The sequence below is a fragment of the Panicum virgatum genome, chromosome 5N (genome assembly GCF_016808335.1).
Source record: "Panicum virgatum strain AP13 chromosome 5N, P.virgatum_v5, whole genome shotgun sequence".
NCBI classification, from domain to species: Eukaryota; Viridiplantae; Streptophyta; class Magnoliopsida; order Poales; family Poaceae; genus Panicum; species Panicum virgatum.
The window spans coordinates 65419265-65556072 of NC_053149.1; the positions used below are offsets into that span (position 1 = coordinate 65419265).

General features: G+C 48.4%; 6 protein-coding genes and 3 pseudogenes across 9 annotated transcripts; 3 read left to right on the plus strand and 6 right to left on the minus strand.

The window, feature by feature from the left end:
- Positions 1-22420: 22420 nt before the first annotated feature.
- LOC120673974 lies at positions 22421-26830 on the minus strand (annotated as a pseudogene).
- Positions 26831-32510: 5680 nt separating this feature from the next.
- On the minus strand, positions 32511-39260 carry LOC120673249 (annotated as a pseudogene).
- Positions 39261-41661: 2401 nt separating this feature from the next.
- LOC120672241 (protein PSK SIMULATOR 1-like) lies at positions 41662-50591 on the minus strand. The gene is made up of 13 exons (XM_039952557.1): positions 50231-50591; positions 49576-50111; positions 48594-48916; positions 47891-47983; positions 47700-47790; positions 47507-47600; positions 46376-46473; positions 44909-44978; positions 43378-43478; positions 42933-43049; positions 42741-42817; positions 42593-42637; positions 41662-42509 (listed from the first exon to the last, which is right to left on the minus strand). The coding sequence occupies exons 2-13, from the start codon at positions 49909-49911 to the stop codon at positions 41999-42001; spliced, it is 1956 nt and encodes a 651-aa protein (XP_039808491.1). The 5' UTR covers positions 49912-50111; positions 50231-50591; the 3' UTR covers positions 41662-41998.
- A 4691-nt stretch (positions 50592-55282) lies between these two features.
- On the minus strand, positions 55283-59037 carry LOC120673250. Its single transcript, XM_039954008.1, has 5 exons — positions 58393-59037; positions 57169-57624; positions 56660-57037; positions 56508-56575; positions 55283-55783 (listed from the first exon to the last, which is right to left on the minus strand). Exons 1-5 carry the CDS (start codon positions 58798-58800, stop codon positions 55573-55575), a joined length of 1521 nt encoding a protein of 506 aa, XP_039809942.1. The 5' UTR covers positions 58801-59037; the 3' UTR covers positions 55283-55572.
- A 7619-nt stretch (positions 59038-66656) lies between these two features.
- On the plus strand, positions 66657-80830 carry LOC120673002 (annotated as a pseudogene). Its single transcript, XR_005674452.1, has 6 exons — positions 66657-67082; positions 67183-67569; positions 78115-79290; positions 79744-79868; positions 79966-80107; positions 80206-80830. The product of XR_005674452.1 is annotated as a patellin-3-like (transcript).
- Positions 80831-85069: 4239 nt separating this feature from the next.
- On the plus strand, positions 85070-86264 carry LOC120676751 (protein STRICTOSIDINE SYNTHASE-LIKE 10-like). The gene has a single exon (XM_039958077.1). The coding sequence runs from the start codon at positions 85146-85148 to the stop codon at positions 86172-86174; it is 1029 nt and encodes a 342-aa protein (XP_039814011.1). The 5' UTR covers positions 85070-85145; the 3' UTR covers positions 86175-86264.
- Positions 86265-88492: 2228 nt separating this feature from the next.
- Positions 88493-90588, minus strand: LOC120675819 (5'-3' exonuclease-like). 3 transcript variants are annotated; one of them, XM_039957029.1, is made up of 6 exons: positions 90180-90504; positions 90107-90131; positions 89882-90013; positions 89553-89787; positions 89231-89453; positions 88493-89006 (listed from the first exon to the last, which is right to left on the minus strand). In XM_039957029.1, exons 1-6 carry the CDS (start codon positions 90473-90475, stop codon positions 88895-88897), a joined length of 1023 nt encoding a protein of 340 aa, XP_039812963.1. In that variant the 5' UTR covers positions 90476-90504; the 3' UTR covers positions 88493-88894. The 3 variants fall into 3 exon arrangements, with proteins under 3 accessions (XP_039812963.1, XP_039812962.1, XP_039812964.1); XM_039957028.1 differs by having other exon boundaries at positions 90107-90588; XM_039957030.1 differs by lacking the exon at positions 89882-90013 and having other exon boundaries at positions 89553-89829; positions 90107-90504.
- A 2121-nt stretch (positions 90589-92709) lies between these two features.
- LOC120672564 (serine hydroxymethyltransferase 7-like) lies at positions 92710-97050 on the plus strand. Its single transcript, XM_039953049.1, has 4 exons — positions 92710-94116; positions 95740-96142; positions 96290-96391; positions 96491-97050. The coding sequence occupies exons 1-4, from the start codon at positions 93070-93072 to the stop codon at positions 96712-96714; spliced, it is 1776 nt and encodes a 591-aa protein (XP_039808983.1). The 5' UTR covers positions 92710-93069; the 3' UTR covers positions 96715-97050.
- Positions 97051-100212: 3162 nt separating this feature from the next.
- Positions 100213-102064, minus strand: LOC120676952. The gene is made up of 2 exons (XM_039958300.1): positions 101320-102064; positions 100213-101165 (listed from the first exon to the last, which is right to left on the minus strand). The coding sequence occupies exons 1-2, from the start codon at positions 101644-101646 to the stop codon at positions 100554-100556; spliced, it is 939 nt and encodes a 312-aa protein (XP_039814234.1). The 5' UTR covers positions 101647-102064; the 3' UTR covers positions 100213-100553.
- Positions 102065-136808: the final 34744 nt, after the last annotated feature.

Here is a 136808-nt window from a genome sequence, read left to right on the forward strand (position 1 = left end):
GCTCGCTCCGGACCCAAATCGGCGGTGGGCCGAAATCGAAGTTGTTTCGGCCCACCGCCCAATAATTTTTATTATTTTCAGTATTTAAATTTCAGCAAGAAATTTACATTCAAGTTATAGTACTTTGAACTATTTATATTCTTCAAATAATCAGAGACTTTATATATGCTTTCAGCATTATGTAATTCTCTGTTTTTCATATATATATATGCATTTCCATGTCCTTTAATTTTACAAATACTATGCTAATTTAATTTCCGCGCTCTATTTATTTCATGCAAACAATTTCTTCTAAATTAGAACAATTCTTTGAAGTATGAGAACAAATGGATTTACGTATGCCTCAGTATTGCGATAATCCCTCTTACTCGGAATTCTCTACCAAAAGTGAAGGAAATTTAATTTATTGTTCGAGTTCATTTTGAATTCACATTAAATTGCATCAACATGCCATAATTTCTCAAAATTGTTGGCAATTAATTTGGGTGAGATGGCCGCCAACGAGTTTGATATAATCGCTCTTGACGGTTCCAATTTCCCTGTTTAGGCGATGGATATCAAAGTGAGTCTGTTGAAACATGGACTATAAATATGTATAGATGAACCAGCTGATGGAGCCATAGCTCCACCCAACTTATCAATGTTCTTCTGCCTTATATGTAATAAGGAATCGTATCCATCAGGATTTAAAAATGGAACACATGTTCGAGGAAGACCCACACATTGTGGACAATTCTCATAAGTGCTATGAGTCCTCACAGAGGGACACATGAGTAGAATCATCTACACCTACGGGCTCGAAATTCCTCATGCAATGGCAAGCGCAATAGGGCCCACAAGCCATGTGAGATCTTCCAAAAAGGGTATAAGCATGTCTAAGGCAAAATATGATGGTAGCCATAAAAATACCTTCTACAGGTGTGGTCACCACAATCATATTGCTAAGAAATGCAGAACACCAAACATCTGGTTGACATATACATCGAGTTCGTGAATCATACACAGTACATCCAGAAAGTACACTTCACCTCTCATGAGTTGGAGACTGTTGCTATGGACCCCATCCCTCAAGGAGTGGGACCGAGCAACACAAAGACTCCGTCAAATGAAGAAGGCTCTCTGGACATTGACGACATGCTCGTGGAATTATCTTCCAATGACATTTTTGGAGACCTCAATTAGTCTCTATATATTTGATATTTAAATTTGCAGAAGTATTCCTTGTAACATCAGGATAACTAGCACTACTCGCTATCAAAAACGCTTCAGTACGAGTAATACCAAGGTAAAAGCAAGAACAATGCCGCCCTGATCGCAAGAAGTGATCAGGGCAGCATGGCGCTTACTTGGATGAAACCCTAGGATTAGGGGTGGCAGTGCGTCGAGGAATGTTGTTGCGAGACGTGATGACGTTCTTCTTTTACGAATGTCATAGGGTACATATTTATAGTCTTGTAGACTTGACGACCAAGTTAAACAAAACCTAGTCCAATACGAAAACTAATCTATCTCTAATGATTACAGATAAAGAGAGCCCATCGGCTCCCGACGCACACAGATAAGAAGAGCCCATCGGCTCTTGGCATGGACCACAATCGCCTCTTCCCTGGACAATCTGTATAGGCCCATCGGCAGCTTCGGCCCATATCCTTCTCGGCCAAATTCTGGTGGTAACACAGCTGATTCACAAGCCTTCTTTAATTTCCGCACTAAGCCCAACTTGCTCTCGGCCCATTAATTAACCCTGTTAATTTATGGCGATAACAACAGAACAGCATTCAAGACCCCCATCGGCATGTTGCCATATCAACTGGTCTACGGGAAGACGTGTCATCTCCCAGTTGAGCTAGACTACAAGCTCGCTGGGAGAAATAGACAAATGCAGCTGGCAGAGTTAGAGGAATGGGAGAGACAGCATATCACAGTGCCAAGATTTACAAGGACCGTACCAAAAGATGGCACGACAAGAGGATCAAGCCCAAAGAGTTCAAGCCAGGTGACAAGGTACTAATGTTTAATTCTAGGGTAAAACTCTTTGGAGAAGGGAAACTTCACAGCAAATGGAAAGGCCCATACACCGTCATCAACACATCTTCTAATGGGGCAATCACACTCCAGGATGATGACGGTGAGTACTTCAAGGTAAATGGCCATCGGCTTAAACTTTTTCATGAACCTTTTCGACCCGATGAGGTTTTCGATGAAATTAAGTTAGTAGACTTCGATTCTATGCATCTTCTTCTTAGAGATGAAGCCCATGCACCCCCTAATCACCTAGCCCACGACCTTAGAAGCCCACACGAGAAACCTGAGGCCCAACAGAGCCCAGAGGGGGCGGCCGAACCTATGGGTCGGCCGGCCCCACCTTGTGGCCGTTGGTGCTGGATCTTTGAATTTGAACTATCCAATGTCCCTTTTCATGTTTCCTTGTGTGGAGACACCGAACTTCGAAAGGTTTGGCACCATTTTGATCCTCTCTTCCATTTAAATTCATCTCCTCCCCTCTCCTTCTCCTCATTCACCCAAGATCCAAGCACTCCACCTTTTCTCGGCCTTTTTCCACCTGCAAAGCACCATCTCCATGGCCGGAAAGACGATCGTTCCGTTCGTTGGGTCCGAGTCCACGTACGGACTCAATGGCGAGCCGTCTCCCGCCAACCAAGCTTTAGCGAGCCCTGCAGTGGAAGAAGAGGCAATGCATATTGCCACGACACTACTGGCGATCCTGCCAGCACCTGGGAGGAAGACGGCGCCGAGGGGCGCCGAGGAGGCCACTCGGCCTCCCCTTTGGCACGGCGCATCGTCAAGAAGGCCTCTGCCCAGAGGGGCAGGGGAAGGCGCCCAGGGACTACGCCAAGGCCGACGACGGGCGAACTTCTCCCAAAGGATGTCGCCGTTCGCCTCTTCGTCGATCTGATGCCTCCGATGCCCATGGAAGAGGGAATGTAGCACGCTTACACTGTGAGGAACAAAAGCGGCGACGTAGTTAGCCACCATTACACCACTTCTCGCACCCACGTTAGCGACAACTCTCCAAAACGCTTTAGGGTCGTAGGAGTCTGGACTCCCGGAGGGGGGTACGGTAAGGGCCTCTTTCCCGCGCTCTCCCCCAAGGAAAAGGGAGAGGCCGAATCTGTTGCATCCACCCCTAAAAGGGTGAAGAGGCACCTAACTCCTCCTCCCATCACACGTCCTGGGGGGCAGTACCAGAGTGAGGACGAGAAGGTCCTAAAGGGGCCCAAGGTCGTCCAGCTTCTGAAGACTATAGTCGCATTAAAGAAAGAGAATCAGAAGCAGGGCGACCAGCTGGCGGAGTTGTCATTAGAGTTGAAATCGGTCAAGGACGACCTTGATACCCTCCGCCGTGGCCTCAGCTCTAGGATCTCACGCCTGGAGAAGGGTAAGGACATCGCTTAGGTGTACGCCTCCACCAAGCGACAGGACGCATTTACTTTTCATGTTTAGTTCTTGATATCACCTTTGCATCATGTAATAAGCGCCCTTTTCATTTCAATATAATAAAGTTTAAGCTCCTCGAATTCCAATCCGGCAGAGTTCCCTTTTTATTTGTGCCATATTTTGTCTTGAGATTTCATACAGGCACAGAAACAAGTGTGGGGGGGATGCACCTCACAAAAATGCGACAGAAAACCGACATGACTAGCACGCAAAAGAGGAGGACGAGACGGCCCACCTCAGGGGCGGCCGAACCCATGGGTCGGCCGACCCCTGGTGAAGCCCACTCAACCCCATCCAGCTCCAGATCGTTGGTTTGCGTCCCCAAAACCTTAAACCTCCCTGCATTCGATTAAATTCAATAAATTTCTTCGTAAAAAAAATTAAAAACTCCTTATACTTCCAAAGAATAAAACCTCGCATATATTTTATTCTTAGCTTTCTTTTTAACCTTGTGAATAAATTCCTATAGGGACCCCATGCTTTCTAAGTAATTGATCAATGAGATATGACTTGGTTTGATGGCACTATGCTCTTCCTTGCAAAAGCACTTGTTTTCTTTTTCAAAAAAAAATAAATAGCTTGCCTCCTCAAATTATCATAAATTCCTACCAAAGCCAAAGACAAGTTTTCATGCCCAACATTCAAATGTTGTTTACCTTTGCTTTGAGCTTTATCAAATTCTTCGACCCCTGTTAGAAACTTGTCATGCTCTCTTGATCAAGATCACGTACACATACTATACTTCCACACTGGGAGATAGTCGCAACATCTATCCACAAAAATAAGAGAGAGAGAGAGAGTCATGCAAATGAGTTCATCCTCAAACCACTAGAAATAGTTCAAACACTTGCACATCTTGATCAGACTGTATGACTCGTTTCTGCTCGGATCTTGTTTTTGACTCAGCAATACAAGCAAGGCAAACATGCCTCTCCACTCCTAACCTGAGCTCCACATAAAGCCTGAATAGATGGTAGGAAAAGGAAGGCAGCATCTTTGCCTTGGTAAGGATACAAAAACACAAGAGTGGTTCAGAGAGTAATTTGAGGAGCAAGGCTATCTTTTTGTTTTCAAAATAAATTCTTCAAGTGATAAGCAGGAAGAGCCAGGAGCCTGAATTCTGAGTCGATCCTTTGTTCAATCACCCAAGACTGCATGGTAGCCAGACAAAAATTCACAAGGGTGAGAAGAAGCTTGGAATAACTTATATGCAGGTTGAATTCAAGGAGTAGCATCCACCCTGGTCCTCCAAACTTTACTCGAGGACGAGCAAAGGACTAAGTGTGGGGGTGTTGTTGACGGTCCTTAAGTGTCGTTTTCGACCGTCAACTCTTGCAGCTTTTTACCGGAAATAATCACCAAACTTAGATATAGGGCGTATTACTGATCATTTCCACGAATTTTGGTGAATTGTCATCTGCATGCACCCACATCTGCAAAAGAGGGAAAACACAAGTGAACATGAGGAAAAATGCATAAAAGATCAACACTGAGATGTGTCACTTACAAGGAGGGCCCGTATGTCAGAGAAAATGGGGGGAACCAAGGCAAATGCACCACGGGATCTTGACATGGGCCCACACATCAGACTCCCCGAGGAAGATAAGGACGAGAGGCGGCCAGGTGGGGCCGGCCGACCCCCTAGGTTGGCCGAACCTAGCCGGCCTCCCGTCCAGGTGCACTTCGATGTGGCGTGCCCCCTACTCCTCCTGATCACCTTCCATATAAGCTTTTGGCGAGAACCGACCTTGAAGACTATAAAAGGGGGCTCCCTCCACCTCACACACACACACACCATTTAATATGTGAAGGAGAAGAGTAGAGAGGCTCCACCTCTTGTATCATTAGCCTAGGGAGTGTGTGAGGAAGGAGTTCGGAGAAGAGCCGGACTTGTCGGCGTCTCTTCGGCTTTGTACCTCTACGAATACGGTACATTTGGAGTACATATCCTGGTTCTTCTATTCGGTGAGTTCTAATAAAGTTATTCTTCTATTCTCATTCATTCGCAGGTTCATCGTTCGTTCTCGTAGCGGATACTCTAGAAGAGGGCCCCTGATAAAGACGGGATAACCCTGCGCGACTCTAGAGTAGTAGTCGAAGGCATAGGCGTGGTATCTGGGCCTTAGATTACCTTTGTTTGTCTCGTATTCAGCTGGTATTGAGGGGTAGACGGCAGGTGGTGATAGCCATGTACGTCCGCTACGGAGACAATCTACATGGTTAGTGCACTCCCCCCCCCCCCCCCCCCCGCCTAGATACGACATAGAGCGATATCGGATATTCCTTGGCAGACCAGGGTCAAACCGGTGCCTAAAGTGAGCGAGTGGAAACATTAGTGTATCTTCGCTTGAACCTATCCATATATCAGAATCACACTATCCTAAGGTCTCTTTATCTCTTATCTTCTTCGGGGTAATCTAGTTAGAAGATAGTTACACACCCGTTCCTCGTGGAAAATACGATACCCTGAATACTCCCGGGTGAAGTGCTACAACGGTATTTCCGTGCGCTTGCGGACTTCTCTGTAAGAGTTAAGAAATACCAACAGGGGTACAAGTTAGGCGAGAGAGGGAGGGAAGCTCCCAAGTCTCTGCTAGAGGAGGAGTTGATTGAGGCGAGTGCCAATATCGAGGCTCAGAAGAGCGTATGTGCTCTGTGAGTGGTGCTGAGTGTAGTGTTCTGCCCCGATGAACGTCGATCGAGAAGACAGAGCCCGCCTCCCCCTTTTATAGACACAAGGAGGGGCGGTGTACATGTACGGGAGAAAGGAGAAGACGTCGTTCTTCCCCGAATAGGGGGCGTACAGTGGCAGAATACTGTAGAATGTACATTGTGTCGCACTGGAGAGTGAGGTGCCGGGCGTGCAGTCGTCCTTGGTCCTGCGGAGATCGCGCTGGTGTCCTGGCAGCTCCAGCGGGCGGCATGGTGGTTGCTGTAGAGGGTATTGTCCTCTGCGCTCACCGTGGCAGTGTTTCGAGGGTCCTGCAGGCGGGGATCTTGATCTGGTCAAGGTCCGGACCGCGCCCGAGGGTCGCGCCCACGCTGTTCGAGGGTTCCTGCAGAGGGAAAAGCACGAGGGAAGTACGGGGAGTTGGCAGCACAGTGGTTGGAGCAGTACCGAGCACGTCTCGCACAGCATCGTAGGTTCCCACAGTGGCGCCGCAGCGTCCGGAATGGCAGAGCAGTGCCCGGAGTTGGGGGACGGGACTCCGGTCACAGCCACTATGGGGAATGGCGGCTCGACGTCGTCTGACCCGGGCGCTGTGGAGGAGTGGTTGGCATTTAATGCCTCCGTACGGCGGGCGGGCGAGCAGAAGGGCCATTTGTCCTTTCCGTCGAGGCGCGGCCTCGAGCGAGGCGGAGTCGATCTTCTCTCTCGAGGGTAGGCTCACCACCCTCGAGCGAGGCAGAGATGTGGGGCGCCTTCGAGGGTCTTGGTGGGAGGCCCTCGAGCGAGGCGGAGATTGCCTCGCAAGTTCGAGAGGGTGCGAAATGGCCGAACTGTGTACTTGGACCGTGGATTGGGCTTCTTTGAGTCCTTTCCTTTCCTTTGGATTGGAGGGGGCTGTAGGCCTTCGTGGGCCCGATCACCTAACATATGTTTTGCATTTTAAGGGTGATTTAGTCCTCTGGTTAGGGTGCCCCTAATCATGGTACCCGACAGTAGCCCCCGAGCCTTTGTGGGGATGAGCATCAGCCCCGCAGAGGCTTGACCCCTCGAGGGCGTGACCCGGGTGCTGACCGTGGGGATCTTGGTTCGCCCGGCGGTGGCGCGATGGTGCTCCGGAGAGCATTGTCAGAAAAGATTGATCCAAAGTAGGGGTTTCTCATTGGAGAAGAAACGAGGAGGCCACTCCAAGTTGTCTATGCAGATCATAGTCGCCTCGAGCACCATGGATTAGCCGCTGGGGATGTCGCCGTTGTGCTGATGGGGGGCGATCGAGCTAGTCTGCAGAGGGTTCTGCTCCTCGAATGTGTGAGATTCCTCTGTGGGGGCACGTCAGCGCACCCGCGGGTGTGGCCCCCGAGGCCTTGGAGGAGTGCTTACACTCGTCCAAGGGCTATAAACATCGCCCTGCATGGTTGCCCTACTGGGGTGGCCGTGCAATGTCTTTTTCAGCTGGCCTCGGCGTTCCTTTCAGCCAGCCTCGGCATTTTTCGTGCTGGCGCAGCGACTCGGAGTCCTGTCGAACCATCTAGCAGGCGCTTGTTAAGAGTGGGGGTTTTGGCTAAACACGTGGAACTTCACAATCGATGGTTGTCGAGCCATTCGAGGGTGCGGCCTGAGCCGCGGTGTGCGAGGAGCCCCCGAGCCTTGGCCTGCGTGAAGGCGTTCAGGGGACCCTCGACTTTTATTATGACCCTCGTTGCCCTGCCGCAGGGAGGAGGGGTGAAGCGCACCATGCTACCCATGCCCGGGCCGCGAGCTATGACTGCTTCAGTGAGCTGTTATCAGGTGGTTCAAGTGGACGTCCATGCTCCATTTGATAAGGGTCGGCTTGTGGTCCGTGGACACGTCACATAAAGCTCTCACAAAGGTTCGCTAGGCGGGGCTCTTGTTGGCGGTCCTTAAGTGCTAAAAATAATTGTCAACTCTTGCAGCATTTCAGGATAAATAATCACCAAACTTAAATTTAGGGCTTGTAACTAATCAATTCCATGAGTTTTGGTGAATTGTCATCTGCAAGCACCCACATCTGCAAAGCGGGGAAAATATAGGAGAACACACAATAAAATGCACAAAATACTGCTACCCAGAAATGCCACTTACAAGGAGGGCCCACAAATCAGAGGAAACGGGCGTGCCACGCAAGATGCACCTGAGGATAAGGCTCAGGGCCCACATGTCAGCCTACCAGAGGAGGTAGAGCTGAGGAATTTTCACCTGGGGGTCGGCCGACCCCCAGGTTCGGCCGAACCTGGACAAGCATATGTCCAAGTATAGCTCGACGTGGAGTAGCCCCTAAGCAATCTTATCCCGGGGAGATATGGTTTCCATGTAAAGAACCACGTAGAGTAGCCCATACTCCACCTCCACCACTATATAAGGGGGCCCCCTCTCTCCCTCACATTCATTCCCATCATCATCTCATTCATTCACCACACACCATTTCATATGTGAAGGAGAAGAGTAGAGAGGCTCCACCTCTTGTATCATTAGCCTAGGGAGTGTGTGAGGAAGGAGTTCAGAGAAGAGCCGGAATTGTCGGCGTCTCTTCGGCTTTGTACCTCTACGGATACGGTACATTTGGAGTACATATCTGGGTTCTTCTATTCAGTGAGTTCTAGTAAAGTTATTCTTCTATTCTCATTCGTTCGCGGGTTCATCGTCCGTTCTCGTAGCAGATACTCTAGAAGAGGGCCCCTGATAAAGACGGGATAACCCTGCGCGACTCTAGAGTAGTAGTCGAAGGCATAGGAGTGGTGTCTGGGCCTTAGATTACCTTTGTTTGTCTCGTATTCAGCTGGTATTGTGGGGTAGACGGCAGGTGGTGACAACCCTGTACGTCCGCTACAGAGACAGTCTGCGTGGTTAGTGCACTCCCCCCCCCCCCCCCCCGCCTGGGTACGACATAGAGCGATACCGGATATTCCTTGGCAGACTAGGGTCAAGCTGGTTCCTGAAGTGAGCGAGTGGAAACATTAGTGTATCTCTTCGCTTGAACCTATCCATAGATCAGAATCACACTATCCTAAGGTCTCTTTATCTCTTATCTTCTTCGGGGTAATCTAGTTAGAAGATAGTTACACACCCATTCCTCGTGGAAAATACAATACCCTGAATACTCCCGGGTGAAGTGCTACAATGGTATTTCCGTGCGCTTGCGGACTTCTCTGTAAGAGTTAAGAAATACCAACAAGCATTTCTGGTGCCGTTGCTGGGGAACGGTTGCTATAGTTATCTTCGAACCTAGTTTGCTCGTGTGTCTTTTCTTTTACCTTTTCTTTTCTTTTATTTTATCCTTATACCATTTCATCCTCTTCTATCCACCAACTCTCTACCTCCGAGGATGAGTTCTCAGAGCCATCAACCTCTTCAAGGCCTTTCACGACTTCTGGCTATGAACTTCATCCTCGCATCATTGCCATGGTTCGGACACAAACCTTCTCTGGTTTAGAAAGCGAAGATCCCGACCTTCATTTGCAAGGGTTCGAGGAACTGTGTTCATGCTTGGTAATACCAGGCATGTCACAGGAAACCTTGAAGTGGAAGTTGTTCCCTTTTTCTCTTGTGGGGAAGGCGGAACAATGGTACACTCACAACGTGAGGGGTACGATCCATGATTGGGAAGAGCTCCGAGATGACTTTTGTCTCTCATTCTCTTCTGCATCCCATACAACCTCTCTTCGAAGTGAAATCCTTGCATTTGAACAAATGGAGGAGTTCATAGGTACGGCATGGGCAAGATTCTCACACCTATTAGCTACATGCCCAGACTTGTCTATACCCAAAGATGTATCCTTGCACATCTTTTACACGGGTTTAGACATGGACTCAGCCGACGATCTCGATATCGCCGCTGGAGGTTCGTTTGCACTCCGATCTCCAACATAAGGAAGAGAAATCCTAGATCGCATCTTAAGAAAGTCTTATCTTCCTTCCTATCCTTGTGAGCCCCAGCACGAGTCCCAGTCGCACCATGAGAGCCTCTCATCAGCCGAATCCAAACCTATACCTACCACATCCCCAGATTCATCTGTTGAGCCCTCTCCCGAACCACGAACATCGAAGGAAGAAGAAATTCAACCTTCGAAGTTCTCTTCCCAACTCGAGGATTATCTTTACGAAATCCTTACAAACACCTCGAGTTACCTTTGTGATAGGAGACCTATGGCATCCCTTTCTTCTCCTAGAAAATCCATGAACGAGGAATGGTTGGAGGGAATGAAACGCTCTTCTGAAGCATTTCGAATCAGCTCACCCTCCACAGCCATTTCATGTTCAATAAGAGGAACTGTCGTAGAAGCCCTTCATGACCCCACTGTTGAGGCCTGCATCATGTCCGAATTTCTCGCAGAAACCTTCATAAGAAGCATGCCTCTTGACCCGACTGACAGACTCTTCCAAAGTCCTTCAGGACTATTCTTTGAATGTCGAGGGATCACACGAGCAGTGCCGGTCAAGATAGACAAAATTGAGGTTTGCTTAGACTTCCATGTCTACCCGATCATCGATTTTGATATTCTTATAGGCTCCCCTTTAGAAAACTTTCTCCGAGAAAAATCTTCGCTAGGGAGCCTCGGGCATGATTCCGAGGAAACTTCTCCTATCTCTTACACGGAAATTTCAATGGTGGAGCATCATGACGACCACAACCCATTCGAAGAAATGATGCTTATGTCGCCATTCATCTCTCCAAACATTTCTTCTTCTCCCGATCCTCTCAATGACGCACTTCTCAAAGAGGACATCAGGGAGGAATTGTCAAATAGAATAATAGACTTTTCCGAAGCAGTTTGGATTAAGCCACCCTCTACGACCATTCCATGCTCCATACGGGGAATCACCATAGAAGCCCAGCTTATCCCCAACATGGAGGGTAATAGCATGTCATGTCACTTGGCACACTCTCTCTTAGGTAGTGTTTCGCTAAAACCATCCGGCAAACTCTTGAAAAGTTGTCCCGAAAGGCACATTCTTGAATGCCGAGGGGTCGCAAGTGTCGTGCCAATTAGTATGGACAAAATCAAGGTCAATCTTGATTTTTACATCTTAGATACCCTCAATTTTGATCTCCTAATAGGCTGTCCCCTAGAAAACCTACATCATTTACCTCTAAGGAGCCTACATGAACAGCTTGGGAATTCAACTTTCGCCACACCTTGCTTAGAAAATCCTTCGACTAAGCCTTTTCCCAAGCAGAACTCGCTCGAGATGATGGTACAAACCTCATCATCCTTGATTGAGTTCAAGCCTCGTCCTACTAGCCCACATTGTGCTATTCTCGATCATGAACGAGATACAACCATGATCTTCCACGATGAACCTCTTGAGATAGAAAACCATTGGGCTAGGGAATCTAGTGAGGCACTGTCTCTGGAGTGCGAAGAAAAAGATTTCATAGACGAGCATGGTAGCTTCATCCTTGAAACACCACCACCATGCTCTTTTAGCACCCCTCTAGAGTCAGCCACTTGTTGCACCACGAATGCCTTCGTGAGCTGCAACCTCCTTATAGCTCTCTCTAGCCAAACTTTTAGAAGGATGGTTGTAGACACGTTTGTTTATCATAAGCATTGTAAATTTCATGGTTGCACTATCGCACTAACCCTGCAGCTGAAGCACAATTGACGGATGGTGGTGAAAGCGGGGGGCTACATCACCAATTGATAGCTGCAGGAAGAAGCCCCCATGGTCAAGCTCGTGACCTTAAACGAAGCGCTACCGGGAGACAGCTCGGATCATCAAAAAAAAGAGTATATATATAAAAATATTCCTTATTTATAATAAACATGAACATGTTTTCAGTTTAGTATGCACCTTCGGGTATTCTTGGCCCTAACCATTGCAGGTTAAGATTAAGAAGAACAAGGGACATACGATGGCAGGAAACATGGGGATTGCATCAACACTTTGGCACATCTGCGATGGAGCACACTCTAAAGGAGGCACCAACACCACACACTTGATTTAGTGTCGTATGACACAATCCAAGTGTGGGGGAGATTGGTAATCACCCCGCAATAAGATTCATCCGCACCAAGGTTGGTATTAGCAAAAAAAAAGAGCGATGAAAAAAAAGGAAGACAAAAAAAAGGAGTGAGTGAAAAAAAGAGAAAAAAGAGAGAGAGAGAAGGGTATTTATAAAAAAAAGGGGGGAGTGAGAAAGGAAGGGAATGAGAGTGAGCCAGCTAGCTCTACACATATCAAAGGTTGTCTTGTGTGCACGCCTTCAAGCTGTGGCATTACACTTCAGCAAAAAAAAAATTCACCGCCATGCTCCACCCAACCTTGCTCTCGCGCGCTTGCAAAGCCTTGCCATAACTCTCATCCGCTACCAACTTTGCATAGTGTCGCTAACAGTCCCAACGCACGCAAAGAAGAGGAATGCTCCTCTTTTGATACAGGGCTTTGCTACTCCACCTCGTTCGGCACATTCTCATATGAACAAAAGGAGGTATACTTTACACCTCCAATCCCAAAAGCATTGTGCCAACGGATCATGCCACCTTGGTCCATGGTTTCTACACACTAGCTGTGTGTACGACCTGGCCTTGATTATTCGCCGGGGTAGGCATGGTGCCCTGCTCCGTTTCAACCCGCATCAAAAGGGAGGAGTCATTGACAACCAGATGCAACCATGCCACCACTACAGCAACTCCAAGACTTTCATCCATATACGCTGCTGGTAAGTACACTCAGGTATGAGACAAGGTAATTCAATGTTCACCAATCCTTTACTCATATTTATCTCCTCTTGAACATAGCTTGATTTTACAAATGCATTCAATCTTTGCCTATTTTTTGGTATGCTCTGGTTTTAGCCTAGTTCTTGGGATCTTTGATCAAATGAGACTTCATGTAAAATTTGATTAATGAACCACCAGTGTTCATACTTTCATAGGCATTGGATGTATATATTTTGCGGACTAACCCCTGTAGGAAAGACTTCAATTAGGTGGGTAAGTCCTGAAGCTAAGTTCATACTGGAGGTGAATCAAGGCTTGAGATGTACTTCAAAGGAAAAACAAATCCACAACGTACAAAGGAGGCACAAATCACCTTTCATGGTGCACCGTGAGTATTTTGCCAAAATGCCCCATTGCGTTCATGTAATTTTATCCTAGCCTTGTTTGAGTTTTCTGAAAAGATAAAAATTTGGTGAACAGCAATAAAAACCCTTTGAAAAAAAGAAAGTATATCTCTCTCTTGAAAAAAAATGATGAAATGAAATAATGGCAAACAATATGGGATCCATGGCTTTTGAACCTCCAAATCTGATTTTCCTTAAAGCATGGATGTGAACAGCTAATCTCAAGGTAAAGATAAAATCCGTTCAAAACTCCTTTAAACATGCCTCGAGTATTTGTTGTCCACTAACCTTTTGCAGGGAATAAAAAGAAAACAACCAAAGAGCAACGTGCAACAACCCAACACTCATGCAACACTCCTTGGTTCCATGGAGGAAAGATGCACGAGGAACTAAGCAGAACAAAATGCAAAACTTTACTTCACCAAACTTAGCTATTGCATTATTGTTCATGCTTGGTGAGTTCTCAGGTAAGTAATCTCATAACTCGTGCATCCTCATGTCATGCTTCCACCCTGCCAAGTTACCCATCATGCCTAGCTTGCCATGAAAAAAAAATAGAAGCAATAAAAAAATAGAATAACTAAAAAACAAAATAAAAGAAATTTAGGCTTTTTTAATTTCAATAAAAGTTTAGACTCCCCGGTGTTTACAACCGGCAGAGTCCTTACTTGTTTCCACCTTTGTTTTGTTGAATAAAAGCAGGTATAAGAATAAGTGTGGGGGAGATCTCTCAAAAGCACAAGGAGCAAACTCACTTGAGATCTCTCCCCCAACATCATGCGACACCGACAGACCAGCTCCAAGCAACATGCCCAAGACAGGACCTAGCAGGCCAACTAAAGGGTCGGCCGGGCCCCCAAGGCCCGCCGAACTCCTAAGGAGGCCTATACAGCCCTTCTTCATCCATCACGCTGGTTTGCATCCTAAACTCACACCTCCCTATTCAAATAAATTCTGATATGAAATTTTCAAACTCTAAATCACAATGCAAAGAAGGACCTTGCACTCCATGCGCTTTCATGAATAAATTTGCATACTCTTTATTCCTTGCATTCTATCTGGTTCTTGTGAACAATCTTTATCATAAAGAACCCATGCTATCTAAGTAATTGACGAATATGATATGATTGGATGAATGGAACTATGCTCTTACTTGCAAAGTACTTGGGATTTCATTTCAAAAAAATGCAATGGCTTGTCTCCTCAATTTACAAATTCCTACCAAGGCTAACGTTAGATTTTCATGATCAAACCATCATATGCAGTTTGACTTTGCTTTGAGTTTTGTAAAATTCTTCGATCCTTGTTAGAGACTTATCATACTCTCATGATCAAGATCACGTACACGTCCACTCCCATGCTATACTTCTACACTAGAAAATAGCAATTATTTCCATCCACTCACAAAATAAAACTCCAAGTTCTATCATGTCTCTCTCTCCAAGGTTATCATCAAAGATATGCGCTATACAAAAAGAAATAAAAGATGCATACCCAAAGAAGGTATGCCACATGCCCAAAAGGCATGACAATGAGAAAAAAAGAGAAGAGAAAAGATTCATACCCAAAGAAGGTATGCCACATGTCCATAAGACATGTCAAAAAAATATAAAAATATATATATAGCCCATGTACAGGGAAAAAATAATAATACAAGGAGAGAGATAGATCATGCAAAGGAGTTCATCCACTATCCACCAAAAATATTCCACACACTTGCGCCTCTTGATCAGGTTGTATGACTCATTTCTGCTTGGATCTTGTTTTTGACTTAACAACATAAGCAAAGCAAACGTGCCTCTTTACCCCTACCCTGAGCTCCACATAAGCCTGATTAGATGGTAGGAGAAAAGAAGGCAACAACTTTGCCTTGGTGAGGATATGAAACAAAAAGAGAGATTTGAGAGAATAATTTGAGGAGCAAGACTATGCTTTTATTTTCAAAAAAAATAAAAACCCAAGTTTCTGAGCAGGAAGAGCTAGGAACCTGAAGTCTGCTTCATTCTGTTCTTCAATTACCCAAGAAAACATGGTAGCCACTCAAAAAGTTGCACAAGGACTGGAAGAAGCTTGGAATAACTTGTATGCAGGTTATGTTCAAGGAGTGGCATCCCCCTTAGTCCTTCAAACTTTACTCGAGGACGAGCAAAGGGCTAAGTGTGGGGGTGTTGTTGACGGTCCTTAAGTATAGGCATGCCCGGGCCATGCCCTTCCGCAGGGAGGAGGGGTGAAGCGCACCATACTACCCATGCCCGGGCCGCGAGCTATGGCTGCTTCAGTGAGCTGTTATCAGGTGGTTCAAGTGGACGTCCATGCCCCATTTGATAAGGGTCGGCTTGTGGTCCGTGGACACATCACATAAAGCTCTCGTAAAGGTTCGCTAGGCGGGGCTCGTGTTGGCGGTCCTTAAGTGCTAAAAATAACTGTCAACTCTTGCAGCATTTCAGGATAAATAATCACCAAACTTAAATTTAGGGCTTGTAACTAATCAATTCCACGAGTTTTGGTGAATTGTCATCTGCAGGCACCCACATCTACAAAGCGGGGAAAATATAGGAGAACACACAATAAAATGCACAAAATACTGCTACCCAAAAATGCCACTTACAAGGAGGGCCCACAAATCAGAGGAAATGGGCGCGCCACACAAGATGCACCTGAGGATAAGGCTCAGGGCCCACATGTCAGCCTACCAGAGGAGGTAGAGCCGAGGAACTTTCACCTGGGGGTCGGCCGACCCCCAGGTTCGGCCGAACCTGGACAAGCATATGTCCAAGTATAGCTCGACGTGGAGTAGCCCCTAAGCAATCTTATCCCGGGGAGATATGGTTTCCGTGTAAAGAACCACGTAGAGTAGCCCCTACTCCACCTCCACCACTATATAAGGGGCCCCCTCTCTCCCTCACATTCATTCCCATCATCATCTCATTCATTCACCACACACCATTTCATATGTGAAGGAGAAGAGTAGAGAGGCTCCACCTATTGTATCATTAGCCTAGGGAGTGTGTGAGGAAGGAGTTCAGACAAGAGCCGGACTTGTCGGCGTCTCTTCGGCTTTGTACCTCTACGGATATGGTGCATTTGGAGTACATATCCGGGTTCTTAAATTCCGTGAGTTCTAGTAAAGTTATTCTTCTATTCTCATTCATTTGCGGGTTCATCGTCCGTTCTCGTAGCAGATACTCTAGAAGAGGGCCCCTGATAAAGACGGGATAACCCTGCGCGACTCTAGAGTAGTAGTCGAAGGCATAGGCGTGGTGTCTGGGCCTTAGATTACCTTTGTTTGTCTCGTATTCAGCTGGTATTGTGGGGTAGACGGCAGGTGGTGACAGTCCTGTCCGTCCGCTACGGAGACAGTCTGTGTGGTTAGTGCACTCCCCCCGCTTGGGTATGACATAGAGCGATACCATATATTCCTTGGCAGACTAGGGTCAAACCGGTGCCTGAAGTGAGCGAGTGGAAACATTAGTGTATCTTCGCTTGAACCTATCCATAGATCAGAATAACACTATCCTAAGGTCTCTTTATCTCTTATCTTCTTTGGGGTAATCTAGTTAGAAGATAGTTAAACACCCGTTCCTCGTGGAAAATACGATACCCTGAATACTCCCGGGTGAAGTGCTACAACGGTATTTCCGTGCGCTTGCGGACTTCTCTGTAAGATTTAAGAAATACCAATAGCTCTGACCCATTCGATAGGGTCCGAGGGCTCAATGCTCTCCCTCGATGGGGTCCCTCTACTAGGCACCCTCGACTGGCCTTGAACACTGCGTAGGATGTCTCGAACTCCGCATTCGAGGGTAGCTTGTACGGCACATCCATGCAGTCCCTAACTCGGGCGATCTGGGGTGCCTGTCAGTAAGGCCTCGAAATTGATTTTCTTCGATGGTAAGGAATCCCCGAGGGGAATATTCCATAACGGTTCACTAAAATGGTGCGGTGTCGCTGGTTGTGTGCGCAAGTCTCCCGCTAGTCGTAGGCGACGTGGTCCAGAACGCGCGGGTTGTGCGGTCGCGCCTTTTCAGGCGGCTGCCTTGGGTAGGCGGAGCAGCGTGTGCGGCAGCTGACGGATGGAACAGTGCTACAGTCGCGCCGCGCCCGTCGGTTACCATGCCCTATTTATTGCCAAGGGCGCGCGTGGGGGACTCCGCGGTCGTGGGGCCAAGCTGTCGGCGACAGCTAAATCTACCGCATTTAATGCGGTGGATTCGGGCTGCGGTGGCGAATCCACCCGTCTTGATGGATAAAAGCGGGAAAGAGGGATCGTCTGGGCTCACCTGGCCATCTTGCCTTCATCTCCCCTGTCTTCTCCGCCTCCCCTGCGTCCAGAGCCCAAAGCCGAGAGCAAGAGGAGGAAGAAGAAGGAGAGAGAGCGAGAGCGCACCTTAGCCATCGTAGAGCTTGCTTCCCTGCATTCCCCGGCGGTTTGAAGCGATGTCGGATGTTCAGGAGCCATTGCCGTGGGGGAAGTCCACCGCCACCATGGCGGTTTTGGAGCAGCTAGTCGCAGAGAGGCTGCTTCCGGTGAACAACAACTCGGAGCGGCCGGAGGAGACCGAGCCGAATCCCCCCGACGGCTACGTCGTGATCCTTGTGCGGCTCCACGAGCGGGGATTTGGTGTCCCCGTCAGCAGATTTATGCGAGCGTTGTGCGACTACTACGAGGTAGAGTTGCACAATTTCAGCCCCAACTCCATCCCGCAAGCGGCGGTCTTCGTCGCCGTCTGCGAGGGGAATCTGGGGATTGAAGAGCACTGGGATCTATGGATCCACCTATTCCACGGCGAGCTCTTCATCGAGAACGTGCGGGGCCAGCCAAAGAGGTACGCTCGCGCCAACAGCCTCATGCTTCACGTGCGCGGGTACAGGTCGCACAGTACATCCCCAGCAAGATGACCACCAATAACGCTGGGTGGACTCGGGGGTGGTTTTACCTGCGCAACTTCGGCAACCGGCTCCCGGCGTTCACCAGCAAGGTGCTCCGAGAGAGGCCGGGGAAGTGGAACTGGGGGGTGTCGCCCCCAACGCATCAGGCCAGGCTCAAGGTGCTCACCAACGTGTTGCAGCATCTGGCGAGGAAGGGGCTGACGGCGGCGGCCGTCAATGCAAACTTTCATCGGCAGAGGGTGATTCCTCTAACGAAGAGGAACCTGCCAATTTTCGACCTCACCCCCGAGGCCCCGTACGCGGGCTCGAGGACGTCAAACGTGCTGCTACCCCGTGATGTCGCTGCCCGGAGGGTGAAGAGTGCGGTGGCTGAGTTCCCCGATAACCCAGACGATCTCTGGGAGATCAAGATGCGCCCCGAGACAGGGTACATTTCTGTGGTGAGTTCAAGTTTCAATTCGTTGTCGATTTGTGCTACTCCTCTCCCCACTCCTTGATCCTGACTTGGTTGCGTTTGCAGGGGGTGAGCCACAAGGGCCATGTCTCGAAGCCCCCAATCCCGGAGGAACGCGAAGCCAACCACCTGCACAGAGAGGTGGTGAAGAAGAGGAAGGACGCGGCGAAGCAGGCTGCCACCAGGAAGAGGGAGAGGAAGGAGAGGCACGAGAAGGAGTGCAAGATTGCACACGCGGAGGGAAGGCCACGACCCACCACGCCCGAGTCCACCGAGGAAGACGACTCCTCAGATGTCGAGCTCAACTTCTCGGATGACGACGAAGCGGTGACGGGCGCGGAATCCCCGCCGGCCTATCGAGGGGCTGGTGGTGAGGAAGCGACGGCGATGCTGGGCGAGGCGAGGCTCACATCGGGATCACTGGTGGAGCCGCCCCCCACGAGGACAGAGCGGAGGTCGCCCACGCCGGCAGCGGGACGGAGGTCGCCCTCGCCGGCAGCGGGCAGGAGATCGTCCACGCCCGTGACGGGGCAGAGGTCGCCCCCGCCGGCGACGGGTAGGAGGACACCCGCGCCCGCGGTGTCGACGGGCGGCGGAGGGTCCGCGGCGAGTGCGGAGATGCCCGCGCAGACGGCCTCGAGGCCCCAGGCCGACCCGAGGGTGGCGCCCTCAGGCCAGACATCGGGAGGCGTCAGCGTGCCGCGGGCCCGGAGGAGCGGCACGGGCAAGCACAGCATGAGCGACCGGTCGGAGTAAGTGATCTTGACTTTGTTTTCGTTCTTGCTCGACCCTCTAGTTCTGCTGACTCCAATGTTTTTTCCTCGATTACCCAGCTCTGGGATAATCGCCAGGAATGCGGCCTAGCTTGCGCCAGCTAAGGCCCTCAAGACCGAGGCGCACACAACGCCGCACACAGCACCGCAGCCTCTGCCCGTAGTGGACATAATGGCGGAGGCCGCGAAGCTCCAAGAGGCAATGGCTCGGGGGACCCTGGAGTCCCAGCTGGCCCGTGCGCTGGAGGGTGGGGGCGATGCCGGCCAGAGCGGTGTTGTAATGGCCGTTCAGGCTGATGCCGAGGAAGAGGCCGGTTGGGGCGGGGCGGATGACGCCGCCCGGCCGGATGTCGGAATCGAGTCCAGTCGGGGCGACGCGGATAGCGCCGCCCAGCCGGTCGCAGGAGGAGCTGGTGGGGACGCGCAGGAGTGCCCCACCAGCCAAAGAGAGGTAGAGACCCTCGTCCTCGAGCCCCCGAGGGCTGGGGTCGAGGGTGTTACGGAGGAGGAGTTAGTGCCAGGGGCGCTGGTGGTAGAGGAGTCCCGCGTCCCAGAGCCCGCAAGGGCCGGGGACGAGGGCGTTGTCGCAGAAGCGATGGCGCACACGGCGCCGGAGAACGTGGTGCCGGTGGTGCAGCTGCCGGAGAGCAGCGACAAATTCGGGGACTCGAGGGAGATCGACCCTGCAGCTGCGACCAGTGCCACCGGCCGGGTCTTCGAGTTTGTCACGGCTTCCACGGAGATCCTCGGCACGGAGATGTACGAGGAGCTCGGCGACCAGGGGCATAGCGACGACGGTGACTGGGCGATTGTTCAGTCCGGAGTCCCCTCGGAGCCTACCCACACCGAGCGAGGAGGAGGGCGACGCCTGGCGCAACCATGTGGCCGTCGGAGGCCAGATCGAGGAGGGGCTTTCCCAGATCGTGGATCTATTTTCGAAGGCGTACCACGATTCTAGTAGTGTAAGTGTTCTATTCGTACACTTTCGATATTGCGAGTTTGCTTTCCTGTCAAGTCTCTTCACATGCCTCCCTATTTACAGCAACTGTTGTCCATGTCGAGGGAGAAGAATAAGAAGCTGACGCGGCTGCACTCTAGGGTGCATTGGCTTGACTCGTACAATGCCACCCTAGCCACGCTACTGGAGGAGGCCAACGCTCGGGCCGAGCAGGTGAACCCCTTGGAGGTGCGCATCCGCGAGTTGGAGCAGGAGCTGGCCCGAGCCACCAGTGAGTGTGACGCCCAGCGAGCCGCGGCTGATCTGAAGGCCCAGGAGGCCGAGGCACGTGAGGCCGAGCTGCGGCAAGCTAGAGCGGCACTCGAGTAGAAGGAGCATGCCCTCGAAACAAAGGAGGCCGAGCTCCAACGCAAGGAGACCGAGCTCCAATGTGAGAGGGCGACTGTCGCCACACTCACCGGGACTCTTGAGGAAAAAGGCAAAGCCCTCGAGGAAAAGGTCGTGGCCCTCCAGAACGCGGAGGCTGCTCTCAAGGAGAAGAAGGACTCCTTGTCCACGCTCAAGGAAGCAACGCGGGTCCAGCAGGAAGAAGCGCAACAAACTATCACGGGTAAGTATCTGGGGTTTCGTTATTGTTCGATTCTTTTTTATCACAACTTATCTTGGTTCTCTTGTCCAGAGCTAAAGAAGGCGGTGGCGAACGAGACTGCGGCGAAGGAAGCTGCCAACATGACGTTCACGGCGGTGCAAGACGAATACGCCGAACTGGCGTGGACCGCCGTGTCCGTGTGTCAGGAGCTCGAGGGGAGCGGTGCCCAATCTGGTAGCTCGGTGGCCAGCTGCCTGTGAGTGCTAGGTGGCCGGATCGTCGAGCACGCCAAGAGCACTTTCTGCCTCGGTGTCCTACAAGCCCTCGCCGTGGCCTCGATGCACTACATCATGGACCTCAAGAGGGTGTCGTCGGGGTACGTTGTTCCGACCGATGCCAGCTCGGACACCGCGTCGGCCATCATGGACGGCGTCGACGCCACTGTCGAGGAGTTTGCCACCGTCCTGGCCGGGAAGCTTGAAGCTGACATCCCCCCCCCATAGTTGAATTCGATGCCATTGAAGACTCGCAAGGGGGGAGGATACCCTGTAGGAAGTCTGGGCCTCGGAGCCCATGTAATAAGTTAGTACTTGTCGTAATCGTACTTTTGGATTTAAGAAATTCATTATTGTAAATCGACAGTGTGGCCCATCGAGGCCTTGTACGTTCGAGCCTTCGCTTTTTGCTACTTAACCCCCGTGTTCTCGTATGCATCTTAGATAGGCTTCAGCGACGAAGTTGTCATTCATAAGTGACTTAGGCATAGGGAGGTGAGTGAGGATGCCGTATCCCGGAGGCGTAGGCGGTCCCACGGCTCGGCCGATCCCGTTCCTTAGTCGCTTACGCCTTGCGTCTGCCTTTCTAAGTATACGAGAAACTTAGATACAGAAATTTTTCGAAAAAATGTTGGTGATTTTTTGGGACGTTCGGGGCTTCCCCCGTAGTAGCCCCCGAGGGAGGCTTGGCTTTGCCGAGGGTAAAGCCAGGTGTACCTCAGTGTTCGTGCGCACCCGAGCCCCCGAGGGTTCGGAGAGTTCCCAAAGATAAATAAGTAAAGCATACTCCTTTATTGCTTCGGGAAATTTTAAATACGAGTACAAGCGATGTACAAATAGCTTGGAATTCGAAGGATAGAAGCGACGTAGCTGCTGTATGTTCCAAGCACTGGTGAAGACTTCACCATTTTCATTCGCCAGCTTGTACGTGCCGAGCTTGAGCACCTCAGCGATGATATATGGGCCTTCCTATGGTGGTGAAAGCTTGTGGCGGCCCCTGTTGTCCTGTCGAAGCCTCAGCACCAAGTCCCCTTTGTTGAGGTCTCTGCGCTTGATACCTTCACAGGGACTGCTGATAACGCGCAGAGTGTAGGAGCACCACGTCTCGAGCCTCGTCCACTTGGTCCAACGATTTCTCACGGGCTTGCTGGTTCTGCTGCTCTTGATAGGCCTTGAGCCTCGGTGACCCGTACTCCAAGTCTATGGGGAGCATGGCCTCGGCGCCATAGATGAGGAAGAACGGGGTAAAGCCTGTGGCTCTGCTTGGGGTCGCCCTTAGGCTCCAGATAACCGAGGGCAGCTCTGTGAGCCACCTCCGGCCAAACTTGTTCAGCTTGTTGAAGATCCGTGGCTTGAGGCCTTGAAGGATCATGCCATTAGCACGCTCCACTTGCCCATTCGTCTGTGGGTGCGCCACAGCCGACCAGTCCACGCGTATATGGTAGCTGTCGCAGAACGCCAAGAATTTCTTGCCCGTGAACTAGGTGTCGTTGTCGGTGATGATCAAATTTGGGACCCCGAACCTGAAGACAATGTCAGTAAAAAACAGAACAGCTTGCTCGGATATAATCTTGCCGATGGGTCGAGCCTCGATCCACTTGGAGAATTTGTCGATTGCCACCAACAAGTGGGTGTAGCCCCCGGGCGCCTTCTGCAGCGGGCCAACAAGGTCCAATCCCCACACTGCAAACGGCCACGTGATGGGGATGGTCTGCAGAGCGTGGGCCGGGAGGTGCATCTTTCGAGCGTAGAATTGGCAACCTTCGCAGGTCCGCACGACGTCGGTGGCATCGACGACCGTGGTGGGCCAGTAAAAGTGCAACATCCCAAAAATTTACCGAGACAAATCACTCGCTAAAAAGCGTCTTCAAAATATTTTTCGTCATTGAGCTCAAATCATCCCAAATCCTGTTCTATCCGAGATTCTGTTTTTCCCAAAAAAAATTCCCGACGATCCGCTGTCCCGACACCAGTACCAATCTCCGTCCTATCCCCTTTCCCTTTCTCTCGTTTTGCGTGCTCGTCGCTGACCGGCCGAACGCCGCAGCGCGCTCGTGGCCGACCGCCGCTGCGAATCCCGCCGACAGCTCTCTCTCTCTCTCTCTCTCTCTTTCTCTCTCTCTCTCCATTTTTTTCTTTTTCCCTTTTCCTTTTTCTTTTTTTCCTTTTCTCTTTTATTTTTCACCCTCCTTCCCTTTCTTCCTTCTCCCTCCTCCTCCTTCCTCCCACGCGCTGCACGGGCAGAGCAGCCCAGCGCCGGCCATCGCCCCCACCAGCTGGCCACCCCCGGCCCACCCACTTGCGCTACCCTGCTCGCCCGGTCCTCCCCTCTGCGCCACCGTACCCCCTTGCCTACCTCGTTGCGCGCGCTCCCCCGCCGTGGCTCTCGCGCTCGCCCGAGGAGCAGAGCCGGCCACGCACGGCGCCACCTCCATTGGCCGCCGCCCCTCCCACTTGCACCGCCCCTCTGCACGGTCATCACCTCCACGCCGCTACGCGCCACCGTCCAAGGTCGCTTCATGCGCCACCACCGGCCCCCATCGCCATTAAAGCCGTCCTCGGAGCTCACCGGCCGGCCACCGCTCCCCGCCCCTTCCCTGCCTCTCCTCGCCTATAAATAGGCCCTCCACCTCGCCCTCAAGCTCCACGACCACCACCGCCGCCCCTAGCCCCCTCCCCGGCCCTGCAGTGCCGCCGCCACGCGCAACTCCGCCCGCCTCCACCGGCTACCGTCGCCCCGTCTCCTCGCGCCGCCCCCGTCCGAGGTGAGAGGGGGAATCACTTCCCCTCGTCGCCCTCCCCCTTTTCCCCTCCTCCCGGCCGCCGCCATGCCCCGGAGGGCCGCCGCCGAGCGTCGCCAGCGCCCTGCCCCTCCCCTCCTTTGTTTCACGGGAGAGGAACGGGAGGGAGGTTGAAGAAGGCATTTTTGTGCAAAGCCCCATGCCCTTCCTGTTATTCTATTAAGACCCCCCCTCCCGCCTCTCTATTCCTTTTTCAAAGAAGCCCTTCCTATTTTTTTTCTTTTCCAAAAATGAACCCCTCCGCCATACAAACCTAATTACATAAAGGCCCCTGCTCCTTTCTAGAGTGGCCCAACTATTTCTAGAAATTACAACTAAGTCCTTTCCTCTTCTAAAAGTATTTTCCAATAAGCCCCTCTCTTATTCCTTTTAATGAATAAGCCCTCCCACCTTATAAACATAATTTTAAATAGACCCCTGCCCCTTTCCGGAGTAACACAAATATTTTTAGAAATTGTAATCAAGTCCTTCCACCCTAAAAAATAATTACAAATACGCCCTGGATCCTTATTTAGCCCCTAAACCTCTCTTCGGCCTATCATTTCATGCGCCAAAAATTCCCCGTTTGCCCCGAAACTTTACCGCGCCATTTCTAACATAATTCTGGCCATGCCATTAGAGAACCACCCAAAACTATTACTCCCATCTCCACATCTTAATTTCTTTTGATTCGAGCTCGACGATAAAACCTTTATTTCTTTTTCTTTATTGTGTGTTTGTTTGTGTGCGCCGTAGATCACGGTGTGAACGAGGGAGAACCCGTCAACGAGCAGTACCACGAGCAGGTGTGCGAGGACTAGTACCGCAAGCCCCAACCCGAAGGATAGTACCTAGATTAGGACTTTCCGAAAGGCTTTGTGAACGGCAAGTTCAATCTCATCCTTTGATGCATATTTTGTCCCAATTTTTTATAAACACAAACTACTGGCCTGTTTTATAAAACTGCATATGCTTTTACTGCTAAAACATGGTTGGATAGCCACCCCTTGATTTGTTATAACCATTCCTTGACCACCTAGATTGATGTCTACATATGATTTGTTCCGTGTGGATGTTAATCACTACTAGAATTGCTCAGGACCTTATATTCATTCTACTACACATCAAATGTGATTATTTATAAAAGAAAATGTGTGAGTGTGTGGGAAGGGAAAAAGGTGGATTTATTGAAAATAAATGAAAGACGTGTCTCGATGAGATGGATGACATTGCTGTGTCAATTGCCAGAAGGTGTGCTCGTACCGGTGTGGTTGAGTAAGGTTGGGAGATATCCATCTTGTCACCATTAAGGACCGAGTTGATGTGTCATCTCACCTAACTCAACTTATAGTACAACCACTCGACCATTGTGTGTGGCAACGGCTTAGCATAAACCCCACTAGTTAGTCTGTTAGTCATCAGGAGAGCTGGTGAGCAGCGGGTGATCAAGGAGACGGGATAAGATCTTTGTGAATTATACCCCAGTTGGGCCTCGTTGGCAGGTCAACGACCCCTTGGTGGATCCCGTGTTGGCTACTCAGGTCTACCTAAGGTGGGTAATGGCTTCGATGGGATCTGCACCGACACTAAGGTGATCGTGCTGTGGTATCCCGCTTGTGGGTAAAGTGTACACCTCTGCAGAGTTAAAAACTATTCGAATAGCCGTGCTCATGGTATTGAGCGGGTTACGGTCTGGTCACATAACTAGTATTTCTTCTGGAAATGGTTGGGATGGCGTGTGTTGTTTTGGTAAAGTGTCCGGCAGCTGTGCCGTGTGCTACGGCGGATGAGGAGTCCGGTAGCAATTTAAAACTTGGATCCTGTGTGGATCAACCCTACGTGTCAAGATAATTGCTTTGAAAATCTTGTTCTTTCAAATAAACCCGTGCATAAAAATCAGCTTTACCGCAAATTAACCGATAGCCTAATGCTTGATTAATCCTATGCATATACTCTGTTTATACCCCCCCCCTCCGTGGGTGCGGTTGGACTTGCTGAGTATGTTTGTACTCACCCCAATATATGTTGTTGCTTCAGAGGAAGATCCGAACTTCGTGGTTGAAGACATTGAGTAGAGGTTGCGTCCGCACCCAACTCTGCCTGTGGTGTTGGCCCTGTTCAGGATGCTTCCGCTGGCGTGATACTCTGAGCCCGAGCTAGATCCCATGTGGGCCGTGCTTTGGTGTATCACTGTAGCCTTTTTACTTCATGTTATTGTTTGTCTCGAGTGTCCACCTCCTCAGAGGATTGTACGGTGATATACCATCTGATGTAATAAATGTGTATCAGTCTCCTGGGACTGATATTTGTATCACATTTAAGTCACCTCTTATGAGGGGACGCTTCAAAACACCTTGCCGAAACGCATTACCCACGAGGGTGCGTGGTGCGGCGTGGTGACCGCAGATGCCGACGTGGATGTCCCGGATCAGCTCCTTGCCCTCGGGGATCGGGATGCAGCGTTGCAAGATGCCCGAGGGACTGCGCTTGTATAGCTCGTCGTCTATTAGGATGAAGGACTTGTCCCGACTAGCGATGCGCCGCACCTGAGCGCGGTCCGAGGGTAGGACCCCTCAAATCATCCAGTCGAGGTACTGGGTGCACCAGTCTCGCAGAAGCGGGGCCTCGTCGATCTCCATTGCTTCGGCCTTGTCCATAGAGGAGGTCTCGAAGTCAGTGTCCATGGCCTCGGGCTCCTCCGTCGAGGCAGGATTCTTGAAGTCAACAGACGGCTTGGTGAGGTCACGGGAAAAGACGTTTACGGGAACGGTAGTCCGCCCGGACGCAATCTTGGCTAGTTGGTCCGCTTCCTCGTTGTACTTGCGCGCGATGTGGTTGAGCTCGAGCCCGTCGAACTTGTCCTCGAGGCGACGCACTGCGTTGCAGTACGCATCCATTTTCTCGTTGTGGTAGCTTGCCTCTTTCATCACCTGATCGGTGATGAGCTGGGAGTCCCCCCGGACGTCGAGACGCTTGATGTCGAGTTTGATGGCGATGCGGAGACTGCTGAGAAGGGCCTCGTACTCCGCCATGTTGTTGGACACCGGGAAGTGCAAACGCACCACATAGCACATGTGCTCCCTGAGGGGTGAGACAAAAAGCAGACCCGCGCCTGCGCCGGTCTTCATCACCGACCCGTCGAAGTACATGAGCCAGCATTCCGCTTGAATCTGGGGTGGGGGCAGCTGAGTGTCGGTCCACTCGGCTATGAAGTCTGCCAAGATCTGGGATTTCACCGCTTTGCGAGGTGCATAGGTGAGGGTCTTTCCCATCAGCTCCACTGACCACTTGGCTATTCTACCCTCGGCTTCCCTCTTGCGGACTATCTCTCCCATAGGGAAAGACGAGACCACGGTGACGGGATGGGCCTCGAAGTAGTGGCGCAGCTTGCGCTGAGCCAAGACCACCACGTATAGCAGCTTCTGGATCTGCGGATAGCATGTCTTGGTTTCGGACAACACTTCGCTGATGTAGTACACCGGCCTCTGGACAGGCAGAGCGTGTCCCTCCTCTTGTCGTTCCACAACGATAGCCGCGCTGACGACCTGAGTCGTTGCTTCTACGTATAGGTAGAGGGGCTCACCGTCCACTGGTGGTGTTAGGATCGGAGCACTCGTAAGCGATGCTTTGAGCTTGTCGAGAGCCTCCTGGGCCTTGGGGTCCACGAAAAGCGTTCGGACTTCCTTAGGAGCCGATACAGAGGCAAGCCTTTTTCGCCGAGGCACGAGATGAATCGGCTAAGGGACGCCAGGCATCCCATGACCCTCTGTACCCTCTTTAGGTCCTGGATCAGTCCCATCTAAGTGATGGCCGAGACTTTCTCAGGGTTGAGCTCAATGCCCCGCTAGGAGACAATGAAGCCCAAGAGCATGCCTCGAGGGACTCCGAACACGCACTTCTCGGGGTTGAGTTTTACCCCCTTAGCCCTAAGGCAATCAAACGCGATCCTGAGATCGGCTACCAGGTCGTCCGCCTTCCTGGATTTTACGATGATGTCGTCGACATATGCCTCTACGATGCGCCCGATATGGTCTCTAAACACGTGGAGCATGCACCGTTGGTACGTTGCTCCAGCGTTTCTAAGGCCAAAGGGTTCGAAGCTGCCCGCGTGCCGCTGCTTGGAGTCCATGGCCTCCTTGGCCATCCCTTGCAGCTGCGCGGCGAGGGCCTCGTCGAGCGCCAGAGCCTTGGCGTGCTCGATGCACTCGATGTCGCACTCGTAGGCGTGCTCGAACGAGGAGCCGACGGTGATAACACCCTTCGGGCCCGGCATCTTCAGCTTTAGGTAGGTGTAGTTGGGGATGGCCATAACTTGGCGTAGCAAGGATGGCCAAGGATGGCATGGTAGGCTCCCTGAAACCCCACTACCTCGAAGGTGAGCACTTCCTTGCGGAAGTTGGCTGCCGTGCCGAAGCAGACGGGTAGGTCGATCTGGCCGAGGGGTTGGACTCGCTTTCCCGGTGCCACACCGTGGAATGGCGACTTGCTGGGGTGGAGCTTGTCCAGTCCGATCCTCATGAGCTCCAAGGTGTGGGCGTGCATGATGTTGAGGTTGCTGCCTCCGTCCATGAGCACCTTGGAGAAGCGGGTGTTGCCGATGATGGGGTAGACAACGAGTGGATACCGTTCCGGGTGTGGGACGTAGTCGGGGTGGTCCTCGCGGCCGAAGGAAATAGTGTCCTCCGACCAGTCGAGGTAGGATGGCTTGGCCTTGGTGACGGAGAAGACTTCCCGGCGCTCACGCTTGCGCTGCCGAGAGGTCATGTTCGTCGTCGGCCCTCCAAAGATGAAGATGGCGTTCTCCACCGGGGGGAACTCGTCGTCTCCACCTTTGTCGCCAGCATCCTTCTTCTTGTCCTCGTCGCGATTCGTGTCGCGGTTGTAGTACTTCCGGAGCATCTCGCACTGCTCGAGGGTGTGGTTGACCGAGCCCTTGTGGTAAGGCACGGCTTCTTGAGCATGTCGTCAAACAGGCCGCCACCGCCTCGAGGGGGGCCTCAAGGTCCTTTGCGGTCCGGGACAGCGACGAAGGCCTCGTCGGAGTCCTCCACCTGTCCCGGTCTGCGCTGGTTCGGTGGGGCTGGCTTCTTTCCTTTCTTCCCCCGCTTTTGCTTCTTGGCGGGGGCGTTGGTCTTGGCGCTGCTGCCCTCTGCGGGCGCATCTTCCTTGCGCTTGTTCGCCTTGCCATCAAAGATGGCACCAACTGCCTCCTCGCGCGGCGGCGTAGTTGGTGGTGGCATCGAACAGCTCGTTGGTACTGGCGGGATGGCTTCACACAAGCTCGTGCACCAGGTTCCTGCACGTCGTGCCTTTGAGGAAGGCGTTGATGACCTCGACATGGGTGACACTGGGAAGCTCGGTGCATTGCTTGGAGAAGCGCCGCACGTAGTCGCGCAGGGACTCATTGGCTTTCTGCCGACACCCTTTGAGGTCCCAGGAATTCCCAGGGTGCACGTAAGTGCCCTGGAAGTTGCCCATGAAGATCTTGACTAGGTCGGCCCAGTCGTGGATCTGGTCCGCAGGCAAGTGCTCGAGCCACGTTCGTGTGGCGTCAGCGAGGTGAAGGGGGAGGTTGCGGATGATGACCGCGTCGTCCGTCGCACCGCGCAGCTGGCATGCTAGGCGGTAGTCGTTGAGCCAGACTGCGGGATCGGTCTCGCCCGAGTACTTAACGAGGGTGGTGGGCTATCGAAAGCGTGGGGGAAAGGGAGCGGTACGAATCTCCTGGCTGAACACACGGGTGCCCGGAGGCTCCGGTGACTCGCCCCTGTCATGCTCGGGGTTGAAGCGACCACCCTGTCGAGGGGTGTACTTCCTACCATTGATGATGTTATGGGCGTCACTATCGACGGCGTGTCCGCGCGTGTCATGGAGTCGCTCCCTTGCGGAAGTCCTTCCGATGCGGTCATGCATCGAGGGTGCTTTCGCACCGTCCGCTGCTGCTGCCTTTCTCTTCCCTCCTGGTGGAGTGTGCACCGAAGCCTCGCGGTCCTACTGTGCAGTCCCACCGGCCTTTGCCGGTGCCGCTGAACGCATTCGAGATGCGGAGCTCTCAGCCTGCTGCACCGCAGCCTGCTCGATGAGCACCTGTGCCTCGCGGCGCAGGTTGCGACCCAAAGTCGTCGATGGCTCAGGCATTGTTTGGAGTAGGTAGGCCGCAGCGATGAGTTTCTCGCCGGCCGTTTTCAGTTCCGGAGGTTTGTCGACGTTGTCGTCGGCTAGGATCCGCTCCCGGGCAATGCGCCCCGCTGCCTGGGCATGCGCGCCACGCGCGGTGCGCTGCTGCTCGAGTGCAGTGCGCAGCTCCTGTGTCTGCCGACCCTACTCGTCAAGCTTGGCTTGAAGCTCCTTGAGTTGCGCCAGCTGTGCCTGCCGCGCCGCTGAGCTTGACGAAGAAGAAGGGGTCGCGACAGGCACCACCACTTGGTTCGCCTGCGGGTCTGCCCCGCCATTCCCATCATTGCCCGGAGCGTCGTCGATTTGCTCGTCCGCTAGCTTGACCATGAAGCACTCGAGTGGGATCATAATCCCCCTCACTGGAGTCCTCGGAGCAGGTGAGGCAGTACGCCGCCGCGAGCTGGAACGAGCGCAAAGCATCGAGGTCACGGACCCCGGAGTAGTCCTCGGGCTCCTCGACCGTGAATTTGTCCATGAAGAAGTTGATGTCGTCGGCGATCGAGCCCGCTGTCTCGTGGTAGGAGTCGTCAGGAGATGACGCGATGAGGTTGCGGATTGAGAGGAGGTGATGACCCGGCAGATCCTCGTACTCGGTGAAGTTGGTGCTGGATGAAGAGGCGTAGGTGGCAGCATTGCGCATCCCGAAGGGAAAGGACGACGGTGCAGTCGCACCCTCCCTAGGAGACACTGGGGCTGCAGTCGAAGGTGGTGTCGGCGCCGGAGCACGTGATGACGAGGTGGTGGCTCCGTAGGCCGCGACACTGAGCTGCGACATGCCAACCTCAACCTACGTGGGGGAGCTAAGGCGTGTCGCCCTGCGCCGCTCCATGCGCGCTTGTCGCGAGCACTGGCCCAAGCGCCTGTTGCGCCGGGCTGGTGAAGTCGGAGTGTCGGGGTTGTGTCTGGGCGAGAGGAGCTCCATGAGGTAACCGTTGCCGGTTGCCCTGAACTCAAGACTCCCGAACCAAATCTCGTATCCCGCTGGGAGCGAATCCGAGGTGCCCATGGGAAATGGGTTGGATCTGCTCGCCATCCCTGGAGATCAAATGGGAACAAAAGAGAAATGTCACGCAGCGGCCCCTACCTGGCGCGACAAATGTCGGTGTCCTGACCCGGTGGCCCGGCACCAACTAGTGATGATGCTGCGTGTTCCTCATCCTAGATGGTTGATGCTGGAGGCAACACAGTCACGCACGGGTTTATCCTGGTTCCGGCCGCGGGACCGTACGTCCAGCAAAGGGGTGTGCAAGAGCACTGTACTGTCTTGCACCGGGGGTGCCTGTAGTAGGGGGTACAAGCGAGGCGAGAGAGGGAGGGAAGCTCCCAAGTCTCTGCTAGAGGAGTTGATTGAGGCGAGTGCCAATATCGGGGCTCAGAAGAGCGTATGTGCTCTGTGAGTGGTGCTGAGTGTAGTGTTCTGCCCCGATGAACGTCGATCGAAAGACAGAACCCGCCTCCCCCTTTTATAGACACAAGGAGGAGCGGTGTACATGTACGAGAGAAAGGAGAAGTTGTCGTTCTTCCCCGAATAGGGGGGCGTACAGTGGCAGAATACTGTAGAAAGTACATTGTGCCGCACTGAGAGTGAGGCGCCGGCGTGCAGTCGTCCTGGGTGTCGTCCTTGGTCCTGCGGAGAACGCGCCGGTGTCCTGGCAGCTCCAGCGGGAGGCATGGTGGTTGCTGTAGAGGGTACTGTCCTCTGCGCTCGCCGTGGCAATGTTTCGAGGGTCCTGCAGGCGGGGATCTTGATCTGGTCAAGGTCCGGACCGCGCCCGAGGGTCGCGCCCACGCCGTTCGAGGGTTCCTGCGGAGGGAAAAGCATGAGGGAAGTACAGGGAGTTGGCAGCACAGTGGTTGGAACAGTGCCGAGCACGTCTCGCACAGCATCGCAAGTTCCCACTATGGCACCGCAACGTCTGGAATGGTAGAGCAGTGCCCGGAGTTGGCAGACGGAACTCCGGTCACAGCCACTGTGGGGAATGACGGCCCGACGTCGTCTGACCCGGACGCTGTGGAGGAGTGGTTGGCATTTAATGCCTCCGTACTACGGGCGGGCGAGCGGATGGACCGTTTGTCCTTTCCGTCAAGAGGTGGCCTCGAGCGAGGCGAAGTTCATCTTCTCTCTCGAGGGTAGGCTCACCACCCTCGAGCGAGGCGGAGATGCGGGACACCTTCGAGGGTCTCGGCGGGAAGCCCTCGAGCGAGACGGAGATTGCCTCGCGGGTTCGAGGGGGGTGCGGACGGGCCACACTGTGTACTTGAACCGTGGATTGGACTTATTTGACTCCTTTCCTTTCCTTTGGATTGGAGTGCGGCTGTAGGCTTTCGTGGGCCCGATCGCCTAACATATGTTTTGTGTTTTAAGGGTGATTTAGTCCTCTGGTTAGATGCCCCTAATCATGGTACCTGACATGTTCGTTACAGATACAACTTGACCTGGAGGTCAACACTAACAAGTGTGCAGTGAAAACTTAATAAAGACAGCGTGATCACGATTCACAACAATAAGATAGATGCCGACAAGAAAACATGGGCAGAGACCATTTGTAAAGTAGTAGTAGGTCTTTAAGAGATCCAAAGCTTGTGCAACGCATGCAGTTGGCCCAGAGAGGAAGACTTGAGCGACAGACGGTACATCTCTTTCAGCTTTGCAGCTTCTCTGTTGCTAGTGCTGGACTGAGCGACAGGAGCTACTCTGCCTGTGCTGCTAGGTAGCGATGCAGCCAGCATCCTCTTCAGCAGGCTCTGCAGCTGGCTCCAGAACTTTGGCTTTATGTCCAGATCCACATCGTTGGAGTAGTCTTCATTTGCTTCGACCACCTGCCGCCCTTCCAACAAGTGACCCAGTGCAGTTTCAAGCATCTGTAAGAAAGAGGCACAAATTATGGAATAAATTCAAAAGGAACATTTACTTCTGGATTGCACATATAAGATGAGGAGAACAAAGGTGCAGATAAAGGGTGAACTCAAGGCGAGAGACCTTAGCTAATTTCTACCTAGTACCTACAGGTAATTACAAAGAACTATGATGAGGCAGTGTAATAGATTCTAGCTAGTGTGCGCTGGCCGTAGAGATTCGTATACCGCCAAAAAACAGCTTTCCAGAGTTTGCCCTCCAAGAAACTGTTACTCCTTGGAAGAAACAAAATCCAGTTACTTATCAAAATTTCCTACCACTACAACCTTAATGCTCTCATATCGAATATAAAGCATAGCAGCTATGATTCTTCTAAGCATACCATGAACTAGCACACTGAACAAGGCCTTTGAATAGGTAATGCCCTTTTCAAAATGCCATACAGAAGAGTGATTGAACTTAATTCTAGAACACTACCAAACTTAATTCTAGCACACTGAAAAGCTGGAGATAAGTAGCAAGACCTGGGGGGAAACATACCGAAGTTGAGTGGAAGGAATTAGAGATATTAATGGAAAGGGCAGACTGCGCCATAAGGATATTAAGAAACATAGTAGGATGTGTCTTCGGACCATAAAATTCTAAAGCCTTCTGCCAGTTCTTCTCGGCTCGGGAACAATACCACTTGCTTTTCTGACGATATTTATCGTCATTTACTCATTTTTCTGTTTAACATCCTTGTCAACTAAGTCCAGAGATCTTAAGCACAGATCCCTCCGATAACAAGCGAGCTGAAAATGACCAAAAGGAGCTTCCTGTTTGAGATGCTCACCAAGGGATTCATAAGTAGACAATGCCTCCCGAAAAGCATCACTTGCTGAAATCTCTAGAACTGTTCTGTTAGATGAGTCATCAATGAGTCCACCTTCATAACTGTCAGCTAAGAAGCTTTCCCTTGCCAAAAGCATTCCAAGTCTCAGGTAGGTATGGGCATACTGTGTATAAACCTCATGGTACAGTACTTTATCGACCTCAGTATTGACATACTTCAGTTGCCTCTTAGCTGCTGAATAGTAGTTTATTGCTTGAAAATATTCTGACTTGGCTGACTTAAATGATTGCATATATGTGCCTTCAGGAAGATCAAACTTCTGAAATTCATCAATCCTGGACACACATTCCTCTGCTAATGCTCTCCTACCATGACCTAAGTTACAGTTGATCAATATAACATTTGTGTGATCATAGACCTCCTGAAATGCTCTAATAGCATCTGCAAAAGCAATCTCAGCACTACTCAGATTTCTACTCTCAAGTCTACAGCGGCCCAGTTCATTAAATGCCCAACCTCTCTTCTTATGAACAGTGGAAATTTCTGCTGAATGCACAGGATATGCGAACAATGCTCCCTTGGCCGCACCATAACAGTGAATAGCAGAAGACAAGTTGTACTCAATATCTCCTGGTTTGGGACCACCCAGGAACTTGAAGATGCCGCCATCCCTCACAGTAGGAATACTTGTGTGAGATTTATCAGGAACACCATCCATATTTCTAGACTGATTTTCCCTGGCATGATTGTGGTGGTCAACATCATCATTTGATACTGAGTTGTTTGCATTACACGTATCTTTCACACTATGCTGCTGCTTTTCAGAACCTTGAATAGCTTCCTGTGCCTTAGGGTTCCTGCCAAGTGATTTTTTATTTTTCTTTCGACCATAGATTGTGGAGGCCTCAGGACTACTGCTGCTTGCACTGCTGCCACTACTTGCCCTGTCACTTTGGCAGCTACAGTTTATCAAAGAGCATGTGCCACAGTTCTGCTTATCCTTTCCCAGTTTTCTCTTAAGACGTTTGACTTCCAAGGCTACTTCATTCGACATTCTAACTTCACCACGAGACTTTTGTTCTGGTACCACCTTTGCTCGATGACCACTCAATCTATGATATTCTGCATAGACATCACCAACAAGCATCCATGCCTTTGCCCAAAATAAATAATTGGGTGGCAACCGTTGGGAAGTAACTTCATAGCTGAAGCATTTGGTATTCTTACAATAGCCTGCCTCATCCAGTACAAGTTTGGTTTTTAGACCAACATCTTCCTGGCCCAATGAACAGGTCATGGATGAGATGAACTCATCACCATCAAGATGTCCAGGCATAGACCCATAAACCAAACAAGCTAATTCAACAACTTTAAGGGTGCGCTGAAGCTGCCCATCATTCTTGTATGCCTCTCCAAGTGCCAAATAAGATTCCCCAAGCAAGAGAACAAGTTTCCACAACTTATGATCCATTTTCGATTTTGGCAGCCACTCCCTACACAGACTTCAATACAATCAACATCACCACATCGGCATAAAGAGAAGTCGACTGACCTCTCCCAAATGGTATCTGCACTGTCGTTGCAACCATCCTAATTGTTCTGCAATTGGCGATTCCATCTAAGGGATTTGATAGCTTGAGATATGTGGTGTATGGCAGCCAATTTAGAGGAGATCGCATCACCAATTGTTTTTGATATTCCCGTCTGACACATTACCAAGCTATCCACAGAAATGTCTTCTTTTGCAATGGAAGATGAAGAACCATCATCAACATGGCTTGGTTCCACTAAACTATCAGTTGTACCAGAAGACAGCAATGGTGAGCATTCCAACATATCGTCTAGCGCTGCTGGCTCATTCTTGCCAATATCTGGCAATACATTTTGTTTTGATGGTAAATTCTCGAGTCTCAACTCTGGAGAATCATCATCCAGATCAGTAAGGGTGACTTCAGATTCAATCATAAACGATTCAGATGTCAATTCCAACTCCTCATAGCATTTCAGGATGAGCCTGGCAACTGTTCATGAGCACATGCCCGGACAACCTAGAAGATAAAAAAGAAAATAAATATTGCAACTCTACTGTTACACTAATACAGTAAAAAGATTACAAAATGACATGATAAATAGAATACCAGGTGATCCTGCTCACTGAGAAAGTCCAAACATTTTCTGAAGAACTGTGCACATCTTGCTTTATTACTAGGCACCTGAAAAACATATATAAAGAATTGCCAAACATTTTGCATTATTAATAGTCAACAGCGAAGTAAGGAAGCAAAGTATGAAAGATAATACTCCAGTACCTTAGATAAGGACATCCTGTGAGCAACACGATAAAGGAGTGTACCCAAAGACAACAATGACTCCTTTCTCCCCTTGTTTATAAAGGATGGCATAGGACCACATGGAGATCTATGATCACCAGCTGTATGTTTTTCAGGCAAGATAGACAGATCATATAAATGTATGACATCTTCTTCAGCACCTTTGTACAGCTGAAAAACCAAAGGTTCAGTATAATGAATGAGAACATGCAAGATCGCCATTGCTCCTAAGACGAGATATTTAGGCAATACAATCAATCAAGGGGATTTAATATAACATGTTCACAGAAGTTGCCACAGCTAGCAAAAAAAAAAGGCCGGGGGGGGGGGGGGGGGCATACCCAATATGCACCAGGGTCTTGCTTACAGTTAGCCAGAAGGAACCTCAGGACAGCAAGGCCATTTTGCTGGACAACTTGTGGATGAAATGCAGGTGTGCCATCATCTGAGACACCCTTAAGTAGAAATATATCATCATTCTTTAAAAGTTCATAACCTTGAACAACACCATTCTGATGATAACATATGGCCAATTCTGGAACACTTGCCATCACATTGTCAAGCCAAGCTTCAAGCCAGTTCAGTGGAGTAACCTATAAAAATACAATTTGTTAATAGGGATGAAAAAAATGTGTAGTCATAGTCATCAGTAACGAAAGAATACCTGTCTAGAGACATCCCATAGGTGCAAGCTGACTGCAACATATTTCTCATTACTAAATATGAGCAAGTCACTACCCAAAAGCATATGGAAATTGTGGAATTCCCAAAAGCAAACCTTCCGAAATCCATTGTTTCCCACTTTCTTGCTCTTCTCAGATTCTTGCATCTCACAGCTGGTTTTTTCTCCAACACGAGCGGTCTTTTTTATAGGATCAGATCCTTTTGTTTTTTGCTTATTTTTCCTTGCTCCTAAGTACAGGCTTTCATGAGTACCATGCGGAGCTTTTCTACTTTTACTATCATTCTGGTCCAGATATGGTGATGTGCTAAAACTAGATGATGGTGGCGAATCAAAAGAACCCTCCCTACAGCCAAAGGGTCCACGTAAGACTGCTGAGGCTGTTTGCTTCTCCTGTGAAGGTTGATGACTTGGGGGGCAATCACAAGCTTCTGCTCGCACGGAGTGCATCACGAAATTCAGAAAAATCGATGGATCAGATCCTTTAGGCTGGTTGTTTTGTCTTCTAAATATCTTTTCACCTTCATCAACATCAGGCCTACAACACAATTATTCAGCATGATGATTATTTAGCATTGCATTTGTACTATGTTCCACATGATGGTTATAGTGCAACCAACTACTTACCCTGTGTTAAGAATGAGTGTATCTCCTATACGATTCACAGCAATGGACACCTGGGCCTTGGAGTATGGTATTTTGAAAATCTGCTTCAGAATATCAGCAGGGGCAATCACATCTATCTCATTACCATATTCCGCTAAACCTGACACAGCTAGTGCTTCACACTTCTTTGATAAGTTCTGGTCGACAAGTCCACTGTCATACCGTAACCCTGAACAGTATTAACAGAGTTATAAAGATACAAACAACAACAACAACAACAACAACAACATAGCCTTTTGTCCCAAGCAAGTTGGGGTAGGCTAGAGATGAAAACCAAAGAAACAAAGGTCATGGTTCAGGCACGCTGATAACTAGTCTCCAAGCGCTCCTATCCAAAGCTACCTCTTTCGAGATATTCCAACAGAGTTATAAAGATAACAATAATAAATGAACTGTCACACATACGTGTATATAATGCATCAGTACTGGACAGCTCGAACAGGATGTTGACCACATGCCAGTATTTTTTTTTCTCTTTCCTTTAATCAGATTATAATTATCAAGCGTCAAGTGGGATCACCTTCAGTATTCTTTGCATCATTTGGAAAAACCTTCTCCGGGATGTTTGGAATCATAGGGAGAGTGTTGAGATCAGTCTCCAATGGCAGCATTTGATATCTTGGAGCTCCAGTCCTGCATGTTTTGTTACAGCACGGCCATAATTAAACAGTAATTCTCTTCTTGACCCAATAGCATGGTAATCTCACAAAACAACTTCTACTACTCACATATGGCAACATTGCCAAGCACAGCCGGATCTGTTGTTACCACATTCTATAACTTGGTTACCTTATACATTTCACCGCAAGAAACTAACAGGCAAATTAAATAATCACCCAACCAGACAAATTAAGGTAATCATCTACTCAATTTTTCTATTGTTCAACCCTGCAATTGTGTCTAAGCTATAAAATGCCATATGTTACTATCAGCAGTAGGTTGCATCCATCCATCAGACCAATCCTAGCTAACATCAGCAGGTGTTGCTATTTTTTAAAAAGAAATACCCCAAGGGAAACCCCTGAAGTTTAAGGTGCCGCACCCAGGGGTCGAACCTTGGGCGGGAGCCTCCCTGCCAGTGGCCTTTGCCACTGCGCCAAGAGCTCCTTGGCTCAGGTGATTGCTATTCATTTCACCAAAACAATTCTATCACCATTTCCTATCATGAAAATTTACGAACTGAATAAGCAATTGGTAACTTATCCTCAGCTCTAAACTGATGCCTATCTCAAAGGGTTCTCCCTACCAAATCATAAAAAACAAATAATTCTAATTGCAGAGCATGGAGGGACGCCACCGCGTTCTATCTCAAATTCTCAGTTTCAATCCTTACGAAACCCCTACATTACATCGAGACGCTTTAAACCCTAAGCATCAGCTGCTCGCGATTTAAAACAGGCCATTGGAGTCGATCAGGAGCCACATCCAGCACTAGCTAAATGCAAGGCGCATGACATAAGCATGCGCGCGGAGGCGAGAGTAGGGAGAGACGGGCATACGGGGACGGGTAGGGCAGGAGGGCTGGGAGGGAGGCGGAGGAGTCAGTAGGGACGGGGAGGGAGCCCACGCGGAGGTAGCGCGCCGGCGGCGGCGCGGCAACCTCCAGCCGACCCACGCACTGCAGCTCCCCCGGCGCGTCCATCCCTGACCGCCGTCTTCCGCGGCGCTCTAGCACTTCGATCGCCGGAGTTTTCTCCGAGCGAGTTGTTTGCTTTGGTAGTCTGCTTGGCGATTTGATGGGTTCGAGAAGGCTCTCGGAGAATGGAAGTAATTGCATATGGTCCTGAACTGAACTAGTTGCAACTGCACGCGAATCAATTACAATTCAAATAGACTAGATTATAAATAAACATGAATTGGTTGCAACTCGACCTACTTTCAACTCGATACCATTCTCGTTGCAATAAGAATTGTTATAGTTATAACTGAGAGGGTGGGTGCATTGCCTATATAAAATACACGTAAATGCACTTTAACAAAACACATCATATAAAAATTTATATATTATATCATATGTATTTTATATAATATAGATCTTTTCTAGTTTGCTCGTCAAATGCTAATTCTAAAAGTCTCAGACCATTAACTCAACACAAGGTCATTTAGCTTCCAATTAGAACTCTGATTGACGGAGAATGAGCTCTAGCTCGGTTGGCAAGCTCACCGGGTGCCCGAGCGAGCCTGCTCGAGCTTGTGGTGCTCACCCTGAAACACCCGTTGCCTACGGAGCTATTCAGTGATCTCAAGATGGACGCGATTTAAATCTTAGTGTAGTTATAGATTTATTTGTACATGTGTGGTTTGAGTGAGACGTGCATGTGGTGGATGGGTGTGCGTGTATGAACATATACTATAGTTGTGAGAGGCTTAAAAAAAACTTTAATTGACGGATCAAGGAATTATTCTGAAGAGATACAGATTGTAGATGTTTTTTCTTGAAGATGTACAGGAGTATAATGTTTGTATGCAAGTCCTTCCAAAGATATTCCTCATAACAAACTTAAACAGCCTGAAAAAATATATAAAACTACAACTATTGTACCTGAACAACTGAGTTAGGTCAATTTAAAATATAGAAAATTCATCATGTTAACCTATCTCGGCAATTCAAAGCTAAGGATGTCCCTTAATAAAAAAATCACAAAAAAATTGCCTAAGAAAACAAAAATACTAAGATGAAGCAAATAGCATTTGCCAGGTCTAAAAAAGGTAGTAAGAGCTTGAGTTTGTGGGACAAGATATGGTCATATGGAACTAAAAAATGTGGCAATCTCAGAATTACGATATCAAACTGAACAACAGATTAAGAAATCACTACCAAACTAGAGCTTAAAGAAATTGATTATGGTATTCCGATGCTACAAAACTCACAGCAAATGATGTTCACCTAAAATATGAAAACATTGATTTTACTATATTTGACGTAGGATGCCAGTCATAAATAATTTGGATCATTAGGTCAACACAACAAATTAATAAAATAAACTAGATAGATTTAATTAATTTGAGAGAAATAAACTAGAATCTTACTATTACTAATTGGAGGCTCCTTTGGAGCCTCCACATGAAGCCATCTAGAATCATAGGTGGACACTCTGAAAAAATAGAGAAATTTTATAAATTCTCACAAAAATCAGAAACATCCAGTCATCAATCCAACAACTCTAATTATAATAACTCTTATCTTTTCTAATAAATTACCTACCTCGGTCATTATGAAAATAGACTAAAGTAACCCCCTAAACATGTATCTAAATTACGCACCTCTGCCATTATAAAAAAATCTAAAGTAACCCTCTAATTTTTGTGTAAAGGTGACATTACAAAAATAATACAAATACTCCCCTTATCCAATTAAGTTATTATTGTTGCAAGTTAAATTACTCATAAATTTGAATCTAAATTATATAATTATAATAATATATTAAAGTGCACTAATATAAAGTTCTAAATTACTACTTCTATCATTATTAATATATTATTTATATTATTATTTATATAAAATACTACCCACGATATATGTCACCATATATTCATGTACGATAGAAAAGATAAAAATATCAATTCACAAACAAATAGTTCATCTAAACATATATTGAATACATATGGAGGTGTGATGCAAAATGAAATTTATTGTAACTAGATAATAATAAATATATATTTTAGAAAATGTGTTAAAATATTTAATAGATGAAAAGAGCGTGAGATAGATAATTATAATTATTGACATCATTCTAATATTATTGAGCACGGGTTGATAGACTAGTGATATTCTAACCGATCAGCTGACCCAGAAAACACAATTGCTTACCCATCTGCAAGCATTTGTTATACTTTATATGACATCAATCAAACTGAGAACTCACTAAAGCTCTACAAAGCAAGATTGGATACTGGAGTTCAGGAACTTCAACAAGATATGCTGCTTAATGGCCGTCAAATGAGCAAAACTCAATTAGTTAGTTCTTTATGTTAAGTCTCAAATTTATCACAAGCACTCGTATTATTTTATACAACTATTTATCAAGTGATAGTTGACGTGCATGTCAGTTGTGAACTCATCATCGCGAGTTCATGATAACTGGGTATGATCCTGCGCACGTGTGCGAGCATCCACGTCTTCACTGTGTCAAACATTTCACCCTCAAGAGGTGAAAGACTAATGAATCTTGGCAACACAGAAGAAAACACGACGAGATCTTTGATACTCTTTTCTCCTTCAAAACTTGCATTCCTTGTACAAGAGCTAACAAACACAACAAATTCCTTTTTACAATAAAATTTCTCTTTTCACCCCACCATATATAATACAAAGTTGGCCTGGGCATATGTGCCTGTGGCCAGCATCTCTACCTTGGTTGGTGCCTTCAAACTGGCACCGCGCCGGTTCGTTTCAAGCTGACACCTTGCTGCAGACAATTTAGCTCAACAGATTTCTTGTATCCTTCAAGCAATCTGCATTTTCAAGATCACATATTGCAGAATGTTTTTGTGGTTTTGGCATCGATTAATCTAGATTCATCATTGTAATCTTAGATTGTCAACTCTATCGATCACATCAAGGGCTTTTGTCCGATCGATCTCAAAGTCGATCACAGGAAGCAGCCTCCTGATTGATAGCAACTCTTTCCTGTTGCCACTGCTTGGTGAATGGCTGTTACTTTTGCTTAACCTGCTTTGCTTGTTATGCCTTGCCTTAGTGTCAAACTCCTGGCTTTTGCTTATACCAGGGATGAATTTTCTGTACTTGACATCCCTTAGCATATCTTGATCTTCTTGTGTCAGGAGAGGTGATGAATTGCTGCTGGTTTCATTTGGTGACAATGTGATTGAGGTCCCCCTTTGCGAAGGAGACCGGACAGGAGACTTGATTGGAGACCTCTCACCATTAGCAGTTTTGGACTGGCTGATAAGATGAAGCCACAAAACAAGCTCAAGGATATATGCTTCAGTCTTGTCCTTGTCAGCATGGTACAGTGTCTCAATCCGGGTCAGGTCCATCTGCCCCATTGGCTTGCAGTTCACATCTGACCTGTATAGGACAAAAAGATCAATTTCTTTGATGTTCTAGCCATTTGCTTTTCCAGTTAAAATTGAACAAAGTCAGTTATCAACCCTGTATTTGCCCATTCTCCAACCCATCCGAAGCCATGGTGAGCCCTGGTATGAACAGATCATCATAAATTCAGTAAAAAAAAGGGGATAAGCAGAAGCCTGTAGCTGATTTTGCATGGTATATTGGTATGAAGGTAGTTTAGATTACTTGGTGGTGTTAGATGCAATAGGGACAAGCCACCGCAGGGTCTTCTCCATTTCAGCCTTGATTTGAGAAACAGTAAGCTACACAAATCAAGTAAAAGCTTACATTAACTTTACAGTTACATGTAATATGCATAGTATGGTGCTGACTCTAAAGCCTACTATATTTTCCAAGTCATGGCAACATCCCGCATACCTCTTCCTTGACTCCAAATGAGTGTAGCTTAGAACGGAGAGAAGACTTTATTGTAGGTGGCAAACTTTGATACAACGCATCCCTTGTGTTTGGAGGAATAGAACTTGATCGAGAAACCTGCCAAACGATCAACCCTCGTTAGACTACCAGAAAATTTTTTTTGAGTTTTGTAGCACAACAACAAATTCATAAAAAGTTGAGTTTCCTAGCACAACAACATTCAATCTGTGTGTGACCATAAAACAAGTACCCCCCTGAACTTAACACTCCCCAATCCTCCATCCCCATAGAAGAGCTGCATTTTCTCATTGGAATACTGGGCAGTAATAGGTAATGTGATATTGACAAAATTGCAGCAGCAATGCAGACACAGAGAAAATGACCTATTAAATTTTCTCTTCATGCCACAGAAAAAATAATAAAATAGTGGGGTTTGTGAACTTACAAGAGTATCTATCTGACTGATGATATTGGCATAATGCAGCGCAAGGCCTGCTGGACCCAATCTATTACGTCGTTTGGTAGGTTCCTGCGATTCCTCATTGTCTGCATAGTGTTAGAATGACAAGCTTCAGTCAATGCTAAATACAATAGTGGTGAAGAAAATCATCATAGCATTCAGCGTAAAATCATAATATGTTTAAAATTTAAATCATGAACATGCTTATGTTTTCATTATATGCAAATTACATATTAAAAAAGAAAAGTTTGATCATAGATCACAGATGCATGAACAATTGTGAAATTATTTTCCCAAGGCCTCTTGCTGTGACATAACAACAACAACATAGCCTGTGACATAATGGCAGAAAATACATCAGATCCACAGATTCTATAAAGTATGGCATACAAATGATGACTTAAATAAGGCACGAAACACATCCCTGTACTATTTAAGAAATAAGTGTTAAATAAGAAGAATGTTTTATATACTTGGTAACCAAGAAAATCAATGGGCACAGTTTCTCAAGAGGGAGTGAGTGTGACAATGCCTGTTAAATGCCAGTGGGTTAGCTTTATTTGTAAGAACTTGAACTGATTTGCTTGTGACAACCAGCGGTTTGCTAAAAAGTCAGGCCACCCACTCGGCGGATATGCACGCATAACAATGCTCTTGGGCTTTCGCCTTCACTTCGGCGAAAAGGATATAAGTCAGTGTACTCGTTTAGACTAGCAATGTCATACTACCCCCCAGTCCCCCCTATGCCCGATACCTTGCCCCGGAGCCACTTGCCATTGTGGCTTGCAATGGGGGTGGATGCTCTGATATCTGTAACACCGCAACCAGGTTCGTAGGCTAATGATTGTGACACCTGAGTAACACCCCAGGACCTGCGTTCAACTCCCCGAGGGAGCAAATTTCAGGGCTGGTTAACCCCCCCCCCCCCCCCCCCCCGTGCAACGATGGCAACCCATAAAATAGTGGCAGGGGCCTGGTGTGACAGCCGCTGAACTGTGGTTTGGTTTGGGCCCTCCTACCTGGGGGTAGTTGGAGTGCACAGTTAGCCCCGGTACAGTGTGGCCCTATAGGGTCTGCACTGGGAATTTTTTTCTATCCAGAACACTGTGCGGCCCAAAGACCATTAAAAGCCCAGCCCACCCACAGGGTGGATACACATGTATAATAATCTCTTCAGCTTTCTTCCAAAAGAAGTAACCGGTGCTATGGCTTAGGCTGACAAAACATATAATCTAGTTGTTTGGGTGGTAGTAAAAAAAAAAAGGTGTTACATTGATTCTAAAAAACCATTTATAAGTAAACATGCAGTCCTTGCGCTTTTACTATAGGGAGTAGGGGCACTAGAGTGGAGAAGGTGAAACTGAAGTATGACTTGTGACACATTAGTAGGGACACTAGAATGGAGAAGGTGAAATTGAAGTATCTCTTTTCAGCAATAAAACAATCAAGAGAATAAACTAGCCGAAAGCCCAATATGTGCACAAGTTTCGTATGATATAATCACAAAGCTTAGTACCTGAACGCCCAAAGGCACTATGGATCTCCAAATGTAAGAAGTGCACAATGTCCACAAGCTTTCCCATGACCTAGGAGGAACAATTATGTTCTGAATTAGTAGAACAGGATTGCGTGCTTTCCTAGAGCTAATAACTTGCTGATATTATGGCAAACATCGACTATAGATGCATAATAATAAATGAAAAGAGATAGATGTTAAACATTTATGATACATATAGAAAACATCAAGCCTTCAATTCTCTGGGCCCTTTTTTATCAAAACAGTGGACCGTAATATGGTTAATATACCATAGCAAATCGATGTTATTAGAGAATCTATATCCCAGTCTCAATTTGGTGGACCGTAGCTATCATTTCATATGATGGAAATTAAAATCCAAACAAGATAATAATATGCAGAAATATGATTATCCTATTATCCCTTAGACTTCCATCTAACCATATCAGGTTGTTCGTTTGACTTTAAATAATTGTATCCACGGCTGCATAATCAGCAAATATCTTCTGGTGTGCAAAGGAGGTGCAGGACCATGGTAGTAAGACACAATCGCAACATGGCAGAGGCATGCTAGGCTGTAATCTTTTTTCTCATATGTCACAGGTTTATCCAGGAATCAGGAAGGAACTTAAGGAAGAGGAAGCTAGAGGCATGATTGAGAGGAGGTGGCAGCAAAGGCATTGTCGCATGGAGAAGGCAGTGGAGCGCAAAGAGATATGAAAGCGGGATAGTTTTACCCCTTAATCCTGCTCCCTTCATTCAAGGATGGACCCAAGAGGCTAAGATTAGATATTAATAGATCAGATCATATCTTTACAATATGGAAGGTTCTACAAGACTCAACGAGCAAGTAACCAGACATGGGACACTGCTACATTACTGTAAAGTACACGGGTGCTACTGTTGTCACTGGACTGGAGCAGGTCCATGGGCAGGCATAGGCCCATGACATTATGGTTTTGTTTGTAGGATATTATAACCTGAACAAGATGCAAAAATTATGGGAAAAAAACTATAGAAAGCAAGTGATTGCTTACGGTGTTACCCTAAATGTTTAAACGGACTAAACAGTCACCTACCGTTGAGCTATTTATTCAGGCAAAACACCCATTTAAACAGACTAAATGGTGATTAAACGGGATAAACGGCTGATTAAACGGACATGGTAAGCCACTGTATAGCATGTACACGGGCTAAACGGCCGTGTACGCGAACAGTGATTGCTTATTACTCACAATTCTTGGGTAGAGGGAGAGAATAAAAACTTCTACCGACAAGTGGCTTCTGTGGATACTCTTAGCAACCTTTTCTTAGATTTTTGGCGGAGTTCAATTTATATTTTAGAATAGAGTATCTATTATTAATGTCATCAACTATATATTGACTAAAATCTTAAGACTGCATTGTTAACATAGCTACTCAATCATGCAAGCATAATGACCAGTTAAAATAAAGCTACATACCAACCTCTTCCAGATTTTTGGACCATAGAGATTTTTTCCTCAAACTTTTAACATGCTTTCGTTGGCTTTTCACTTCCTGCTTTAGTATGTGCAGGTTATCACCTGCAAATTAACAGTACCACATTCAGCATCATATCAAATGACAACAATAAAACAACAACAACATAGCCTTTTTTCCCCCAAGCAAGTTGGGGTAGGCTAAATGACAACAATAAAACAGTGCACAAAATTCTACTCACGAAACGATTAACAATTTGAACCATTAAAATATAGTCTGACACACAATACCAAAAGAAGAGGAGAAAAGAGGCTTGATGCTCCAGCTAAAGATCCAATTAAATTGAATGAAATAGAATAAATTACATCACTAGCATAGAAAATGATTAAATTGTTAAAATGCAGCCCAGATAGCAGCAGTAGTTGTACACTTGTGCATTAGCATAGGAGGAACTTAATTGTACAGGCAGTAATATTAAAATGGAAAAATGTACTGGGAATTGGAAGGGGGGGAAATTCTCCCCTAGGGGTTGTTCTTATTCGTAACTCATGTCCATGTTAACAAGAAGCAGATACAAATCCAGCTGTGCTACAGACTCAGTGTACTTTAAATCTGCATCATCTCATTAGACCTTAAGCACAATCTTCTACTATTGGAATTTCATTCAGGTCAACCTGAGCAGAACAGAATTTGACTATATTCCTTCCTCAAAAGAAAGTTAAAACAAGTGCTGGACGCAAGAAATAAATTGGCTACTTTGAATTTGTCAGGTGCAGTTGATATGTCAGATCAATCATCTTCCCTCAGATATATTGGTCTAGCTGCTGCTCACCTAACGGCAATTATACAGACAGTTGACAGTGATAGATGACAACATAAGAGACCAGGACCTTGTTTATGTATGCATAGAACTGTCAAAGTCACAGTGAATTTTATAACATCAAGCCTTTCTTTTACAAAATTGGTCACTTAGAAGACATACATAGTATTAGCTTCAATCTAAAGTTTTTTTAACGATAAAAAACATAATAACACCAACCAAAAGATACATAAAGATGTTCTTTCAACCAAATCAGAGGAAAACACATGCAATCCCTATAGATGATTCCATTATATTATCATACAAATTGGACTGACCTCTTGGCACAACACTTGAACCATCCTCTTCTTGATGTTTACGCTGATAATCTTGTTCAAATCTATCCAAGGCATGCATTTCGTGGTATAATTCCTACAAGATGGGGTAAAAAAAATAATAAAGGTTACATTAAACAATTCTCAATTTCTCATTACAGAGCATTGTTTCCAAGGCATAGAAATATTTACTTACAGCTGTAAACTGAACACAAGTCACCAATTGCTGCATTACTGATTCTGCCTCTTCTTTCAAGTGATGTTGAGGGGTCCGTTCTGATGCCAGCCTGAAAGAGTTTGATGCATAAAGGCACTGAGTTAATTATCAATACCCCAAGATTGCTACTTCTATGATATCAAAGGCAGGGGCCAAACAATGAACTTTACTTATCAAAATAGCGATCCAAGTTGTGCCACTGAGGGTCCTTGCAACGATTCCCAAAGCGAACAACTTCTGTGGAAAACACTTTCAACTCTTCCCTGTTGGACCAAACAAAAGTTAAGTAACTACAGGTAAGTTTGCTACATAGCCTGGTTGAAGTTACTTAAATAAAATAATGGAATAAGCCCATTTTTGGCTCCTCATCTCTTCCATTTGCCCAATTCTAACCCCCAGCTATTGTGCCATCTAAACTTTGGACCTCAACCATCAATCACATTTAACCTTGACCCCTCAGCACATTTGAAGCTGTTTTAGCCTGACAAGGTGTTGGTTTTCTGTATCCATCTTGGTACATATGCCACTTCATCTGTTGATGTGGACTTGAGTTAAAAGCCAGAACCCAGTACCCCACCTTGGTCTGGGTCCGCTTGTCACCTTCTTCTCCTTCCTTTCCCCTTTCTTCGCACCAAAGCAGGGGGTGGGAGGCTAGTGGCTGACACTGGCATGTACCCGATGGAAGGAACCAGCCCCAAGGATGGATTATGGAAGGCCAGTCCACTCGGCGCTCGCAAACTAGCCCAAAGAGTTGGGGTTTAAAATTAGACGAACAGGAGTGTTGAGGGGCTAAACATGGACTTATTCCTAAAATAAACAAATCCTGTAGACAACTGTTGAATTTTATAAAAGCAGCAGAGATTGAACACTAACCTTTTGTCAGCAGCAGCAATCTTGAGTAATTCATCCATATCTTTGGATATAAGATTCTGAACACCTTCTGAGTGAAGCACAGTTTCTTTTAAATGCTTTATGCTGTCTTTTGAAAGGGCACGCATCAGATTGCAACCTTTGACAATGGTATTAGCAACCTCAAATGCTAAAATAGATATTTTGTTGCCCTTTGTTGTAGTGCCTGATCCAAAACCACTTATATTCAAATTTGTCATGCTACTGCCGAGTGTATCTAGCACGTCCACTGCTTTCCCAAGGCCAGCAGTACCAGCTCTACCTAGAATTGAGCTTACTTCTGACACCTGTTTCAACATGGTAAGAAAAGATGAAACATGATACGACATGTATCATTTTGAACATTCGAGGAACAGAAGTCATGAATAAACAGTGAGGGCAAATAATTCTATTTAGGAATGATAAAAGTTCAAAAAGATCAAATGTTCCCTACAATGCACTTGGCAAAATGGTGAGCTATAAAACTATAGTAGTGTGGCGATAAGTAGCAAAACCTACAAGGCACTGTAAGCATGAAGATCAATACAACATAACTGTATTGGACTTGAAAGATGTGCACTCGGTCGCTCAAAAGTATGCAGCAATTCCCACCCTAAGCAAATACAAAGTGGGGAAAGTTTGAGGACTAGATTGACTTGCTGAAGTAGACAAGCAGGGAAATGGGATCAGCAGAGAACAACAAATGCTTTTGTTGCCAAGCACTTAATGAAAACTTGTTAAATTTTGTATGCTAGCAGATCATCCACTAGTTCAAGATATCCTGGTTCCTGAAAGGCTGATTCTACATGGGGAAAAAATGTAAAATTCGCCATGTGCATAGTGTGCATTAATTCAACAACATGAACAACAAATTAAGTTTTTTAGTAGATGGCCACACATGATTGATTCATCTATATTGACATATTGGGCCAAAGTTCACACAAAGTAAGAAGTACTGAAAACTTGCCTTAGCCGTAGCTTTTGCTACACCTATCCCTGACTTCTGCGATGGCAACCGCGCCAGCTGTGGCACCCCATCCCATGGTGCTGCGGAGGAATCTGCAGACACTCCAGGCACTGAAGTTTGCGACACTGATATAGACTGCGGCGGCGGCGGTGGCTGCTGCCGCTGCCGCTGATGTTGCTCTTCTTGCATCTTCTTGGCAGCAGCCTCCCCCACCACAGCCTTCTTCTCCTCCTTCACCACCAGACGGTCATGGTGGTCGACCACCCGGCCGGGGCCGAGAGTGGTGTCGCTGGGCGACTTGTCCACCGCCGAGCCCTTGGAGCAAAGGCCCCCCATTTCCTTCGCCCCTCTTCAACCAAACCCTAATCCTCCAGTGCCAATCGGCAGCTCTCAGCTCCCAGGCACGGAAACACTCCTGATCCCCAGACAGCCTTCTCCCATCCCCATCAAACCGATCCGCATGAACACGAACCAGCTCGGAACGAAGGTCCCAACCGCAGTAGGATCCTGCCGACTCCAACCGGCGAGCCGCGCACCTGCAGACGCCACGGTAACAGCGCCAAGTCAGCAGAAAGGCGCGAAATTTCCGCGCAAAAGCAGAAATTTTTCTCCACGTAGACGCATTACTACCGGAAATTGGCACGAGAGGACACACCTGCCGCGGATGGATCGCCGAGGCGAGACGAATCGGACGCGAGGCCCTGCTTTCCTCACGGAGAATTGGCGGATTTGGGGGAGGATAGAGACGACGCGCTGGGCAGGGTGGGTGAACTTTGCAGCTTCTTGCCTCCTTGAGGAGTAGAGCGGGGGCCGCGCGGGGGAGTAGCCGAGCGTCCACTCCACCAGCGGAGCTGCGGCAAGGGAGGGTCCAGTCCACGGCAGGCGCAGGCTCCTCGGTGGCCAACTGCCACTGCTACTGCACGCACAGCAGCGGCCGCTCGTAACGCGGTGTCGCAGCGGGAAAAAAATGTGTTGCACCCGTGTCGCCGGGCGTGTGTACGCAGTTATTAAGAAAGAGGTTAGCAATTGTAGTATTCATGCCAACTTATTTATTGTGCGCCCTTTCGTCTGATATTTTCAATGCGTCTAGGAGCAACATGCTTCGGATGCAAATGGATTCCGAAAACATTTCCTTTTTTCATGGAGTTGATCAGTTGAAGCAGATGGTTTTCTCTATTCTGTTGTCGATCTTCTGCTCTGTGAAACTTTGACTGGAGATAGTATACCTTAAACAGTCCAAAGCTAGCTCGCCGTGTTGATTAATGTCTATGTTATTTTAACACTGATTAACTGTGATATATTCCCGTGACTATGTGCCGCAATGACTTGGATTGTCCAATCGATTGCTTTGACCAGCACTAAACCTGTCTTAAAATATAGCTGCTGCCTGCTGGGATATGGTATAAGAAATATATGCAAGCATCAGTGCTAGTAATCGTAGGACTTCCAAAACTTGTCTGTGTTTTAACGAGTCATCATCAGCTTCGCGATGAATATTTATAGTACCCAGAAGCTAGTTGCATGGGTTTGTTGGAAGATTAACTCAGTGCAATGAACCAAAGCATTTTCTCAATTATCAAGAGAAGCAGGTATGGACACATGCATGGGAGTAGTAGGTTGGAGTGCTGGGGCAAGCAAAAACGTGAGCCAGGATGGACTTGAGCAAAACAAGAGAACAAGACTCCAGTTAGCATATGTGGATCATGTGGCCAGACAGAGAGTAGGATACTAAACTATGGCTTAGCAGAAACCAGGCAAGATTTTAATGCAAGCTATCGATCTACGGTTCCTACTTCCTAGTCAACTTGAACAACAACTTTTCTGCTGTCGTTTTCGTGTACCAGGTCAACTTTCACGCCACTTCCTTTTAATTTGTTGTCCTTGTAGGAAAAAAAATAAAAGAAGGTGAAAGTAACCCATTTGTTTCTATCTGGTCAGGGGCGGAGACAGGGGGGCGGGCAGGGGCCTGGCCCCCCTATGAGCCTCAAAATTACACTAAAAATTTAAATTTCGATTAAATTTTTATATAAATTTATATGGTTGGCCCCCCCTAACAATGAAAAAATTAGCTTCCTGGCTCCGCCCCTGTATCTGGTTATCCGCTACACTGATCAACAGTGATGGAATACACTTGTGCAAATTAATTACATATATTTACTTCTCTATTGAGTGCTGAACTCGAGTTTTGGTTGTTCGCTGTACCAACACGGCCAGTACAAGTTTCCTTGTAACGCCGACATGTTACTTTCATGATTTACTCCTCTTGTATGCATGGATTTAAAATTATAACAAGTTTAGTTCTAGGAGGATTGTAGGAATAAAATGAGTGTTTTTGTGTGTGTGTGTGTGTGTGTGTGTGTGTGTGTGTGTGTGTGTGTGTGTGTGTGTGTGTGTGTGTGTGTGTGTGTGTGTGTGTGTGTGTGTGTGTGTGTGTGTGTGTGTGTGTGTGTTCTCCAAGCGGGGCCAGTCGACCAGAGCGCGCGGATGCAAGAATCGTCGACAATCAACTATATATTACACACTGAAACTTTCTTTCAAGCATGAGACATTGAGATCTCAGAGTTAGACTCGGCATAGCCCATGGTGTTCACTGCTTTATACATGGAGAGAAGACAAAAAGGAGAAAGATTCACCTTTTGAATTCAGTGGGTGAAATTACAGTGATATGAACACTCGCATGGTCAGTGATTCCAAACTTTAGACGGAAGCCTTCCGTTTGTCCCAGCTTATGAGAGTGATAGATTTTGACGAATCTGAGCAACAAAGTCCCAAAATGTAGCTATCTACTCTGCCAAACTGCCAATAACCCCACAAACTCCCAGCAGTTCGGTGAAAACGTAGAGTTCACTGCATCTGTTCGGATGCGACACGGCTTGTCTCTCCAAACGAGGTTGGGTAGTGACGATTGTTTCGTCTGAAAAAATATAGTAGCATGGCCAGTATTTCCACTGAACTAGATGAAGTAGTACTATCCCGGCACAAGGTTGTTCTCCAGATAGAGCCACTACCTCCCGTCCGCGTCGCGCAGAAACGAGCAAAAAGGAAAAGATCAAATCAACGGCAGAACAAACCCCGTTGAACCGGTCCTCGCCTGAACCTTTGAACCGGTCCGGCAGGAGGGGCCTCTCGCGGAACCGCGCAGCCGCCGCTTGCCGCTTGGCATCATCAGCGGCTGCGACGGCGTGCTCTGCTGCTAGTACTAGGGTCTTGTTGCTTTGTTTAGTTCTCACCCCATAAACTCCGTAAACACAAAAAAACATTACATCGAATGTTTCGATATATACATGGAGTACTAAATGAAGTCTATTTACAAAACTTTTTGCATAGATGGGCTATAAATCGCGAGGCGAATCTAATAAGCCTCTTAATCCATGATTTGCAACAGTGATGCTACAGTAACCATTCGCTAAATATTAATTAATTATGGATTAATTATCATCATTAGATCCGTCTCGCGATTTACAACCCATCTGTGCAAAAAGTTTTGTAAATAGACTTCATTTAGTACTTCAAATTCACAAGATTTCATCGCAAAAATTTTTTGCAAAACATTTAAACACGGTCTTAGTTGTGTAAATTTTAGGGTGTAAAGTATTGTAGCACTTTCGTTTGTATTTGGTAATTATTATCCGATTATGGGTTAACTAAGCTCAAAAGATTCGTCTCGTAAATTACAGATAAACTATATAATTAGTTATTTTGTTTAGCTACATTTAATATTTTATGTATGCATTTAAAGATTTGATGTGATATGAAATTTTGTAAAATTGGTAGGTCAAAAGCCAGCACGGCACACAACCCATCGCGTCGCATTATTGTTGTCCTGTGTCCCGTTGCAGACCGAGTCCAAAGCCAAAGGGCGAGGGGAGTGAGGGAGACCGATGATAGGTTTGGTTGGGTTGGATTCGCGGTCGTGGCGTCGTCCTGCGGCGCGTGTGATCTTGACGGGCTCGGTCGGTCGCTGGCGGTTGCCGGTATCCCGGGGCGACCGCGACGCCCTGGGCTGGCACGGCCCGGGCGGGCGTGGCGACCGGCGAGAGGAGACGGGGATCCAAGAGAGGCCGGTGAGAAGAACGGCGACTGGCGAGGCTGCACTGCAGAGTGGGTGAGTGATCGGCAGCGCGTCGCCGGTGGCCGTGGGCGACGGGAACGGGGGGGGGTGGTGGGACTTGAGAGATGGCGTGCGGTGCGGCCTACTCTACTACGTGAGGCGCGGGATGCCCGGGCGGCCTCCCCGTGCAAACCGGGCCACTCGCCGACGGCCGGTTGACTTGGCTAGCCGCGGCCTGCGGGCTCGTCAGGCGGCGTCAGCCGCCCGCGCCCACATGCAGAGACCTACGGTAGCATACTAGCATGACCACTGGAGCAACGTGCGGCGACTGTGTTGCACGGTACTGTGGTACAGACTGGGGCAATGGCGGCACGGACCGTGCACAGGGATCTCGACCGGACGGCCACGATCGCCGATGGTCTCCTATCCTTTTTTTCCCCATTTTTTGCATCTACGCGTGCTCCCATGGGCGAGACTGCGAGAGGACGAGACGCTTCTCTTCTCCGGGTGGAGGCCCCCCTCCATGCAAGCTCTCCGGTCCTCGGGTCGCCAACCGCTCAACGGCGCCAGGGGAAATTCGTGGCCCTGCCGGACCGCCGGACGGGGCACGCCATTCGTTTTCCATGCATGCACGTGCTTGGAAGCTGGAGCTTGGAATTCCAGCGACCGGCAGGAGTTTCTGGAAAATTTTTGTTCACGGAGACCCTAGCGAGCGAGCGCCTCGTCGGCATGGCGCTCCTTTCGTGATCCCCCGCTGAGAGGGACGGTCAGAAGACCAGATTGCTTCATCCCACACGCAGAGTAGCTTGGATTTGGAATGGTCTGAGATGATGGCACGTACTCACTCCATCCCAAAAAATAAGTCATTCTAGAATTTAAGTTATCCTAGAAAATAAGTCATTTTATCTTATTTATATGTATGTTAGAATCGATTACTGCCAAATATAGGTAATAAATAGAGCTGCATGGTACGCCTGGCAAGTAAAACTACCATCTGCTGCTACTCACTGGTACGCATTCAGTAGGTAAGATTATCACCAGCCACAATTTCTGGGGTCAATAACTGAACGTCTGAACCCGAAACGTAAGGGACACGTTCAGTGATTCAGGCCAGACGGCAGCACATCCCTCCCCCACCCCATATCGGGGGAGCTATCGGGGAAATCCGATCCAACGGTTCCCCCTATAGCTCCCTCTATATACGGGGGGAGTTGAAATTCTCTCTTATATATAGGGTGAGTTCCAACTCCCCCTATATCTCTAATCACACCGTTTCTTCACGATATTAATCCCGTTTGAGCCCCGTAACATGATGATAATGTGTATTATGACAGTACAAATACTGTATGATTTTTTTAAAATTCAAAAACGTTAAATAAATAGTTAATTAATGAGTGATAGTATATAGGGAAAATAGATATGGGGGAATGGTTGGAGAGAAAGAGTTATAGGGGGAGGAATCTTTTGAAGGAAGATAGTAAAATATAGTAAATAGTACGTTTGGGGGGAGTTGGATGGGAGAATGGTTGGAGATAACCTAAGGCAGCACCACAGGTCCACAGCGCATCAAACATTTGGGCCGTCACAAGTAACCACTAACCGGTGAAGGGAGATTCTGCTGCAACACCACAAATAAAGACAGTTCCGCACATGCCATGCCACCCCAAAGGCCCAAAGCACCAAGTATATACTGTCACGAAAGCAGACCGATCACATTTACAGGCAAACAGAGTTGGATACGAACTATACATCGCACGCTAGCCCTAGCTAAAACCCTAACTTTGCATGTAATCTTTAGACATTTACAAGGTCGTCAGTTAAAAGATCCTATATATGTATTTTTTTTTAAAAAAATCCTATATATTCTACAATCGAGATGCATTGATGCACCACATGAATTCAGGTTGTCGGCAGAAACTGATGGCACATATCAGACGTTAAACCCCCTAAGTTGAGAGGAAGGAAGACATTGTCCTCCTGAAATCAAAGGACTTCAGAGCTGATTCTGGTAGAGGGCTGTTTCCAGGTACCCACAAGCCACCTCCCTTGGGAAGCATAATCTGTTTGTTTGTACTCTTATCACCATCAGTCGTCTCTGTTGAAGATTCGTTCTTTTTCTTTACAAATTCAAAAAACTCTGCAACTTGCCGGGCATATCTTCAATGAAAATATTGAAACGTCAAGGATTATTAAGGACTTTAAAAGCATATGGAGCTTTAAGACAGAAAAATGCATTTAATTTAATATGGAAAATAAAAATCAAGACAAAGAACAACCAAGGATCATAACCGTATTAAGGCCCTGTTTGTTTTAACTAGAAATTTTGAAAGACACCTTATAAATCCTAGATTTTGAAGAGTTGATGGCTGTTTAACAACAAGGTTCTAGCTTATGGCCTCTCTCTCTCTTTTCACTGTGGGCAATGGGCCAAGGAATAGGAGCCACAATATAAACTATGTTTTATAATAAGGTTGCAGAAAGCTGTTGAATGTATTACGGGAAAGTCTGTTGTGGAAACATAAAGGTCAAACCTAAACCCAAAGATATCCAAAACAATGGGCTTATAAGTTACACACTGGGCTCATCGTTAAACCATTATGCTAGCACATCACTTCTCAGTTCTCATTCACACTATTTGTATCATCTTCAATTCTGAATACACCAATTTTAATTTAGACCATGTTACTCAACGTTCCTAATTTTCAAATTATTTAGCAAACCACTAGTTACAAAAAGAACAAGTTATTAGTGGTTCTAGAAAAGGAACAAATTAGACAACTTCCCAATTCGAGTCCCTTTAAATGAACTTCCATCTAAAAGGATAGGTGAACAGGGCAGGAAAATTAATAAAACATGGGCAATTATGAAGTATGAAACTTACTGTCTTTTGGCTTCAATATCCTTGTTAAAATCAATGTCATGTTCGCAATCCAAGACCAGAGCAGGAACCTGATTGAGAAATAGAATCATCCATGTAACCAAATAACTCTTTATTATATTCATACAGAAATATAAGAGATAGGAGAAAGCTACCTTCTGGATACAAGAATGCATGTGATCTCCTTCCAAGTAAAATACCCGATCTCGTATATCCACAGGCAGGGAGCCCTCCAAATGAACTGGAAGCTGACTGACTGACAAAACACCAGAACCTCCTCCCTTGGAAGGAAGCAGCCAGCTCTCATGTTTCTCATGCAAACCTCGAAGGTAATCAAGAGTAACACCACCCTCCTCTGCTCTTTTCCGCACCATCATTCTTTTGTGGCAAGTATCAGGGCTAGCTCTTAGATAAATAAAACCATCAGGGATAAGACCTGGGAGTGATGACACGACAGGGTCAAACCAGGAGTCATAGATGCTGATCTCCATCTCATTCATCCAGTTTGCTTCATGAACAGCACGAACAAAAACCTGGAAACATCAACAAAATCCGTTCCTTAAATGGGACGATATTCACAGATAAAATAGAACAAGGTGAAATGCAAATTGCATTAAAGCTTTGGATTCATCAAGGGTTCTTTTCTCAGCAAAGATAGACCTACCATTCGATCACTGAAAACACTTCTTTCCATCAGTCGGAGAGGTTTTATTCCACTTGCAGATTCCTTCTCTTGCATGACCCTCGTCACAAATACATAATTCTGGAAGGTGTATGCATACCTCTCTGGCTCAGCATAGAAAGCATCAAGTATATTGAAGTGTTCAGGGCCAACATCCTGCCACTTTGCAATAGGTTCAGGTACTATTTCTACAAGGTCACGTAGTTCAATAGTTTCATTGGCTATTCTTTGAAGGAAGGTAGTTTTTCCAACACTGATATTCCCTTCCACACAAAAGGTCAGCCTCCTTTTAGGAAGCTTAGATGTATCGATGCCTTTCAGCTCTTCATCAACACTCTCTTTAATGAACAAGGTTATACTCTCAGCATGGTTCTTGTGAATGATGCCAACTGAATTTTGCAAGAATTCAACCATCCTGTCCTTAGACTTGCCAAAGAACTGGAAATGCTCACAAAATGTTGACACTTAGCACAAATAACATTGACTTTAGATTAAAGGAAAATCATTCAGTTGCCAAAATAGAGTAAGAACAAAAGGTAGGTCACAAGGGAACCATAAAAGTAATTTGTTATTGCTGTTGTTCTTGTAGGAATTTCACCAATAAAATTATTCAGACTTGGAATCCTGCAAAATTGAAAATGTACAATTCTAACCTTACACCATAACAATACCTAATGTTTTGACAGACCATACATAACGACATATCAAATTATTGCTGTTGTTCTTGTAGGAATTTCACCAACAGAATCATTCAGACTTAGAATCCTGCAAAACTGAAATCGTACAGTTTTAACCTTACACCATAACAATACCTAATGTATTGATTGACCATACATGATGACATATCAAAATAGTCGCATTTTATTTCTCATACTAAGCATGGGAACGACGGATGGGAAGAAAAATAACAACATTTACAGTATGCCAATCTGTGGATGGCTCACAAATGATAATTTTCTGTTGGCTGCTGCTGCTGAAGGGTGGCTTTGAAGCTAAATGCAAATTTAGATATAACACGTGATGTTCAACTCTTGCAAACGAGTATATTAACAACTAACGGTCCCTTACAAGTTTCCGAGCTTACAGTATTTTAGGCGACACCAGCAGAATTGATTTAACACAATACACGTCAGCTGTTATTAATCCATTAATTGTTGTAGAGTAAATACTCCGTAACAGATAACCCAGAATATCTCAAACACACACCTTATCCCTGTAGAGCTGCTTGAGCTGCGCGACGCCATCGAATCCCTTGTCCACGAGCTTCCTCAGGTTCCGCGGTCCCACCCCGGGAATGGCAAGCAGCTCCCCACTTCCCGCCAGTGCATCACTCCGACCTCGCTGCCTCCTCTCCGGCACCGCGCGACCCTTCTCCCCCTCCTCCGTATCGCCCCCGCGCCTCGCCGCCTCGGTGGAGCAGAGTCCCCTCCTCCTCTGGCCGTCACAGCGCAGCCACTGTGAGGTGCGGGTGCCGCTAGGGTTTGCGCCCGGGCGTGCGGCTAGAAACGGGCTGCAGGCCAGACGTAGCGCGGGCAGGCGTGGTGAGGAGAGAAGCAGTGGAGCCGCGGCGGCGGCGTCGAGGATGGAGGCTGCGCGGGGGAGGAGCTTGTGCATCGCTGGCTGAGGCGACGGCAGGGGAGGGTCCCATCAACGGAGGTTCGGCAGCGATTGAGGCCACCTGCCCACGCAGGGGCGGCGGGGGCGGCTCCGAGTGGCGTGGGTTTAGGGTTTTGGGCGTGTCACATCCATCTCGCCATGAGTAGTCTCAGGCTGTTGCTGTCTTCGTCCCGAGGCCCGGAGGAGGAGCCGAGGAGCAAAGGAGAGAATGGCGCGGTCTACGGGGACGACGTGTGTCGTCGTGGTCCACGGGAAATCAAATCGCTTAGACGAGGCGGGCCGGCGCGTCGCTGTGGACGCGGGCAGGTGCAGCGGTGGGCCGCTGGTGCAATGGGCCTCCTTGGTATGTTTGGGGGGACGAGGCCTGGAAGCGTAGTGGGCTGTAAGAGTTGTCATAATGGTTAAGTACCTTGGGCGCCTTGGTACACTTGGCGGTAACTTTTTTTGAAAAGCTTTTTGGCGGTAACTTCGTCGCCGTTGCTTGACGGAAGAATGGCGGCTTCTCGGAGAAACTGGAAGAACTTACGAAAAAGTAGAACATGAAGAATCGAAATTGAGCTGTAGAGCTGATGCAGCGTACCTAATAAGAAGTCGTAAACCTGAGGCGCAAGTGTGAGCCTCTAAACTGTAATAGCCTGTTTAGTGTCTAAAATTTTTCCTGCGCTACAATAACTTCAATACCTGGCCAAATTGTACTCGATGCTTCCCAATAGGGAGTAGGTTGCATGCAGAGAAACTGGGAAACCTCTACCTACAGCTTCTCCCAATCTGATTCTGACCGCATGAACCAGGACAGTGAAACGGGGATACAGGCAAGAACGCCTCCAGGATACACAAAAGCTCACCAGGATTGACTCCTGGACCTTGCGCATAATCTCCAGATGTTTCAATCGCTATCCTCGCTGAAATGGTCAGTCCGGTTAGGCGGGCTCTGACCATCATCGCCAGATCTGTTCTTGGCAGGGTCTTAGCGAACTCGTCGATGGCAGCGCGAAAGCCACGGCCGAACCGTAACAATTCCGTCGATGGGAATATGCGACGAAAGCAACGCCAGTGAAGCAGTTGAGCAAGTCAAACGGCTGCAAAATGGGGGGAGATTCTTGTCTAGTTTAGTTTTTTAAGCAAGTCAATTACTGCCTAATCCGTGTATTTTAGAGGAGTTTGGCAGTGCGTTTAGTTCTGGGTGCCGAGGGTCATTATTTACCAATGCAAGTTCCACGATGGAATAGGTGAACCTTAGAAAAACTGCAGATATGGCGTGGCTGGTTTCTGTATGAGAGTAGTAATAAACTACTCATCATGCTGATTTCAGCGGCATGGGAATCGAAGGGGTTGGCACGTGTTATATGCAAAAAGGTTTTGGTCTTCTGAGGCGGTCTATTGGTGAGATCATCGCGGAGAATATAGTAGGGGAAGAGTATTGGCAACAGCTGATGAGGTGGCCATGGGCTTCCATTTCCGAAACCTACCACTGGATTCTATATCGGCCATTCATCATGGAAATATTGCTGCTTACGGTTAGATTAACAGATTAGGGCATGTTGGTAATTAACAACCCAACTAAAAAGAAAGCTTCCTGACACAACCCCTTCGATTCCCTTTTAGGAATGTGTAGGAACGACGGTTCCATTCGTGGCACATCCTAAAAAGTGAATGTGGATATCTTCGGCTGCGGAGTGGAGCGGAGATGCCTGCAGTTGCATTGCATCTACGAAACAAATGTAGCTTACGTTTTCTTTTTTCTTTTTTAGAAGTAGGATCGGAGTAGCTTACGATTAGTTCGGTAGAGATGAGCTGTCACCCGTCCTGCATACGGCTGCTCTACCTGCTGGATTCCAGTTATCTGTTCGAGCCAACGATACAAACAAACGCCATCAGCGTCATACCAATAAGATGGGCAGAAACCTGCTTCTAGGAGAGGAAACTGTTATCGGCAGTGCACTTCTGGTGCAGAAAAGTACTCCAGACGGATGCTGAACACTTGTTTTTCATGTTCAGTAGGGAGGGCGCGGTCTGGAATACATAACATTATCTCTGCCAAACCTTACGAACTGTCCTGTACGATTCAGTTAAAAATACCCTCCAACCTCTCCTGAACCTAAAGAACTGCCAATCATCGACAGAGACGGAGTTTAATTAAATCACAAAGAATCAAATAGGATGCCGCAAGTTGCGAGGGCGCAATCAGGTAGGTTTAGGCGGGGGTGCACGGGCGGCATCGAGAATTCGGACGCATATAAACAAAGAAAAGATTGGCAAGAACCACCACGGTTCGGTAGGCCTTGACATCCTCCGCCCGTCACATGATCACAAACTGTAGCGTCTCCATGTGCACACTGAGCTAATGAACAAAGACACATGGTGTGGTTGCGACTTGCCATTCTGTATCGTATAGCATACTGCATACACCTATGTGATGTATGCTGTTTGATAGTACAGTATGAAAATGTTGTTCTTAATTTGGGTACCATCCCAACAGGCAACAACTGCAGCGTCATGCCTAGTAGGCAGGGTAGTAGTAGACGGCTAGGCGGTGTCCAGGTGCAGCATAGCTCACTGTACCGCAAGCGCGGATTCAATATATAGGCATATACCTAACCATTCGGTCAGTATTTTATCTGGAACTGGAGGCAACGAAATGCTTGCGAGCTTTTTTGTGGCAAATAAAAAGAATGCTTGTGAGTTGTTACTAACTTCAGTAACTAAACAATGCGGGGTCAAGGCCTCAAGGGGAAGAACCGAAGTCCAAGATTCTGCTACTGCTAGCATCTATGAATTGATCAATTACCAGGGGTGTGTATTGTATCACACTGTCACTACCAGATCAGAACTATTACCGCGCGCTAGCGTTTTCTATTATTACAGCAAGAAAAGCTGTTTCCTACCAACCCGAGTTGAACGGGTAAACAAACTCTACCGACGGGAATCATGTCACTGGCTGGTCCAAATCGACAACTGACAACACTGCTTCCTTAACATGGCTAGAGAAAACCTACTCAACGGGGACCAGAATACCGTCGTCTCCGCTGTTAGAAGTTCACTCGTTGATTCTTGCAGAGCAGACACTCTTATCAAAGATGCTGAATTGCTAATGTCTTTTTCCTGGAGAAGTAGGCATCGACGATCATTGGTGCACTGCACGTAGAGTTCAGACTTTCAGGCATCGGAGACCAAGCTCGGGGCACTAGGCCAGTGACAGAACACACAAACCCGTTCCCAACACATGCACTGTAGCAATTATTGTAGTAATTTAATGTCTAATTATAGTCTGATTAGATTCATTAGATTCGTCTCCGAATTTATAAGTAAACTATACAATTTATTTTTTATTTTAAACGCTCACTATGCGATCGATGCGATGTGCGGCTGACTCCCGGTCTCCCTGAGCCGTCATCCCGCCTCTAGTCCTAGGCACGCACGGACCGGGCTAGTGGGGGACAAAAAGTTAAGGGCGCCGTGGACTCGAACCACGCCTCCTCCTAGTCCTCGCCGAGGCGCCGAGCGATCCTTCTTTATCACAGCGGCGTACGATCGACTTGAACCTACCGTCTACTCCGCGGCTCTGCATTGACCCTTCGCAACGACGCCACGGGCGGGGACGGTGAAAGGCCGAACGGAAAAGGAGAAATAATGCTACTGTTCCACTAGCATTAGGCTAACAACAACACCAAGGAACACTAACACCTTTGTCCTGCGTGACTTTCCGCGCGCCGGGATAACGACTCCACTGTAACCGTTCGAGCGAGTGATCCACCAGCTTAACCAACGGCATAGGATTCCCTCACTCTCTTCTGTCAGGTCGAGCACTGCACTAAGGAGTAAGACCGTCGACAGCGATAGAAGGAAATGGAGGAGTAAATTTGCTCTTGCTCTTGCCATTGTGGACAGCCTAACGTGCAAGGACGAGCATATTCTGGCATGCAGCCTGCTTCATAGGTTTCGGTACCGAGGGTGTGTTTAGTCGGTGAAAAAGTTTGTATTTGGATACCGTAGCATATTTTGTTGTTATTTGATAATTAATATTCAATCATGGATTAATTAACGTCGTTAGATTCATCTCGTGGGAATCAGTCAGACTGTGTAATTAGTTATTTTTTTAATTATATTTAATTCTTCATGCATGCATGTGTCCAGAAATTCGATGTGACAGAGATGTAGAAAAAAATTTGGAAACTAAACGGCCCTGATCGATGTATAGTCTAGTGGTGCAGCCCCTCGCTACGTGTACGCGCACCCGCGACACGGCACCAACCAACCGACGGACCCAATCAGTACGTACGGCAGCGAGTATACGGGGAGCGCCGCACCCGACTCGGCAACAACCCCCCGCGCCGCCGCTACGTCCAGTCCCGGCACCGCGGCAGCTAGCTGCGCCGAGGCCGACGGCGCCTGGCGGGAGTGCGGGGCACACCACCGGCGGGCGCTCCCACGGGCGCCCCGGCGCGCGCGCGGTTGGTGCGCGCGTCCCCGTCCTGCCGGCGCCCGCGCACAGTGCAATCCAGGCAGGCGATTAGGCAAGTGCGAGTGCGAGTGCGTGAGCACGGGCGCGGCGCGGGCCTGCTCCGTGCTCCTTTGTTGGGACGCTGGCGCCCACCGGCCGCGCGCGTGGTGGGACCGTGGGAGCCGCCGAAGCCGGGACGACGGCGGGGCCCGTAAGTACGCCCCGGGTCACGGGCCGGCGCAGGCGCAGGCGCGCAGCTGCGCTTGCGCGGCCTTGACACCCTACCAACCCGGCCGCCGCGCGCGCGCCGGGGGACCTAGCCACCTGCTGGAGGAGCGGTGGCGGATGGGACGCTCGCGTCGCGGACGCATGCAGTGGCCGGACCGGGGGGCGTACGCGGCGGTGGTTCGTGCTTAACTGGGACATCCTTGCTGCCTTTTGGCATGCACTTGCGCTGAAAGCTACGCGCCCGCGACCGGTCGGATCGCGGGCGAATCCAGCGCGATCGGGGCGGCCTGAATCAACTGTTCCTTTTCCTCACCGCCCCTGACGGTTCTGCATCTGTCCCTGCAGGGCTGCAGGGACCGATGGTGATCGCACATCCACGGAGAGAGAAGGACCGACACTAAACTACACGGCAAAGATGCATATGGTACTATAATCCTGCTTTTACATTATAATATTATTAACATTTCGCTCATGCCAATATTGCCATTTCTCTGCACACAAGTCACAAGATGACAAGAGAAGACAGAAGGTCCCTCCGGTACCGTTTCAATTTTTGATTTCTTCCTTGTGATCGAAGCCACGCCATGATCTAGCTGATGCGACAAGCATTCACTGCACCCCGCCCGCTCGGCCTTTGTTTAGTGGTGTCCGTAAAATTTTTGAAATAAAATTTTTATATATTTAAATTATTAAATATAAATTAATTACAGAACTCGTCTGTAAACTACGTGATAAATTTATTAAGACTAATTATTTTGTCATTAGCATATGTATACTGTAGTAATTTAGTGTCTAATTATAGTCTAATTAGACTTATTAACTTCGTCTCGCAATTTACAAGTAAACTATGCATTTTTTTTTATTTTGTCTAATTAGACTATGATTAGATGTTAAATTGTTACAGTACACATGTGCTAATGACGAATTAATTCAATTTAATAAATTTATCTCGTAGCTTACAAACAAGTTTTGTGATTAATTTATATTTAATATTTCAAATACTTTAACAGCCGCAACTAAACAAGACCGAGTCGGTGAGGGAGAGCACGCCGCAACCTGCAAGCGCCTGCAGGCTGCAGCCGGCACGCGCTGACTTCTCTGCCCAAGTGCCGGGCATTCAATGCGTACCGGAGATCCGCACTGTTCCGACCCACTACCACCGGAGTACTAGCTGCTGAGCTGAGCTGAGCTGAGCCTGAGCACGCCTCCCCGCGGACTTTGCTGCGCGCCCGACGCCATTGCTTTCACCGGTCACCACTTTGCTGCAAGGCTTTTGAGCTCGCGCGCGCCCAGCCCAACCTAGCCTAAGCGATCGACCTCAACTCGCTCGCTCCTTTTCAGGCCCTTGCATCCAAAATTCCAAAACTTTATAATATTTCTCATCACATCAAATTTTTCAACGCATGCATGAGATATTAAATCTACACGAAATAAAAAACTAATTGCATAGTTTGCTTGTAAATCACGAGACGAATCTAATAAACCTAATTAATCTATGATGGGACAATAATTACTAAATACAAACGAAAATACTACAGTGTTTTCCAACCTAAAATTTTTGCAACTAAACACGGCGTCAATCGTTTTCCACTGTAGCTAGCTACCACCACCGCTTTGCGGCTTGCCGCCATTGTTAAGCCCAGTAGGGGTTTGTCAAATCTTCAATGCACGCGCGAATCCGCGCGGGGATTCCCCGCTCCGATCCTAGCGGTGGATGGATTGGGTTGTTCGCTCGTGGCTGACTCCCTTAACTACCCCGGGGTGAAGTGGTTTCAGCCAGGACGCCTTCTAGGAGCAGCAGTAGCATAACTGAAGCTCAGAAAAGGTTCAGCTACCTGATTTCTTTTTGTCGCGACCAGCACCAACGATAACAGCCAGTGAGACGCCTCTCCGGAACTCATCGGGGCCGGTTGGCCGCCGAACAGTAAGTGCTGTTGGCGCAGTACGGTAGCATCCCCTCTCCTCTCCTCTCCTCCTACCGTCGAGCAGGAGCAGTATCTCGCGTCGCCGTCAGCGTTGGTGTGTCTCTCGCCCACGCTCATTCATCGTGCCGCCCCACGGGCGTTGAGCGGAGCTGTAATTGCGAAGCCAACAGAACAGTTGCCGGGCATTTAACGCGCTGAAAAAGCCGTGAGCAGCCTTTTCGGCCCCATGGTACCGCGCCCCTCTTTTTTTCTTCAACCGGGCCTGCGGTCACCGTCCTGCGGCCCACCCGCCCGCCCGCGCTCTCGTAACGTCGACACACGCTATCAAAAAAAAACGTCGACACACAGGCGAGGTGAGAACGACCCGGGTGATCGGAGCCCGTGGACGGACGGATAAGATAACCTCTCCTCCGCGCCAGCACAGTAACACACCGGCTTATCCCGTTATCCGTTCCGGGATCGAACGGACGGCGAGCCGATCGACCGTCCATTGTCCGGGCGGAGCGGAGTAGCAGCTGTTCCCAACGGAAAGGGTAACCGGGGCATGTTCGCTTTGACCCGGGGGAGGGGGGGGGGGCTATAGTCTATGCGATCCGCGCCCACCAACGCTACCAAATTCGGCAACCCACACGCGAACTGGCGAGCGCGAACTACCTAATCAGGACTTGATTATTGGGCTGGCCACACATGACAGGAGAGGAAAGGGCCAGGAGCACAGCTCATGCGGTAGCTAGCCAATCGGTGGCGGTTGCTCCACCAGAATTTGGAAACAAGTACCAAACCGATTCCCTCCTCTCATCTCATCGGCCTTTTCCTAATCATGGACTGGCCCGCCGGAATCATGGCTATCCGGTACTGCTGTGCTGTGCTGTGCTGGGTTAGCTAACCACCAGGGGAAAAAATGACTCCAACGGGAGAGATTTGGGGGGGAAAGTACTAGTAGAAGCAACTGCTAGTGATACAACTGTAAGCGTGACTAACAATCTAAAGTTGTTTTTAGGAAACTAACAATCTAAAGTTGTGGTGAAATCTAGACGACCCCTGGTTTTGGAGTAAAAATTTTTGGTTCACATATTTATCCAAGAGGACTCACCCGCGCTCGCGCGAGCGCGGTCAAATGGCGCGCGCCCTGTAGGGTCCAGTCAATGGAGGGAGAAACCAGGAAATAAAAAAGAATAAAATCCACTCCCTCTCCCACCAGCACGCACCGCCTGGCTCCCATATATACGCGCTCCATTGCTGGCTCCTCCTACTCTATCTTCCCTGTTTTATAGCCAAGCGCCAACGCTCAGGGACTCCAGCCCAAGCTCGACTCGTGGAGCTCAGAGCAGAGGCGCCATCCGCCAAGAAACACCTGCGGCTGCGGCTGCGGCTGCGGCGGCGCGCGCCAGGACCCTAGGGAGCAGCAGCAAGCTCGGCCCCATGGGGAGGTCTCCGTGCTGCGAGAAGGCGCACACGAACAAGGGCGCGTGGACCAAGGAGGAGGACCAGCGCCTGATCGCCTACATCAAGGCGCACGGCGAGGGGTGCTGGCGCTCGCTGCCCAAGGCCGCGGGCCTCCTCCGCTGCGGCAAGAGCTGCAGGCTGCGCTGGATGAACTACCTCCGCCCGGACCTCAAGCGCGGCAACTTCACCGACGACGACGACGAGCTCATCATCAAGCTCCACGCCCTGCTCGGCAACAAGTAAGCGCCTTTTTTTTTTTGCCTGTCCGGTTTCGCGCGCTCGCTCTGTTCTTTCCTTTCGGCGGGTGATTGATCGGTGGTGGATTGATCGCGCGCGCAGGTGGTCGCTGATCGCGGGGCAGCTGCCCGGCCGGACGGACAACGAGATCAAGAACTACTGGAACACGCACATCAAGCGCAAGCTCCTCAGCCGCGGCATCGACCCGCAGACGCACCGCCCGCTCAGCGGCGGGAGCGCCGCCGCGGCCAGCGGGCTCACCACGTCCAGCACCGCCGGCTTCCCGTCCCCCTCGCCGGCGCCCAGGCCCGCGCGCCCGGTCATCACCATCCCGCCCAATGTGATGTTCGCGAGGGCCGCGCCGTCCGAGGACGGCCACAGCAGCAGCGGCGGGAGCACGGACGCGCCGCGCTGCCCCGACCTGAACCTCGACCTCGACCTGTCCGTCGGCCCGCCGAGCTCGCCCCCCAAGACGCCGGCCGCCGCCGCGTCGACGCCCACGTCGCAGCAGCAGCAGCAGCAGCAACGGACGACCATCTGCTTGTGCTACCACCTCGGCGTCCGCGGCGGGGAGGCCTGCAGCTGCAAGACCGCGTCGCCGGCGGGGTTCCGGTTTCTCCGGCCGCTAGAGGAGGGCCAGTACATATAGGAGGCGACGTAAATCACAACACTAGTCAGGCAGAGGCACCCAAGAAAACCTGTAAAAAACAAGGAAACAAAGTTTCTAATGGAGATGACTGATGTGGATGATGGGAGTATCATTTCGCATGTTTCTCTTCTTCAGTACCGGTTGATTGCTTCCTTTCCGTTTCCTAAGCTTGTGTAGAGGTAATCGATTGGAGAATCTTGTGATTTGCGCATCCGATTCTGGCGTACGCTTTGCCATTTGGGCCATGCGGGGATATCCAACGTTCCCTGGGAACCGCCCCCCGGAGTTTCGGGGAAATTCCCTCCAACGATTTTCTGTAAAGCTCTTCCTATATATGGGGGAGTTGAAACTCTCTTTTATATATAGGGTGAGTTTCAACTCCCTCTATATTTTAATTACACCGCTTCTTCACGATATTAATCTCGTTTGAGCCCCGTAACATGATGATAATGTGTATTATGATAGTACAAATACTGTATGATTTTTTAAATTAAAAAATGTTAAATAAATAGTTAATTAATGAGTGATAGTATGTAGAGGGAATAGATATGGGGGGAATGGTTGGAGAGAAGGAGATAGGGGGAGGAATCTTTTAGATGGATGTAGTAAAATATAATAAATAGTACGTTTGGGAGGAGTTGGAGAGGGAAAATGGTTGGACATACCCTAATACATCATGCGATGCGCTGTTGGTAGGTAGGAGTACGCAGAAAGTATTTTTTTTTGTGTGCTCCAGGGAAATAAAGTGGAGTACTGCAAAGATAACATGGACACATGGTGTGGCAAGTTAGGCACCAGAGAATTTTTGGCGAAACTGACATGGCTTTGTTTCCCCGGAAAGCTTTCTTTGTTGTTTAACCGTGAGAGTGACATGAATGGAATCGTGGATGTGGCGTTGTAGTGGTAGTTAGCCAACCAACCTAGGTAGGCCGAAGGTAAAAGGACAAGGGTAGGATAGGTAAAACACAAGGGATAACTGGATAAGCGAGCCGACCGGCTGCTGGATTCCAAGTAATCCTCCAAATTTACAGCGAGTTTTATTTTTGCAACAATAGTACTAGCTAGATTCCTTCTCTTTGACTTTTTTTTTGTTTCACATTGTTGAGCCAGTGAACTTTCGGGGGGTGGGGGTTGGTGGTGTCGTGTCATACGTCATATAAATTTGTGCTTGGTGATGCTGCTGCGTTCACACAGATAGCGAGATGAACACGTTTATGTAAAACGCCACTGTAATTGTCCGGAGCTGCTGGCTGGTAAGGCTGCTAGCACGAATGGCGTCATGAAACGCATTCCCGGTGAAAAGGAGAGGATCGGACAGTCTGAATCTTCTTTTACTTTTGAGGTTCGTCCACCACACCACCACCTGTCACCCTGGAAAAAAAAACTAGGTTCTTTATCCTTGTGTCAAACCACAGCCGAGTGTTTCTTGCAGGCAAGTCCGACGTGGATGTGGAAATCCTTTTGCCGGGCTGGGCTCGCCCAATGATCGCCGCTTCCTCTACGCCTCGCGCCGACGACTTTCAAAGCTCTTGACATTGTTGGCTCCGATCACGTACTACTACTGCGTACTGTACTATGCTGGTTGGTATTCCCATACCTGATGATGAAGTTTCACGGCGCAGCTCTCGCCTGAAGCAGCTAGGAAGGTTGGTTAACGGGTCCCCATCGCAAAAATTCCATGGGCATTTGCAAGGTCAAACATCTGCTTCATCCGCCATCATGTTCGGAAAAGGGAATATTTGAAGTCCGGCTCCGGTTTCATTGCCGCCCCAGGATGAAGAGGTCAGGATATATAATTATGACCCGCGCCTACCGCTCTGATTTGCTGAACAAATGTGGCATGTTCCTGACGGCTACAATGTGAACTCTCCTGGTGGAATGTACCGTGACTTTTCAAACTTCTAACCACGGCGCGTCTCTACGATCTGCATGTAGTATAGTCGCCGAGAGTTTACATTTACCTTCGTCTCGAACCTATGTGCAGGGGATCTCTGAGATTTCCCTTTTCTTTTCCTAGCGTGGAGGGTTCCGTTGCTTGCACACCAGAGCAGATCACGGGTTGCTTGTCAGTGACCGTTCCTGCTCCTTTGGGCTAGGCTGGAGGTTCTCCTGCGTTTTTCCCACGGTGACCCCCGCGGCGAGATACTTGTGGCAGCGACGGATTCCGTTACCTGTTACTTCGCGGACAAGTACCTCTACCAAACCGCTTTCTTCCCCTCGCCAGTCGCCACGACGCTCACGCTTCCGGGTTCCAACCCACCCGTCGTGTCCGGACACGGGACAACCCTCCCCTCGCCCGCCGCCACAAGCTCCGCAGCAAGTTGGCGCGCTGCGTCCACCACCGTGCCGTCACCGCGTGGAGCGAGCCGCGCGCCCGTGAGTGATATCGGCTCGGCGCGGCCCCACACGGGGTCCGAGGTGTGTGCTTTTCGGCTGCGTGGCCCGGCGAACCCCCACAAAAAATCATTAGGCCATGTTTAGTTCCCAAAAAATTTCAAGATTTTTTATCACATCAAATTTTTGGACATATGCATGAAGTATTAAATATAATTTTAAAAAATAACTAATTACATAGTTTAGCTGTAAATGATGAGATGAATTTTTTGAGCCTAATTAGTTTATAATTAAACACTAATTATCAAATAAAAACGAAAATACTACAGTAATAAAATCCAAAAAAATTCACCAACTGAACACAGCCTCAATCAGGATGGGCCCGTCCGGGAGGTTTGGATGAGGACAAGCGGGGTCTGAAGTGGAGAGCATCTGCGGGGCGAGGACGGGCGGGCGGCAGCAAGTGCCGCCGCGCGGAGAGCAACGTGCGATGCCGATGCGGTGGTAGTTGCTGGTTGGTGGGCGGATGACATCACCGACGACCGCCCGCACCGTCGCCGCCTCGCCGGCGCGGCCTCCTTTCGCCCGCCAGCGAGATTTCCGTGTCCTGCTTGGCTTCGTCCGGCCGTCCTAGATTGATTCCCCCGACGCCGCGGCGCCGAAACGTAGCAAGAAGAAGCCACCACATGGCATGCTAACGGGACAGATCGAGTGGTTCTTGCTTGGATGAACAGAAGCTTAAAAAAAATGGAGAACAGACCCAGGCGTCCAAACTAATCCTATAATTTCGCGCACCTCTTTGGCGTGGATTAAGCACGGATTTGGCGTTGATGTCATCGCTGCAACCGTGGCGATATTAACTGACAGCATCAGAAAAACCAACACGAAATCTGAATGATTGGCCGGGCCAACCTGTGCCGGTTTAGGCGTACGGTTGCTGGTTCGGCCGGGAAAGCTGGCCCGAATGATGTTGCTGCCGGACCGGTGCCGCAACGGCGAGGTAGCCATCGTGCGCTCCGAAAGGCAGCTGTCCGATCTCTGCAGTGCCGCGTCCCTGATGGGCAGATCCCACCCGTGCCCACACCAGCAGTGGCACCAGGACAGTGAGGCATCTAGCTGCAAGGCACTTGTTGCCGGACCCACGCTTGCAAGTGGAGTTGCAATGGCGCTTTTCCGAAGCAGTCGCTCTGTTTCTTTCTTTATGGCAGGCTCAAGCTGACTGACGGAGTTAACAGTCTTATCAGCGGTTAAACAATTTGTACACGCTCACATCCAAATGCCCAAATGTTTCTTATTCAGGGACTATCTTTGTCGTGATCAATCATTCAGTGGAAAACCAATGGGATCAGGGCTTGGAAAAATTCAACATGAGGCAAGGGGGTTCCCAATAGATTAGTACTAACACGTTATCGTTTAGTACTAGCCCCAGCGGGATGGTTGGCTCCGCCATAATTTAGCGGCAGGCCATAGTTTAGCACGGTCATACCTACCATTTTGTCCAAACACGGTGTGAGCTGTGGGCAGGGCCATAGTGTAGCATCAGATTGTCCCTAGTTATTCTTCCAAAGCGTCTACCACGGGCAAGTGACTTGGCAGTACGCCAATACCTCCTCTCAGAAGCCGTAGTCGCCTAGTCGGTACTCTCTAGTGATTGCCGCCAGCGAATGGCATGCAGCAACAGACAGAATATTGGGTCACTGTTGAGTGTTGAAGAACCTGGTGCTAATAAAAAAAAAATTGGTGCTACTACGGTGCTACCATTTGCTTGGATGCCAGATCAAAGTTTGACCTATTTTACTCTAGTCTTCCAAAAGGGTATTTGCAAAATTATACTATCCATATTAGCTTTCTCTTAATCGTTTCCATGTAACAAAAATAGGAGTATATAAAGATGAGAAATGTCCAATTTACACCATCGAACTATCAACAAATTCTAATTTCAACATTTAACTACAAAATCGGATAATGAGGGTCATCCAGTTGTCGGAACCGGACAAATTTCAACATTTTCAAAAGTGGTTTTGTATTTTTTTAAGAAATTAAAAATTCTCATTAGATCTAAAAAGGTGAAATTAATTTATTTTAAATCAAAAAATATGACAGTCACCAATACCTACAAGCAAACAAATACTAGAAACATGAAAATTTTGGATAATCCGGCTCATACGGTGAGTGGTCGATAATCGGACGACCAATTGCTATCCTCTCGTACGACTAAAGCTGTAGCAGAATCGGACATACTGTAATAATTGCATTGTGCTTATTTTGCACCGATGCCTCGCAGAGGCCACGGTACGTGGCTGCAAGTACCGCTGAACCCCAACTGTATTGAGGCATTTCCTCCACAGCTGCCTCTGCGATCTTCTGTGCGTAAGGCACGAGCACCCTATCCACATAGGCCCCGTGTGAGTTGTTGAACATTATGTATCCAAACAACCACAACAGGTATGCCTCAAGGGATCGAGTGACGCTATCCTCATCAGCATCATGTGCCAAATTGTCGGACTGCATAGAAAATATGAACATTTATGAGTACATGATCAATTATAAAATAAAGCCATAACTGCACTAGTCAAAAGCATAACTCTAACATTACTCATAACAAAATAAGATATGTACCTGGAACTGCAGAATCCATGACTTGGCAGGCCCTGTTGCTTTTGGGTGCTCCTCTACATCAATCGCGATGTCAATATTTGCAAAACGCTCTTCTAGACCGTCCAACCATGTAGACGGATCAACGTGAGGCCCTACGGCATCTTCACTGATAGGAAGACCCAGCAGCATCGCAACGTCCTGTAGGGTCGGTGACATCTCCCCACAAGGGAGGTGGAAGGTGTGTGTCTCAGGCCTCCATCTATCAACCAGAGCCGTCAGTAGGGACCTGTCCAGCTTTGCCAAACCACTCTCAGCAAGACGGCCTATAATAAGAAGACCAGCCTCACTCAACCTGAAAAGTAGAACGATCAAAGGTAAGTACATTATGTAGGAAACGTATACGAAACAAACGTATTCTCAGAAACATAATCCGACGACATATCACCTGGGCACCCATCGTGGGTCAACAGGAATCAACTCTGCTGGTGGACGTGGATGCAGCACGTTAAGTTTCACGCGCTGAACCACTGCAAGGAAGGACCGGTGCGACGAGTCTATGACTCGGTCAAGTAGAGCTGGCGTATCTTCGGCCATACCTAACACAAAAAATATATGTTTTCTACATTTTATACAATTTATTTGAAATTTTTATAAACTTTTCTAGCATTTTCTAGCATTTCCTACAATTTTTGTACAATATTTTTTTATAAATAAATCTTTCTAACATTTTCTACAATTTTTCTGCATTTTCTACAATTTATCTAAATTTTTCATATATTTTTCTAGCATTTTCTACAATTTCTGAGCATTTTTTAAAAATTTTTCTCGCATTAAACAATTACTCAATACCAAAAAAGGTTGGTAAACCTAAATGGTTTTTTCTAAAAACTAATCTTAATTCTACATAAATTATAATAAAAACAGTACCTAAATCGCTAAAATATCATTACTGCTGCATACACTAATTATAGAATTAAACATAAAAAAAATTTAGAATAAGAAAGTTGAGAAATATTTATTACCTGCGGTTCGAATCCAAAATCCAGCAGGGCTTCGCCGCTGCAACTCCCTCCCTCACCCCTCCTCCCTCCCTCCCCCTCTCTGGATGTCGTGGGAAGCAAATGAGAGGGGAGGGGAGAGATAAGCCTTTTATGTAGAGGGGGGGCCTGCCGCCCCCTTGCCGGGCGGCGGGCTCCCCCTGAGGCCAAAATACAAATAAAAATAAATTTTATTTACATTCAGGTCCCTACTGCCCGGCAGCAGGGCGGTAGGGGCTGGCCGCTCCGCAGCCGGGCGGTAGGGGTACATAACTGTAAATTATGAAGCCGAAAATATATTTAGGTAAAAAATAATTTTGAAAAATAAAAAAATAAAAAAAACGCTAGCGCGATGACGATGATCAGGTAGGAGACGGCCCAAGTGGGGGACATTTTGTTGGGCCAGCCCAGCAAGCTGGCACCGCAAATTATCTGATCCATGGACCCATGTGGTGAGTGTTGCTTTGGCCATCCATCTTCGGTCCCTAACGGCCTTGCGCACCTGTACATGGGCCGGAATTCTGCTCGAAACAGAACCGCCGTAAAATTCCCGTTTCCATCTCGTTAGGGCCTTTTGTGTTAGCAAGTATCTGTGCCCGGAAGAAATCACTTGCTTCCATATGATGAGATCCAGTGTCACGTATGCCACTCGAATGCGTTTTCTTAAACATTTTCTCCCCCCCCCCTTCTAGCTAGAATATTTCATCCTTCGTGTGGATTTTTTTTCCCTTTACGCTAAAAGAAATAGTTATCTCCGGTTGTGATCATTTCCTCTGTGCGATGATCGATCAGAAATGTTTCTTTTTGCGAGTGAGACGAAATCTTTTGCTCGGGCAAAAAAATTCCGTCAGTAAAAAAAATTACTTTCTCCATGGGCCTCACCTAGTCGCCACATGCGACATATTAGGGTCACCTGAAGAGATCACCATCATGTAGAGAACTCATCAGGCCCTCCATCCAATTCACATGGCGGCTAGTGCCATAAAAGAACCAGCAATGCCAAGCTGACAGCTCAATTCTCCTCCCATCAGAGGCCACTAGTAGTAGTGAACGTCGAAGCAAACCGACAAGGTAACCAAGGCCAGGGCGTACCGACCTGCGCAGATCGACATGGATCGTGACGGTAGGATCCGGCCGCCGCTGTCCCCAGACTGGCAGTACCCTGCACGCTGCCGGCGACGACGCGTCGCCGGTCGGCGCCCACGCACACGCACCATTACCTGTAGCCGCACTGTACTACGCGACTAGACGGGAACGAAAAAAAAAGAACACGACGAGATACCCATCATGTGCCGGCCCGTATGAACGTCTGATCCCTGGTTCTTTCGTCACGACGAGGCACGAGTGCACGACAGGTCGCCGTGAGGCCGGAGTCCCCGTCTCGGCTGGCTCCGGCGGCCGCGCGCGCAGCGTAGTGGAGGCCACGATTTGGACGGGCTTCTTCAACCTCCGGCCAACTTGTTGGCGACCTTCTGAATCATTAACGTAGCTCTGATGCTCTAGGCTGCCTGTGCCTGGGACGGTGCTGAACCACCCTACATTACACTATCCGCTAGCTAAACTTCCTTTGAAAACTTCTCCGATTCGCCGAGCTGGTGGAGGGGCAAGACGCGGGCAGGCAGGATACGGGGGAAGACGACGGATTATTTGGTCAGGTTGGTTGGGCTGCCGCTCCCACCAGAGTACCCGACGCCCCCAGCGGCCAGGAGCCGAGCTGTACGCGGACCTTGTCACACACGCAGGGCCTCCTAATCGCCTACTGCTACTAATTAACACCGGCCGCGCCGCATTCAATCGTTGCCGTCGCGATCAATCATCATCCGTTTTGCCATTTGCTTGCCTGGATCAATCATTGCCATTGCCCCGTTTTCTCTTTAGGATCGTTGGGACCTAATCCTGTACCGGCATTCCATTGCAGACTTTGGTGTCATTGCACTATTTTTTGGAGAGAGAAAAAAAACCCAAGATGGATCTCTCCCTCTTTTTTTGCTGGATTGTACCAGGAGACAGGCGAGAGGACCATACGTCTGAGCAGTGGCATCATGGTGATGGGGACGGGGTTCTTTGCTCAGCAGGCCGGAGGGTTGTGCGCCGTTGCGCAAGAGATCAGTGCCTTGCTTTGCTTGTGGCCGTACGGTGTTAGGGCATTGATGCGTGCCGATGAGGGTCGTGGGACGCCCGCGTAGGTCACGGAAGTTTTGGGCATGATGATGTCCAGTTGTCAGCCAGCAGATTGCTGCGCGGAATCGTGGTGCCCCTCAACGCCTATCAGGCACACCAGATGGGAGATGGCACGCACCATTTCCTCTCTTTTTTTCCGTTGGATGGATGATGGGCTGTCAAAGGGATTCCTTTCAAGTTTAGGGTTGCCAAATACTCAAATGTACGTTGTACCAACATTATTCCTTCCCCCCTTCTGTCTGTTAGTGGCACCGAATATTTTTTTGGAAGTAGGTATAGGTAGGTGCTTCGACATTCCTGGGTCTCTCAATCTTTGTGTTTTAGGAAAGAAAAATGCGATGCTGAATTACTGCAGATGCCTTCCTTCAGCCTTGTGCCAAGTGATACACCGATACAGGAGCAAAGCATGAGCTGCTGTGATTTCTGTCTGCAGGAGAAGAAATGGTTACAAACTTGAAGACGACAGTGGGGTAGTAGACTTTCAAAAAAAAAAAAGTGGAGTAGTAGAGCAGTACAGTCCGATCCAGCATGGATGCACCACCGGGGCCGTGGAAAGCGGCACAGCCACCGATGATCCGACCCCCTTCCAACGTCTAGATGGTCTTCCAGATGCAAACCGTTCCGTTCCGTTCCGCATTGGATTCTTGCAGCAGCGGAGCAGAGAAAAACAAAGGCGCCACCGCTCTACCTGTACTCCATCTCGCCTAGGATCCGTTCCGTGCATGCCCACGTTTTGACCCGTGCCGTTGCGAGGATCCGTCGCGTCCGTATCTGAAGAGAACAGCAGGGGGTGGCGCTTGCTGGCTCCCTGAACCTGAAGAGCTAGCTACCTGTCAATCGCTCTGCAGAGCAGAACTAGCTGCCGAAACGGCCCTGCAACGGACGCCTGATCAGCTGACCTCATGGCTGCCCAGGCCTTGCCAGCACTGTTACGGGCTAACGGCGGAGGAGTGACCCAAGTTTCAGGTCGCTGATGCGCCGGCCGGCAGACGTGGGCAGGCAGATCGGTGCCGTTTTTCTAGTGGTTGCCGCCTCGTTTTCGCCGATGGCCTCTCAAGTCAGCATTTGCAGCGACTAACCCCCCGGACGTTCAGGGTCGTGCTCGCGGCTGGTTAGAAAGACTGTGGGCGTGAGAAAACAACAGTGGTTTTTTTATATAGTACTATATAGAATTGTCTGCTCGTGCGGCGGATGGAGATTTGTTTCTGGAAGGGGAAATGGCGACGATGGATAGAGATGAGAGAGCACGGAGCTTGTGACGTGACAGCCCCTCCTCGAATGGCTGCTGGTGGTGGCAAAGGACCAGGATAGCTTTAGCTGTCCTTAGACTGTCCACAGTGGAAGGAGGAAATGAAGGAACAAATATACTATTTGACACTGTAGATGTATTGTTTGGCACTGTAGATAGAGAGGATGTGGGAAATGAGGAGGGAGCAAATTTGCTCTTGCTCCCTCCGCTGTGGTCAGCCTTAGTACTGACAAAACAAGGCTCATACAAGGAGCACGTAGTCGCATTAATCGCAATCACGTAGTACGTTCACGTCTCTTGGTTTAATACCCAAAAAATTACTGTTTCTGTGTTACGACAAGGACAGGTAATTTACATTACTGAAACACATATTGCAACTTGCAAGGTGAACTGAGTGTTATCCTGAATTTTATGCTATCTACTACTTTATATCAAAATCGTTTAGGGAAAATACCAGTACTTGCAAGGTTTAGGGACTGGTATTTTCTCTGCATCTGCTTTATATCAAAATCACGTCAAAAGCAAATTGTCAGGGCATTATATTGCCCGACATGAAGCTCTAGAATTTCAAATTTTCTTTTGCGCTAAATCTCCGCACAACGTTTTACCCGGACAAAATAAATTGAGCTTGTTTTCTTAAAAAAGATCCGCTCACTAATCGGGGCTAACCCGCCGCCTGAAGCGGGGCCCACCCCAACGAGCCACCTATTCTATTCTGTTCCGCCTTCCTCCGGCCGCCCCCTGCTCGGTGCCCGCTGCTCTGCTCTTCCAGCCAGCCACCGCAAAGAGCGCAGCAAAGCTGGCCACCCTCTGACAGCTCAGCTCCTCCCAAGCTCCCACTCCTATATCTCTTCTCCCACCCCAAACCCTAATCCCCAGCCCAACACCTCTCTCTCTCTCTCTCTCTCTCTCTCGTTCGTGCGCGCAGGCTCGAAAGAGTTTCCAGAGCGTACCTGAGGGGGATGGCAGAGGAGCCGCAGCAAGAGGCCGCCGCCGCGGCCGAGGTGGTCGTGACCGAGGCGGCGCCGGCGGAGGAGGAGAAGAAGCCGGAGGTGCCTCCGGTGGCGGAAGCGGAGCCCGCCGCCGAGGCGGAGAAGAAGACCGATGAGGCGGCGGTCACCGCCGACGATGCGGGGGCCGGCTCGTTCAAGGAGGAGAGCAACCTTGTGGAAGACCTGCCCGACCCGGAGAAGAAGGCGCTCGACGAGTTCAAGCAGCTGATCGCCGCCGCCCTCGCCGCCGGTGAGTTCAACCTGCCACCCCCGCCGCCGCCGCCAAAGACCAAGGAGGAGCCCAAGGCCGAGGAGACGAAGACGGAGGAGCCCAAGGCTAAGGAGCCGGCCAAGGAAGAGCCCAAGACCGAGGAGCCAGCCAAGGCCGAGGAGGCGGTGGAGGAGCCCAAGACCGAGGTGGCCGCGGAAGTCCCGGCGGAGGAGGCCAAGACCGAGGCGCCGGCCGAGGAGACCAAGGCCGAGGCTGTTGCCGAGGAGGCCAAGCCGGACCCAGAGGAGAAGACCGTCGTGGTCGCCGAGGAGGAGAGTGCCACCAAGACTGTGGAGGCAATCCAGGAAACAGTCGTGCCCGCCGCCGCCACCTCGGAGGAGGCCGCGACGCCGGAGGCGGAGGCGGAGACGCAGGCGGCCGCGCCTGAGCCCGTGCTGATCTGGGGTGTGCCGCTGGTGGGCGACGACGAGCGCACGGACACGGTGCTCCTCAAGTTCCTGCGCGCGCGGGAGTTCAAGGTGAAGGAGGCCATGGCGATGCTCAAGTCCGCGGTGCTGTGGCGCAAGCGCTTCGGCATCACCTCGCTCCTCGACGCTGACCTCGGCCTGCCGGAGCTGGAGAACGTGGTGTTCTACCGCGGCGTCGACCGCGAGGGCCACCCCGTGTGCTACAACGTCTACGGTGAGTTCCAGGACAAGGACCTCTACGAGAAAGCCTTCGGCGACGAGGAGAAGCGGGAGCGCTTCCTTAAGTGGCGCATCCAGCTCCTGGAGTGCGGCATCCTGTCGAAGCTGGATTTCGCGCCCAGCGGCATCTGCTCCATGGTGCAGGTCACCGACCTCAAGAACTCGCCCCCCATGCTCGGCAAGCACCGCGCCGTCACCCGCCAGGCTGTCGCGCTGCTCCAGGACAACTACCCCGAATTCATTGCCAAGAAGGTAACGGCTCTCAGCGTCAATTGAATTGTTGATTTGGAATTTTGTTGCTGCATTATTAGGATTCAACGTTGCCACAATGATTCCAAAAATTAGTGCGGTAAAGTGAAAGATTCCAATTTTGCGCAAATGTTGTTCAACGTTGGGACTAATGATTGGGCCAAAGCTTATTCTTTGGGTACTGTGATAAAGATTGAACCTTTATAGTGTCATGGACTTTTTTACTCTGATCCGGCTGGTTTGAGTTGACTGTTGTCGGTTGGTATGTGCTTTGGTAATCATAATGTAGGTTGGGATCTTTTCCCTTTGTTAATTTTCCATATGATCAGGCTTAGGCAACTAGTGTGTCGAGACATTGTTTACTGTCAGAGCTAACAAGATGAAGTTCACTACATCTTGAGAAGTTTCTTCAAATACCGAATGGAATTTTAAATTTGTTTGGTTCACCTTGTGCAGGTGTTCATCAATGTGCCATGGTGGTATCTCGCTGCCAACAAGATGATGAGCCCGTTCCTCACACAGCGCACCAAGAGCAAGTTTGTTTTTGCTAGCCCGGCCAAGTCAGCAGAGACTCTCTTCAGGTTTGGCACCAAAAAATTCAAAGTTTCTGCTTATTAGACCTTCCTGGCATTATGTTCCTAAATCCTAATGTATTGCCTATCTTATCTCAAAATTCAGATACATCGCACCTGAGCAAGTTCCAGTCCAATTTGGAGGTCTCTTGAAGGAGGATGATCCTGAATTCACCACCTCCGACGCGGTCACCGAGCTCACTATCAAACCCTCATCTAAAGAAACCGTTGAGATCCCTGTCACCGAGGTTGTTCTTACTAAACATCCTAATTCACTTGTCATGAACATTGCAGAGTTCTCATGAATTGCTGTTACCTACTGTTTGCAAATCTACGAATTTTGCAGAACTCCACAATTGTATGGGAACTCCGGGTGCTTGGTTGGGAGGTGAGCTATGGGGCAGAGTTCACCCCCGATGCCGAGGGTGGATACACTGTCATTGTTCAGAAAACCAGGAAGGTGCCTGCCAATGAGGAACCGATCATGAAGGGAAGCTTCAAGGTTGGCGAGCCCGGCAAGCTTGTGCTAACTATCAACAACCCTGCATCCAAGAAGAAGAAGCTCCTTTACAGATCGAAGGTGAAGAGCACCAGTGAATGTGGGCGAGGCCTCCTGGGTCCTACAGTTACATGACCAACAGTTCACCTGAGCATGATAGAAGAGAGAAGAAACCTTTTGGTTTGGTTCGTTAATTTATTGGGTTTGCTGGTTTTTGGTTCACATTCTATATTTTGTTTGGTTATCGACCAAAGTGAGCTTGTTTTTGTGATAGTAGCTGGGAAGAAGTATTATGACATTGTGATGGATGGTTGTTGAGGAGGGCTGGGGAGCTAAAACTGTGAAGGACTGGGGAATGTCTGCTCCTTTGTGGATGTGTCTGTACATTGCATCTCTGGATTCTCATTGATATCATGATATGTTAAGTTTAGGAGTACTTGTCTCATCATAATTCAATCCATGTTACTCTGCATGTTGCTTCTCTTCATGTCCTTGTCCCTGTTAATGGAACCCTGTCTGCTGTCCCTGGATATCAGGATCTCTATGCTCCCTCCAACCATTTCCATGCTCATTTGCTGGAACAAGTGGGATGTCCTCAAGGTAACCAGCTGCAGAGATCATAATGTCGAGGTCATGGATTCACAGAAACTACTGCTTCGATCATATCCTGATGGCTGCACCTAGGATGAAACTGTCTGGCTGCCAGTGCCATACCCTGCTTACTGACAGCGCTGCACTTCTGATTAGGGAAAGGATTATAGAAAGCAAACCACGTTTCCATCAGTCTCCTCTGCATAGACCACGCCTACCTGGGGTGCCCTCCAAAAAACAAGCAGCAAAATGACAAGGCTGCAGGCCAAACGGAAAAGGGTGGGACGGGCGCTTGTGCAGCTAATGATGGGCGTAAACTAAGCGTGGGTGGTGGAACATCCAGAGGCGGGCGCCGCCGCTCCTTCCAAGGCTGTCATCTTGGTCCTCAAACGACAGCATGCGAAGGAAAGAAAAAAACCCCAAAGCGACGGAAAGCGGGGCCGGAACAGCTGTTGCAAATAAAGAAGGCGAAATAACATGGTGGCGGATTGGATGGCTCCTCTCCTCCTCTGCAGCAGTTGCAAGGCGAGGAGGAGAAGACGACCCCAACAAGGCCAGCAGTACAATACTACTCATGTCCAGATTGGCCATGTGCTCGGAGGCGCCTTTAATGGCCGAATCGCGAGGGCTTTTCGTTCTGTCTGGGGAGCTTGTGAGGCGCTGCCGATGAATAGGCAGGTCGGCAGGACCAGGAGCTGGGTTTACGGTTTACCGGTGGGGTTTTGGAGAGTTGGCATGTGCGTAGACCCGCATTTTTTTCTGGTGCTCTTTTCTTTCTTTCTTTTTTTGCTCTGCGTCTTTGTGCAAAGTCTCGGAGGGCCCGTTTTGTGGCCTTTTTAATCGTGGGAAAATCGACGGGTCATGATGATTGGCGGCGTTGACATGCAACTGTCATCTTATATTACTTTGATCTGAAAAAAAATGTAAAATGTCAATGATGGGATATGTTTAGTTTAGATCAAAGGTAACAACACTTCCCTACCCCATTTTGTTAATTGAGAAAACATGTGTTAGCAGGCAGTCTATAGCCCAGGATACCTGACAATCTCCTGATCAATCTACATTCACTAGTGTCCATTAGCAGCCAACGACAAATGGATGACAAACACAGCGACCCAAAGCAACATGGATACACACACACAAAAAAAAAATCTAAACCAAGACACACATAAAAACTCAACACGAATGAAGTGCTTACTCAATAGGAAGGAAGTCACGTTGCTCAATGAAGTCACGTTGCAACTTCCCCTCCATCTCTAGCGTTCATTTTCAATCCAACGCCTCCATCGTTTCCCAAGCAAAAGGGCCCAGCGGTCCGGAGCATTCCTCACATTATCGTCTTCCTCGCATCGCTCCAGGAAGCAGGCACGATCCTCTTCCCCAATCAGTGCGTGCTCGCGCAGCGCCGCTAGCCCCGACAGCAAAACGAGGTGTTCCTTGCGGACTGTCGCATTGCCCGGAAAGCCTCCTCGCCGCCATCCGCCCCGAGTCCGGCGAGCTCTAGCCATCGTCCTTCCCTTTTCATCGCTGATTTGCTAATAATCCAGGGCGTCGTGCCTGATAGCACTCACGCCTGTTGGAATCCAGGACCCTCACAGCTGCCTATCTCTCTTGCTCATGACACAAACACGAGGTAGAAGAAGAACAGTAGCCGGAGCACACAGGAATTTCCGGCGACGAACGCCGCGGAGCCACTGCTCCTGTATCTTGGCCTACATCTATTCAAAACGGAACCGGCCCTTCGCGTGTGATCCGTAGGACGTGCTCGCCATGAGCCGCTCGCTCGTTTGGACGACACGGACTCCTCCCAGAATCACGCCACGCACACAACTCCTCTAACTAACCAAGACCGTGCGTTCTACAGCTCCCTGCACACACACACGATCTCCCTATACCTGCACGTGACACACACATGCATGCAACAACTAACTCAACTCACGCACACCGTCAAGATTATTGCTAACAATCTCCCCCTAATCTTGACATGGTGTTCCGCTACTTGCAGCTCGATCCGTCGTCGACGCCTCGGCCACCAGCTGACCATGCTTCTCCGCTCTGCCGAGCTGCGCGCGCCCCGATGCTGGGACGCCGGCGCTGCTGCCGCCGCGCCGCACAGCGCTCCCCCGTTGGCGATGAACGACACCATCTCGCCGCGCACCGGACGCAGCTTCATCCTCCGGATGACACACGTCCCCAGGCGCACAAACGCCTTCTCCTCTTGGCGACACACGCCCTCGGCGCACATACGCCACTTCTCTGGGCGCCACACGCCCGCGGCGCACAAACGCTGTTGTTCTCCATTGCAATCGGCACTGCATGGCCATGACACGCTCCTACGTGCTTGATCCGGACAGCCTCAGACATATCGCCGATAGGATCACCGCCCTGCAAGTGGCTTCGACGTGCAACACACACGCTAAGCTACTGACAACATCAACTCGACGCAGGCACACACCCACGCCTCCACATGCAAGCTATGGACACACCCGTTGAGCTTGACGCACGACTCTTTGATGGCCACACGACTAGAACACGACGCACACACCCGCAACGCTTGCAGCGCGACCACGCACGAACGCGATCAGCCTGGAGACTCACGCGATGGGGCTTCAACGCCGCTAGGTGCCGGCCACCACTAGCAGGCCTCCGGCAAGGGGAACGAGTCCTTCACCTCCCATCTCCTCCGGGCCTCGCATCCCCGCCGTGCCGAGCCACTGCTGCCTCGCCGGCCGCGCACGACGCTGGCCGCCGCGCACGCCGCACACGCGCCGAGCATCACGCGCGGCCCATGCCACAGCCCTGTCAGCCGCCTCGCACGCCGCCACCGGCGACCCCGCAGAACGTCACGTTTGCGCCCTGCGGCGCGCTGCCATCCGCGGCCACGCCGGCCACCGCACCGCCGGCCGCCGCGCCTCTCCTCAACCGAGCTTTGATACCAATTGTTGGAATCCAGGACCCTCACAGCTGCCTATCTCTCTTGCTCATGACACAAACGCGAGGTAGAAGAAGAACAGTAGCCGGAGCACACAGGAATTTCCGGCGATGAACGCCGCGGAGCCACTGCTCCTGTATCTTGGCCTACATCTATTCAAAACGGAACCGGCCCTTCGCGCGTGATCCGTAGGACGTGCTCGCCATGAGCCGCTCGCTCGTCCGGATGACACGGACTCCTCCCAGAATCACGCCACGCACACAACTCCTCTAACTAACCAAGACCGTGCGTTCTACAGCTCCCTGCACACACACGATCTCCCTATACCTGCACGTGACACACACATGCATGCAACAACTAACTCAACTCACGCACACCGTCAAGATTATTGCTAACAACACCGCCCACCACACTCCACTTCCCGTACTGACGAAATGGTGGATGTCATTTGCCTCGATAGCTTCTCATTCTCGAAGCTCATCTCCGTTGCCGGTAGGAGCGCGGGAAGCCGGACAAGGGAGCTGGCCCCCTGTCGGAGGACTATACTTATGGCGTGCTTTCTGTACGGGTTCCTCACGATGGAAACTTGTAGCTGTTAGCCTGTTGCAGCGGTCTGGATGTAGCGACACTCGCTGGTGTACATGTCCGAGCTTAGCGGTGGCAGACCCTGCAGCGACGGCGATGGCCCTCCTCCCCCGCACCTCTTGCCTACCTGACCTCCACGGCTCCACGACGTTCCTACTGAATCTGGCTCCCCTTCCGATGGCGTCGCCCGCTTGTTGCTCCCGCTCGCGCGACCCATCCCTGCTTTTTGTCCTCCAAGATGGAATCCAATGGCGTCGTGTGGTTCTGCCGTCTGCTCGCCCCTTCCGTCCGCTTGGGCGGCGCGCGGCGAGGCTATCGCCCCTGTCAGTCACGCATCCCCAGATTCGGAACGCGAGCTGGGCGGCGTGTTTGGGTCCGACTCCACGATAGGATGGACCACGACGGCGGAGTCCGGGCTCGTCGAACTCGTCCGCGGCCCGAAGTGTCCGACACGGGTCCGGGTTCGTTTCGCGTTCGGCCTGCAGCTCCTAACGAAATCCCCACAACCAACAGCGTCCGACTCGGAGCCACAACGCCTTGCTTGGCGCCATAAAACTCAGGCCCGCCGGGGCGTCCCAGGAGCAACACGAGAGATCATCCTCTGCACGAGATTGACGGAGCAATAGCGTACGCATCGAAAACCATCGCGAGGGAGCTAGTTCGGCGACCGGCGCGCGGCATGGGGCGGCCCAAAACCCTGGCGGCGTGGCTCCTCCTCGCCGTCCTGGCCCTCTTCGTCGCGCCGAGCGCCGCTGCGCAGATCAAGACCACCGACACGCGCTGGAGCTTCCACCTCCCGCTGCCCAGCGGCGTGACCGGCGCCGAGAGCCTCGCGTTCGACGCCCGGGGCGGGGGGCCCTACGCCGGCGTGTCGGACGGGCGCGTCCTCCGGTGGGGCGGCAGCGCCGCCGGCTGGACCACGTTCGCGCACAGCGCCAGCTACCGGAAGATCCCGCTGTGCACGGCGGGCGTGGTGCCGTCGGAGGAGACCGAGAGCATGTGCGGCCGCCCGCTGGGCCTGCAGTTCCACGTCGGGACCGGCGACCTCTACATCGCCGACGCCTACCTGGGGCTCATGAGGGTCGGCCCGAGCGGTGGCGAGGCCGAGGTGCTGGCCTCCGGCGCCGACGGCGTCCCGTTCAACTTCGTCAACGGGCTCGACATCGATCAGGCCACCGGCGATGTTTATTTCACTGACTCGAGCGCGACGTACCCAAGGCGCTTCAACACCGAGATCATGATGAACGCGGATGCGACTGGGCGGCTGCTCAAGTACGACGCGCAGTCCGGCCGCGTCGCCGTGCTTAAGTCCGGCCTGCCGTATCCAAACGGCGTGGCGGTCAGCCCCGACGGCGCGCACGTCGTGGTAGCGCACACCGTGCCGTCCCAGGTGTTCCGGTACACCATCCGTGGCGCCGGGGCCGGCCGGTACGAGCTACTGGCAGACCTGCCGGGCTACCCCGACAATGTGAGGCGCGACGGCAAGGGCGGTTACTGGGTGGCCCTGAACCAGGAGAAGCAGCGCCTGGACGCGACACCGGCGACGGCCCCCGTGAAGCACTTGGTGGGTGTCCGCTTGGACGCTGACGGGGTGCAAACCGAGGAGCTAACGGCTGCCAAGGGCGTCACGTTGAGTGACGTGGCGGAGAGGAAAGGGCAGCTGTGGTTAGGGTCCGTGGAGCTCGAGTATGTCGGCCTGGTTGCTTGAGCTGCCCGCACAGTATCGTTGGTAGTGTCATTAGAGATTGTGTTAGGAAAGATATATATAGCTAGTAATATAGTTATTATAGATATATATAGGGAGTATGGTCGCGTGACTAAGAAGTAGTACCAACATTGTTATTACAATTAATAAAGTTCATTATATTTTTTTATCCTCAGTTTAATCTGGTATATGGTGTGTTAGCTTCAAGCTTGCTTGTGTTCGTGCTGGCAGCTACAAAGGCACCAAATCCACGTTCTTTTCCTGAAGTAAACCCTGCCCTGCTCACAGGATCGGTGTCATCCTTCCCGGTCCCTGGTCCAGCCATAGCTTACGATCACAATCCCGGCGTCAGCGCCGGCGGCACGCGCGGCGTAGCAGCGACAGTGAGCGAACAGTGCGTGCCCATGTCCATGAGTTTTACGCACACACGCGCGCGCCAAATCCTAGCATGGCCTCCATTCGATTTCCTTCAAGAACCAGCAGAAACCGTAGTCTCGTCGCTGCCCCGGGTCGGCGCCACTGTTTCTTGCCGTTGGAATTCAGAGGACGGCTCTGATCTTGAGTTGGGTGTACCTAGACCATGACGTGTGGGTACTTCGCACCAGAAACCGTACTGTCGATTAGGGAAAAGACGAACCAGATAGCAACAGACAGAGGGTAATGGACTAATGGAGGGAATGAAGAGAGGGCTGCTGAGTTGTTGTTAGCTTGCATGAAGCATTCAAGTGTGCTCTTCATTAGCTCTCTACCTCCATATGTGCAAACCGAGTACTACTGCCTCAGAGAATGAAAGATGACTAATGTTTTCACCTCCCATGTATCAAAGGTCACACCTGGGTACAGACCATCGTCAGAAAAAGGATAGCCAAAGGAAAAGGCTCAAGTGGCCAGTGGGCGAGGAAAGAAATGAGGAAAAGGCGGGAACCAAAAATGAAAGGGAGACTCCGGGGTTTGGGTTGAGAACATGAAAAGCTCTGCTTTTGCAAATCACAGCTTACAATTACATGGCCTGTAAAAGCACTGCTGCCTGCTTACACCGTTTTCAGCTGGACTATGATGATTAATGAGCTTGGGTGGGTGAGACAATCAGAGCAAGTTCAGAACTTCTGAACTAGTCCGTCTCCGGCCTGAAAATGGTTGGTCACTGGATTGTTGACCGTCCAAAGAAACATGAACTAGCCTGCTCTAAGCAGTTCCGTGCCACAAGGTCGGACCTTGGATTCCATTCCCATGGCAACGGTCGCAAAACCGATGTGCGCTGTTTGCAGCGCAGCACTGCTTTTTGGAGCCTCGCATGAGTAGGCTGGACCAAAGTTCCAACATTCTGTGTTTAGATCCGTAAAATGGTGGAAAAAAAATTACATCGGATACTGTATCACACTGTAGCATTTTTTGTTTATTTGTGGTAATTGTTGTCCTACTATAACCTAACTAGACTTAAAAAATTCGTCTCGTCGTGTACATCAAAACTATGTAATTAGTTTTTTTATTTATCTACATTTAATACTTTATGTATGAGACAAAAGATTTGATGTGATAGGTGAATAGTGAAGTTTGGAGATAGAAATTTTGGAACTAAACACAGCCCATGTGTCTTTCCTTGTACTGATGGATGACATGGCAGCGAGACACCTTTTGCTCCTTTCCTTATATTTTGCATCCTCGGGTGCTCAAGCCCAAACTTCAGAGCCAAATTGGCTTAAGGCATTAACTGATGCTGGAACAGGATGCTGCCCTTATTAGTGGCACCTGATGATCGCCGCTGCTAAGGAAATTCGGCTAAAGTGGAAGGAGAACAAATAAATCGACCTGACTGACAATTTAACGGTGCTAACTTCGTATGGGATGCCGAAGATGACAAGTGGCAGTTAGTACAAACTTACAGCAAAGTGGTTTTATAATCGTATTTAGTAATATACATCAAGGGAACATATCTAGTGTAAACCACAATTTTGTGAAAACCCGTGCAAACCACGGCAAAAAAGTCGTCTAAATTCAACAAAAAAATCACACATGTAGATAATATGATGATACACAACCTTATAAATATCTTGTCCAAACTCGACTTCGTTTGTGAGATATAAAAATAACAAATTTCTAACAAATCATCTGGACAACTTCCTGTCTTGAAATTTGTTCTTTTTATATCTCACAGATGAAGTCGAGTTTGGACAAGATATTTTACAAAATTGTGTATCATCATATCATCTAGATGTGTGATTTTTTTGTGTGAATTTAGACGACTTTTTTGCCGTGGTTTGCATAGGTTTTCACGAAGTTGTGGTTTACACTAGATTTGTTCCCATATATCAAAGAACAGCTACCAAGAATAAAGTACACTAAATATCGAATCTTCTGGCAAGGTACTGACTTATCTCAGAGCACAGTAGTACCACCATTACAGCTTGTTCTAGGAGATCCATCTACCTTCAAGCTTGTCCCGGACAACATGTACCACAAAGACAGTCGTTACAAACCTCTTTGTGGCACACGGCTTCAACCTGGGTGGACTACCACATTCACATATTAGAGGCAAGAATGTGTGATGACTACTACTTTGGAGCAAGGATATAGTATACACAAATTTTTCAGGAACTGCCCCCTTCAACGTTTACACATCCCTCTTTCCTTGTTAAACCATGTGGTTTGTGAGGGAGGAATCCAGCTGGTCCAGATATTCGATTATATTGGCTATTTAGCTTCTGCCTTTTTTTCGAAAGACCTTAGCTTCTGCCTTCGATGTTGAATTTATGGATGAAGTCAGATAGAACACTGGTGTCATTGCATGTGTTCCTCGTGGATAACCAACTGTCATCAAGCTGAACATTTACATCCCTGGGGCAGGAAAGGAGTAAGTTGAGCTGTTCAGGTTTCATGCAGCATCATTGCAAAATAAAAATTTATCCACACTCCCAGCATCCTATTTTTTGCATAATGGAAATTTCATCATGCAAGGCAAGAGCGTAACCGTTAATAAAAATTTATCACAGAAAACAAGGCATGAGTATAAAACATGAAGCACTTCACTTTTTGCATAATGCATAATGGAAATTTCATACCTTTTTAGGCTAAGTATTTCATAATTTTTCCTCAAGTAATCAGCATGCTTAGTAAGGGCATCCTGAGCATAATCCTTGCCAACAGTTCTAATTGCAGCTGTGTTTAGCAAGTTTTCTAATGAACCATGTTTCTGCAGTAGTTTCACTGCAGTCTTTCTACCAAATCCCGGAACCAAGTGCTGGATTCCTGGAACACCATCGGCTTCATCACCCATGAAGCACCCTGTGCAGCATAACTTCCAATTCATTAGTTGCTCAAATATAAGAGACTCCCAGCGCTTACAAAAAAAATCATGGATCGATACCAAAGAAATATACTCACGAAGGCTTAAATCTGCAGTTGGATCACATTTGTATTGAGCGACATAATGCCTTAATGTATAGAAAGACCATCGCCCAATCTCAGGAATGGGTATAACTAACTGAACATCTTCAGATATCAGCTGCTTGAAGTCTTTATCCGGTGATGCTATGACAACTCTATAACCTTTCCGTAAAACCTGTTCTGTCAAGGTAGCCACCACATCATCTGCCTCGTATCCGTGTACTCTTACAACCTGAATGTGCCGTTTCCAAATTGTCAGATTCAAGAATTCGACCTGAGAAACATTCAGGGAGTGCATTAGTTTAAGCATGTGCTGGTTCACCCACCGGGACATTGCATTCGCGGAGAACATCGACGACGCGCGAGTCAGCGCCGGTGCCGACGCCGCGAGCTCTATGAGCCTTGTACGACGGCAGCAGCCGCCTCCGGTACTCGTTCCCCCCTTCCCCGTCTAAAACCTAAGGCCAAAAAAACTTTCAGAAGTCAACTAACGATGGCTCCTCTTTTCTAGAGTCCGGGAGGGTATGCCGTATGCCGGTATGCGTACTCACAGCGACGACGGGGTCGCGGAGGCTGACGTGCGCGAAGAAGAGCGCGAGCCAGCGCGCGAAGGCGCTGAGGCTGCGCTGGGATCCGCGGAAGCAGAGCGGGTTGACGTCGAGGAAGAACACGCGGGGCTTGGTGCGCTCCGACAGGGCGCCGTCCCTGCCCGCCAGGTCCTTGCGGGAATGCCTCGCCGACGGCGGCGCGCTGGAGACGGCAGAGGTGGAAGTAGAGGGCGAAGAAGAGGCGGTGGCGGCTGGAGTCGCGACGAAGCGGAGTGCACGAGATCTGTGGGGCGTCGCTACCCCTGCGGCGGTGACCGGCGACGCTGCGACCGCCCCCACGGCGGGCAGCGGCAATGTCAGCGACGTGGGCATTGCGCTCGGTTTGGTAGCAGCTGGCAGCAGCGGTGGTGGGGAAGTTGTGGATAAAAGGGCCGAAACAAATAGTGAGAGAATTTTTATGGGCTGCTGGACAAGCCCAGACATCGCTTTTGGGTCAAAAGCTCGTACCGTTTGTGTGGGCTATATTCCTTTTTGTAAGTATGAAAGGCCCATAAAAAAAACCATCGGTGTTTAGAGAATATCGAGCTCCTATCTCATATTCTCATCACTACAAGGATCTCCAAAAGAAAAAAAAAACACCACAACAACTCATCACCGCATTTCATAGTGCGCAGAGGCAACATGTGCTACGAAACATTTGTAAAAGGAATAGAAGAGCATCATGCCCACAACTTACCAGTTCGATCTGAAGACGATCGGATTCATGGGCTGTGATGTGCGCTACACCTTCCGTTCCAAATTATTGAGCTATGTTGTGTGTTACTTCCTCTGTTTCAAATTATTAATTATTTTATTTTTTCTCAATTCATAAACTTTATTACCCATCTACATGTTATTATATCTATATACATAATAAAATTTATAAATTTAAAAAGCTAAAATGACTAATAATTTAGGATGAGGGAGTAATGTTTTGTGCTTTGCGGCTGTTTTGCAATCTACTGCTCAGAAGTCGGAAATCTTAATATTGCTTCACGCGCTGAACAGAGCCATGGTTTTTTTTTTTGAAAATTTGGCAGGAGCGCTGCTGATGCATTTAAGAAGGAAGCACCAAGTTCAGTTCAGGAACAATAAAAAATTAAACCATGGTTCTTAAGCAAGGGTATTTGCTCTGCTGGCATGAATAGCAGGAACACACGTGTCACTAGAGTGTAAATTGGTGACTCTTAGATGTATTTATTTTTTTTACTCAAAATTTTGTACTAGTTTTTCTAATATGATTTCAATTTTAAAAATTATCATAAATATCTGAACTTTGGGTCTTCTCACCTTTCCCCTGGCGTGTAGGTTCATTGAACCTGCCCAAGATCGTGTGGCCGTTAGGACGGGAATGTTCCGTATCGCTATGACGTCTGCGGTGAAGCCAGACTCGAGTTCATTGCCCTTTTCTTAAGGCCCTGTTTAGTTCCCTTTATATGTAAACGCAAATTTTTTTTGCGAAGGAATCTTTCCAATTTGAAGTACTAAATGAAGTCTATTTATAAATTTTTTTGCACAGATGGGTTGTAAATCGCGAGACGAATCTAATGATGCTAATTAATCCATGATTAAGCAATAATGAGCGAATGATTATTGTAGCATCACTGTTGCAAATCATGGATTAAGTAGACTCATTAGATTCGTCTCGTGATTTACAGCCCAACCATGCAAAAAATTTTATAAATAGACTTTATTTAATACTTCAAATTAACAAAATTCATTCGCAAAATTTTACTTTTTTGTGTTTTTGCGTTTACAGGGTGAGAACTAAACAGGGCCTAAGTCTCTTTCCCTGCTTCTTGGCCAAGGAGGCAGTCAGGCAGGGACCAAGGAGCGCATTGAATATTGGTACACGCTGTGCTGGAATCGAAGGCCGTGTGCGTACTGCTGCCTTGTGATATTCTCCATCGATGTCGGAATTCGCACGCTACGCAACTTTGAGCTGAGCATGAGGAATCAGCAACGAAACAGGTGGATTAGTTTAAGGCACGCATGTACTAGGTTTCAATTTGTTTAATTTGTCAGCATGAAAGTGGACACGATGTGATTGTTAGTACGCTCTGAACCTTGCTACGCACCGCAGTCCAGATCCACTGTCAAGCCTTCGAACTCAAAGCTTTCCTTTCAGATTATCCGTTCAATTCATAACTGGAAAGCGCTCAGCGTGGCAGAGATGTCGAGGGCCAACCGTGATACTGTAAAGCACATTTTTAGATTGATATTGTGGGCCAAACGTAAGCAAAATGCGTCAAACGTAAGCACACACGTCGCCACTCGCTTCAAACATTATTAAAAAATGTGTCTTTTTTACGATTTACATCTACTGTACTTCAGAGTCTGCAGCACAAAAAAATATTCATGGTGAATGACCGGTTGGACCCATTTGCAGTCACCAACGACCACGACGGCCCGAGTCCAGGGCCCAAGAGCAGGCACCCACCGGCCCAGGCAGCCAGCCCTCGTCGGGCACGTGCCCGTCCTCCCGGCCCGATGGCAACGGCATCGACCGTCTCCGGCCGGTTCCCCGTCCAGGTTCTTCCTCCCATTCGTCCATCCCTCCCCATCCCACCTCCACAACTCACGCGACGCGACCACATCACACCACCACCAACCCACAACTCTTGCCCTTCGTCAATTGGAGCACGGCGCCCATTCATTCCCCTCCGCCACCTCCTCCCTCAGCTGCTACCCTCCGCCTCCCCGATTCCAACGCGTCGTCTCGTACTCCCCAATTCCGTAAGCCTCGATTGATCCCCAAAGGCTCATGGTGTTCTCCGCCGCTGCGTCGCCTCTCGCAGCCACCGCCGCCTCTTCCTCCTGCGCCGCCCGCCTGCGCTGCTGCTGTCGCGTTGGTTGTTGTTGTTGTTGACGAATTAGCTAGTTAGGGTTTGTGATTTCGCGCGGATCGGTTGGGGAATCGGTAAGGTATGGATCTCTCGCGGCCCGCATCGTCGGACCTCTCGCTCGGGCTCCATTCTCACGGCCCCTCCCACGCCCACGCCCGCGTGCACGCGGTCGCCGCGCCGCTGCGGCTGTTCGACGACACGGAGGACGCCAAGCCGGAGCGTCTCGAGGGCGGGGAAGCAGGCGGGGAGAGGGAGGACGACGACGACGGGGGAGACCAGCACTTCTCCCTCCTCCGCCACTCGCTCTGCGTCAAGCGCCCGCGCCGCGCGGTCAACGGCGGTGGGGGCGGGGGAGGAGAGACCTCCTCCTGCTCGTCCTCGTCCGCGGCGTTGCGCCCCGCCAAGCGGCAGGCGACGGGGGAGGGCTGCCGCCCGGATCTGGAGACCCGCCGCACCGCGGTCCGCGCCTGGGGCAACCAGTCGCTGGCGGAGGCCGACCCGGACGTGCATGCGTTGATGGAGCTCGAGCTCGACCGCCAGGTGCGGGGCATCGAGCTCATCGCGTCGGAGAACTTCGTCTGCCGCGCGGTTCTCGACGCGCTTGGCAGCCACCTCACCAACAAGTACTCCGAGGGGCTCCCGGGTGCTCGCTATTACGGTGGGAACCAGCACATCGATGCCATCGAGCGGCTCTGCCACGAGCGCGCCCACACTGCCTTCGGACTCGACCCCGCCTGCTGGGGCGTCAATGTCCAGCCTTACTCGTGCACGTCCGCCAATTTGGGTGTCTACACGGGGCTACTTCAACCCAAGGATCGCATCATGGGGCTGGAACCACCGTCAGGCGGCCATGTTAGCCATGGTTACTACACTCCGGGTGGGAAGAAGGTGTCAGGCGCCTCTATTTTCTTCGAGAGTTTGTCGTACAAGGTGAACCCACAGACTGGGTTAATTGATTATGACAAGGTTGAGGAGCGGGCAATGGATTTCCACCCCAAAATTCTCATCTGTGGTGGGAGCTCATACCCCAGAGAGTGGGACTTTGCACGGATGAGGTTGATTGCTGATAAGTGCGGTGCGGTGCTTATGTGCGACATGGCGCATATCAGTGGTCTTGTTGCAGCAAAGGTACATGTCTACTGTTGAGGCATTATGATATTTTACAGTTTGTTACATTATATCCTGCTTGATGGTGTGCACAATAGTGCTAGGAGCAACTTCTAGGCCAACATTTTGTAATCTCACAATTAGTATGGCTGCATCCTGTTTCACAGCACACACAATTGTACTAGATATACATCTTAGTGTCGTATACGTCTTGTGTATTTGGAACCAAGAAACAACATATATATGCAAATCGAGCAAATCCTACTGTTATTTTACTGATTGATAATGCAGAAGAGCAGAAGGTTCTTTTTCTTTAGCCTCTTAGTCTTTCACCGTGGAAAAAACTAAGTCGCAACAATGGAACTTGTTGCTGATTTTACCTGTGGCCATGGTTGTTGCTACCTTTTTTCTCAGTTTTTCTAATAATTAAACCATTCAATGCATGATCTTGATGTCTGGTCTATTAGTTAGGTCGGTACTGTAGTATGATATGATGTTCAAATGCATAAGGTAGTATTCTGGTTGTATTTTGTGCTGAGTTTGCTCTTGGTCCCAGATATATAAGTTGACATGTGAATTCATACTATGTGTTTGGCCAATCACCTATCACCTGAAAGATGATTATGCTTTATGTGGGGCCTATTCAATTTTTATTGTTGGTTTTGTCTATGCTGGAAATGTCCTTATAATTGTAATGCTAAGGCAGTATTAGCACCTTTTACCACTTAAATGCATTGCAACTGAAATGAGCATGTTTTGCTTCAGCATATCAGATGTTTCCTTGCAAACTTCTTTTTTCCTTATTGCCTATGAAATTATAATTGTAGCTTCAAAGAAACTTGTAAACACCATATGTAGTTGCACATTCAGAGCAGGACAATCTACTTAGGTTGAAGAGCCATCATCAATGAAGCTAATAGTACTCTTTGCTCTCCATCCGCAACACAAACCCTTGCCTGAAAGGGTGTAAGCATAAAGCACTCCCTTGCTGAAAGGCTTGTTGTACTTACGGTTGTTTCAGGTGGCTGAAATCACGCTCATATTGAACTTGTATAGTATTGTACTTTAATCATAGGTGATACTGATTTTTAATCTTCAATGTGACCATCTTAAATTTGTTTTCTGTAAGTTCATGTTTGCTTGTGCGATATACACTTTGCTACCTCAATGCTATTTGATGTTGTTAGAGTAGCCACAATGTAGTGAAAAAGCGATGCTCGATTTCTCTCTCTTACTTCGGGCATCGATGGACAAGGATTTTGCCCCTGCAGCCGGCAATGCTCGATAAAAATTTTCTAGCATCGACGCCAGTAGAGTCATCAATGCCTGAATCCTGATCGATTAAAAAAATGAAGCCGGCAGAGCTGCCATGCGGCACCCAACTCTCATCTCCCACCCCAAGTCCAGTTAAAGTTTTTTTATTTTATTCTGTCACATGGGACCCACAACGATGCATGTACACTGCAGCAAAACTAAAAATCCAGCATCGTTTATGACAAGACCTTTGAAGCATTGAATTTGATACGTCACACTGTGGGTGCCCTTATGTGATGAGTTGTTTGTTGCTTGCTGTTTAAGTATGAGATGGACATGCACTGCTCAAAGAGTGTGATTTGCTGACACTTGATTATTTTGCCTTTGCAGGAATGTCGTAGCCCCTTCGAGTACTGTGATGTTGTTACGTCAACTACCCATAAGAACCTTAGGGGTCCTAGAGGTGGTATAATATTCTTCAGGAAAGGGAAAAAATTAAGGAAACGAGGTGGATCTTTTTCTCAAGGGGATGAGGGTGAATACGACTTCGAGGATAAGATAAATTTTGGTGTTTTCCCTTCAATGCAAGGAGGGCCCCATAATAATCATATTGCTGCCCTGGCAATAACCCTGAAGCAGGTAGCAACTCCTGAGTATAAAGCATACATTCAACAAGTCAAGAAAAATGCCCAGGCTTTGGCATCAGCCTTGCTCAGAAGAAAATGTAGATTGGTTACTGGGGGCACAGATAATCACTTAGTGCTATGGGATCTCAGAACTCTTGGCTTGACCGGTATAGTTCTTACTACTATTTTCGTTAATCACTGTCTGCCACTCTGCCCACTTAAATGCTCATAATTTTTTTATAAACTTTCATGTTTTTACTTCTTTTTTCCTTTTTGTATAAATGCTTATGATGTTGTACATTAAATTTGGATAGGCAAGATCTTTGAAAAGGTCTGTGAGGCATGCCACATATCTATTAACAAGACACCAATTTACGGGGATAATGGCTCGATATCACCAGGAGGTGTTCGAATTGGTTAGTTGTTTGGACTCAAACATTGTTTTTGGCCTTTTGTGTCTGCCACCAAATATAAATACAAAAGTCAGTCGTACTGATACAATTGTGTTGCTGCAGGAACTCCTGCAATGACTACTAGAGGTTGCTTAGAGGATGATTTCGAGTTGATTGCTGAGTTCCTCATCAGGGCGACTCAGATTGCTAGCAATGTTCTAAAAGAACATGGGAAACTACAAAAGGAGTTTCTACGAGGACTACAGAACAATAAGGATGTTGTAGAACTCCGTAATCAGGTCGAGGCATTTGCATCACAGTTTGCGATGCCAGGTTTTGATGTATGAATGTGCATATATACCACAGTTGCAATTATCCAGATTCATCGCTCATCAGCTACATTATCGTCCTTAAGCTCACCCATACTATCAGTCTCAGCTTCAGAACGAATATCCGAGATTGTTTTCTTCTGTTAGTTACCGGTATTGACTCTCAATTCAAGCAATTATATGTACAGTTCACTGTCCAAGTTGCGGATTATGTATGTAGTGGATCTTGGTATGATGATTTACTATAGGAGGTTTATTTTTTCTCTCTTACGGGACCTGTGTTGCTTTTTGAAACCTGTGGTTTTCCAGTCTGAATAAGCTTAACCATCTAATGTTTGGTTAATTATTACACAATTGGAAGCGGTAAAATGTACTGGGGCCTACAATCTGTTTCGTAAGTTTGCAAAGCCATTGAGCAGTAGGTGCTTATGTCCTTACAGTTGAGTGTTGAGATTTTGCTGCTTTATTGTTCATGCTTTCATGATCTTATTGAATGCTTTGGGAGTTTGTAGGTAGATTTTTGTTGATGTTAACATCTTGATTTTGTCAGCATTACCTTTTGCAGGACCGGCCTGAATGTACATCTAAAGCAGTGGAGACTAAATCCGACAACAGTGACACGGATGTCAATATTTTCAGCTAATGACATGATGAGGCTCCTTTTGTTCGTTGTCAGGGAGAGAAACATCATGAAAATTTCGCATATATTGCCGGCTTGCAGACTAATCCGGCTTCAGCCCAGACTCGCGCCCCTCGTTTTCGGAGGCCCGGAGTCACTCGACCGCGACACCAACAAACGACGCCTTTTTTTTTTCCCGGCCATGATCCGCTTCAGTTGCCTGTCGCCGATCGATCCATGGGCAATTGGGCATCGTATCCCATCTGTGCCAACCCGATCTTTCCTCGAGGAAAATGATGGCCCGGCACCGATCCATCGACCCGACGTCGCGAGGTCCTTTTCTACAATGCCCAGCAGAAAAGCCGCGCGACTCCCCAGTCCCCGTCGCAGCTGCCGCCGTTCCAGAAAAAAAAACGCTTTAATCATGGCGATCCACCGCGGTTTTTTATTTTTTTATTTCGTTTTTTACAAAAATATATTTTTGTTTTCGAAATTTACAGAAATATACCACGGCAGGCCCGAGAAAAATGATGGCCCGGCACCGATCCATCGACCCGACGTCGCGAGGTCCTTTTCTTCAATGCCCAGCAGAAAAGCCGCGCGACTCCCCAGTCCCCGTCGCAGCTGCCGCCGTTCCAGAAAAAAAAAACGCTTTAATCATTGCGATCCACCGCGGTTTTTTATTTTTTTATTTTTCAATTTCGTTTTTTACAAAAATATATTTTTGTTTTCGAAATTTACAGAAATATACCCTGGCAGCCCCGCTGCTGGGCGGCCGGGGCTTTTCTGCAAAAACTTTCGCAGAAAATTTGCAGCCGGATCCCTGGAGGACCGGTCGCCCGGCAGCGGGGCGGCCGGCCCCCCAAGCCGCCCGGCAGTGGGGCGGCGGGTCCTGGCCACCCGCCAGCAGGGTGACCGGCTCCCCCACCCTTATATAAGGGTTGGCTGGTCTCCCCACACCTCATTTGCATCACTGAAATTCCAGAAACCAAGAAAAGAGAGGGAGAGCGGCGAAGCCCTGCCGGATTTTCGAGCCGGCAACTGCAGGTAACCAAAATTCTTCTACGCTTTACAAATAGATTATGTTGTAATTATTTTTATTGACACAGTAGATTAGCAAAAATTACAATTTGTGGATGCATCACAAATTGTTGACAAAAATATAATATGTTGTATCCACTGTGTCAACAAAAATAATTACAACATAATCTATTTGTAAAGCGTAGAAGAATTTTGGTTACCTGCAGTCGCCGGCTCGAAAATCAGGCAGGGCTTCGCTTCTCTCCCTCTCTTTTCTTGGTTTCTGGAATTTTAGTGATGCAAATAAGGTGTGGAGGGACTAGCCAACCCTTATATAAGGGTGAGGGAGCTGATCACCCTGCTGGCGGGCGGCCAGGACCCGCCGTCCCACTGCCGGGCGGCCTGGGGGCCGGCCGCCCCGCTGCCGGGCGACCGGTCCTCCAGGGACCCGAGCGTAAATTTTCTATGAAAGTTTTGCAGAAAAGCCCCTGCCGCCCGGCAGCGGGACGGCCAGGATATATTCCTGTAAATTGCGAAAACAAAATTATATTTTTTAAAAAACAAAATTGAAAAATATAAAAATAAAAAAAACCGCGCGATCCACCACCCGCTGCCAGCTTCCGGGGACACCAGCCCATCCCGACAAGCGCTACGGGACGGGGACGCGGCCGGCGCCGCCACAGTGTTCTTCGCAGCGCTGCCCCGACCGTCGTCCATCTCCCTCGGCGTCGTCGAGACCTGACCATGTCCACCCGACCCAATTAATCCGACCCAACCCATCCCAAAAAGCCCGACCCGACCCGACCCAACTATGTGACGGGCTAGGTACGGATCAAAATATTTAATCCAAAACTCAAAAAAAAATCCAATCAAACTCGAAAATACACACAAAATTGCGGGCCAACACAACCCAACCCGAACCGACCATGTCATGGGTCAGCCATGGGCTAACATTTTTGACCCGAATCTCGTAGTGACTCAACCCGAATCCGATCCAACCCGACTGATTATCAGTCCTCGTCGGCCACGCTTCGCCGGCCTTCGTCCTCGGGACCGGCCAGCCCGCGTCGGCGAGGGATGGGGGGCGCGAGGGGTACAGGGAATCTGCCGGAGCCGGAGCCCGGCCCCGCTATTCTTTCGTTGGTGGAGGCCGTAATGATGGGCGGGGACGGAGGTGAGACCGCCACTACGAGTAAAGAACTGGCGAGATCCTCGGCGTTTCACACATTGCTTTCAGGGTTTCGTTTTCCTTTTCCTAATGGAGGAAGAAACAGTGCCTGGCCCGAAGTGGCACCCGGTGGATACGAAATGGGCGCCAAGTAATCATGCACACGCCGCGCGGCTTTTGTTTCCTCCTACAGGCCTCTCGTCTGATTGAACGGGCACCTGGCCGTGGAGAAAGGGGGCTATCATGGCTCCCCTTTTTGCCGGCGATGTGATCCGCGTCGCCGTCGCCGGCGCGGTCGTTAGGCTCCGGCCTCCGGCTCCGCCAAAGGCATGGCACGCAGTTGCCGTGTGGACACGAGAGATGCTACTGATTTGCTAGGCTGATGAACTTGCTAGCCAGTGCTACTGATGATGGCTTGGGCCTAGTTCGTGAGGATGCCTCCTGACGCGAGCTGACGTAAGGAAAGGGTCCTGAAGTTGAAGCCGCGGACTTGAGTGAAATCGGGGAGGAGCGCAAAGGGGGCGGAACTGCGGAAGCAAAGCACGCACCAGAGCTGGGCTGGCCTGTTCTGTTCTTTTTCCAGCGGCGATAGCAAGGGTCCAGCCTACGCCACACCCCCCAGGCGAACAAACAAAAAGCAACCTTTCGATGCGCAGCTGCGAGTGTGCCGCCGATTCCTGAACCGGGATCTCTTCCTGTGATCGATCAGTTGCATCTCCCCTCCCTCTCTTTCATCCCCATCATGTCTCTCCTTTCATGGCAGAGACGCAGACGCAACAACGAGAAAGGAACAGCATCATGGTCATGGCCAACCAAAATGCTGCAACACAAGAAAGAAGATGGGGAGTGGGGACAGCATGCTAGTAACATTGCTATAGCTAGGGAGACTGCTAGTACGAGTACGAGTGCGTATTAACTTTGCTTGTACCACCATGCAAGCAAGCAACAAGCATCATGCATTCATTCATGTGAATTCGTGATGATGATCTTTATGCTGGGTCGTCCGGGGCAGTGAGCCTCGATCGGAGGTGTGTGGCCGATCGATGGAGATCAGTGGCTGCACAGGTCGGAGAGTTCCTTCCTGCCCTCGACAATGTCGTCCAGGAAGTCGTCGAGCTGGCACACCAGGCTGTCCGTGCCGGTGCGGAGCACGTCCAGCCACGCCTTGAGCTCCTCCACCTTGTCCTTGACGGCGCCGCCCTCGCACTTGCGGCCCGCCGCGGCGGCGCGCTCCACCTCCTCCCGCGCGGCCTCCACGGCGGCGCGCGCGCACCGGAACTCGCACATCCTGATCCGCGGCGCGCCGGGGCCGTCGGACTCGGCCTCCTCCGCCATCCTCTGCTGCAGCATTGCGATGGACGCCGCGAAGCCGCCGCCGCCGCCGCCCGCGCCGTCCTCCGCGGCGCACGGTCCCCCGGCCGCGGCGGCGCGGGAGACGGCGCCGCTGGCGAGGATGAGTAGGAGGAGCGAGCTCGCGTGGTGCAGCGCGTAGAGGAGCCCCCGGAAGCCGTTGAAGCCGGTGAGCCTGGCGTCCGTGGCGCGCAGCAGCAGCCGCCCGTCCAGCTGCAGCGAGAGCGGCGCGATCCTGGCGTCCGCGAGCGCGCGGTTCTCCTCCTCCGCGGCCATGGCCTCCCTCCTCGACGCGGAGATCGCCCTCATCACCTGCGCGCACCGATCAGCAACCGGAGCCAAGAAATCATCAGACATCAGAGGAAGAAAAACATAGCACCAAAAGCTTCACCCGATCATGATTACACTCTCGATCGATCGCAGGGTGTTCCATTCAACGGGGAGCATCCGAACACCAGCTACTAACCTGGCGAGTGGCGAGAGGGGAGGGGTCCTGGAGCCAGTCCTCCAGCGCCGCGGCGGCGCAGGACGCCGCCGCGCAGTACCGCTCGACGGAGGCGAGGCCGAGCTTGACGGCGAGGCAGGCGTCCCAGAGGCGCGCCGTCTCGTCCATGTACTCGTCGAGCCAGCGCCCGCCCGGCGGCAGGTGGAGCTGGCCCACCATGAGCGTGAGCTGCGAGTGCAGCCCCCTGAGCAGCGCGGCGGCCCGGAGCAGAGCCGGCAGCGACGACAGCCCGCCGGCGCGGCCCAGGTCGTCCAGCCCGCGCGCCAGGGACGTGAAGAAGGCGTTCATGGCGTCCTCCGCTGCCTCTTCAGCCGCCGCCGCCGCCGCACTGTTGGAATCGGGAAAGGGACGCCGGCTCGGCTGGCTATATATAGCTAGCCACCGCGCGGTGCACCGGCACGGGCAAGCAAGGGGGAGCGATCGAAGAAGAGAAGGAGCAGCGGGGCAGAGGAGCAGGAGAGCACGGGACTGGGTCACTGGGAGAGACGGGCAGGCGACAGACACGGGAGGGGAGGAGTGCCGCGCGGAGGAGCGCAATGATGCGTGTCTAGACAGGAGGGGGAAGGGTGATGATGGCGAGAGGCAGCGGCCGAGTAGCCATGGTCGCCGGCCGCTCTTGCGTTCCCGGGTCGCCCTGCTCGGGCGCGCGGCCTTTGTGCTGTGTCCGTGCGGCAGCGGGCAGGTCGCGGCGTGTACGGGTGGGCGGGCGGGCGTGCCTACCAAACTTTTAACGTGCCGGGGTTCGGCTTTGCTCTGGTTTTCAGCCAATCAGGGAAGGAGAGTTAGCGTTAACCGCGGTCATCGGTTTGACCGCGCCGCAGCTGTTTACCATTACCACCGGGAAGGAAGGGCGGTGTGGATGAGTGGATCCCTGTCAGCCAAGTGGGGCCCTTGGAGGTTTCCTGCTGGCGGCACTCGTTGAATTTCCCTGTCCACTTTGCCTGCTTATTCAGGTCCCTGTCCCTGTACGAACCTATGCAGGCTCTTTCTTCTTCTTCTCTTAAAGAGGCCTGTCTGTGTGTAAATGGGCTTGAGTAGGGCTCCCAATATTGTCCTTTGAAATTCAAAACTATTATCCTTTGATTTGAAATGATCCAAAACTAACCTCCGTTTTTTTTATAAAAAATATCAGCAGGAAGCTCGTCGTTCCCCGGATTAGGTTTCTCTCGAACAGTCTTCTTCAGCAAGGTTTATTACATTAAGCAATACGATATTCAGTGCCATAAGTCCGATCAGCCCTCGTGTTATTCGATTCTATCTCATACTGCTGCCCTCCTTTATTCCCTTAACCCTCCTTTCCAACTCAGAGATGCAAATCTTATCCTGCCAATCCCACCACCATCAATCCATCATCTGAGCTCACTCAAATTCCCCCACAGGCCAGTCCGGCTCCTACCGTCAAGGAGCACGAGGAGCTGCTCGTAGCTAGAGATCTCCAGAAATACCGGGATGCCGATCGGATTAGTCCAAATCTTTCTCATCACCCAAGCTTTCACAAAACACTTGTCCAAACCTTTCTCAACACCAGTTCCAGTTCTCTTCCCCATCTGAAAACATGACTGATCAGTGATTATCAATCCTACGAAAAGAAAAGAAAAGAAAAGGAAGAGGTAGGTGCCATTGAATTCACTGGGATTTGCCTGCCAGCCTCTGATGCTGCCAGAGAGCACGATCTCCCTGTCCCGGGGCTGGAGGAGCAGTAGCCCGACATGCATGAGATTAGCATGGTTCCGGTCTGCCTGCCAGAGCAGCCGAGTTTTCGTGCTGCGCCCCGTGTTCCCATCCTGCCTGTCGCACACGCTGGGATCCCAAAGCCTGCCGAGACATGTTCGCAGCAAACGCTAGCACCCGTGGCCTCGCAGGGCAGACCGGGGCAGCGGACACGCATGATCACGGCGCACGCCATGGCGGCAGGCAGGGCACCGCGGCGAGCTCCCGAGCTCGAGGACCGGACTGGCCGACGACTGGGCGGGCGGTAAGTTTCCTTGTCCTGCAGCTGCAGGCCCGTGCCCTGTCTCAACCCGACTCCCCGTTTCTTGGGGGCAATGGCAATCCATCACCACGGCCGTAATCCAGATCAAACCTTTTGACTAAGAGCGGCATCAGAGCAAATCGTTCCTTCCTCTGCTTTTACATTTTTTTCCCCTTCCATTTGATGAACATACAAGAACCGTGGTGTTATCATGTCAGCAAGGTCGCAAGCGAACAGGCAGACACATGTAATCGCTAGCCACATGGGTAGATCTTGGCGAAAAGGAGTGGATTTCATCTGGGCGTGGTTAGGTTATGGCTAACTGCCGGTGATCTGCTCGTGGGATCTCGGGGAATGTGATGCTGTTCTTGTTCCTCGGCGATCGGGGAGATAAACAAGGCTCGGACAAGGGCATGCTGCTCCATTAAACAAACCGCCTTTTTTTGTGTGTGGTGGAGATGCTTTGCTCGTCGGGCAAAACAGCCTGCTTAGCCGCGATCTCGTGTGATCTAATAAAGAAAACTATCGCATAGCAAACATGCCATTGGCGTCTAGAAGCTTGCATTTTTAAATATGGGGAGATCGATTTGTTTGTACTAATGTGATCCAAACATGAATATTCGGTTTGTATCTTCCTAATTTGGGCATTCATAGTCCAACAGGTGATGAGGTGGCATGCTTAATTGATACCCAATATGAAATCTGTGTCTTGGCAATATATGTCCCCTGCAAAACAACTAGAACTTTTTTTAATACAAATAGAACGCATGAGAAGATCAGCATACATACAGTGGATCTAAATAATTCTTGCTTTCTCTTTTTGGCTCTTTAAGATGAGAGAAGATGCATTCCTCACAACAACAAAAAAGAAAGAAAAGAAAATAAACGTGAGAAGATGCATGGTGTGTGGAACCACCACAAGGTCATGTTTAGTTCCCACTCCATAAACCCCGTAAACAAAAAAATGTCAAATCGAATATTTCGACACATGCATGGAGTACTAAGTAAAGTCTATTTACAAAACTTTTTGCATGGATGGGCTGTAAACCGCGAGACGAATCTAATGAGCCTACTTAATCTATGATTTGCAACAGTGATGCTACAGTACCATCAACTAATTATAGATTAATCATGGATTAATTAGCATCATTAGATTCGTCTCGCGATTTACAATCCATCTGTACAAAAAAAAATTGTAAATAAACTTCATTTAGTACTTCAAATTAGCAAAATTCTTTCGCAAAATTTTTTTACCTTTCAACTAAACAAGGCCTAAGATTTGCTCATCTGCACCCAGCTAGCAGCCACATGGTCGAAGCGACAAAGTCTGCTACCCTCTCGAGTGAGTCCCATCATGGTCACTTATGGCAGTAATTATAACCGCAATCACCGTGTTCGGCTGATCTTCAGCGCTCCAGCCCTACAGTATTTCTCTCTCACATCACTCCAGCTCCAGCCTCCAGCCACCTAATAGTATTTTTCTCTCACACCACTCCAACTCCAGCCTCCAGCTCCAGCCTGCCGAACACGGTGATTATGTCTGCCCAAAAGGTCAAAGCAGGCAAAAACCCCTTTTGAAAGAAACCCCTAATGGAGGCCATATCTAGCCTCATACTGTATCTATACGTGTGCATGTTGGGTTGATCTCCACCGGTTAGCCCAACGACTATCTGGGCCTTTGACTCGCGCTCTGATCGGGAGCGCCCAGCCCAATGCAAGGCTGGTGAGCCCCAGTCGTGCAATGCAATAAATAGGAGGTGGGGGCCAGTGGCACATCTAACGAGGTTCGCTGCCGTCACTGTTCCACCGTCCCAACCCTTGACCGATCAAGACGGTGCACTGTGAGCGACGGGAAGCTCCACCACGCCATCGCCGGAACGCCGTCGCAACTGCCACACGTCTACACCGCCCGTCACTGCCCTAGCGCAGATCCTCACCGACGAACCCGCTGTGGCCCTGGAGAAAGAAAGTAACCTTCCGGTCTACACCTAGTAGATCCTAATCCTAATAGTGCACAGTTAAATGTACAAAAAATATACATAAACAAATTTCTTTACATAAAAAAGAATAAAGGATGGTAAGAGTTTGTATAACAAATATGCTCGCAAGGACAGTGTAACTATATTATACTTCTCTTGGCAACAGGGGCGGAGGTAGAGAGAAATTGAGGGGGTGCGGCACTTCATAGGACTAGAAAATATGATTGATTTTCAAGCAAATATGATCAAAGTTTAAGGGTAATTTGATTTTTTTGTGGGTGCGTCCGCACCCACAACTTGTAATCTGGCTCCGCCCCTGCTTGGCAATATACATGTCTTTGAAATATGTTTATTAGACTTTGTGTCGAATGCTCTAAACAAACAACTTAAACCACTCCGATGTCTTAAAACAATGAGCACTTTAGCCGTGCCGCATGGTCATTTTCTCTTATATTCTTGTCGTCCCCATTTCTCAAAGCCTCCTTTTCTTCCTTTTTCTAATAATAATAATAATTGTAGTGCCTACTTAGAAAAGCCTTGAAATAGTTTCAAATAAAATGAGCATTCATATTTCTTTAAGGGAAAGGAAAGGAGCACTACTGCACTACTATATGAAAAGGCTTCGAATACAATACAACTCCACACAATCTAGCAGTGCCACTGCTATATGGAGCCACTCAGACCCAGGGCCAGGCCAGGCAGCAATAATGCGCTCATCGAATTCTTGACTGGTAATCAGCAGCAATCAGTCGGGCAGTACCCGGGGCTCATGATGCTGCCTCGCGAGCCCTAGACAGGAGCCCCAGAAAGGCTGCCGCCTGATTATTTGCCCTGGTCCTTGGCCGAGTTTGGTTGGGGGGGTGAAAAAGTTTTTATGAAAACTTTTCGTCCCTTTGACCACTAATTAAAGGTATTAAATGAAGTCTAATTACAAACAATCTCCACATTATGGTACTGTAACATATGTTGTAGCTAATAAGATTTTTGACCGCATGATTAGAGGATGATTAGGTGCAGTTAATGTAGCAACCATGTAACCAATCACGGTGGAACTTACTCATGAGATTCGTCTCGAAAAGTTACATCCATCCTTGAAAAGGTTTCGCAAATAAACTTCGTTTAGTATTCCATGCATGCATTCGTCTTTTTGTGAAATTTTTTTCACGTTATGAACCAAACATGGCCCTTTTTGGACACGCCATGATGGGTAATGCCCCGGCTTAACTCGGCCGGCCCCGGTTTTAAAACGCCCCCTGCTGTCCCGGCCGGTGGCCAACATGGTCTCAGAATCAGCACTAATGATCTGCTGCGCGCGCCGGTCGCGAGCGAGGAGCAGCGGCGCTAGGCTGTAAAGATCGCGGAGCACGACGACGAGGATGGCGAGGGCGAGAGAGGGTTCTGCTGCCTGCGTGTCAGGCCAGACGGGTGGATGGACGCAGCGGCAGCCGGCGAGCTTGCTGCCGCCATGATGCGGTTCGGTATTGGGGCGGGGGAAATCTACGGTTTGTCGGGGGGCGGCACCGCAGGCGACACGACATGCCAGCATGGCTGCTGCGTCGTCCGACGAAGGGTTGGGGCGGATCGGGATGGGGTGGGGGGGTCGCCGGGCGCCGGCACGATTCGCAGCTACGGCTTCGGGCCATGATTCGGAGCACGCGCGGCCGGTTGCCGATGGCTGGCGGTTGAGGCACCGCCCGCGCGGTGGCAACGTCCGCTCGGGGATGCTGGTGTGGTTTTGTGAAGAACTTGCCGCGGGGCATGCAGCCTGCTTGCCTTCATCTGCTGACCAGAGGTTCTCCTGATTCCTGGAGCAGGAGGGAATGAGCGTTGCGAAAACACTTCGGGGTTTGTTTAGATTCTAAAACTTTACGACCCAAAATGTCACATAAATGTTTGGACACACATATAAAATATTAATTAAAATTTATTTACAAAACTTTTTACACGAATGGATTGTAAATCGCGAGACGAATCTAATAAACTTATTCAATCCATATTTTGCAATAGTGATGCTACAGTAACCATACGTTAATTATGGTTTAATCGTGAATTAATTAATCTCATTAAATTCGTCTCGTGATTTACAGTCCATCCGTGCAAAAAAAAAATGTAAATAGATTTTATTTAATACTTCAAATCAGCAAAATTTTGTTTTCAAAACTTTTAGCCAAATAATTTAAACACACCATCGGACTTTGTAGGGGTAGTGGAGTACTCTGCAGCTGAGGGCTGACCATTCGAGCCTTCGGATCCACGATCCTACCTGCAGCGCACTGCTGCGCAGTCCTTCCAATCAGGATTCCAATGCTCTGGGTCAGTAAAAAACAACCAAACAAAAGGAGAAGTGGGGCATCCAACCAAACCACATCCCCTAACGTTTATGGGCCAGCAATTACAGGCCCACTTAATTACAAGGTCGTCGAGCAGCGGCCGAAATGCATGAACACATGGGCCGCAAAGCTTCGCCTGTGCCCGCCGCATCTCTCTCCTCGCCCGTCCATCCGTCCCCACAATCCAGCCCAACCAAGAAGCGAGTATGCGCGGCCCATTAACAGCAAACGAAACTAGCGTGGGAAGAAGCGCTGCAAACAATTCCGACAACCTTTCTAAAAAAAACAATTCCGACAAGGAAAAAGCTAAGGAACGACTGGCCACCCAGCCCAGCAAGCCGCATCCAAACCGGCCCATCAACTCGCCCCGACATCCCCTCCCTCCATTCCAAATCCGGATCCAGGATTGTTTCCTCATCCCGCATCGCCCTGCTCCAACGGGCAAACCACCGCCGCTCCGCGCGGAGGTGCTGCCGGCGGAGGTTGGCGGACCGGCGGGAGGACCCGATGAGGGGTTTGCAGAGGCCCCTGCTCGGGTGGATCTCGAACGGGGAGCAGTGGCGGAGGCGGCTGCGAGGAGTAGCGGCAGAGGCGGCATGGCGGAAACATCCGCCAGCGGCGCTGGAGAGGAGGCCCCGCCGGGAGGTGTTGGCCGCGGCGGCACCGGCGGCTTGCATCAAGGGAGGAAGGCGCTTGCGATGCGGGGTCCCAGGCCGACTACCTCCTCCACCTCCGCGGACCCAGGATCCGATGACGACGCAGCGAATGAAGTCGCGGGTCGCCCGCGAACAAGGGCGTCGAGTCGTGGGGGAGGCGCCAACTCCCCGATGAGGGCAGCGCCCGGCACGGCACCACTCCCCCCTGCTGGGAAATCACGGTGACTACTCTCTATTCTCCAAATTTTTTTTCTGCCGAGTTGTTTTGTTTAAGGCAATTTTGTATCAAATTGCGTGGCAACTTTGTATCATTTTTGTGTTTTTTTTCAAGGAAAACATATAGCACCATGAGACACCAAGTGGTTGCCGGAGTAGGTTCCAGTAGACAAGCAAAACCGAAATATTTTACTGGAGCCAAAATTGATTGTTTAGTATTCATTAGAGGCCATAAGAGCAGAGTAGCTGGAGGTTGAGGCAGAACAGTAACCACAGTTGCAGGGCAGTGAGAAGGGTTCTTGTATGTGGAGCTATAGGTATGCCCATTTCCTTGAACAACATAAGATGCAACACTACAGTGAATGTGGTGTCTTGGTTGCGGACAGAGACCCTGGCTGTGTGACTGCAGCGACTGTGGCTACTGCTGCTGGAATTATGATCAGCCTCTGGAAGCAAAATCATGTTTCTTGGCCATAAAACGAATGGGCGACTTCATGATTTTTCCTTAGCAGCAACTTATTTTCTGTTATCATGTGAGTTATTCAACTGATTTTTCTACAGATACTCTTTCCCGTGCACCAAGAGAATATAGCGCAGCCGGGCGGCGATGGCCACTGATTCGCATTTGCTGTAAATATTCCAGATAAGAAGTTTCAAATCATAGACTCTCTAAGGAACAACGACAATGCTGAATTGAGATGGAAAGCCAATCAGGTGCGTGCAAAAGTGATTACCCTATGGAACAAGTACACATCTAAGGTTCAGGGGTGCAAGATTCCTACCATTTACAACTTCGAGACGCAGTTCATTGAGGGGCACAAACAATTCGGGATGTAAGCACAAGTCATTCTTATCTTTTTATCCTAAACTGAATTCCAAACTGTAGATATTGTAACATTTTGTAAGTTCTACATTATCTAACATTTGTCTCTCTTTTTTTATGCCCTCAATCTCAGTCATGATTGCGGTCTGTTCACCCTCAAGGCTATAGAGCACTGGGATGGACACAACCTCCCAAATATGATGGAGTTTGATGAAATGAAGCTGAGGAAGCGAGTTCTTCATGTGTGGCTTCATAGCCCGACCAACAAGCTAGAGAACAAGACTGAACTATTCTCAAAGGGAAAGGGAAAAATGTCAAATCAGTAGGCTAGGAGCGGAGTGGGGAAGGGGAGGAGAGATGTGCGTATTTTTCACATGATGCATATACTCTGTATATAGATGCTCCCATTTTATTTTTAATTGATGCTCAGATATGCTCAGATATTCTGTAATATACTTGCGACCAGTTCAACGGACAACTTTTATGCAATTTGTGGCTAGTCCAACAGCAACTTGTGATTTTTTCATAATGCATGCACTCTGTATATAGATGTTCTCTGTGGTTTTAAATAATGCTCGGATATGCAGATCGTTTTTTTATCCCCCCCACTTTCCTGTGTGAGAAGCAACTTATGTAATATATGGAGGTATCCTTTGTGATCAGCAACTTATGTAATATATGGAGGTATTTACAGTGGCAACTTGTGACCAGCCCAACATGCAACATGTCTGAAGTCAAAACAGCAAATTGTGCACAGATCTTTTTTTTGAAATATCAACTTCTGTACATCAGATCTGCACTTTTTTGTGTTTCTGTTAACTTAATTCAACATGCAAGCTGCAATTTTCCAATCTTTTTTTCATACGCCACCATACACAAAGTTTTATTAAAAGTATATTTATCCATATATATAGCAAGTTTGAAATATACAAAATCATTAGCTATTCATTATTACATCACCACACACAATGTTTTAATAAAATCATAAATCACTAATTGCAGTTTAATAAATTACAAGGAATCGGAAAAAATGTTAGATGCATCCCCCTGCAACACATCTTGTTTTTTCACGCAGCAGCAACCTCATTTAGTGATTTATCCGAGAGTTCTTTTGTTTGCTTTCTTGCCGGCTTGGCGGGGCAAGTTGATGTGGTATGTTCTGTTGAACCACAATAGCCACACGGTGGTTTTTTTTTGGGAAGCAACCTCAACCCTATCTTGTATCTCTTTGACCATGGGCGCCCTTGCTTCTTTGTTATTGGTGGGTCCCCAATCTCAGCACCAGCAACATGCGAGCCTGAAAAGTCAAAACAATTTCAAGTTGTTAGGAGTAATACACACAAGTTGCTAGAACAAGGAGTACAAGTTGCTAGGCTGAATGAGTAGAAGTTGCTAGGGGCAAGGATGTTTAAGTTGCTACGCTCTGTTAAGACAATACACACCATTAGGCTGTTGTGACAGATTTGGATCCCCACCCCTCCGGTTGATGAGCTTGTTTTTTTGCGCGATTTGTTCTGCGGCCTTGGCGCAGCGGGTTGTTCAATATCAACTTGTTCACACTCCAACCCCGGAAGAACACTTGACGCTCTCATTTTCCCCAAAACAACAAGCTTAGATTGTAGGGCACTCACTTGTTTTGATACTATGCCATACCCCTCGTCATCAGCCATAAAAAGTCTCACAATCTTATTAAAGTTTGTGCACATCCTGCTGTAACGTATAACATGCTTCCCGTGGTCTGTAATCAGGGCTTCTTGAAGAGGCTCGTTAGCGGCAACTTCCACCCCACTATCAACCACTGGCTCAACTGACCATCGAGGGAGAATGTACCGATCAGGCACCTCGCGGACTGCAAGGGCGTCAAAAACCTTCAATATGTGGCAGCAAAGCAATCCATCTCTCTCAAACTTGCAACAAGTGCAGCTATACAAGCCCTCCACCCTGGACGATGTGACCCTAAATGTCCGTGTCCCATACAACAGATCGGGGCAACGCCTGTACGGAACAACATCTATCAAGCCATCCCCTTCAACACGAACAACATAGTAGCTCGAACTTAGCTGCAGCTCATGTTGAAACACATTGAACAACCTCTTTGTATACACTTTCTTCATCTGATGCTCCATAGGGTGCCCTGTCAAGTAGCGTGGGACCTTCGTGGCTATGGCCGCCTCTTGCAAATCTTGCTTGCTGAAAATCCTTTGTTGTATCTTCTTATATTGCTGCACAAAGTTGAGTATCGAGTTCTTTGGGTTGACATAGCGCTTCAGGACAGCATTGAAGCCTTCACTCCGTGCTGTTGTTTGGAGGAAGGGGAAGAAACAATGCATGAAATACGCAGGGATCCAACAATGTCTCATGTCATACAAATGTTGGAACCTCTCATCATTGTTGAGCTCATATTTATCCAGAAAAGCCTGCCACTTCTGCTCAAACTCTGCCGGCGTGAAGCTATTGTCAATACAATCCTTGAAGTCATCCGCTAACTCTTGCTTACCATCCCCCATGCTATCCAAGAAAGCACCCATTGTCTTCCTAGCATTTTCCATAATGTGCCAACGGCAATTCCTATGAACTAAACTGACAAATACCTCTGCGATAGCAGCCTTCATCGCAATATCTTGATCAATTATTATATTTGCAGGATCCTTGCCGCCCATTGCTTTCTTGAATTCAGTAAACAGCCAGACAAAACCCTCAGTCTTCTCATTCCTCAGAAAGCCGCAACCCAGCTGGATTGTTATGCCATTCCTGTCAATCCCTGTTAACACAATACAAATTATTAGTTTTTTTTCATAGCTGAAGGCTATCAACTGGTGCAAAATAAAGATGGCAACTTATGTGCAACTAGTGTGTCAACTTGTGCTTTCTCAAAGTAGCAAATTGTTCAAAGAGTATACATCATTATAGTCAGTGTGATAACCAGTATTTTTTATGGACTCCAATAAATAACAATTAATGAAAACCATCAATGGGCAAACTAGCATTTTTTTGCTGGACATACATACCTATGAAAGGAGCACATGGCATGTTGTAGGCATTGGTCAAATAAGTAGTGTCAAAGGACAAACAATCACTATACAGCTCATAAGTTCTCCTTGCTGCACCATCCACCCAAAACAGATTCTCAACCCTGTCAAACTCATTAAGAGTGTAACTATAATAGAATTTCGGATCTTCCTTCTTCAATTCTTCAAAGTACTCAAGCGTCGCCTTCACATCTTTACCTCTATATTCAGCGCGGTACTCAACACGCAAATTTTTAGCATCAACTTCGGTGTATGGACAGTTTTCAATACCTCCATACAACTCAGCTATTATCTGGTAAGCACGAGTTGTCGTGATGCAGTATTCATGGAGCAACTTGATGAACTCTTTCTCTTCAGCTGGTATGTCTCTGTGGGACTTCAAGTATTTTGTGAGCAAGAATTTTCTTAAACGCTCATGATTGTGCTCCCTTTCAAAGTTCACAATCTCCCAGTGTCCAGGGGATGTCTTCCTCACAATCATGCGAGCTGGGCAGTGCGTCCTATCTACATAATCCCTGCGCGTTTGCCTCACAATCTTTTTCTCAGTCATTGGCCCATCATCAGCAACCTTCTCTTTTTTGTTGACCCCAGCCTTCTGGCAAACATAGATATGCTTTGTCTTTTCATTGGCCTTCTTCGACTCACGGGATGTGTCGATCCTTATGGAGAAACCTGTATGACGGGCATAGGAATTGTAATAGTCTTTGGCAGCATCAGAAGTATTAAAAGACATGCCTACAAAAGGTTCCTGCGGAGTGGATAAAACCTCAACACCATCCTCAACATCAACTCCATCTACGGTTGTCTCAGCCGTGGGAACTGTCACACCACCAGATTCAGCCGGGAGCACCTTTGATGCTGAGTTGCTAAGTTGCTGAGTTGCCAGTTCAGGAGGAGCTGAGTTGCTTGGCAGATGAAGGGTTTCATTGGATATTACAGGGAGAGTCAAGTTGCTACTGGACACATGTGCACCTGCACCACCTGCAACACACATCGGTGGGAAAGCTGCACCAGAAATTTGCTGCAACTCAAGATATGATAGGGCTGCAAGGAAATCATGCTCTTGTAGTGGTGCAGAATTTAGATAAAAAACCTCACTACAAGTCATATTGCACCTAAAAAACACAAATATTAAGTATAAGTTATCATGCAAGGAAACTCATAATGTATATAGGAAGGCACACAAATACTAATTAGCACAATACAAGATTCTTTTTGTAGCCACAAAAAAATGAACACAAATTGCCATACAAAAAAACTCAAAATGTAGATAAGCTGCAGTCTGAGGAAACACAAGTTGCCACAAAAAAATGAACACAAGTTGCCATCTCAGGATTGCAATCCATAAACCTATATGTTCAGAAGAGTCTTGTAAGGGGGCACCCATCCTGTTTGTCGCGGGGATTTTCAGGGGTACCCACAGCCGGGTGGCGGAGCGCACCCGCCTATTCCCAGTGAGGGAGTACTCGGGGAAGTACTAGGCGATGGGGCTAGATCTACGCTGAGATTGGGACTCAGGAACACACGATTTAGAGTGGTTCGGGCCGCCGGAGCGTAATACCCTACGTCCACTGGGAGATGTATTGTCTTGGTTGTGTGAATGAATCTATCCTCTGCTGGACTTGGCTCTTACCCAGCCTGAGGTTTTCTAACGGCGCTCTCCCCTTTTATAGATCAAAGGGGGGGGGCGGATACATAGAACGTTGATGCCCCGACAGGTGGGCCCAACGTGACTGTGGCTACAGTGGTAGCGAATCTTTCCTTCGATATGCGTACTGCTGCTCTTCTGACACAGGGGGGTCTTCTCTTGTCCCGTCAGCGAGGCGCCCGTTGGAGTAGCGTAGCTTGCGGCGTGGCCTGCTGAGGCTATTATGTAGCGTCATAATGGGTGAAGCCGAGCCGTCGTATCCGACTGTTACGGCAGACTGGCAGACGCGGCATGGGCGGCGCCATCGGCTCCACTGCCTTGGTAATACGCGATCAATAGTGCCCCCTGGTCAGTCAAACGCCTCGGCTTCCACTATATCAAAGTGGACGTCCACCTACCGCAATAAATGCGAAGGTAGGTGGACCTCAATATGGAGACCAAGGGCCTCATACACGTGTCGGCCCCGGACCACCCTGAGGCGGGGCGTCCAAACTTTCCCTTGGAGAGGGGTCCGGTTGCTATCCAGGACCCTATGAGGGGTCCGGGACCCCGCGGGGGTCCGGATTCCTTGGGAGGTCCGGAGCCCTGGCTGCTTGCGCTTGAGCGCCTGTTTTTCCTGGGACACGTGGCGTTCCCAGACCTTCCCCGGCCGTGGAACAGGTCCGGACCTTTGTCGGGAGGACAGGACTTCGGACTGCAGGGGTCCGGCTGTTTGGTTGTAGTCAAGGATGACTACAAAGGCTCTTGCCTAGTCACAGCAAGAGGGGGTACCCCAGTCCTGGGGTACCGACACTGTTGATCTATTAGACGAAATTAAGTCGTAATAGTTTATTTACTGATCATTAGTCAAGAGGCACTATCCAAAACTGCTAGCAACTTGTGTGGATTGCAACAAATTTGCACAAATATATAGATGGACATAAAAAATTATCTACAATTCGAAGATCATAGCGAAGATTTGCGCAGATTTAGGAGGATTAGATCGAGCAGATGAGAAGAAAAGAGCACGAAAAAAATTGCAAACCTGCAAGGAAGGAGGTGCAGATCGGGGAGGGAAGACACAAGTCGCGAGGGTCCTGCTGCAGCCGCGGCTGCCCTCCCGTGAGTGTCAGTGAGATGCGGCGATGGGGGCTGGATGGATGGATGCGAGATGCGGCGAGTCGCGGTGGATGGGGCGATGGGGGGATGCGGCGCGCCGCGGCTGCTGTGGGCGCCTCCCTCCTTCCAGCGCGCGGGCCTGGTATTGCGGCGGCGGGACTAGAAAGGGAAAGGAAATGTCTGACCTGGGGATTGCGCGCTGGTGGAAAGGGGCGGGCACAGGGGGTCGCGCGGTCCCAAAGCGCGCGACAGGTCGCGCGATAACGCGCTCCTTCCGACAACCTAGAAGTGAAAAAAAAATCAAGCATAGGAGCATCTCCAAGAATTCTTATATTTTGAGTGAGTTAGTTAAAAAAAGAAAAAAAAAACAAAAAACTCCTATTTAAAAGAAACTCTATCTATCTCGTCTTCTATCCTCGATTTCTATCTAGAGGGTACCGCTAGGCATATTTGCCTAGCGCTGAGCACTAGCCATTCCTTTTTGGATTTTGAAGAAGCTGTTGGATTTCATCTATTTCGCTTGCTATTTCGTTTTACATAATAGCTATATCAGGATTTTAGCTATCCATAGATACAATAACTCTTGGAGATGCTCTAAGCATACAAAGTGAGCTAGAGGAAGCTGGGTCTTGTTTGGTTTCTATTCTAGGCTTCTGGAATGCGTCTTCTAGACTCCGCATGAAATACTAAACGAAGTTTATTTTTAAAACTTCTTCAGGGATGGATGTGACTTTTCGTGACGATTTTAATGATGATAATTAATTGATGATTGACTATATTAAGTCAGTAACTATCATCCAATCACTTGGTCAAAAGTCTTATTAGATTCGTTAGCGTTACTAACGCAATGATTTTGGAGTTGATTTGTAAACTGCTTTTGTTTGATATTTTTAATAAACGATCAAACTTCGTTCTAGAATCCTAGAATGACAACCAAAATGGGGCAGGTACCGTCCCGTCGGGCATTTTGAAAACAAGAACCCGCGGCACACGTACAGGTTGGCAGCTGCACTGCACGGCCTCGCCCCCGACGTAACCAACAGTGGATGCAGCCTGCACTCTTTGGCAAACCTGCAGGCCGGAGCAGCCGCGAACTCGAGTACTACACCAACACCACTGCCCGTGACAGAGAGGCACGCCGCGCCCCATCCATCCGCGGGAGCGGGACGCCGTGGCAAAACCTGCAGGTCGGAGCTGGCGCCGGGACCGGTCAGGTCTGGACTCACTCGAGTAAGCGAAATACCCGGGGTGCATTCAAGCCCCGCTGCGGGCTCGCTCGGCCCTGTCAGCGTCAGCTCAGGCCCCGCCCTGCCGCCGTCGCAGGCCGGCCGGCCGGCTCCGCTGGCCGCCGCTGGCGGCACGCTTCCTTCCTCCTCCGCGCGACTGCGCCGTTCCGTCTGATCCGATCGTCGTGCACGCGCCGGGCAGTGGTCCCTCGCCGTCCCGTGCCCGGGTCCGCCGGCCCCCCCGCGCCCGAGCACGGGGACGCTGCGGCGGCGCACGGACGCGCGAGGAGAGAGAGAGAGAGAGAGGGTGGGGAGACACGACACACGAGACGTCCTGTCGGTTTCCTTCCACCGCCGACGTGATGCGCCGTCGGGCGCATCCCCGTCGTCCCGGCGCGCGGTGAAATCGATCGGGCGCTTCGCCGGGGCGGGTCGTTTCCGTCCATGGAGCCGGCCACGGGCCATCTACCATCTATGCGTCGGTAGCCGACATGTAGCGTCAACGCCCGGCGGCGATGTGCCCTCTTGGCCTCTTGTGCAGTACTGACAAAAGCTAAGCTTAAATTCAGCGCTAGGACTCTGCTTAAATCACGGGTCCTGCTCCGAGGGAGATTAGCCGCTGCGCACGGTTGCACAGCCACTGATCTGCGCACGGCTGCATCATCGACCGCTCGTGCAGAAAAGCTGACCCCCGGATCTTTATTACCGCCAGAGTAAAATGAGCAGAACGACAGCAACTATTCAGGCCCAGATCGCGATGCGCGACCCACGCCTTAATCTAGGAATTAGCCCAACCAACGTCAGGCGATCAGATTAAGGGCGAAGACAGCAGCAATGCCCAAGAGGGAGCATGAGCGTGGTGTGGTTTCCTTCCTGGCGTGGCGAGCGGTGACGGGGAAGGGGAGGGAGCATGAGAGGGCTGCCTGAGACGCGGGCGCAGGCCAGCCAGCCAGGCAGGCCCCTTGGATTGCTTGTGCCGGGAGGGAAAATGACGAAATTTTTTCATTTTTATATTTTTTAAAAATTAAAATTTCAAAAATATATGTCCGTTTTGAAATATTTCAAAAATACCCCCGGTCTCTCCCCCATAGGGCGACATGCCTTAAGTGAATTTTTTTTTTCAAATTCGCAATAAGGTCCCTGGAAATAAAAAAAAAACATGTCGCCCAGCCCACGGGCGACCGCCGCTGGGCCCAGCCCACGGGCGCGTCAGGGGGCCTGTCGCCCCCCCCCCCCCCCCCCCGCGGGCGACCGGGGGTACCCCCTATATAAGCTCAAGCCCTCCCATTCCCTCCTCATTTGAGCCCGAAAATTCCACCAAAAATCCAGAAAAAAAGAGAGGAGTGAGGAGAAGGAAAGCGGCGAAGCCCTGCCGGATTCAGCACTTGTGATCTGCAGGTTAGTATATTTAGTTTAAATATTGTTATATTTAAGTACTACGTATTTTAATATGAGTAATTTGATTTAATTAGTGCTATAGTAGAACCATTTAAGTAGGAGTTCAATGATACTTTAGTTTGTAGTTACGTAGTAGTAAATTAATTTAGAAAATTAGTATAACCATTTATGCAGTATAGAATTTGAGTGTCATCACGTAGTTATGAATACTTATACGTTGTAATTGAATTTCATACTTAGTTTTTACGGATTATTGAATAAGGTAGTGAAGTAAAGAGTATAACTCGATAAGTATTATGTGATATACAGATATGTCGAGCAAGATGCAGTTTCAAGTATTTTATGGTGAATACAATGTTATGTATGGGCCAAATGGAGTAGATCTTTCTGCCTTTAAGCGCACATCTAGCGGCACAGATAAACCTCTGGAAAGGAGTTTTGGTTCCATATGTAAGTGGCTGCAGCGTGGGTTCCATGTTGATCCGTTGACACATGTGATCACTGTCCAGTCTCTTGTTAATTGGGAGGTAGAAAATGAATTATGGGAATTAATGATGATACATAGCACTGATGACTGGCAGAAGTACATGCAAGCAGCTCTAGAGCGTGGGTGGCCTCTGGCCATTCTTGTTCAAATCCGGGAGAAGACACAAAATGAAATCCAACATTGTGCAGATCAAGGAACTCCGAGTATTCGAAGAGAGACCAATTATGTTGAGCAAGATGAGTCAGAAGAGACAGAGAACCAAAACATGGGACCACAGGGCCTTGCTGATGAGGGAGAGAGGATACATAGCATTCTAGACGAGATGGAGGCAGAAGACCAAACCGCAATAGAGATGGAAGAATATGAGGACTCATCTGATGACGAGCAGTACTCATTGCCAAAAGAGTGGAAAGAGCATGGTTTTGGCAGTCATGTCGCAGAAGATGTACGAAATCAGGAGTGGGAGTACAGAGGGAACGAGGTAGTGCAAGGTGCAACATATCCAAACATTGAAGCCGTAAAAGTTGCTGTGAGACTATGGGCAATCTCATTGAAACGAGAATTCAGAGTCGTAAAGTCTGGCAGTAAAGAATATGAGGTGAAGTGTGTGAATGCTGGATGTCCATGGCGAGTACATGCATTCAAGGGAAAATGGAAGTCAAACTGGAAATGTTCCATTGTCACAGAGCATACTTGTTTGCTGTCAGAAGTTCTTCCCTCGCATCGCAATATATCATGCGACTTTGTTGCAAAGCAAATGTATGGGTTTATTATGGACAACTTAAATTATGAGCCAAAAATGATTGTTCGACACATTGAGCAGACTTACCAGTACACCATCAGTTATTTGAAGGCATGGCGGGCTAAACAAAGGGTGTTCGAGATGCGGTTCGGCACATACGAGGCATCATACGATAACCTACCTCGTATGTTATCCCAGGTTGCTGCTAGAAATCCTGGAAGCTTTTATGACACATACCTTTTACCAGCCGTGACTAGGGGACAAAGAATTATGCAACAAGCCTTCTTTTGCATAGGTGCTTGTGTTAGAGCATTTCAGTTTTGTCTTCCGGTGATCTGCATTGATGACACATTTTTTACTGGAAGGTATAAAGGTCAGATACTCACCGCAATCGGTGTAGATTGCAACAACCAAATTGTTCCGCTCGCATTTGCATTTGTTGAGAATGAGAACATAGACAGTTGGTATTGGTTCCTTGAACGAGTGAAAATTCATGTTGTTGCTGCACGTCCAGATGTGTGCCTTATTAGTGATAGGCATGCAGGTATCCTGCAATCAATACTGAAATTGCAACGTGGAACTGCGACAACGCCTCCATTATGGCCTGATGTCCAAAACAGGTGGTGCATTAGGCATATGGGTGCAAACTTCTTTGAACACTTCAAGAACAAGGATCTTAAGAACCTGTTTAAGAGGTTGTGCACCCAAAATCAACAGAGAAAATTCAATGCATTATGGCAGATGCTTGATCAGTTGACTGCAGAGCTAGTGAAGGTAAGGGCATCAGGAGCAGGCACGAGTCAGGCTGCAGAGGCTAGGGATTCAATTGAGAAGCCGTTTTCACACTGGATTCGAGGTGCACCTAAGGAGAAATGGTCATTCCTTTATGATACCAACGGAATACGGTATGATATTCAGACAACAAACCATGCAGAGTGTTTCAATATGGTTATGCGTTCTTGTCGTGCCTTTCCACTTGTGGGAATTGTTGAGTTCATCATGTATGGGTGCATGAAGTATTTCAGAGAGCGTTACACGACTGCAAGCATAAACATCAACAACCCCAAATTCAGTTTTGCAAAAGAGTGACACAATATATGCAAGAGAAGATTGAAAAGGCCAAACTGCACCGCGTCATATCCATAGGTACAATGGAGCATAGATTTGAGGTTCTATGCAAGGATAGAAGTGGTCGTGGTATCCGTAGAGATAGGGTGGTACAGGAGAGTTTGATTACAGTTGATGGCAAAGCCTTCTACTCCTGCATGAAGCCTAAGTTATTGCATATGCCATGCTCCCATCTCATTGCGGCATGTGCAGAGTCTGCGTTACAACCATGACTATTTGTTTCACCGTACTTTAGCAAGGAAGCAGCTGTATCCACATGGGGACATGAGGTATACGGGATTGGAATTGTGGGGCCTTTCACTCAGGATAATGAGAATAAGATGTTTATTCCTGATCCAGCCACTAAGAAAGGCAAAGGCCGCCGTCAGACACGTCGTATTTGGAATGGTATGGACGAGTCGGAAGCAAGCAATGCACAAAAGCGTTGCAGCCAATGTGGAGCATTGAGGCACAACTACAAGAAGTGTCCTCAGAATGCACTTCACGATGCTGCTGACGTCGGTCCTTCCGGAAATCCCAGAGATAGAGCACCTCCTACGTTCAGACGAGCATCGGCGAGAATTGCTCGTGGAAGGCATTCGGTGTCATGATCCACAATTGTATTTCATTATTTGTAATATGTAGTAATGAAATATGGCAGGTATGTAATGAAGTATTATTGTATTTATGTGTCCAGTTTGTATGAAATATATATTTACCTATGTGTTTTCATATATTTTTGAATGCAGGTATGGAGATGGACTCCTTGCTAGACCCAGTGATCGACTCGAGCCACAGGTCTTACTTTGCAGCTGTTGAGCACCGAGCCCTAGAGGTGCTACGTCCTCGTCCACCCGGCGAGTCGATCTCTATACACCACGATTGGTGTGACCGGTATGTAATGAAATATTATTGTTTATCACTTTTGTACTCGTCGGTATTCCTTTGTTTCGATATTTTTTGTTTTTTTGCAGGTTACGTGAGGCCGGCCTACTGACTCTGAGCCGTCTTGTCGAGGTTGGGCCTATTCAGCTCGACCGATCCCTCCTGACGGCGCTCGTTGACAGATGGAGGCCGGAGACACACACGTTCCACCTCCCGTGTGGGGAGATGACTCCTACGCTGCAGGACGTGGCCTACCTCCTCGGCCTCCCTATCATCGGGGAGGTTGTAGGTCCGCGTGTGGTGGCGGCCTCGTGGAAGGATGAGCTGGAGGCCCGTTTTGCCCTGATTGACCGCGTGGACGAAGCAGGTCGGATCAACCCGCACCCGCGAGCATCCGGTCCTTCGAAGACCTGGTTCCTACAGTTTACAGTACGTATTCATTGCATATATAAATTTAATTGTTACAATTCACATGTTCCATTGCCAGTTGAAACCATTAATCTTAATTGTTTATGCAGCCTGCCTTGTTGGCTACGGATGCCGACGAGTACAGTGTGACCAGATCGCTGGAGGCGTACCTACTTTGGTTGTTTGGTTACATCATGTTCAACAACACTCATGGCAACTCGGTCGATAGAATTCTCCTTCCGTATGCACGGGAGATTGCGGATGGGGACGAGGACGTACCGCCCTACAGCTGGGGTGAGGCGGTACTTGTAGCCACTTACCGTGGACTCTGCGATGGGTGCATGGAGACACATGGGAACGCTATCCTGTCAGGGTGCCCACTACTGCTACAGCTTTGGTCGTACGAGAGGCTAGCCGTTGGTCGCCCCTTGGTCAGCCACGAGCCTTACCACGGGGGCATGTACGGCGACGAGGAGGACGAGAGGCCCACTATGGGAACTATCTGGATCTGGCGTCAAGTATGTTCGCAACAAACCTAATTTTGTTATTCATTGTTACATGATGTATTAGCGCACTTTTAATTTTACTTATTCGGAATGCAGATGTCCTGGGCACATGCGCGGGTTAAACGCGCATATCCTGAGTTTGTTTCGGAGCTCGACATGCTAACGCCCGAGGACGTTGTCTGGGAGCCTTACAGCCCAGAGGCTGTGGCTACCCGTGCACCAGCAGGCCTGTCTTCGCACTGCTCCGCGAATGCGAGCCTGTGGCTTACTTCCGCCGTCCTGGTTTATGACATCGCGGTTGAGGCATATTGCCCCTGGAGAGTCAGGAGACAGTTTGGGCAGCGCCAGGAGTTTCCGGTGCCCACCGCGTTGGAGCGTGTCAGTCGCCAGGACCACAGGTAATTATGAATGAACTTGGCTCATACATTCGTGTCGAATCTAACGATTCTTCGTGGTCCACTTTGTAGGTTGTCAAGGAGTGGCTTGCCGTGCTCTGATGATTGGCTCACCAAGATCCAGCCGTGGGTGGACCAATGGGAACAGACAGATGAGCACTTGGTCCATCCAACAGGACCACACACAGATAGCTCCTTTAGGGCTTACCTCACCTGGTACTTACCCCGGACTCGGGCTCGTCTGGTTTTTGTTGACACTCACCCGCAGCCACACCAGGCGAGGCCTCAGGATGGTTATGCCCGGCACCACGTGGAGGCACTAGCTGGCGCGGTGAGTCTCTTGATCATATTTGCATATATATATAATCATATTCATAAGATAATTCATGTGTTTGTAACTTTACTGAATTGATGCAGCTTCGCCTTTGCAACATGATGGAGACGGACTGCTCGACTTACCTGACGAGGGTACGTGCCGGATCCCCAATGACCCAGTTTGAGCAGACAGAGGCATGGTCGAGGCAGCGTGATCAGTTGCGTCAGGTAGCGCACAACTTCGGAAGCCGTGTGCAGTACGAAGACAGCCACGGGCCGTCTCAGGCCTCGTCGTCGTTCCCGTGTCCGTCGACCATGCACGGGCCGACGTCGCAGTTCTTCCCAAGTGCAGGTAACGTACATATCTCTTTAAAATTACATCAAGTGTTCCTACATATTTACTAATATCACATACAGGATACGATCCAGCTACTGCGTTCGGCCATACTGGAATGTTTAGAGGGACAGCACCAGTTGGTGGACCGTATCCAGGGATGGTACCGGGGCCACAGATACTGGCGTACACAGGTTAATTTATGTTTCGTATTTCGGTTTCTACATGTCATTACGAAATATACGAGCGTACGCTAACATCCACATTTTTTGCGTAGGATTCTACCCCGATGCGGGCGTTGGACCTTCTTCTTCCTCCTTTCGACCAGATAACGAGACATTCACCTTAGACGACTTCGACAGCTTGAGTCCAGAAGAGCCTGCCGCGCAAGGTGACCTCGATGTCTTGGGGTATTCACAGCTAGGAGGAGCACTGTGGCAGAACCGCCTAAATTATCCCGGCTCAAGTGCGTAAACCATCACCATAAAGGCAACATTAGCTTAAACGCACTTCAAACGGAACAATTTTTGGTCTGTCGGGTAACGTCCCGATACAACCACCGATTCTTGGATCGAACAAGCATACCCCGCACGAAGGCGAGTCCAGAGGTATTACAACCAAAATTTTTACAACACAGGCATAGTAATGATTACAAACCAGTTGAAAACCTTATTACAAAGCCAACTTAAGTAAAGCAGTTATACAAGCCATGATTATAAGTTCAGAGTCTAAACAGCGGAAGATAAAACACGACGGCTACAACACGTCGCAAGAAGGATACCAGGCTAGCCCAGGCATGGTATCACTCGTCATAGTCATTGCCGGCCGAAGACGTATCCCATTCTACGGACCAGCCAGGAGGCAACGAGCAAGGATAGGTTAAGCTAGCGATCTGATCCTCAAAACTCATACCTGAAAAAGGGTTTCAACAGCAAGGCTGAGTATTCTAATACTCAGCAAGACTTAACCGACAACGGGTATAAGTAGCCCACCTTAGCTAGACTATGCAAGGCTTTGTAAGTCTCTGGTTTTCCTTTGCTGAAAAGCAATAAAGAGTAGGTCCTTACTTTCAAGTTTTAGCTGTAAGATTCTAGTTGATTAACCATTCTATGTAAGCATCTACTAATCATTCATGGTGAAACTTCTAAGCAAACATCAAGATTAATAAGAATATTGTTGCTCTTATTACTCTGTGTGGCAAAGAGATCAAGCAGTCTCATTTCATCGTGAGAGGCGGACGATTCTGAATCGAAATTCAACCTTGCAAGGGTAACCTAGCACACACGTCTGGAATACCGTCGGGTCATTCCCAAACAACCGTTAACCTTTCTTTCCGGCTTGTGGATAGTGCCACTCTCCCCGACTACAGGGCTCCAAGGCCGAACCTTGTCCCTAGAAGTCGTAGTGTTGCGCAACATAAAATAAAACCTATCCCTACTGAGAGAGTGGGAGGTATATCCACTCCCTGGTCCAATCGGCTACTAGGCTTGCCGCGTACCATATTTACGGCATGTGACTAGTACTTTCAAAAACTTAACCAGCACTACCACACACCGCGACCTTAGCAAGTTCATCAACACAGACGGGGTCTCACATAGGACATGATATCGACACAACCCCGTCCGCCGTCCTTATATTGATAACAGAAAGTAAACAAGCAATTCCTATAAAGCTCGCGAGTGACAGGCAATCACTCAACTTTTACCGTTCCTATAAGCTTAGCAGATAGTCGAACTTAGGTCTAGTGTTCAGTACATAGGTTCCTAGGATCATGCATCTAGGGTTTCAATTCAAATCCTAAGAACTGTAAATGCACAAGTAAGTAATAACAGTAAATGATAATAATTTGAAATATAGGTTATGTCCGGGGCTTGCCTTCTCGGTAGTTGCTAACTATTTTAGCGCTAGGCTCTTCCGAACTTTGGTTCGGGGCTTCAGTTAGTTCCGCAGTGTTCACTTGAGCTTCGAGATCACCTCCGTCAGACTCCGGAATCAACTCGTACGTCCCGTCTGACAAAGTAGTCGTATCTATATGTAATGCAAGAACAACATTATAAACAAACATGGGCAATCGCTTATAGAGTAGTTAAATAACAAATTTAACTACACAAGGCATCATGATCAACAGCACAAAAGAAGTTGACTAACTTAATATACAAGTGGGGGTGATTTCCTATACAATTAAGTCATGGTTTACAAATAAATCAACAACTCAGAGTACAAATAGAAATAAATTACACCAAAATTACACTAAACAGAACAGGAACATACTAAGCTATCCTGCAAAAATCATATGAAGACATGTAACCCTTTAATCACAATAAATCATTTATGCAGGCAACACCTAGTACAAGCCTGAATTATACAGATCAAAATAGATCAAAACAGAAGCTCAAAATTTAACAGGAGATCTACACAGGGATGATCTAGCTACTGTGAATTTTTCATCATTTTATATACAAGGAATTAATTCAGATAAATTAAACAAAACAGACACCAGTTTAACAAGATTCAATTTTAACTCCTATTCTAGCCATGAACTGAAGCTTAAACTTCCTGGACAAGCTAATCTACTCAAAAAGAACATGCCAAAATAAAATCATGATTTATTACAAACAGAAACTATTTACCATAATTAAAGTGTACTAAACAAAGATTAAAACAAATAAATAGCTACACAAGGGAACTGACCATGAAATTTTTATAGCAAAGCTAGTGGTACATGAGTAAACTACCACAAAAATTTCAGAGCAAAACAAGCTTTTAAGCATCAGATAAGAAAAAGATTAAAGAACAAGTATTTATATACCTATTAACACAAAACCATTTATACAGCAAAAGCTGGCAACTAAAGCCTAACATATTATGGTTCTACTGCATAGAGCTCTCCAAAAGGATTCCAAAACATCAAGATTTGTTATTTTACGAATTTTCTATGAATTGATCTAGAATTTCAAAGTTCACTGAAAAATATTACAAAGCAGTCCTTAGTGCACTATTCACATGAGTCTAGGTCTATTCAAATAACACCCTGAAGTTTTGTTTCTTCCACCCCGAGGTCCCTGGGCCGGGTCAGAGAGAGGGGGCGGCGGTTGACCGGCGATTTCCCGGCGAGGGGCTCACCGGCGGCGAGAGTGGAGGGGTGCGTGAGCTTCACGGGTGCAAGGCGCACCTCTGGGTGGCCTAGGGTCGCGGGGAGAGGCTCGGAAGCGGCGGCTCGGCGGAGCAGGGCGGGTCGGCGGCGGAGGCGAGCGACGGCGAGGGTGCTCCGGTGAGGATTGGGCGAGGGGAAACGGTCTGGGAGTTGCGCGAGGGTGAGGCGCGGCTAATGGTGGGGGATGTAGGGGTGGAGCGGGTCTGGGTTGGCGGCTCCGCGGTGGGGTGGAGCTCGCCGGGGTTCAAGCGGGGCGGCGGCGGCGTTCTGCGGCGTGGGAGCGAGGAGAGAGCAAAGGAGCGAGTGAAATCGAATCCTGGGGTTCTTGTAGTGCTCAGGCGCGCGAAAGAATAGAGCGGCGGGCTCTGCAGGGGACGCTCCACGGCGGCGTCGCGGTGGCGGCCGTCGGGGAGGTTCTGGGCGCGGCGGGGGTGCGTGGCGAGGGGTGGAGGCTCCAGCGCGAGGCAACAGGAGGGGGAGGAGCTCGCCGGCGACGCGTGGGAGCCAGCGCAAGGCGAAATAATGGCCGGGAAAGCCGGGAAGGCGTCGGCGGGCGGCGCTGTCGGTGGCCGGCGGCGAGAAGCAGAGCAGGGAGGGGGAGATGGTCATAAGGGCGATTTTGCAATTTCCAAAAGTTCCAGGGACCTTTCTGTAAACAAGCAATAACTTTTGAACTAAAGCTTAAATGAAAAAGTGCCCAACATGAAAGTTGTTCAACTTTTCAAGATCTACAACTTTGATGTTGTGCAAAAATTTATTTGACCAAAGATTCAAGAGCTAAAATTAAAATCATTGAAGGGATTTTGAAATCTAGGAAATTTGTCTTTTTCAACGTAAATTCACTACAAACATAGACTTACAAGCAAAATTGGTTGCCATGCAATAAATGCACTGAAATTTTGCACAAACATCCTCCATAAAAGCTATAAACACAATTAACTATATAAAGGACCTTGCATAAAATCATAATTACACATATAACCTTTCATAATTACAAAAAGATCCTTTTTAAGTAAATCAAGCACAAGATGCATAGCAAACCTACACCATTACTGTGCAGGCACCTAATTAAAATACTGTGTAAACACCCGGGGTGTTACAGCCTTCCCCCCTAAAAGGAATCTCGTCCCGAGATTACAGAAAGAAAAGGGTGCAACGATTTGGTACCTGGATTGGTTCTAAGAAAGTCGGGAAAGTTTCTTTGGAGAAAATTTTCAGTTTCCCAAGTAGCTTCTTCTACAGTATGCTGATTCCACTGGATTTTGTACATTTTAACTTTCTCCCTTCTAGTACTTCTTTCTTTTGTGTCAAGAATCTTGATTGGATACTCCGTATAAGATAGATCGGATTCAATTTCGATACCTTGTGGTTCAAGGATTTCAGTAGGTACCCTGGTGCACTTCCGAAGTTGTGAGACATGAAAGACATCATGAACGGCGGCCAATTGAGATGAAAGACGGAGTCGGTAGGCAACGGGTCCACAAGTTTCGATAATTTCAAATGGTCCGATATATCGGGGTGCTAATTTCCCTTTTAAGCCAAAGCGTTGAACACCTTTAGTAGGAGATACTCGCAAATATACAAAGTCTCCTACCTCGAATTGTAAAGGATCTCTTCTTTTGTCTGCATAACTTTTCTGTCTTGATTGGGCTGCTTTAAGATTAACCTGGATAACTCTGACTTGCTCCTCTGCCTCAGAGACTAAATCTGGCCCAAAAATTTTGCGTTCCCCAGCTTGTGACCAATTCAAAGGAGTTCGACACCTTCGACCGTATAATGCTTCAAATGGGGCCATTTGCAAGCTAGATTGATAACTGTTATTGTATGAAAACTCTGCCAGTGCTAAGCACTTAACCCAATTCTTGCCATATTGAATAACACATGCCCTCAACATGTCTTCAAGGATTTGATTGATTCGTTCAGTTTGCCCATCTGTTTGTGGATGATAAGCTGAACTACGAATCAGTTTTGTTCCAAGGGATTCTTGCATTTGCTCCCAGAAACGTGCTATAAACTGAGGCCCACGATCAGAAATAATCGTCTTTGGAATACCATGTAAACGAACAATCTGATCGAGATAAATCTCTGCGTACTTCTTGGCAGAATAAGTGGTGTGTACTGGAATAAAATGAGCGGTCTTGGTGAGTCTATCAACGATTACCCAAACAGAATCATGTTTATGAGGAGTAGTGGGTAAACCAACGATAAAATCCATACTGATGTCCTCCCATTTCCAGGATGGAATAGATAAAGGTTGGAGAGTACCTGCTACTTTCAAATGACTAGCTTTAACTCTTTGACAGACATCACACTCAGAAACATATCTGGCGATCTCTCTTTTCATTCGAGTCCACCAGAAATTTTGTTTGAGATCATGGTACATCTTGGTACCACCGGGATGAATCGAAAACTTCGATAGATGTGCTTCATCAAGGATTTGCTTTCTAAGCTGATGATCCTTAGGTACCACCAGTCGGGATTCGAACCATAGAACTCCCCTATGATCCACTCTGAAACATTTATACTTTGCTTCTCCCTGTGATAACTTTTCCTTGATGACCTTGATACCCTCATCATGTAATTGTCCCATGATGATGCTATCATGAAGTGTAGGCTCAAGGGATATATGGTTCAAACTTCCTTGAGGTACCATTTCTAGGTTTAACTTCATCATTTCCTGGCATAGAGTTTCATTGAATGGTTCTACAGATAGACAATGGCATTGTGACTTGCGGCTGAGTGCATCCGCAACCACATTAGCCTTTCCTGGATGATAATGCACTTCTAGATCATAATCCTTTATCAACTCCAGCCAGCGTCTCTGTCTCATGTTGAGATCCGCTTGAGTGAAGATATATTTGAGACTCTTATGGTCAGTGTAAATATTACAGTGAGTTCCCATAAGATGATGTCTCCACATCTTAAGAGCGTGAATGACAGCTGCTAACTCCAGATCATGGGTTGGATAATTCTTCTCATGATCCCGGAGAGCTCTTGATGCATAAGAGATAACCCGGTTGTCCTGCATAAGCACACAACCAAGTCCCGTACCGGAAGCATCACAATAGACATCAAAAGGTTTGGTACTGTCCGGTGTAGACAATACTGGAGCGGTAGTTAATCTTGCTTTGAGAGTTTGGAAAGCTTCTTCACACTTATCATTCCAAACAAACTTCACTCCCTTCTTCAATAACTCCGTCATAGGCTTGGCTATTCTGGAGAAATCAGTAATGAATCGACGATAATATCCAGCTAAACCAAGAAAACTGCGAATTTGATGAACTGAAATAGGAGATTCCCAATCCATCACTTCTTGTACTTTAGTTGGATCAACAGATATACCATCACTGGAGATAGTGTGACCTAAGAATTTCACACTGTCCAACCAAAATTCACACTTGGAGAATTTGGCATAAAGATGATGATCTCGTAATCGTTGGAGAACGATACGCAAATATTCAGCATGATCTTCTTCATTCTTGGAGTAGATCAAGATATCGTCAATGAAAACCACGACAAATTTATCCAGCTCCGGCATGAAGACTGAATTCATCAAGTACATAAAATATGCTGGGGCGTTGGTAAGACCAAAAGACATAACCAAATATTCATATAGCCCATATCTGGTAGAGAAAGCAGTCTTTGGAATATCACAAGGCTTGATCTTTATTTGATGGTAGCCAGAACGAAGATCAATCTTAGAGAAAACCTTAGCTCCAGCTAACTGATCAAACAGAATATCAATGCGGGGAAGAGGATACTTGTTTTTAATAGTGACCGCATTGAGTGGTCGATAATCAACACATAGCCTCAAACTATTGTCTTTCTTCTTCACAAACAGGGCTGGACATCCCCAGGGTGAAGAACTTGGACGTATAAAACCTTTGTCAAGAAGGTCTTGGAGTTGGACTTTCAATTCTGCTAATTCATTTGGAGGCATTCGGTATGACCTCTTAGAAATAGGGGCGGTACCGGGTTGAAGTTCGATAACAAACTCGATGTCCCTATCAGGAGGCATTCCAGGTAAATCATCTGGAAATACATCCGCATACTCCCACACAATAGGGATATCTTCAAGTTTAATTTCTTTTGCGGCATAAGCACAAGAGTTAATGCACTCTCGTTGTGGTAGATAGAGTATGGTGGCTCCTTGATGTGGTGAATCTATCTCGATAGCTCGGGAAGAGATATCTAGTAGTACTTTATGTGTAGTCATCCAATTCACACCTAGAATAACATCCATGCCTTCTAAATTCAGCAAGATCAAGTCTGTCTTTATCAATTTGCTACCCAGCTTAATTGGCACACATCTAGTGATTTGATTGGAAGCTATCTTCCCACCAGGGGTTGTTATAATAAAAGATCCCTTAGTATGACAAAAATCCAATCCTAATCTTGCTCCAAATTTGGCACTTATAAAACTATGTGTTGCACCAGAATCAAATAATATGACTGCGGGTTTATTGTGGATAGAGAAAGTACCCGTCATTACTGGTGCTCCTGCTGGAAGGTCTGCAAGAGTAGTGAAATTAACTCGCCCTTGCCGGACTTGCACCATTTGCCTCTTGCCCTTGCCCTTGTTGTTGTTGTTGTTGTTCTGATTAGAGTTTTGCCCTGGATTGTTTCTTCTGGGTTGTGGACAATTCTTGGCAAAATGAGAAGCACTGCCGCAGTTGAAACATCGATTATTACTATTCCCACTATTGAACTGTGGGGCATTCGGCCTTGGGCTAAACTGCTGCTGTTGCTGTTGCTGAGGCACTGGAGGTCTGAATCCTCCTTGTTGCTGAGGCGGCCTAAAGACAAACCTACCCACTGGGGCATTTCTTTGTGGAGGCCTAGGTGGAGTATTTTGCACCAGGCGATACCTTGGTGGCTGGGCACTCGAGGGTCCCGTTGGTGCCTTCCGCTTTTTCTCAGCACGATGTGCAGCAATACAATCTTCCTGTGTAATGGCCATATTCACCAGCTCATTATAGGTATGGGGCTGAACCAAGTTTAAACGTTCCTTGAGCTTAGTATTGAGGCCACGACGGAAACGATCACGTTTCTTGGCATCAGTATCAGCATGATGGCCCGCATACTGGCACAGATGATTGAAGGTCTGTGCATATTGAAGAACAGTGCGGGTTCCCTGATCTAGAGCCAAGAATTCATTCAACTTTCTTTCAATTAGTCCATCCGGAATATGATGTGATCTGAATGCAGTTCTGAATTCCTCCCAAGATATGATATGTTCGGCAGGCTGCATTGCACAATAATTATCCCACCATATACGTGCAGGACCACGCAGCTGTTGGGCGGCAAAGGGGGCCTTGTTTGCATCAACACACGGTACTGCTAACAAAGCGAACTTGGAATTGATTGTACGGAGCCAAGCATCGGCATCCAATGGGTCATCAGCTTTGCTGAACAGCGGAGGTTGGGTACCAAAGAATTCCTGGTAACCCGCTGGTTGTGCCTCCCGTCCTCCATACTGTTGGCGTGGCTGATTTTGTTGCCCTTGGACTAGCTGGCGAAGCAACTCTGTTTGCATGGCCATTAACTCGGCCAGATTTGATGGGGGTGGCGGTGGTTGCTGAGATCCACTGCCAGTTTCACAACCAAAGCCATCAGGCGTTCCGCGTGTATGACCAACCATCTGTAATCATGGAAGACATCCATTAGATACATATTTCTCGCTTCCAAAATCAATGGTACATGCAATGATCATACATTTGGATAAAACAAAATCAGCAAAAATGTAACTAGATGCGGTGTAGCACAATATGCACAATACATAACTGCGCAACCCACCAAACTCAGAACAGGCCAGCTGTTAGATAGCTTCATGCTCCATCGTATTGATACTCAATGCTAAGAGCAAGGGTAAAGAAAATAATCTAGCAATTCACTCTTCAGCGCCATGTGCTATGTTGCTAAACAACAGAGATCATAGAAGGGGTTGGACTAAAATTTAGTCTCACAGATTCAACATGCTAACATTTGATGAGCACATGTGCCACAAAAATTTGCAACCTCTTGTATTCATCAAACGGCGTGAAGATGCACAAATAAAGAGATTTGCTAAGTAGAAAGATTATGATTTCCAAACTGGTAGTCGCTACTTATATTACATCCAAAGCAGCCTTGTTCTTACAACCTAACATCGCTTAACCTTACCACGTATAATACAACAAGTGGTACTCCTCCCTAAGGCTATTTTACAATAACATCTTCCCTATATACATATGCTACAACAAGAGAACACAACTATCTAGGACAAGTCTAAGTCGCCTAGAAGTCGTCGAGGTTGCCCACAGAAGAGGCGCTGCCGGAAGAAGAGTCGTCCGGCTGAGGGTTAGGCTCAGCAAGTGCGTGCTCTGAATCTAAGTCAGATACTCCCTCAATCTCCTCTGGGTCCTCCTCTGCTGCTGCCGGCTCAGCTGGGGCATCTAGTTGCTCCTGGAGCATACCAACATGTGCTAAAGCATCAGCCCAATCTGCTTGCAGCTCATTCACCTGCGCCTGAAGAAAACCGATAACTGTGTTGCGCTGCTCTATCTCAGCACCATACTCCATAGCCTGATGCTCAAACTGTGCAATAGCAGTGTCCCTCCCAGCAACGGCATCCTGAAGTCCCCCAATCTGAATATCCTTCAGACGAAGGCCTCGCTGAAAACTCTGGGCCAAGTCTATCACCTGGTCCATGTGTCGCTGCTGAAGTATCTGGTAGTGAGACTGGGCATTCATATATATGACTACTGCCTCGATAGTCTCATCCGCTACATCACCAATCAAGTGCCCAAAATGTGTGACCCTGAACAGCCACTCTGCATTGCCCGCACTGACTGTTGGAAACAAACCAATAGGATATGCTGCTACCTCCTCGGGATGGTGCTCACAAAAAGTGGTGATAGCATTGAGAGCTGCTTTCTCAAACGCATCCACAAGACGATACCCAATCACCTCGATCTCAATCGATGGCCACTCCAAGGTGGGGTGCTGAGGAATGGTCATCTTAACTCTGTTCTTCTTAATTCCATCCTCCGAAAACTGGCGTCCCGTGTACTGGGGTGGATCTGGATAGTGGAAGATACGAAGTGAATCCCAAAGAATCCTCGGAAAACCCTCCCAGTACAGACAATCGGTATGAGCATTTCCCTCCTCATCCCAAAAGATCTGGGAACAAGTCGCCATCTGAATCAAAAAGGATTCAAATGTGAGTAATACAATTATCTCAAGACTTCTCAAATAAAGCTTTAAGAAGACTGCGGTAAAACAAATGTGATTCTAATTCACAAGATGATATAATTCCAAACTCAAAGAATAATAAACCACAATCGGTACTGGTTCATCATTTGAGATTCTAAGGAACGAAAAGATCCTTATAACAACAAGATGGGGCTTAGGAGGAAGGCATGACTCGAAACCATATTTTTCATCTAAGGAAACCTAAGCATTTTACTAATATGCTACTAACATCAGAGTTTCACTCACTCATGTTTTAAGCACACTAACACTTATCTTATAAGGATTCATACTAGAAATTCCTTAACAAGCTCATGTAGCAACTTCAAGTACTAGGAACAAATCAAACATTAACTAGATATGCATGCACGTCCTGTTCGTTCCTCACAAGATAAACAATTGCCAACTATCGTTGGACTTACGTGGTTAGCACGGTGGCATACATAAATACGGCTCTCCCTATATAGCTAGTCGATACATTCTAACCGTTCTTATCTTATCGAATCGTGGTTAGCGTACCTGCAGAAGATTGACAAAACATATATATATCCAATGAACCTTTCATGCCAGCACTCATGAAAGCATTCCCAAACATTACCGCTCACTATAGAAGCGGCAGCCATACAATTTCCGCCGTATGGCCAACGTTAACATACGCTACTTAGTGGCGTATTCACGAGTTCCTTTACTCCCAATATAGTCGACCGAGATCGGTATATTGGCAGCAGCTCAAGTAAGTCACTGCTTGAGCGCAGCGTTCGGTTCGCATCGCCGACGGGAAGGTCAGACTCCCTCAGCTGACTGAGTACACTTTACTCCCAATATAGTCAACTAATAGTCGGTATATTGGAAGCACCTCAAGTAAGCCACTGCTTGAGGGCAGCGTTCGGCTCGCATCACCGACGGGAAGGTCAGACTCCCTCAGCTGACTGAGGATCCTTACCATCTTACCTCACGTAGGTGCGTCGTTACAAGAATTAAGAGTTGCTTGTGAGTATGGTTTGACAAAATATAAAGTGCTGGAAGTCAGATAACATAAACCATACAAAAATAACCACCTAGTAATTCCCATAAATTCCCTAGGACTTTACGTTCTAAACACAACTCTTAACGAATCCAACGTAGTTTTCCGAAATTCTTTATGGTTCCAATTTTATATGGAAAGTGATTTTTAAAGTTCCAACACCTCCGGTATATGCTTGTAGCTCTGATACCAGCTGTGGCAGAACCGCCTAAATTATCCTGGCTCAAGTGCGTAAACCATCACCATAAAGGCAACATTAGCTTAAACGCACTTCAAACGGAACAATTTTTGGTCTGTCGGGTAACGTCCCGATACAACCACCGATTCTTGGATCGAACAAGCATACCCCGCACGAAGGCGAGTCCAGAGGTATTACAACCAAAATTTTTACAACACAGGCATAGTAATGATTACAAACCAGTTGAAAACCTTATTACAAAGCCAACTTAAGTAAAGCAGTTATACAAGCCATGATTATAAGTTCAGAGTCTAAACAGCGGAAGATAAAACACGACGGCTACAACACGTCGCAAGAAGGATACCAGGCTAGCCCAGGCATGGTATCACTCGTCATAGTCATTGCCGGCCGAAGACGTATCCCATTCTACGGACCAGCCAGGAGGCAACGAGCAAGGATAGGTTAAGCTAGCGATCTGATCCTCAAAACTCATACCTGAAAAAGGGTTTCAACAGCAAGGCTGAGTATTCTAATACTCAGCAAGACTTAACCGACAACGGGTATAAGTAGCCCACCTTAGCTAGACTATGCAAGGCTTTGTAAGTCTCTGGTTTTCCTTTGCTGAAAAGCAATAAAGAGTAGGTCCTTACTTTCAAGTTTTAGCTGTAAGATTCTAGTTGATTAACCATTCTATGTAAGCATCTACTAATCATTCATGGTGAAACTTCTAAGCAAACATCAAGATTAATAAGAATATTGTTGCTCTTATTACTCTGTGTGGCAAAGAGATCAAGCAGTCTCATTTCATCGTGAGAGGCGGACGATTCTGAATCGAAATTCAACCTTGCAAGGGTAACCTAGCACACACGTCTGGAATACCGTCGGGTCATTCCCAAACAACCGTTAACCTTTCTTTCCGGCTTGTGGATAGTGCCACTCTCCCCGACTACAGGGCTCCAAGGCCGAACCTTGTCCCTAGAAGTCGTAGTGTTGCGCAACATAAAATAAAACCTATCCCTACTGAGAGAGTGGGAGGTATATCCACTCCCCGGTCCAATCGGCTACTAGGCTTGCCGCGTACCATATTTACGGCATGTGACTAGTACTTTCAAAAACTTAACCAGCACTACCACACACCGCGACCTTAGCAAGTTCATCAACACAGACGGGGTCTCACATAGGACATGATATCGACACAACCCCGTCCGCCGTCCTTATATTGATAACAGAAAGTAAACAAGCAATTCCTATAAAGCTCGCGAGTGACAGGCAATCACTCAACTTTTACCGTTCCTATAAGCTTAGCAGATAGTCGAACTTAGGTCTAGTGTTCAGTACATAGGTTCCTAGGATCATGCATCTAGGGTTTCAATTCAAATCCTAAGAACTGTAAATGCACAAGTAAGTAATAACAGTAAATGATAATAATTTGAAATATAGGTTATGTCCGGGGCTTGCCTTCTCGGTAGTTGCTAACTATTTTAGCGCTAGGCTCTTCCGAACTTTGGTTCGGGGCTTCAGTTAGTTCCGCAGTGTTCACTTGAGCTTCGAGATCACCTCCGTCAGACTCCGGAATCAACTCGTACGTCCCGTCTGACAAAGTAGTCGTATCTATATGTAATGCAAGAACAACATTATAAACAAACATGGGCAATCGCTTATAGAGTAGTTAAATAACAAATTTAACTACACAAGGCATCATGATCAACAGCACAAAAGAAGTTGACTAACTTAATATACAAGTGGGGGTGATTTCCTATACAATTAAGTCATGGTTTACAAATAAATCAACAACTCAGAGTACAAATAGAAATAAATTACACCAAAATTACACTAAACAGAACAGGAACATACTAAGCTATCCTGCAAAAATCATATGAAGACATGTAACCCTTTAATCACAATAAATCATTTATGCAGGCAACACCTAGTACAAGCCTGAATTATACAGATCAAAATAGATCAAAACAGAAGCTCAAAATTTAACAGGAGATCTACACAGGGATGATCTAGCTACTGTGAATTTTTCATGATTTTATATACAAGGAATTAATTCAGATAAATTAAACAAAACAGACACCAGTTTAACAAGATTCAATTTTAACTCCTATTCTAGCCATGAACTGAAGCTTAAACTTCCTGGACAAGCTAATCTACTCAAAAAGAACATGCCAAAATAAAATCATGATTTATTACAAACAGAAACTATTTACCATAATTAAAGTGTACTAAACAAAGATTAAAACAAATAAATAGCTACACAAGGGAACTGACCATGAAATTTTTATAGCAAAGCTAGTGGTACATGAG

What these genes read in the sequence shown, in the direction of transcription:
- LOC120672241 (XM_039952557.1), bottom strand. Translation starts at nt 49,911, where the DNA reads ATGGGGGGCCTTTGCTCCAAGGGCTCGGCGGTGGACAAGTCGCCCAGC. An exon ending in CTTGTGTTCAGTTTACAGCT is followed by an intron (nt 47,601 to 47,699) that starts GTAAGTAAATAT and finishes CCCATCTTGTAG; the next exon opens with GAATTATACCACGAAATGCA. An exon ending in GGAGAATGGGCAAATACAGG is followed by an intron (nt 42,510 to 42,592) that starts GTTGATAACTGA and finishes TGTCCTATACAG; the next exon opens with GTCAGATGTGAACTGCAAGC.
- LOC120673250 (XM_039954008.1), bottom strand. Translation starts at nt 58,800, where the DNA reads ATGCACAAGCTCCTCCCCCGCGCAGCCTCCATCCTCGACGCCGCCGCC. An exon ending in AGCAGCTCTACAGGGATAAG is followed by an intron (nt 57,625 to 58,392) that starts GTGTGTGTTTGA and finishes GAGCATTTCCAG; the next exon opens with TTCTTTGGCAAGTCTAAGGA. An exon ending in TGCATTCTTGTATCCAGAAG is followed by an intron (nt 56,576 to 56,659) that starts GTAGCTTTCTCC and finishes TTTCTCAATCAG; the next exon opens with GTTCCTGCTCTGGTCTTGGA.
- LOC120676751 (XM_039958077.1), top strand. Translation starts at nt 85,146, where the DNA reads ATGGGGCGGCCCAAAACCCTGGCGGCGTGGCTCCTCCTCGCCGTCCTG.
- LOC120675819 (XM_039957028.1), bottom strand. Translation starts at nt 90,586, where the DNA reads ATGTCTGGGCTTGTCCAGCAGCCCATAAAAATTCTCTCACTATTTGTT. An exon ending in TCCGCGACCCCGTCGTCGCT is followed by an intron (nt 90,014 to 90,106) that starts GTGAGTACGCAT and finishes TTTTGGCCTTAG; the next exon opens with GTTTTAGACGGGGAAGGGGG. An exon ending in AACTGCAGATTTAAGCCTTC is followed by an intron (nt 89,454 to 89,552) that starts GTGAGTATATTT and finishes TATGCTGCACAG; the next exon opens with GGTGCTTCATGGGTGATGAA.
- LOC120672564 (XM_039953049.1), top strand. Translation starts at nt 93,070, where the DNA reads ATGGATCTCTCGCGGCCCGCATCGTCGGACCTCTCGCTCGGGCTCCAT. An exon ending in GTGGTCTTGTTGCAGCAAAG is followed by an intron (nt 94,117 to 95,739) that starts GTACATGTCTAC and finishes TTGCCTTTGCAG; the next exon opens with GAATGTCGTAGCCCCTTCGA. An exon ending in ACCAGGAGGTGTTCGAATTG is followed by an intron (nt 96,392 to 96,490) that starts GTTAGTTGTTTG and finishes GTGTTGCTGCAG; the next exon opens with GAACTCCTGCAATGACTACT.
- LOC120676952 (XM_039958300.1), bottom strand. Translation starts at nt 101,646, where the DNA reads ATGAACGCCTTCTTCACGTCCCTGGCGCGCGGGCTGGACGACCTGGGC. An exon ending in CCCCTCTCGCCACTCGCCAG is followed by an intron (nt 101,166 to 101,319) that starts GTTAGTAGCTGG and finishes CGGTGCGCGCAG; the next exon opens with GTGATGAGGGCGATCTCCGC.